Raw genomic sequence first — 144,179 nt, forward strand, 5'->3', positions numbered from 1 at the left:
TCTAGATACATCATTTTGTTTATAGGTCTTCAATTTTCACATCGAACATTCCCATGTCTGCTACTGTCTCCATTGCTGTTAATCATTCTGAGGAAAGAAAATGGAATGAATTTATAAATAATAAAATTGAGAATGGATATGGGGAATGTGTCAAAGAGACAACAACCCGACCAAATAAAAAAAAACAGCAGAAGGTCACCAACAGGTCTAGGCTACAATAAATTATCTTATGTTAAAACTTTCCTCATTTCTGTGTTATGTAAAAATAAAAAGAATGCACAATTATGGATGGGAATGGTATGACATCAAAATTTACTTATTACTTTATATACTACCATAAGTCCAGTAATCACTAATGGACTGGACTTCTGATACTACATGTATATATAATATTATAATCAATCAAAGTTGAAATTTGTTTCTAAATAAAAAAAAAAGGAAAATATGATAATTTAATTCATCATCATCAAAGTATTGGTGTTTGCCAGTGGCAAGTATTTCATACACGTGTAGCTTTAACCATCGGTCTATTTATGTGCTCTTTATAATAAGATCCGTGAAACAACGACGAAAGACATTAAAATATATACTATATTTATTTTCTTTTGTTACATCTTTTGACATCAGACTCGGACTTCTCTTGAACTGAATTTTAATGTGCGTATTGTTATTGTTTTACTTTTCTACATTGGCTAGAGGTATAGGGGGAGGGTTGAGATCTCATAAACATGTTTAACCCCGCCGCAATTTTGCGCCTGTCCCAAGTCAGGAGCCTCTGGCCTTTGTTAGTCTTGTATGATTTTAAATTTTAGTTTCTTGTGTATAATTCGGAGTTTAGTATGACGTCCATTATCACTGTACTATTATGCATATTTTAGGGGCCAGCTGAAGGACACCTACGGGTGCGGGAATTCTCGCTACATTGAAGACCCATTGGTTGCCTTCGGCTGTTGTTTGCTCTATGGTCGGGTGGTTGTCGCTTTGACATATTCACCATTTCCTTTCTCAATTTTAACTACTTTATACAAAAGTACATTAATGTTTAATAGATTGAAGTGGAAATTTAATTTAATTGAAAATTTATCGTACATAGTCATATATGTAGCACCTAGCCAGAGATGTTATACATCTATCTATGGTAGCACACAGAAACGTGTCCGATTCTTCAAAAACGTGTCAATGTGACGTCAATGATTTGATAAACATGTCAAATTGCACTGGCGAAACCACTTCTGCGGGACGCCGGTCGAGCAGTACCCTCATAGATATACATTTTGTAAAAAGACATTTATAGGCATCACCGGATAATATTAAAACAATAGAATTTACTTACTATTTATAAACGATGATTTAAACTTTACAAAACTTATTAAATGCAATGTTAATGGGTTTTTTTTCTAAATACGCATGACATATTTGCCACTGGACATTAAGTAATCAATAGTTAATTATGTGTTGTAAACTTAGCCTGCAGTTATGATTGTTATGAATTACCTATGCTGAACAAACTAATGTTTATCAATGACATACAGTAAACGTGTTCAAGCACCGGGAATAAAATACAATATAAAATGTACATGATGTATTAGTTTTCTAAATTGTGAAGTACCTCTGTCTGAACTTTATAATAATAATAATCATATTGATAAAGAAAATCATAAATTAAAGCGCTTCAAATGAAAATAACTTTTTATTGTGCAATTTTTTTAAAACCAGACCTATAGTCTGTGTCTGCAAGCAGAAGAAAGCGTGCACAGTGTAGCATACCCTGGACATTTGTTTGTACGGATTACTAAACCTTTCCTCCAGATTTTTTTTGGCACCTGCTTCGACTTTTTTTTCTAATCATTTACAATCAAACCAAACAATACCGGTTCTATCGTATCCCGCACCATTAATATTGAATTGCGTTTTTACTTTACAGAGTATCATTGGGGGTATATGAGTTTTGAAATATTCTGGCGTTTTTAACCGGACACATTCTTAAATTATCGGACACGTTTTTGAGATTGTAACAATACAAAAGAGGTTATTGTCTTAAGTCAGGAGTTTGGTATTCTGTAGTTGGTTTTCAAGTTTGAATGGTTTTACACTAGTCACTTTTGGGGCCCTTTACACCTTGCTGTTCGGTGAGAGCTCATGCACGGTGTTGAAGACCGTACTTTGACCTATAATGGTTTTCTTCTACAAATTACAACTTATATGAACAGGAGACTTTTCTCATTGGCAGTTATACCACATCTTCTTATATATGAATACAACACTGAGCCAAACAACCCATCCACCCCAATTACTCGTTTGTGAGGGCTGCCTAGAGTCAGAGGTGGATTTAGGGGGGTGGCTGGAGACCCCCCCCCTTTTTGGAAAACAATTGGTTGCTTATATAGGGGAATCATTGAAGCGTGACTGGAGCCGGCCCCCTCTTAGGTCAGTCAGTGGCCCCCCACTTATGTAAATTTCTGGATCCGCCACTGAGAGTGGTTACACCGGGCCAAAAATGCATCGGACTGAAACAACATACTGGTTGTGTGTACACTGACAATCAAATTAAAATTAAAATAATGTATAAAATATTGTAAAAAATAATTTTTCATTTGAGTGCATTTACGTAACAATAACACAATGTAACCGTAGACATAAATATCATTGTTACATTTTTGTGTTTTTGTCTGTTTGTCATATACTGTATGCAATAGGTCTACTATATTTGGTGTATGGAATGATTGTAAGGTGTACATGTCTACCTGGCAGGTGTCATCTGACGTTGACTTCATATTCATGGTTCAGTGGTCAAAGTTATTTTTTTGAGTTTTGGTCTTTTTATACAACCGCAAAAGTTGAAAATTTTTTGGTCGTATATTGGTATCACGTTGGCGTCAGTGTCGTCGTCGTCCGAATACTTTTGGTTTTCGCACTATAACTTTAGTTTAAGTAAATAGAAATCCATGAAATTTAAACACAAGGTTTATGACCACAAATGGAAGGTTGGGATTGATTTTGGAAGTTTTGGTCCCAACAGTTTAGGAATTAGGGGCCAAAAAGGGCCCAAATAAGCATTTACTTGGTTTTCGCACTATGACTTTAGTTTAAGTTAATAGAAATCTATGAAATTTTGACACAAGGTTTATGTTCACAAAAGGAAGGTTGGGATTGATTTTGGGAGTTTTGGTTCTAACTGTTTAGGAATTAGGGGCCAAAAAAGGGCCCAAATAAGCATTATTCTTGGTTTTCGCACCATAACTTTAGTATAAGTAAATAGAAATTTATGAAATTTAAACACAAGGTTTATGACCGTAAAAGGAAGGTTGGGGTTGATTTTGGGAGTTTTGGTCCCAACAGTTTAGGAATAAGGGCCCAAGGGGTCCAAAAGTAAACTTTGTTTGATTTCATCAAAAATTGAATAATTGGGGTTCTTTGATATGCAGAATCTAACTGTGTATGTAGATTCCTAATTTTTGGTCCTGTTTTCAAATTGGTCTACATTAAAGTCCAAAGGGTCCAAAATTAAACTAAGTTTGATTTTAACAAAAATTGAATCCTTGGGGTTCTTTGATATGCTGAATCTAAAAATGTATAGATTTTTTATTATTGGCCCAGTTTTCAAGTTGGTCCAAATTAGGGTCCAAAATTAAACTTTGTTTGATTTCATTAAAAATTGAATAATTGGGGTTCTTTGATATGCCAAATCTTACTGTGTATGTAGATTCTTAATTTTTGGTCCCGTTTTCAAATATGTCTACATTAAAGTCCAAAGGGTCCAAAATTAAACTAAGTTTGATTTTAATAAAAATTGAATTTTTGGGCTTCTTTGATATGCTGAATCTAATCATGTACTTATATTTTGATTATGGGCCCAGTTTTCAAGTTGGTCCAAATCAGGATCCAAAATTATTATATTGAGTATTGTGCAATAGCAAGAAATTTTCAATTGCACAGTATTGCGCAATAGCAAGAAATATCTAATTGCACAATATTGCGCAATAGCAAGAAATTTTCAATTGGAGTTATCTTTCTTTTTCCAGAATAGTAGTTGAATCAACTTAATTCATTGTTTTATACAATATACAATGTATATTCACTTTTACTACCAACTGATAAATTAAAACAAACTTTACCATTCAGTGATAACAAGCACTTTTTTTACATTTTAATATTTTATGATGTATTTAAATGAGTAGTTATTGTTGCAAACTCCATTAGTAATTTTGAATTGAAATCAGTTTTGGAATTAGGGAAAGGGGGATGTGAAAAAAATAGGGTTCAATTTTTCTCATTTCAGATTTCATAAATAAAAAGAAAATTTCTTCAACATTTTTTTGAGAGGATTAATATTCAACAGCATAGTGTATTGCTCAAAGGCAAAAGACAAATTTTAAGTTTATTAGACCACATTCATTCTGTGTCAGAAACCTATGTTGTGTCAACTATTTAATCACAATCCAAATTTAGAGCTGAATCCAGCTTGAATGTTGTGTCCATACTTGCCCCAACCGTTCAGGGTTCAACCTCTGTGGTAAAGCTGCGCCCTGCGGAGCATCTGGTTTTCTAATACTATATGCAATAGGTCAACTGTATTTGGTGTATGGAAATATTTTATGATCTATATGCCAGTCACACAGGTTTTATTTGACCTTGACCTCATTTTCACGTTTCATTGCTCAGTGTTAAGATTTTGTGTTTTGGTGTGTTTTTCTTAAACTATAAGCAATAGGTCAACTATAATTGTTGTATGGAAGAACTGTTAGCTGTACATACCTGTCTGGCATGGCTCATCTGACTTTGACCTCATTTTCATGGTTCATTGGTCAATGTTTAGTTTTCTTGGTTAATGTTAAGTTTTTATACGCCCGTCGTCTTTTAGACGGGACGTATTATGGTATACCGTTGTCCGTCCGTCCGTCTGTCCGTCTGTCCGTCCATCCGTCGTCCACACTTCGAACAATAACTCAAAAAAACTTTCACCAATTTCCATGAAACTTAAGTGAATTGTTTATATCTATTGACGTAAGCTCCCTTTTGGTTTTTTTTAATTTCAGATTTTAAGTTTTGGATTTATGGGGCTTTATTCATAAAAAAGGGGGATTTTCAACACTTCGGACAATAACTCAAAAAGGCTTTCACCAATGTCCATGAAACTTTGGTGAATTGTTTATATTTATTGATGTAAGCTCCCTTTCATTTTTATAAATTTCAGATTTTAAGTTTTGGATTTATGGGGCTTTATTCATAAAAAAAAGGGGGATTTTCAACACTTGGGACAATAACTCAAAAAGGCTTTCACCAATGTCCATGAAACTTTGGTGAATTGTTTATATCTATTGATGTAAGCTCCCTTTTAATTTTTATAAATTTCAGATTTTAAGTTTTGGATTTATGGGGCTTTATTCATAAAAAAAAGGGGGATTTTCAACACTTCAGACAATAACTCAAAAAGACTTTCACCAATGACAATGTCCATGAAACTTTGGTGAATTGTTTATATCTATTGATGTAAGCTCGCTTTCAATTTTTATAAATTTCAGATTTTACATTTCCATGTTATGAATTTTTATGCTTAAAAAAGGGGGATTTTCCAATTTTGGGACAATAACTAACACTTTCACAAAATTTTATGCAACTTTGATAAATTGCTTATATCTATTGACAAAAGCTCCCTTTCCATTTTTATTAATTTTAGATTTTACGTTTTCTTAAAGTCATAAGAAACGAGTGACCGGTGAAAAACAATGTTCTTCCAATTCTTGAACCAATGCATACAAACATCATAAACTTAGTCTTCTGTGCATGAATTTATGATTTTCTTCTTGTAAATTTCGTATAATAGTCAATTTTTTATTTCAATCGGTCAGTGTTGTTGTGAAAATATGGCAGGTAATTAAAGTTTGTGTTTTGAAGCCGAAGTTTAACGATTGTCACCTGTTTGTCAACAATCGACAAAAAATCAACAAAAAAGCATGGAAATTGAGCACGTGTTTAACATGTAAATTCGTATAATAGTTTATTTTAAGGACATTCATGGGTATTGTGATCACCGGATTTTTACGAGATGGGTCACACTGAGGTCACTTTGCATACGGAAAATATATCGGGGGAATTGCGTCCTGGAAGCAAGCAATTAAATTAAAGTAAACTTCTTCTAAATATGAATAAATTAAAGAATTTTCTTCAGAAAAAAGTATATGTACATAAGTTTTATAATGAAAACTATCCATTGAGTTATAAAAAAACATATGCATTATTTTTTTTAATTTGAGGTTTCTTATGACTTTAAGTAATGAATTTTAGGGGGATTTTATGAAACTTTGGTGAATATATTAATGTAACATCCCTTTTGATTTGTATATATATTTCTAGTTGATCATATAATTTCATTTAAAGCATAAAAGACAAGTTAAAAGAGCAACGGGCGTATCATGCGCTAAAGCGCAGCCCTTTATTTGTCATTCATGTCCAATGCACGATGATTAATCAATATTGTAGACATCGCAATATCTACAATGTTAACACAATATTGTGTCAACATTGTTTACATTGTTTGAACCCTTATATATTGTTTACATTGTTGACATTGTTAACATCGCGATATATACAATCTAGAAAATATATTGTGTTTACATTGTTTACATCGCGATGTATACAATGTCAACACGATGTTGTGTCAACATCGTATACATTGTTTCAACCTTTATATATTGTTTACATCGTTGACATAGTTAACATTGTGATGTATACAATGTTAACACAATGTTGTGTCAACATCATATAAATTATTTGAACCCTTATATATTGTTTACATCGTCGACATCGTTAACATCGCAATGTATACAATGTTAACACAATGTTGTGACACAACATCGTATACATTGTTTGAACTCTTATATATTGTTGACATCGTTGACATTGTTATCATCGCGATGTATACAATGTTTACATGATATTGTGTGTTCATCGCTTACATTGTCTTAACTCTTATATATTGTTTACATTGTTGACATCGTAAACATCGTTATGTATACAACGTTAAAAAGATTTTGTGTTTACATCGCCATATAAACTATGTTGACACTATTTTGTGTCAAATCAGAGCTATAACATCACATTTAATTAAAATATTTGTTGTTAAAAAAAACATAAAAATGCAAACTGTATATATGTAGTCGACAAACTTCATTGAATAATATTATTTGAATGAATAAAAAAACTTTTTATTGATATTGTAAACATCACAATGTATACGATGTGAACGATGTAAATACAAAGGTATAGACTTGGTACACATTATTTATACAATGTTGATGATGTAAATGATGTATAAACAATATTCAAACATCACGATATAAACGATGTTAACAATGTAAACAGATAGTTATAGAGTCGATATACAACATAAACACGATGTTGTCACAATATTGTCAACATTGCGATGTATACGATGTGAACGATGTAAACACAAAGGTAAAGACTTGGTTCACAATGTCAATACGATGTTGACGATGTAAAAACGATATTGTCAACATCAGGATGTAAACAGAAAGATATGGACTCTATATTCAACATAAACATGATGTTGACACGATATTGTAAACATTGCGATGTATACGATGTGAATGATGTAAACACAAAGGTAAAGACTTGGTTCACAATGTCAATACGATGTTGACGATGTAAAAACGATATTGTCAACATCACGATGTATACGATGAACGATGTAAACAGAAAGGTATGGACTCTTATATTCAACATAAACACGATGTTGACACGATATTGTAAACATTGCGATGTATACGATGTAAACGATGTAAACACAAAGGTAAAGACTTGGTTCACAACGTCAATACGATGTTGACGATGTAAAAACGATATTGTCAACATCTTGATGTATACGATGTGAACGATGTAAACAGAAAGGTATGGACTCTATATTCAACATAAACACGATGTTGACACGATATTGTTAACATCACAATGTATACGATGTGAACGATGTAAAGACAAAGATTAAGACTTGGTTCACAACATTTATACAATGTTGACAATGTAAAAACGATATTGTCAACATCACGGTGTATACGATGTCAATGATGTAAACAGAAAGTTATAGAGTCGATATACAACATAAACATGATGTTGACACGAATTGTTAACATCACGAATATACGATGTGACAAAGGTACAGAACATAAAGATAGGATACAATATTAACACAATAACGACACTATAAAGTTGACATTGCAATGTTGACAATATCGACAAAACATCGTGCACTGGACATACTTTGACAGTTGTAATAAAATTTTATATTTAGAACTATCAACATAATATCAATGATTAGTAAAGTAGGCGAGACATTTCAGTGTGTGCACTCTTGTTTTTCTTCAGATTGTTATTGCAACCCCTGGACGTTTAATTGATGTTTTAGAGAACAGATATTTAGTACTGGCTCAGTGTACCTATGTTGTTATGGATGAAGCAGATAAAATGTTAAACATGGGTTTTGAACCTGATGTACAAAAGATACTGTCATATCTCCCAGCTTCTAACCTTAAACCAGACAATGAAGATGCTGAAGATAGTGAAAAACTGATGAAAAATTATAGTACTAAGAAAAAGTACAGACAGGTTGGTTTATAACTTTAAGGTTTAAAGGTTGTATATTCCAAATCAGGGGCAGATCCAGGCTTTTTAAAAGGTGGGTTCCAACCCAGGATAAGGAGGGGAGTAACCATATGTCCCCATTAAAAAGCATTGATCATAAAAAAAAAGGGTTCCAACCCCAAGATCCCCTCTTTTTTCCCTGTATCTGCCACTGCAAACTGAATTTAATTTTTATGCCCCACCTATGACAGTAGAGGGCATTATGTTTTCTGGTCTGTGCGTCGTCTGTCTGTCCCGCTTCAGGTTAAAGTTTTTGGTCAAGGTAGTTTTTGATGAAGCTGAAGTCGAATCAACTTGAAACTTAGTACACTTGTTGCTTATGATATGATCTTTCTAATTTTAAAGCCAAATTAGTCTTTTGACCCCAATTTCACGGTGCACTGAACATGGAAAATGAAAGTGGGAGTTTCAGGTTAAAGTTTTTGGTCAAGGTAGTTTTTGATGAAGCCGAAGTCCAATCAACTTGAAACTTAGTACACTTGTTGCTTATGATATGATCTTTCTAATATTAAAGCCAAATTAGACTTTTGACCCCAATTTCACGGTCGACTGAACATAAAAAATGAAAGGGGGAGTTTCAGGTTAAAGTTTTTGGTCAAGGTAGTTTTTGATGAAGCTGAATTCCAATCAACTTGAAACTTAGTACACTTGTTGCTTATGATATGATCTTTCTAATTTTACAGCCAAATTAGACTTGAGACCCCAATTTCACGGTTCACTAAACATAGAAAATGAAAGTGGGAGTTTCAGGTTAAAGTTTTTGGTCAAGGTAGTTTTTGATGAAGCCGAAGTCCAATCAACTTGAAACTTAGTACACTTGTTGCTTATGATATGATCTTTCTAATATTAAAGCCAAATTAGACTTTTGACCCCAATTTCACGGTCGACTGAACATAAAAAATGAAAGGGGGAGTTTCAGGTTAAAGTTTTTGGTCAAGGTAGTTTTTGATGAACCTGAATTCCAATCAACTTGAAACTTAGTACACTTGTTGCTTATGATATGATCTTTCTAATTTTACAGCCAAATTAGACTTGAGACCCCAATTTCACGGTTCACTAAACATAGAAAATGAAAGTGGGAGTTTCAGGTTAAAGTTTTTGGTCAAGGTAGTTTTTGATGAAATTGAAGTCCAATCAACTTGAAACTTAGTATATATGTTCCCTGTAGTATAATCTTACTAATTTTAATGCCAAATTAGATTATTACCCAATTTTTACAGTCCATGGAACATGGAAAAGGATAGTGCAAGTGGGGCATCCGTGTACTTTGGACACATTCTTGTTTACCCAATTTTACGGTCCATTGAACATGGAAAATGAGTGCGAGTGGGGCATCCATGTACTTTGGACACATTCTGTTATGGCAAAATTATCAGCCTTATGTTATTACTTGTTAATCACCATTACATGGTTTGTACTTATTCTAAAAATTAGTACTTTGATCATCTGCTGTCTACTTAGATAACTGTTAATTATTTCAATTTTTAAAATAAATACAAGGAAAACTTCAGTATCAAACAAATAGTATTTTCAGCAATTTATTTCATATTTTTGTTGTTATGAATATTTAAATTTTGTGACAATGTGATGATTTTAGTTTCCAAATAATGGTTCGAGACCACAATTGTCATCCCTTGATTTTCGTTGTTCACGAATATAGTCCCTAGTGTTGACAGTAGGTTACTTGCCAATGTTTTTTTATACCCCTTCCAAATTTATTGCTCCATGTTTTATGTCTCAAATTGCAAGAAGGGGGGTAAAATTACACTAAAAAATTTGGGTCCAGAATTTAAAAGGAAAGTAGTGATTTGGTCCAGCTGAAAAAGGTTAAAAATTAGCACTTTGGAAGCTGTCAAAAGATTTCAAGACGCCCTAAACATAAAATTGTCCATATCTTGAGTTAGAGCCATGAAGTTTTCTATTATTTTGATATAATTTGTCCCAAAAGTAGTTCAACACACTGTAAAAATTTAATTGAGAAAGCACAGGTGGGATTTTTATTTTTCATTTATGTTCTAAAAGAAATGCACTACGAAATAATTGTGGTCTCGAACCTAATGCATGAATATACACGTAGTTAGTTTCAATGATTTTTTTTTAACTGCACCTTCGGTATCTTTTAATTTGATTTTTACTTTTTTATATTAGTTACATACACTACAAGACATTTTGTAGAAATCTTTGGTTAAATTCAAATGATATTTCACTGACCGGTACAGTTCTCTTTTAAAGTTGTTAACAGTTCTGCAAAATGTGTAACCTTATATTTATTTTGACATCCAAAGTAAAACATATATATCAGCACCAGTAATATTTTATCACTTTATAAAAACTGATTTGTAAAAGAATTAAGAATATGTTGGTATTAATGACCTACATTTCCTGAATCATTCCTTCTTTTCTTCTAACAATTTTACTTTGACATTTGATTTCAGACTGTGATGTTTACAGCTACTATGCCCCCAGCAGTAGAAAGATTAGCAAAGAATTACCTTAGAAGACCTGCAGTTGTATACATAGGGTCTGCCGGCAAACCAGCAGAGAAAACAGAACAAATTGTATACATGGTATCAGATAATGAGAAGAGGTATTAAAATTGTTTACTACATGATAACTGATACTTCACAAATATGTTCTTGTAATTACTATTGTGATTGTTGAACAATGAACATGAATGTGAAATAAGCTTTTACAATTACAGGAAATGCTACTTACAAATTTCTCTAAAACAATTAGTGTAATCACAAATTTCTCTTAAAAAATTAAAGTTAAGTTATTATTTTTGCAAAGCCCAACTGTTTCAATTTTTGCAATAATAATAACTTATAATGTACCAAAATGAGCAGATTTATTTATGCCCTCCAATATTCAAATTCAACTACAAATAAATGTCTTATATTTTGGATTTCTATGTCATCTATTGCTATGGTAAAATAAAGGGAAATCTTGCTCATAATCCTGACCTAAACATGAAATGCCTTAGGTCACGTTAAGATCATTGACATTAAAAAAGAAAACAATTTGTAAGGAGAATACATAAAAAGTTGCAAAGGGGCCAGCTGAGGACCACCTCGGGGTGCAGGATTTTTTACTCCTTTAAAGACCAATAGGTAGACTTCGACTGTTGCTGTTCTTTAGTTGGGTTGTTGTCTCTTTGACATATACCCCATTTCCATTCTCAATTTAATAAGTAACACATAGAGTATTTTTTATGCTTAAGTTGACAAAAATCATTTTAAGTTATATTGAAAAGAAAAGTTAGTGTCTCGTTACATGAAAAAAAAAATATTTTGCAAATATGGCTTTAACACAGCGCAGCGTAAAGTTTTATGATCCACTTGAGTGTATATCAAGATGTATTTATGGAAACAAATAATTATTAAGTTATAATTTAATAGTATAAATGTATTGTCTGCTCTATGGTTGGGTTGTTGTCTCTTTGGCACATTCCCCATTTCCATTCTCAATTTTATAACTTATAATTTGATAGTTCAAATGTATTCTAATTGAATTGTAGGAAGAAGTTGGTTGGAATTCTACAGAGTCGGCTTGACCCACCAATTATTATCTTTGTCAACCAGAAGAAAGGTGTGGATGTGTTGGCTAAATCTCTTGAAAAGATGGGCGTAAGTAATGTTGTAAAAAATATAAAATACATATATATTTTGTCTTACTTGCATTAAGGCAAAATGAAGGCAAAAAAGATACTAATTCAGCTCTGATAGTTTAAATTATTTGTGTCAAGTTTTAAATTTCAATAGAGAAGGATAATTTATTATGATGCCTCAATGTTGGAAGTTTTTGTCTTGGGTATGTCTGTTGTTCTTATCTTCATTTCATTGTTCATAATTTAACATCATGAGTAACAGTACAGCTATATTTTTTATGTAGAATTATTTAAAGCATACATGTCCGTTGAACTTCATGTAATGGTTTTGTGATCAACTTTAACGATTACCATAAGAAGGCCACTATATAAGTGGAAAATGATTGAACAAATAGTATCAAGTTTTGTTCTGCTTCCAATAGACATGCAAACAATATTTTCCTGTTCCAATAGTAAAAAAAATATCAAATATGACCAGCTTAACACAATTTGGATCATTATAGCTTGTTAACCCTGCTTAAATTACAAGTAGTATGTATAACAAATAAAAAAAGCATTTAACTTATAGTTCATAATAATTGTTTGGAGCCCTGGATAAATCATCTGAATCATTATATCTTTCAGTTCAATGCTACAACATTGCATGGTGGTAAAGGTCAGGAGCAGAGAGAATTTGCTTTAGCTAGTCTGAAGAACGGATCAAAGGACATCCTAGTAGCTACTGATGTGGCTGGTCGTGGTATTGATATCAAAGATGTCTCTCTCGTCATTAATTATGACATGGCTAAATCTATTGAAGGTTAGTAAAAATTAAGGTTAATGAAAGATTTGTTTTGATAGAATACATTGGCTTCTGGCCAAAAAAATACAGAATTGATGACAGATATATGATAGGGATTGATTGATTGATAACAATCTGAACGAGAATATAATGATAAAGTAACTTCAAACCAAAGTATTTTGTTATATTAATTATTGGAAGGTGTCAACAAAATTATGTCCAACATTTCTGTGCTAATAGTTGATCTTGATTTTTATGCCCCACCTACGATAATAGAGGGGCATTATGTTTTTTGGTCTGTGCCTCCGTTCGTTCGTCCGTCCGTCTGTGCGTCCGTTCGCTTCAAGTTAAAGTTTTTGGTCAAGGTAGTTTTTGAAGAAGTTGAAGTCCAATCAACTTGAAACTTAGTACACATGTTCCCCATGATATGATCTTTCTAATTTTAATGCCAAATTATAGTTTTGACCCCAATTTCTTGGTCCACTGAACATAGAAAATGATAGTGCAAAGTTCAGGTTAAAGTTTTTGGTCAAGGTAGTTTTTGATAAAGTTAAAGTTACATCAACTTGAAACTTAGTACACATGTTCCCTATGATATGATCTTTGTAATTATAATTCCAAATTATAAGTTTGACCCCAATTTCACGGTCCACTGAACATAGAAAATGATAGTGCGAGTGGGGCATCCGTGTACTATGGACACATTCTTGTTTATAGCTTGACAAGAGAGTTGTGTGAATTGATGTTGTGTGAAGTGAACAAGTAGACATAAGAATATACAGGTCATACTATTGATGTTGTGTGAAGTGAACAAGTAGACATAAGAATATACAGGTCATACTATTGATGTTGTGTGAAGTGAACAAGTAGACATAAGAATATACAGGTCATACTATTGATGTTGTGTGAAGTGAACAAGTAGACATAAGAATATACAGGTCATACTATTGATGTTGTGTGAAGTGAACAAGTAGACATAAGAATATACAGATTATGTCATACTATTGATGTTGTGTGAAGTGAACAAGTAGACATAAGAATATACAGATTATGTCATACTATTGATGTTGTGTGAAGTGAACAAGTAGACATAAGAATATACAGGTCATACTATTGATGTTGTGTGAAGTGAACAAGTAGACATAAGAATATACAGGTCAAACTATTGATGCAATCTGCTGTTTAAAAGTAGGATGCACTAAAATATTTGACTTTTATGAACAGGCAAATTTTTTTTTATTTCTAAACTCCTCATAATTCACATAGAGGGTACGGTACACGAGATGAATTAAGATTTTTGAAAGAAGATTTTATTTTCAAGTTAGCCAAAATAATTTTGATTTTCTTTTTCCTTAAAGGGAGTTAAGTATGAATTTGTAGTCACATCACTTTTAACTTTGTACACAATCTATGCATATTTATTGTGATTTGATCTTTTTAAAACATATATCAAATTAGTGATTTGACCATGAATTCATAGTTTACTGAACATCCAATGTGATAGTTTGAAATCAGTACATTTGTAGGTTATTGTTTTGGTTTAAGGTAATTTTCCATGAAATCATAGTCCTATCAACTGAAAATTAGTACACAAGATCAATATGAGGTGGACTTTTAAATATTTGCCAAATAAAGGTTTTGACAAAAAGTTGAGAATGGTGTAAAAGTATGGTATATACTTGAAATTGTATTCTTTGACAATCAAGTTATTACTCCCTTTAAGGCTGTTTACCGGTAGTTCATTTCTACTAATTGCTGATCCTTAACAATTGAATTAATTTCCTTTTCTATAGAATATCCAAGTACAAATTTTTCTCGCAGAAAGCTCGACATAGGGATAGTGATCAAGTGGCAGCAGCATTAACAAACGTCTTAAAAGCTTTATATTCATGTAGATGGATGACTTGGATGCTTCATACTTTGTATATAGATGCCTTATCTTACAAAGTTTTCGTCTGTCATATGTTCATTGTCATTGACCTCATTTTCATGGTTCAGTGACTACTTGAAAAAAAATTAAGCTTTTTTTGTAATAATAATTTTTTTCTTATTACTGTGGTGTATTTTATGATGTACATGTCAGTCTCACAGGTTTAATTTGACCTCGACCTGATTTTCAAGGTTAATTGCCAGGGGTTGAATTTTAGCTTTTTTGTGTACTGACCAGCCGGACCAGTGGACTGAAAAATCTACTGGTACAGCTGCAAATCTACTGGTCCTGCAAAAATTACATTCATTTGAAAAACACAAAATAAATGATAGATGTTAAGTTTTATTTTCATGCTTTCTTTTACATATGTTAGACAAGAAAGAGAGAGAGTCTTGATCCTGATTTTGATAAAGGCTTTGATAATTTCGATTTTTTTTTATCAAAATCGGGATCTTCCAAAAATTTCCACATTATGTATTGTTGTGAAGAACACTCACCCTAGATATTAATCAACTTGATTAATTGTAATGCTTAGTACCCCAGAGTACCATGTAACTGATTTCACAGGTCAATTTTTTGGTAAACAAACCGAGTTTGCGATGCAATCAGGGGTTTTTATCGACAAATTTCTACTGGTCTGCCAGACCACCAGCTGACAAAATCTACTGGTCCGATGCAAATTCTACTGGTTTCGGAACAGCGTAAATTTCTACCCCTGTTCATTGCTCACTGTTGAGTTTTTTTCACTTGGTCTGTTTTTCTTAAACTATAATCAAAAGGTCAACTATATTTGTTGTATGGAATGATTGTGAGGTGTATGTTATCATCTGACCTCATTATCATGGTTCATTGGTCAATATTTATTTTTTTATTTTTTTTAAATTTGAGAATGGAAATAGGGAATGTGTTAAAGAGACAACAACCCGACCATAGAACAGACTACAGCAGGTCACCAACAGGTCTTCAATGCAGCGAGAAATTCCCGTACCCGGAGGCGTCCTTCAGCTGGCCCCTAAACAAATATATATATTAGTTCAGTGATAATGAATGCCATACTAAACTCCATTTTCTATTTCTTAGAAACCATAAGCAATAGGACAACTATATTTGGTGTATTGAATGATTGTAAGGTGTACATATATTTCTTGTTTGGTTTATCTGACCTTGGACTCATTTTCTTGGATCATGTTAAGTTGTTGTGATACTTGTAGTAAAGCTTTATATAAAGGACTATCAACATAAAATCAATGGTTAGTAAAGAAGATGAGACATTTCAGTATGTGCACTCTTTGTTATTATAGTTAAAATACATTCATTGAAAAGTTAGAAAAGAATTGGCAACAAAATATTTAACACCATTTTTTTGTGTGAATTTCAGATTACACTCATCGTATTGGAAGAACTGGTCGTGCTGGCAAGACTGGTACAGCTATTACATTCCTGACCAAGAATGATAGTTATGTGTTCTATGACTTGAAGCAGGCTTTGATAAATAGCCCTGTGTCACATTGTCCACCAGAGCTTGCAAGCCATCCTGATGCTCAGCACAAGCCAGGATTAGTTGTTCAGAAGAAGAGAAAAGATGAAACTATTTTTCTGAGCTAAATTACATACATTTATACATTGTATAATAATATTGGTCAGACTTTAATGACATGTTTAAAGATATCCAAGATTGTTATGACCAAGGATTGCTTAATTTGAATTTTGAATTTTGTCTTCTGCAAATACATGTATGTATTTTGTGAATGCATACATGTTTCATATGATGGGATATTGATGTAATGATAAGTATAGATGCAGATTGAAGATTTACTGCGTATTACACACTTCTATAGTGTGGTTTCTGTGTAGAATATTTTTGATACTGCAACTTCTTTTAAAAATAGTACTGAAAAGATTTAACTACATACAACTTAATTTTCAGAATACATTTGTGTATAAAGAGTTTTATTGTAGTTTTAACCTACACAGTACATTTGTTATTACATAAGCTAAAGTTGGAGTAATTTAAATTATGTTAAATTTATAATATCATTACACATTCATGAAGTATGTAATGTTTTGTCATGTTAATGGATACCCAAGTTTTTATGAATGATATGTTGTAAATGTTATGAATAAATCATAGAAATATAAGTAGCTATTGTGATGATTTACGGTATATGAAATTACTACCTCCTCTATTTATCAATATAAGACACAGCTGTGGATTTTTTTTAGTCTAGCAATTCATTGTTTAAGGTAACAACAAAACATTGAATTACTGACAATTTAATCTGTTCCTTAATGGCCAACCTTGCCAAATGACCAGAGAAAAGGTATCAAACCTTAAAAAAATGTAAATAAAAAAAAAATGTCCATATATATTGGTCTTTTTTTTATATGAAAGAAACAATAATACATTTACAATGTAAAATGTTTTATTTAGATATGTAGTATGAGATAACAAGAATAAATGGAAAAGAAATGATTTGGTATAAAAAGAGTGGTAAAGAATAAAATGCTACTTTCAAATATAACTTTAAAAAAAAACAGCCCAAGGAAGTAAGATATAAACATAAAAACATTTTCACATTTTACAACAATATTTACTAATAAAAGAAACTAATAACTATTATAAATGTAAAAACATTCTCACATTTATCAACAATTTACTAAGGTTATATACAAATGACTATAATGATAACAAACAAAAACTAATATCAGGCCTATTTTTCCTTGTATTTAACTGCTTTCTTGGGAATGGTCTTTATAGATTTTTATGGAACTAGGTAAATGTGAGTATTATTAAAATAAACAAGATAAGGGAAAGAATGAATATATCTTTAATAGATATGACAAGTTTACATAAGGGATTGTCTTATTAACACTCACTTACAATTGAGAGTAATCTGTTACAAATATATTAAAAGTGTAGGTCCTACTGACAAAATTTTATGCAAAAAAAATGTCTAGAACAGAGAGGATTTGTCTATAATCATATCTAAGAATTGAATCAAATCCACAATAATACAAATTTTATTAGATATCTACCATATGATAAAGTCTATATATACTAAACTCAAATCAAGTACCCATTCGAATAGGTAGTGTGAAAAATATGGAAAGATTCAACAGACGAAGAAATTGATAATGAAAGGTTGAAATGAGTTCATAAAACATAATTAAAGCTAACAAGTTATTGTTGGCATAACAGAGTTACTTCCCTTTCAAAACAAAAAAAAAGAAATCTGAAAGATTCAACAGACAAAGAAATTGATACATGTAATGAACGATTGAAATGAATTCATAAAACAAAATAAAAGCTTAAAAGTTGTTATTGTTGGCATTTGTTTTCATGTATAGTCAAATGGAAGTAGGATCTTAATACTAAGTATTGAAGACTTGATCACTTTGATAGGCCACTAATCAAAATACCACATGTAAAGATAGATAAATTTGGTACACAGTGCTAGTGACCTAATACAATATATATAGGGTCAGTAACACACCATGTAACTAATAATATATATATACTAAATTAGGTGGAAGCACATAAAAGTAGAAGAGTACAATGTTATGCCTACCCATATCAAAATTTGATACCAAAGATGAAAAAAGCGTTTGGTAGTTGCTAACAAAAATTTCTTAAACATGAATCAATGCAAAGAGGATTTGTGGTTGATCTGGTCAATTGTTCTGTCCAATATTTTTGGTGATAAATGATATCTTTTTTTATGTAATATGGATATGTCATGTATGTAAAACATGCAATATTTTAGTTACAGACACGAAAAAGTGCTGCTTGGATGGAGAGTTGTCTCATTGGCACTCGTACCTCAACTTCTTATTATATCTATACACATTATGAGTTACCTAAATGAGGCTTTCTTCCATATTAAGAAGCTCTGATTTGTAGTTCCTGTGAAAAATGTCAAGAAGAAAATTAATTTTACTTGTATCAATTTGAGGAGCGAACATGTATTCTGCAAACAGGAAGGATATAAATGATAGACCTGAAAATGTATAGCTTACCAGTACGAAGCTTTGTACCAAATATTTAAAGACACAGAGTTAATTCAGAATAGAATTACAGACAGACCAATGTACAGTCAGAAGAAGTCAACCAGTATGCCCTTTCCTTGCAGTGGGGTATAAAAATTATATATATTCCTATATCTAAAATATTGTATAATTATGTGACTAGTATAGATAATATCCATCACATATCTACATTTTGATGCCATGTTTTTCTAGTGTTTCTTCTGCTGCCTTCACCACACTTTCTTTTGATCCTTTGGCATCTATTTCAATACAGACAGGATTTTCCATTCTCCTGTATGCTTCACAAAGCCTACAAAATAAAACAATGTATCTACATTGTAAACTCATAAATTATTGCCATGTTTTTATAATTGTGAAAATGGGACAATTTCAATGATGATGGAACACAGTGCACTGTGGTAAAAGATCTTATTAGATTCAATGATTATGGAACACACTGCACTGTGGTAAAAGAACTTATTAGATTCAATGATTATGGAGCACACTGCACTGTGGTAAAAGAACTTATTAGATTCAATGATTGTGGAACACACTGCACTGTGGTATAAGAACTTATTAGATTCAATGATTGTGGAAACACTGCACTGTGGTAAAAGAACTTATCAGATTAAAAGTAAAAGTACAATATTTAGCATGCTGACACACATGGTAGAAAAGACCTTATTAAAGAAGGTTGAAAACAGTGGTATAATGTACTGATCAAGATGTGGCATCCATCAACAAGTATAATTACTGTAGGAAGTAGGAATATCTACCTTTGTCTGAATAAAATATCCTTGTCTAAGTGCTGCTCCTCGAATGTTATGGCTCCTCCTCTACCAGACAACCGTTGCCTCCTAACCTCCTCAGTAACTGTCAGGAACAGAACTAGTGTTGGCTTCAATAGATCTGATGGCCATTGGTACACCCAGTGTCCACTAGGTGGCATGTCAGATGTACTGGTTTCATTGGCTACCCCATATGCTGTAGTACTATGCCAGAATCTGTGGGGAAACAGAGTTGCTTGTATCTAGCACTTACAGTAAGTTTTATCTAATTTATCTGAATAAAAACTCTAAATGTTATACAAATAATAAAAATAGGACACTTAAGTATGTATAATTTTTTATCCGAAGTAGTAATGAATTTATTATACGTATAGTTACTATTACATTTATTTGAATTTAAAACATTTAAAAAGGAAGATGATTCTTTTGCCATCTATTAACCTAATTGATTGATAATTAATTGCTTATTATCACTCAAGCACCTGTATAAAAATAATTATACATGTGTTGATTTGATTTCAATCTGCACATCTATTGAGCTTTCAGTATTCATAAATGTTAATACAACATATTCAAATTTACCTATCCATTATAACTGCTTTGTTCTGACATTCCCTAGCTATTTGTATTGCTACAATATAATTGCCAATACAGTAATAAGCTCTTCTTATGATCTCTGGCAAAGCATCAAAGAACTTTCTGAGATGGGCGACTTCAGGAGGAGGAGTGTAGTATCTTACTGCGTTCAGTTTTTTCTCTAATGTTTCAGTTAATGTTGTTTTACCTAAAAGATATAGTATCAAGAGGTAATCAACAAAGAAAAATATTCAGCTCTACAGCTCTACAGTCTTTTGTGTCTGTGTATAATACAGATTAGCTCTTCTTGAAATTGTGCATATCACATCTGTGTGGTGTCAAATTTGCCCGACTCTTTAATGACTTTGACCAAGAATAATCAAGGACATCATAATGTTTCACATGACATTAATGAGTTTGACCAAAACTTACCAACTCCTCTTCTTCTTTGCTAGTAAAATAATGAAAGACTATTGTTTTGTCACAAATCTTGCCTTTTGAATCTAATCATCACCAAAGCTGACATCTGATAGCCTCAAAGTAGTGAGAAAAAAAATCCATCCAAACTATATGATTACATTATGTGGGGTTGCAAAATGATGCAACTGGCTTAAGGAAAACTTAATTTAGAACCATTGCCATGATTGCAATTCTCTTCTAAAATATAAAGTTCCGGTATGTTAAATTCATTTGGTCAAATTTCAGAAATAACCCTAATGTAACAGTTTCATTTTAGATTAAACAACTAAACAGCAAGCAAACATGACAATAATGATAATGTTGAATGTTTACCTGTTGCATCAAGTCCTTCTACCACTACAAATGGATGTTGTATCTGATTTTGTAATTCATTCACGTCAAAGTTGCCTGGTATATTTTTGTCAGCAATATCTAGCAAGGTGATAGCTTCAGGCATATCTTTACACTGAAAATAGTGAATACTTTGATTACTTAGTCTACTAATTTGATTGCAATTTCTAATCTATTATAATTATTTGTTAATATCATACAAATTGTCAGTGAGATAGTCAAGATGAACACTGTTCTGTCTTTTCATGTGTTCAAATAACAAAATGTATGTCAGTCATTAAAATTCATTGCACAAATGTCATTCATGTTTTCTATACATGAAAAAATCATAGAAAAGTTATTATTTCCCCCAAAGTGCACCAATAGGCTATTTGCCAATTCCCGTAATTGACCCTGTAATTAGAGATCCCTAATTTGGTTGTCTCCCTTTAATATGACGGACATTATTTTTTATTTACAATGGAAAACTACCAGACAGCAAATTTGCCTGTGCGTAATGTGAGTAATCTATAAGGTTTTTAAATCTTTTAATTACATTAATTTGTTGTTTAGCTAAATACTTTTGACATCAAAAATTGTTTTTCATGAAAAATTTGTTAAACCGCTGATACATCACTTTCAATTCATCATGCTTTGCATTGGGAATCTTGTCCGGAATTGAACCAGTCTACGATTGACAAAGGGAAAAAAAAGTGTGTAATAATAGAATCAAATGGGTAATTGGCAAAAGGCCTATTGTAAACATGATTTTTTTAGAGTGAATTGTTCAATTGCAGGTTAAAAAACATGAAAAAAATAAAACCAAAGCAGTGCAGAAAAACAGATGATTTAAATAACTCACAAAAAAGCATAACCATGCATGAGGGTGTAAATGGGGGTTGACAGTAAAAGAGAAATTGAATAATGGGCAAATAACATGAATAATATAAATAAAAGAGAATAATATTAGGTACAAAAGTATAAAGAATAGAGAAAAATGGCTACAAATTAAAGAATATATAAATAGTTTTACCATGGATAATATTTTTCTAGCTTCAACATAGCTGTGAAAAACAGGACACAAGTCTGGTTTAGAAAATGCCCTGGACTGACACTGTGTGATAGAATGACATTTTTCAAATGTTCCCCAGCTGTCTTTCACGATGTATATATGATCTGATAGGACGCCCATAGTTTCTGAATCTCTTTCTTCAACCCGGCATTTTCCTTCTTTTATTTGTTTAATAAAATAGTGTCTTTTCAAATTATTTTCATAAGCCATCTTAATAACATCATTTGCACTAAATTTTTCATCTGAGTGATGTGCAAAAACACAAACACCTCTGTATATTTTTTCATGGGCGTCTTGATTTGAGTCAATATCAGTGAATGTACTGAGTGAGACATTACATACATATTTTTGGGTGATTTCTCTTAACAGCTTTTGGGAACGAATGGCACTTTTGATATAATTTGATATTGTATCGGTGTTTGCCTTCAAGATGTTGGGGAAAAGCAAAATGTCATGTGTATCTGTAAAACAATCCGAAACTGGCGAAAGTGAAAGTTCACTGCTTGTTTCTTTTTGGTTCTTCTGTAATAAGTTTCCCCCTTCTTCATAGCGTTCCAGGTACACTGGTTTGTCTGGAAAGGTGATGTGAATGTTCATTTTACAGCATGCATCATATGTCACACTAGCAAGTTGTACATAGAATGATGTCCTATTTAAAAATCGCGCTTTCAGGTTAAAAATGTTAGGCATTCTGTACTTTCATTTTTGAAACGAGGCAGTAAATTAAAGATAAAACAAGTTCGGAGGGGAGGGTCTAAAACGCGAAAATGAAAAACGCGGAAGAGAAAAATGAGTGTATTATAACAGATATCTTTGGAACCACTAAAGCTAAATTAATAAATAAAACTGATTTTGAAAGCTAATATAATAGTCTATAAGATAAAATAAAAAAAATATATATTTGAATATGTTTTTTTATCAAAAAGTTGACCGGAAGACTTTCTTAGTGTGACTCTGGCAACACATTTTTGAACATTAAAACTTAAATTCACAAAGAATCTTATAACCCGGTCAAAGTCTGTAAATTGACTCTTAAAGATATTTAAATGACAAATAATATGATATAAAGAACAAAATAAATATATTACTATAAAAGGGCTAAAAGTTGACCGGAAGGACTCCTTGTACACAAATATTGAAGTGAAATTTTCAACTTTGAATTAAAATTCACAAAAATATAAAAAGCCCGGTCAAAGTCTGTTAATGGACTCTTAAAGACATTTATATAACAAATAATATGATATAAAGACAAAAATAAATATATTACTATAAAAGGGCTAAAAGTTGACCGGAAGGACTCCTTGTACACAAATATTGAAGTGAAATTTTCAACTTTGAATTAAAATTCACAAAAATATAAAAAGCCCGGTCAAAGTCTGTTAATTGACTCTTAAAGATATTTAAATGACAAATAATATGATATAAAGAACAAAATAAATATATTACTATAAAAGGGCAAAAAGTTGACCGGAAGGCCCCCTTGTACACAAATATTGAAGCGAAATTTTCAACTTTTAAGTAAAATTCACAAAAATATAAAAAGCCCGGTCAAAGTCTGTCAATTGATGCTTTAAGACATTTGAGTAGATAATAAATAATATACATGTAATAAAATTAATGAGCAAAACATTCAAATAAAGATAGGAAATTGTAGACCGACATTCTCTTTAATGCTTTTGAATCTATCTCTTAATATTAAATTTTATGAAGATTTTTTAATTACCTTACACGCTATATCTTATTAGGTGATGCTTATTAATTATTTTATTTTATTTATGTTTGATTGCATTATTCAAGTATAAATTATATATTAAATGATTAATAATTAGTTTTTTTCGCTCTCATCATGTATGTAAGGAATGTCGGCATGTGGACTAATTATGTTGTCACAAGTGAGCACGTGTCACCTTTAATGAATATCGGCATGTTGATATCAGCACGACTAATTATGTTGTGACAATTGAGCACGTGCCACCTTGTTCTGTTCTGTTCAGGTAGGTTCCTCCGTTATATATCGGAGCACTCCCACTTGGGGATATATGGTTTTAAAATATTTACAGATATTTACAGTGAGGTGTGGTGCTTAAGTTTTAAAAAACCTTATATACAGGTAAAACTGTGAATTTTAAGAACAATAGTTTAAAATTATGTGCTATTTACATCATTTATGATTCTACCTAGGTTAGAGTTTATGATTTTTTAAAAACAGTTTTGATCCCTTTTTATGAGACGTTACTATCATATGTTTAAGGAATTAAAAGATTTAAATGTGACAGAAAAATGATAAAATCAAAGGGTAAAAGGTAAAAATAAGTAGTTCAAACAAAAAAGAATATAAATGGGATTAAAAATATGGCAGTATGGTAATTGCTTTTAATAGATAAGGTAACCAATTAAAAAATAAAAAAAATAAAAAAAATTATCTTTAGCTAGTAAAAGAACAAAAAACTGAAAACTTTCGTATATATCGTAAAAATTTTAGTAAAAGGTGAACTTCTGCCAAGGTCTTTGCATATAATTAGATGTAAGCAGCTAATCTAGTCGTAGATGGGGGCAGTTAGCTTGGCATTCCATGCAGACTGCTTGGTCCATCTTTCCGTTTTGTATATATATATATGCAGTTTATATAGCTGGATACAATAACAGTGTTGTTGTTTAAATGTAAATTCACTTTGCTGAGGGTCTTGAAGAAAAGTACTTGGATGATTCAGCGGTTTCACTTCAGCCTCTACTTCATGTATCATCGTGTTTGTATTTTGGTGCGCTCCTTATGCATTTGGTGACAGAAAGTTTGAGATTGTTTTTCTATTTCTATCAGGTCAATTGCTTTTAGGTGGGATAGGCTAGTTGTTGATAGCTTCGAGCAGTCCATTATAATTTGAAGTACATCCTCCTCTTTATAAATAGCTTGATCACCTCCCCCTTTCAACTCGGTTAGAGATAAAAGTTTGTTCATCTGTTTTAGACGAACACTCTCCAGAGACTCACAATCCAACAGAAAGTGCTTAATGTCCTCCTCAGCTTTGGTACATAGCTCGCATATTCCTGAAATTTGATTTTTGCTAAATTTTGCTTTAGTTGTTTGTAGCATGTAGGTTCCAGTTATTAGTCTACTTTTGAATTCTGCTTTTCGAATGTCATTCTGATTGTTTCTGGCAGCTTTCCAGATATTATGTGGGTTTTCAGTAGGATTTTCCTGGATTGTCAAGTACTTAATTGTTGTTTTTATCAAGCATTCCTCTTTCCAGATATTTGACCAGTATGTATTTATGGCTTTTTTCAGCATGTTTTTCCATTTGTATTTTGATGGCGGGTTTTCTAAAATTTCTTTTGGATTTGGCAGACTGTATTTATTTAAGATTTTGTCTATTCTGTTTATGAAGGATTCTGTGAAGTCCTTTCCGATTTGAAGTTCCCATTGTAGGATTTTCTTTTCTATTGCATTATCTAGCCGAGAGATTGTAAGGAATAACGAAAGCATATTTCTGTCTAGTATAGTTTCAACTGGTTCAGCTCCTAGGAGAATATATAGGGCAGAGGATGCAGTCCTTTTAGGTAGACTGAGAAATTGTCTAAATATTTTCCTCTGTAGTTTTTCCAGCTCATATATATCAGCTTTTGTGCAGATTTGTACTTCCAGACCATAGAGATATCTTGGGACTACATATGTTTTCCAAATTTTGCAGAGTACTAACGGGCACATTCCTGTACGTGCATGTAGGCCAGATCCTAGAAGTGCATATATGGTTTGTCTACCAGTTTTTAGCCTTTCATCTGTGTTTACTTTGCTTTTGACGTTCCTTGTAATACCAAGATGTTTTAGCTTGTCTACTCTGTTGATTTGTTTTTCACCAAGGGTGTATGCTTTTTGTTGGTAATTCTTTCCTTTAGATGTGCATAGGACTTCTGATTTTTCTGGGTTTATTTTCACCATGTCTCTCTTTGTATGGAATTCAATAATATTGAGCATTGCTTGTATATCATGCGGTTCCCCTAGTAAGGCGATGTCGTCCGCACAGGTTGGTGAGGCTACGCAGATGGTACCAATCTTTGCTCCAAGGTGACTGCCTGTGATTGCATTTAGGATAGTGTTGTTATACCTTTTGTACAGGAGAGTAGATAGTTTAGCTCCTTGACGTATTCCTTGTTGTATGTTGACATGTTGGGTTGTTTGGTCTCCCCATTTAACTTGCAGTGTCATATTGGTATAGATGTTTTTCAGTAATACCCACATATCTCCTCTGATCCCATCATGGAACATTTTGTTCAGCATTATTTCATGGGTAACAGTGTCAAAAGCTTTTTCTGCGTCTAATGTTAATAGCTCTAGTACAATCTTTAGGAACTTGTATAGCATAGTTGTTTCAGAGACTATAAAAGCTGTAAATAGGCTTGATGCGCCTTCTGTGAATCCCCTCTGTAGATTATTTTGTGATGGAAATAGCTCAGGTTCTAGTCTGTCTTTTATGATTGTTTCGAATATCTTGGAGAATATACTAGTGACAACAATACCTCTGTAGTTTCCAGGTATAGTTTTATCTTTTTTCTTTTTCAAAACAGGTGTCAAAATTCCATTTTTTAGACTCTGAGGTACGTCTAATTCTTCAAAAATTTGATTTATAATGTCAGTTATTTCATCAGTGATTACATCAATGGCATGTATGTAGTGTTCCGATACGATGCCGTTCTCATCGGAAGCTTTTCCTGTATTTAATTTTCTAATTGCAGATTCAATTTCTGTTGGTGTAGCTTTTGTTATTTCTTCTTTTTGAATGTCCAATTCCGGTATGATGTTATTTTGTAATTTTGATAATTCTAAACGCTCCAGGTCAAAAATATTTTCATCATTAAGTTTGGTGTTCCCAGTGTTTCAAAATGTGTTTGCCAGGCTGATAGAATCTTTTCTCCTTCGAACGCTTTGTTTCCAATATATAGTATATCTGTGTTGGTATCATGTTTAGATCTTTGTTGTTTCACAAGTTTATGAAAGGTTTTGCTGTCTTTCTGGGAGGCTTGCATGATATCGTTGATAAATTTTTCTTTCTTGGAGGCGTAGGCTTGTCTTTGTAGCTGCCTTAATTTTCGCTTTTTGATAGTCAGATTGATTTTTTCCATGTCAGCATTTTGATGACTATTCATTTTCCTTTTCCATACAGTGTGGGCATTCTTTGAGTCTCTAGATGCTTCGCTTATTTTTCTGTTCCAGATACCCTTGCCTACTGTTTTTAGACTTTTGAGTTGTCTATATTTGGGTATGGATTTTTTTCCTGCCTTGTGAATTGATTTTTCAAGAAGTTTGATACGTTCCTCCACACTACTTTCTTTTCCTCGGCTTTCGCATTCCAGCTCTTGTTTTAACGTTGATGTGTATATGTTCTTATCACATTTTGCCCAATTTGGTCTAGTGTAGATTTTGACTAGTTGAGTTGAGGTTTTGTCGATCTTCATGGGTATATTAGCCGTCACGAGAGTGTGATCTGAGGTGTTCGTAGGATGTCTGTCCTCTATGACTATATTGGAGTTTAGTATCCCAGTTGTAGTTTCGGGGAACATTATGTAGTCTATTTGGGAGGTGTACTTCCCATTGTGATGGAAAAATGTATATATATTTACCGTAAAAATTCGGGTTGTGAGTCCCGGATCATCACGGTCGTGTTTTTGTAGCACTGCACTGAATTAGAATATATCATTATATTTTGTGTTTATTTAGTCTTATATTTCAGATATTTTTTTGAGAATTTAAAATAATTTAAATTGTCTGCTATCTGAATAATTTATTCAGTATTATTATAGTATTATTATAGTATTATTATAGTTAGATACTCAACTTCTCTTGTCTACTGAAAAGTGTTCACCAATATTCTTTGTTGTCCGACATTATGGACAAAACAATTTCTGGTCAGTTCGATGAGGAAGAATTTTATAAGTCCCTCAATGAAACTGATACTACAGACATGGAATCCTCTGAATATGAAAAACATGGCTGGTCCACACAGAGGAAAAGACGAAAAAGAATGGCAAGTACATCTCCCCTAAATGATAATACCCTCCTTAATACACCTTCCCCTCTCCCCCATACACCCTCAGTAAAAGGTAATGAGTATTTACTAGTCCTACAGAGTGTTGATCCCAATACTAAACTTAGCACCCAAAATCAGATAAAAATCCAAAAGATTCTCCTTGAGACTGTTGGTACCCCAAAAAGAATTAAACCACTTAACAGTGGGAAAATACTAGTAGAGTGCATTGACAAATCGCAGTGGAACCAGCTAAAACGCGTCAAACTCATTGGTGAATTACAGATTAGGACAAGTGTGCCCAAATCTGTAACTTCATCAATAGGAGTTATTTATAACGTGCCTCTAGACATTAACGTTGAAGACGAAGATATCGTGTCGGTGCTTAAAGCCCAGAAAGTTAGTAAAATTCAAAGGATGTCCTACTTTGACAAACAAATCGGTGAAAGAAAACCATCTAGATCCATAAAGTTATTCTTTCAGACACCCCAGCTACCAGCAACAATCAATATTGGGTACAAAACATATAATACCAAATTATTTGTACCTAAACCTATTCAATGCTATAAATGTCAGGGGTTTGGGCATATGGCAAACCAATGTAGAAATAAAAAAAGATGTATTAAATGTGGAGAGGAACATGAGAACGAGCAATGTACCTCAACAGATTTAAAATGTGTAAACTGTAAAGGTAAACATATGTCTAATGACAAAGAATGTCCACAAAGGACCCAACAAAAAATGGCCCTTAAGCTGGTGAAATCTAAAAATATTTCACTACAACAAGCAACAAACCAGCTTAAAATCAATGAACATCATAAAGAAAGCTCTAAATCAACTAGCAAAACCCCAAAAGATCAGAGCTCAGTACCACCCAAAAAAGATAAATGTACCATACAAGACTTGGTAACTGTAATTAGTGTTGTCATGCACCAGACTATGAGCCCTCCTACTAAACCCATAGACTTTACTTTAAAGTCAATTATGGGTTTTGTAGGAATAGTTGTAAAACAGATGTTTGGGTCAAATTTTGATCTCTCATTAGGTTTGGAAATGGCTATAGTAGAGTTACAACTGAAATGATATAATTCATTTATCGCCCAATATAAAGTATTAACAATATACAATTAAAAATGGCTATCAATTATACTATTTATTTATCATGTTTATTATTATATAACATAATGTTCAGTGTTGTTCATTGGAACTGTCGCGGCATTAACAACAATGCTGCGGAGTATATAGCTATGTCACAAATGAAGCCTGATATTATTTGCTTCCAGGAAACATGGTGTAAAAACGAACAAGATCATCCACATGTAATAGGTTATAAAATAGCTGATTTTTCTGTACGTAATACCAAATCACATGGAGGTACAGCTATATATGTCAGAGAAAATCTTCCATATCTGAAAAAGAATATTAACAGTGATTTAGAAATATCATGTATTGAATTTAGTTTTGATAATAATAATATTACACTGGTCAATCTTTATGACACAGCATCAAATACAAAACTACCCCATTATAACAATATATTTGATCAAATAGAGGGAAAATTTATACTATGTGGAGACTTTAATGCCCACCACACTATGTGGGGCGGTAAAAATATAGATACTAAGGGAAGAGAGCTGTTCTCTTTCCTTGAGTATAAAGATATAGTACTTCTTAATGATGGTACAGGTACAAGATGTAACCCCAGTACATTAGAACTGTCACCTATTGATTTGTCTTTTTGTAATTCTAGTTTAGCTAGTAAATTAACATGGTCAGTTGACCTCACTAGTTCCTATGGCAGTGACCATCATGTTGTAAATATTAGTTTTAGCCATAAACAAATGCAAATTGATGAAACTGAATCTGTATATAATTATAAGAAAGCAGACTGGGAGGCATTCTCCAGCAAGTGTAATGAACATTTGAGTCCTGACATGATTTCTGACAATATAGAAGAAACATGTTCAAGACTAACAAACAAAATACTCAAAATAGCTGGGGAGTGCATCCCAGTCAAATTAAAAAATAATAAACCTAAAAAACCACAGGTACCATGGTGGACACCTGAATGCACTAAATGTGTTAAAGAAAGGAACACCTGTAAAAACCGTGCCCAACATTCAGGTCTTGGTATTGATTTCACTATATATAGAGAAAAAGAAAGAACGTGCAGAAAAACTATCAAAGCTGCACAAGCTATGTATTGGGAGAGCTACTGTAACTCTCTCAATAATGATACTAAATTATCAGATGTATGGAAAAAAGTAAAATCAATGTTGGGTAAAACATTTAAAAAATTAAATTTACCAACCCTGTTATATAATAATACCAAATATGAATTTACTCAAGACAAAGCAGATATACTTGCTACAAATTATGCTCAAGTCAGTAGTGACCATAATTACTCAGAAAAATTTAAAAATCAGAAACAAGATATTGATCAAAAGGAGTACAGTAAATTATTACACTATTATAAGGATAACTCTGATAGTTATAAGGCCACAATTAAAAATATTTCAGTTTGCCCAAACCCGACCCATGATGACTGGGTGTGGGTAGGTAGGTAGGCAAATTCTTTTTTTTTTTTTTTATCAGAATTTGCATGAAAATATTAAAAGATTTTAAAACAGTATATTTTTTTTCCCGTCAAACCTTTGTAGAGAAAACCAAAAGCCATGAATTTAAAACCTCTATAAATAAATTAGTCTACTATATGATTTGTATCCTGAGATGTATGTTATAACCCTGACAATTGCTAGCTGTGTGAAAGGGCTGGTGGATTTATGAAGTGATTTTCAACAGTTTCATCAACACGATGTTTGTGTAAAAAAAATATCAGCTGATTATGTAATGATTAAATTTGTTTGCAGTTTTTAAATCCTATTTCTATTAAAATAGATTAAATCTCCTAAAATATTTATATGAATTATTATCTACCATCCTTAGTTTGTGTCTTTGTTATGTTTTGAAAACAAATTTGTATTTACATTATCACACAGGTAAACTAATTTGGCTATAAATAGATCAAAGCATGTTCTGTAGAATCTCCAAACTAAAAACGTATTTGTTATAATTTTATTTCTTTAAATAATCAAGTTTAAATTTTTGAAAATAATCATAATTGATAAAATATAATTGCACAAAGTTAACGTTTTCTGAAGACTATTTATTTTTAGGTCATGGTTCTAGAGGCTTCCTCGCAAATTTGTATAAAAATCCAATATGGCGTCCATAACATGTTTTTACTTTTGCACATGTGAAAAAAATGTTTCTGTCAAAAGTCAAATTTCTCTTGTCAATAGGAATTTATATTGCAATAAATTATTCAGAGGGAGTTACATTCAGTTAGGATTATATTTCTGATTCTGTGAACAATTATAGTTTTATCAAATTCTCCCAAACAGCAACGTACTGATCTTGTCTAATGAGACTTGTAAATTTGAACTATTTGAATAAAAGGGCATCTAATTTACATGATAAAGAAAGATTATAATTAAAGATTATAATTAAAGACAACAATTTATCAAGAAATAATTCCTTTTTATTCAGTAAAAACAAAATCTTCTTGCAAGATTGTAAATTCGCAACTTCCGGATCCATTTCCTGTCAGAATAACATTGAAAATATTCGATTGCACATGGTTTTGAACAAATCTACCTGAATATTCTTATCAGATATTCGATAACACGATGAAATTAACATTGAGCATATAGGTAAGGGTTTGGTAGTACAGACAACTACAGCGTAAAAAAACTGTGCCACTTCACATGTTTTACTTCTTTACGTTCGTTAAATCAGAAGATAAAAACAGAGAACATCGAATATCGATTAACTGCGTCTTTTATACGCTTTCTTTTAATCTTATTCACATTTACTTTCAAACGAACATTAAGTTTTGTACGATGACGGAGCGGACCCCAAAAAATACGAAAAAAAAAAAAATTCTTCAAAAAAACGTCAAAAAAAGAATTTGAGTCGGCGGGTTTATTTTGGGTCGGTCGCGTTTGGGCAAACATACAATCTTTTTATTTTGGCCTAATGAACCATATACTATGCAAGAATTAAAAGATGCTATCAGTGATACATCTGATACCTCCCCTGGAAAAGATAAAATTACGTATTCTATGTTCAAACAATTTACAGACAAATCACTGTCTGTGTTATTACTTTTTATCAATAGAGTTTGGTTTTTACAAAAACTTCCAAGTGAATGGAAACATTCCATTATATCACCAGTACTTAAACCTGGAAAAAACCCCACAGACCCACAGTCATATAGACCAATAGCCCTTACTTCTAATTTTGTAAAAATTATGGAGAAAATGGTTAATAATAGACTACGTTGGTATCTAGAAAAAAATAATTTCTACACACCAAATCAAAGTGGATTTAGGAAAAATAGAAATACTATGGAACAAATAATTAGAATTGATAATGATATTCATAAAGCATTTCTCAAAAAACATTTCACAGTTGGTGTATTTATAGATTTCCAAAAGGCATTTGATATGCTATGGAAAAATGGGTTATTAATAAAAATGGCTTCAATAGGTATAAGGGGTAATATGTTGGGATGGGTAAAGGATTTTCTTAGTGACAGAACTATACAAGTTAAAGTTAATAATACTTACTCTGAAATATTTATAATTCAGAATGGTACACCACAGGGTAGTTGTATAAGTCCTACACTATTTAACATCATGGTGAATGATATATCCAATAATTTAAAGTACTGTGCTATGTCACAATTTGCTGATGACAGTGCCATATGGTTATCTGGAAAAAGTTCTAAATATCTACAAAAAAGAATGCAAGAGGATATAGACACAATTAATACTTGGTGTGATAAATGGGGTTTCCTAATATCACAAACAAAAACGGTAGCTATGATATTTAGTAAGAGTAGTTCTCCTTGTATTAAACTTAAACTTGGAGAAACAATATTGTCATTTGTTAAAGAAGTCAAGTTTCTAGGTATGATTTTCGATTCAAAACTAACCGTGGTTAAAACATGTACAATATATAGAAAGTAGATGTTCAAGGGTGTTGAACTGCATGAAATTATTAACTGGTACTAAATGGGGTGCAAATTGTTCTACCCTGAGAACAATATATATATCAATGATAAGGTCAAAGATAGATTATGGCTGTGAGGTTTATAACTCAGCCTCCTACTCTGTCAAGAAAAAACTAGATAGTATTCAAGCCCAAGCATTAAGGATATGTGCAGGTGCTCATAAAACTGCCAGTATAAGTGGATTACAGACTGAAATTGGTGACCCCCCATATGAGTTGAGAAGAAAAAGTCTTATTACTAAGTCTTTTTTGAATATATTTAGTCTAAATGACACAAACCCAACTATAAAAAGTTTACAAGAAAATGCTATATATGAATTTAATAAGGAAAAAATTAAAGAAAATCAAAAACCATATTGTGTTACTGCACATGATACTATGAATAAATATAATGTAGATATTAATACTGTATACAAATGTAAAGAGTTCCCTACCCCACCATGGCATGTTCTAAAACCACAGGTCAAAATGGAACTTACAAATATTATTACTAAAAAGGATAGTCCTCACCTAATTAAAAGTGAAGGAAATATCCTCATTGATAACAAGTATAGTAATTTTTTAAAAATATATACAGATGGATCTAAGAATCCAGAAAACAACACAAATGCATGTGCTTTTGTCGTTCCAGAACTTAAAGTAAAAAAAGGTTTTAAATTACAAAATCATGTTTCAATATTTATGTGTGAATTGACAGCCATACTTTTATCTTTATATTGGTTAGAAGAATTTCAACCAGAAAATACTGTAATATTTGTAGATTCACTGTCAGCACTAAAAGCTATTACAGGAAGTATATTTAAAGTTAAAACACAAATAATTTATGACATCCAATATATATACAGTAAACTGTCCAAATTAGGTTTGAATATAATTTTAGAATGGATACCCAGTCATGTGGGTTTAAGTGGTAATGAAATGGCAGACACAGCAGCTAAAAAGGCTCTATCAATAGAGACATGTATAACTAGTATACCACTTTACAAAGAAGATATCAAATGTTTATGTAAAAATTTATTAAAAAAAATGTGGCAACAATACTGGGAAAACAACACTAAAAGCAAACAACTACACGCTATTCAAAAAGATGTTAACTTTTGTATTACCATACCAAAGAGTACAAGAGAAAGAGAAAGAACTCTATTTAAACTTAGATCAAGTTATATATTCACTAATAAATTCAAATACACAATGGGTAAATGTAATAGTGAACTGTGTGACACATGTTTAGTAGTGGACGACATGCAACACTACCTGTTTAACTGTAATAAGTACATACCACAAAGACATAAAATGATGGAAAAGTTTGAATCAACCGGTGTAAAAGATCTCTCGTATAAAAATTTATTTTCAGGATATTCTCAGACCCTTATCCCAATATGGGATTATTTAATAAACACGGGTATGCGATAAAAGTAAAATTATTCAGAAAATACAAAAAACCTCAATATATATTTCTAGTTTCTAGTGTAAATTTTGTAAAAACATGCTTATAATTATTTTAATAAGATATTTTTGGTAGGGGTTAGAAAACCTACAGATATTATTAGTATAGGAAAAGAAAAATGACATAAACTATAGGCCTAGTAAAATTACTTATTTCTAAAATAAAACTTTGAAATATTAGTCACTGGACAACAACCCATGGATTTTAACAAGTATGACAAGGCATCTCAAATATTCAAAATACTAATTACATTTGTAACAACCGATTAAATTAACTCTAGATAAGAGAAAATCTAAGTTAGAAAGTGAAAATAAATTAGATTAAAATAATTAGCAGTTGATTTTTAAAGGGAAATTCCGCGATTTTTTACTTATCATCTAATTATGTTCATCTTAACATAAAAAACACATTTGCAAAGTTTTAAATTTATATTCCTTCTAATAACGGAGAAAATCAAGTATTTGTAACTTTTTTGGTTGAATTCTCGAGTGGGTCGTGACGTATTAGCCCGATTTATTGAATTCTGGGAAAAAATAAAATCTGTTTAACTCTTATAGCTTATCGACAATATACGTAATTAAAAGCGCACAGCTGACGAATGGTCGAAGTTATAAACCACAATATAAGAATGAACGAAAGTGAATATGCATATATATACCGTTTTGTATTGATTGAATTAAACTCCTATAAAATTATCTCTAGTAAATGTTTTTGAATAAATTTAATTAATTATTGTTGAGATTTTTTTCATAAAATATTTATTGAACATTTTTACTGATATTGAACTGAAAATATTTCAGTTCTATTTACCGTTATTGTTTTGATAATCATTTCAATGCAACTAATGTGTGAGCAGAGTGTGTATATTATTTTGTAAAGGTCACTGTATATTTCTCGGCTTGAGGTCAATTCGTTTACCTTGTAGCTATTTAGCCGCAGGTGTGAGTTCAAGCGTACACAGGTATAAATGTTGTTATTTGGAAAGGATAAATAGAAAGGATTAGAGTATATGCTGTCATGATGTTAATACACTAAGATTAAATACACGATGAGAATAAAGATACAATAATTAAATTGTGTAAATTAATTGAAAATAAAATTCAGATTCGTAATTCCGAAAGTGTATAAAAATAAAAGGAAACAATTTTTGATTACTTTCTTAGCGGCAATTGGCGTAAAGATTCAAATATGAAGCAAAAAATAGTAGTTTTAATCTTTAATAAAAACTAAATGCAATATTACCCAATTTGATATACCATTGTACATCTGTTTGATATCATTGACTTTACCGGAATTTCTTAACTTGTATTCAAATCTGGCTGTGTTTAAATGCTAATAAAACTATTGCAATTTTAAAGTTTTTAATTGACAAAAAAATACAACTTACAACATGCATAATTTTTTTTTAGTTTCTTTTTAACATTTTATTCTTACATAATTAAATTCATTTGACAATCATTTACACGAACTTTTTGTGAAAAGAATACTAATTATCTAAGCTAAGGCATTATATCTCTTGAGGATTTTTGAGGATTTTTTCTATGATAATAGTTGTGCAATGTTGAACATGATAGCCGTCATTAATCCAAATAAGTAATACAGTAGTTGTAATAAAAGTTATACTTTAGTCATGCATTACAGATATTGACGAATTTATAATAGTTCGTTCATACATCGTTGTTCATGAAACAATCATTATTAGTATACATGTAAGTTTCCTGACGTATAAGAGCCATTGAGGATGTGCTCCAGAGAAATCAGACTAGTTGCGTTTCGTTCGTTTGTTTGTTGGGAAAGGAGAGAAAATGCAACCGCTTGTACAGATAAACGACAGAATTACCATACAAGCATTTATAGTCAACACAATCAGAAAGAGTTCCCATCGTTAGACGGGGAATATGAAGGCTTCCAAGAATGAACAAGTGACATGTCTAACTCTGAACAGTTAGAGAACAGACTATCGACATCGAACGCTTGTTCTTGATATTTGAAACTGTATGCATAATATACGTATACGTTTATGATATAGTGATGAGTTCTGACAAAAACTAAATTCCTTCATGGTTATATCTTGCCATACGTTTATATTGGTTTGTAAGGTGATTACTCAAAATCGTTATTTGAAAATCCTGTTTGTGAGATGTAGATTCATTTCGTCTATATATTTCACAAGTGTATAACACGGAGAAGCTCTGAAGGTTCATTACTCCCATTTTGTTTGGATGTGAACCATCGATGTTTACAGCAATATCAAGGAATAAGGTGATGATGGTAGAAAGAACTATGGGCGTCATGTGGCAAATATTACATGCATATCGGACAATGAGTTGTCAATCTGTATGAAAAGTTTTCCAATACAACCATATTATTGAGAAGGAATGTTTACATGCTATACTCTCGTACTAGTATTACAGGGTTCTTGTGGCGTTCACCTTAGACACACATCGTTTTAACGATGTTTAAAAAAAGACAGAACCAATTTAATGTCATATTTCCCTATTTTTTAAAAATAACTAAAATTCTTTTATCTGACAAGAATATCCCTATTTAGCGAACAAGTAATTTATTCTTTTTTCGGTTATTGAATACCAAGAAAGAAAATAAATCCCGAAATTAATTTGAAACTTTGATACTCAAAAGTTTCCCAGCAAAATATTCACATCCCCTGGGGATAATTAGTGTTCGTCCAGTGGCATATATAACAATTGTGATGACGAATTCCTTCCTTTGTTTGAGAACAATCTTATTGAAATATAAATCTGTGATTTTCCTAGGTCCACAGCTTCAATGAACCAAAGCAAAAGTTATACATCGACCTGTATTTAAATCAAATTGGTTCTCTTCTTCTTTTGGTATACAACTGTAGTCTATCGACATTCGATGATTACATACTGTTGGCATACGTTGGCTAGTCTATTTACAACACTTTTACCCCTATTTATTCAAAATATATGTTTTTTTCTTATGTTCAATGTATACACGTATATATTTTAAATTGCGCTATAGTTCCGTAACTTTATATCCAGTCGTATAAACGAATCGTCGGCAAGTGCGTACATTTTTTTAAATCAATATTTCTGGTCTGTTCCAATCTGTCCTTCACTATTGACAATGACTATATATTACATTTTCCCAAATTCACCCTTGGAAAAAATATTTAAATAGATTTTAATTTCATCAAATCTTATTTTTTGGGTATTATTTATATATTATGAATTATATTCTTTACACCAGAAATGTTATTTATAAACAAGCGTATGAGTTTAGTAATGACAAGTAAGACAGAGTTGTATATTATACATCTGATAGTTCAAAATGGAAAGTTATAAGTTATAAGTTATCAGCCGTGTACACTGATCAATACCTGCAGAAGTGAAACGATGCATGAACTTGCAAGCCCGACAGGAAATCGCTTGAATACCTGGACGTGTCAACTCACACCCCTCACAATACCTTTGGAAGTAATACCTTTAGCCATGCTGGTGATCAGATAAGGGAAGATCAAAATATATTTGAAAAAAGTTTATTACTTTAAAGAATTATGAACAAATTAGATTTTCGAAAACAATTTTCACGAAACACTTATTTATGATTTCAACTTTGACTTTTCACCTAATTCCAATATCAACAGTTTAAAAACAACAGACCATGGTAATTTAAAAAAAGTAAGAATATTTTCCGTATCAAGTTAGTTAGTCGTATTAAACAACCGTACGATTGACAAGATATCGACACGCAATTACGACTACATCGGTTACTGTAGTTTTGTTTCTTTGTGGTTTATAGACATATCGTTTTTATTCATCGGGAAAGAAGACAAGATGGCGGATCTCGGAGAATTGATACTCTAAATTTAAAATCGATGGTGATCGCTTATCTAGCGGAATAAAACTTTAATATCTATGAATTTGAACATTTTTATACAGAATGAACATAATATCAATTTTTGATTTTTTTGCGAAGTTTCCCTTTAAAGGGAAATTCCGCGATTTTTTACTTATCATCTAATTATGTTCATCTTAACATAAAAAACACATTTGCAAAGTTTTGAATTTATATTCCTTCTAATAACGGAGAAAATCAAGTATTTGAAACTTTTTTGGTTGAATTCTCGAGTGGGTCGTGACGTATTAGCCCGATTTATTGAATTCTGGGAAAAAATAAAATCTGTTTAACTCTTATAGCTTATCGACAATATACGTAATTAAAAGCGCACAGCTGACGAATGGTCGTAGTCATTAACCACAATACAAGAATGAACGAAAATGAATATGCATATACCGTTTTGTTTTGATGAATTAAACTCCTATTAAATTATCTCTAGTAAATGTCTTCGAATAAATTTCATTAATTATTGTTGAGAATTTTTTCATAAAATATTTATTGAACATTTTTACTGATATTGAACTGAAATTATTTCAGTTCTATTTACCGTTATTGTTTTGATAATCATTTCAATGCAACTAAAGTGTGAGCAGAGTGTGTATATTATTTTGTAAAGGTCACTGTATATTTCTCGGCTTGAGGTCAATTTGTTTACCTTGTAGCTATTTAGCCGCAGGTGTGAGTTCAAGCGTACACAGGTATAAATGTTGTTATTTGGAAAGGATAAACAGAAAGGGTTAGAAAGAGTATGCTGTCACGATTTTAATACACTAAGAGTTTAATACACGATGAGAATAAAGATACAATAATTAAATTGTGTAAATTAATTGAAAATAAAATTTCAGATTCGTAATTCCGAAAGTGTATAAAAATAAAAGGAAACAATTTTTGATTACTTTCTTGGCGGTAATTGGCGTAAATAAAGTAAAAAATGGTAGTTTTAATCTTTAATAAAAACTAAATGCAATATTACCCAATTTGTTATACCATTGCCAATCTGTTTGATATCATTGACTTTACCGGAATTTTTTAACTTGTATTCAAATCTGGCTGTGTTTAAATTCTTATAAAACTATAGCAATTTTAAAGTTTTTAATTGAAAAAAAAATACAACATACAAAATGCATGATTTTTTTGTTTTAGTTTCTTTTTAACATTTTATTCTTGCATAATTAAATTCATTTGACAATCATTTACACGAACTTTTTATGAAAAGAATACCAATTATCTAAGCTAAGGCATTATTTTTTTTGACAATTTTTTTTTTAAAATTCTATGATAATATTTTGTGCAATGTTGAACATGATAGCCGTCATTAATCCAAATAAGTAATACAGTAGTTGTAATAAAACTTATATCTTAGTCATGCATAACTGATATTGACGAATTTAGAATAGTTTGTCCATACATCGTTGTTCTTGCAACAATCATTATTAGTATACATACATGTAAGTTTCCTGACGTATAAGCGCCACTGAGGATGAGCTCCAGAGAAAGCAAAATAGTAGCGTTTCGTTCGTTTGTTTGTTGGGAAAGGAGAGGAAATGCAACCACTTGTACAGATAAACGACAGAATTACCATACAAGCATTTATAGTCAATACAAACAGAAAGAGTTCCCATCGTTGGACAGGGAATATGAAGGCTTCCAAGAATGAACTAGTGACATGTCTAACTCTGAACAGTTAGAAAACGGACTATCGACATCGACCGCTTGTTCTTGATATTTGAAACTGTATGCATATATACGTATACGTTTATGATTGTGATGAGTTCTTGCGACTGACAAAAACTAAATTCCTTCATGGTTATATCTTGCCATACTTTTATATTGGTTTGTAAGGTGATTACTCAAAATCATTATTTGAAAATCCTGTTTGTGAGATGTAGATTCATTTCAATACAGAAATTTCGTCTATGAATTAAGTTCCACAAGTGTATAACACGGAGAAGCTCTGAGGGTCCATTACTCCCATTTTGTTTGGGTGTGAACCATCGATGTTTACAGCAATATCAAAGAATAAGATGATGATGGTAGAAAGATCTATGGGCGTTATGTGGCAAATAGTACATGCATATCGGACCATGAGTTGTCAATTTGTATGAAAAGATTTCCGATACAACCATATTATTGAGAAGCAAGGTTTAAATGCTATACTCTCGTACTAGTATTACAGGGTTCTTGTCTTGTGGCGTTCACCTTAGACACACATCTTTTTAACGATGTTTAAAAAAACGACAGAACCAATTTAATGTCATATTTCCATATTTTTTTTAAATGTAACTAAAAGTCTTTTATCTGACAAGAATACCCCTATTTAGCGGACAAGTAATTTATTCTTTTTTCTGTTATTGAATACCAAGAGAGAAAATAAATCCCGAAATTAATTTGAAACTTTGATACTCAAAAGTTTGCCAGCAAAATATTCACATCCCTTGGGGATAATTAGTGTTCGTCCAGTGGCATATATTACAATTGTGATGACGAATTCCTTCCTTTGTTCGAGAACAATCTTATTGAAATATAAATCTGTGATTTTACTATTTCCCGTGACAACTTCAATGAACCAAAGCAAAAGTTATACATCGACCTGTATTTAAATCAAATTGGTTCTCTTCTTCTTCTGGTATACAATAGTCTATCGACATTCGATGATTACCTTCTGTTGGCATACGTGGACTAGTCTATTTACAAAACTTTTACCCAAATTTATTCAAAATATATGGTTTTTTTTCTTATGTTTAATGTATACATGTATATATTTTAAATTGCGCTTTAGTTCCATAACTTTCAACCCAGTCGTATAAACGAATCATCGGCAAGTGCGTACATTTTATAAATCAATATTTCTGGTATGTTCCAATCTGTCCTTCACCATTGACAATGAGTATATATTACATTTTCCCAAATTTACCCTTGGAAAAAATATTTAAATAGATTTTAATTCCATCAAATCTTATTTTTTGGGTATTATTTATATTTTTATGAATAATATTCTTTACACCAGAAATGTTATTTATAAACAAGCGTATGAGTTTAGTAATGACAAGTAAGACAGAGTTGTATATCATACATCTGATAGTTCAAAATGGAAAGTTATAAGTTATCAGCCGTGTACACTGATCAATACATGCAGAAGTGAAACGATGCAAGCCCGACAGGAAATCGCTTGAATACCTGGACGTGTCACCTCACACCCCTCCCAATACCTTTGAAAGTAATACCTGTAGCCATGCTGGTGATCAGATGAGGGAAGATTAAAAGTTATTTGAAAAAAGTTTATTACTTTAAAGAATTATGAACAAATTAGATTTTCGAAAACAATTTTCACGGATCACTTATTTATGATTTCAACTTTGACTTTTTACCTAATTCCAATATCAACAGTTTAAAAACAAAAGACCGTGGTAATTTAAAAAAAATAAGAATATTTTCCGTATCAACTTGAAGTTAGTAAGTCGGATAAAACAACCGTACGATTGCCAAGATATCGACATGCAATTACGACTACATCGGTTACTGTAGTTTTGTTCCTTTTGGGTTTATAGACATATCGATTTTATTAACCGGGAACGAAGACAAAATGGCTGAACGGATCGAAATGATTCTCTAAATTTAAAATCGATGGTGATCGCTTATCTAGCGGAATAAAACTATAATATCTATGAATTTGAGCATTTTTATGCCTAATGAACATAATATCAATTTTTGATTTTTTTGCGAAGTTTCCCTTTAAAGTTGTCTAATGTAGATGTTGTTTCTTTTTCAGGATACCGCATAGAACAGATGTGGGGTGTCATAGGGCACAGGGTTCCCGACTACAGGATTGTTGTACTTCACATCGGAGCCAACAACCTGTGGAATGACACCCCAGCTGATGTTCTGACTCATTACCAGAGTCTGGTTGAGAGTATACTAAGACTCAACCCAACATGCCAGATCCTGCTTTCTGGGTTACTACCCCGCGGTCAGGACATGTTCCCTGGTAAGATGAAGTCCATGAGATTTCTCTCTTTGGTCAACAGGAAGGCGTCTTACATCAACAACAAGTTGCGCATCATAGTTCAATCTGTTCCCAGAGTGAACTATGTTGCACATCGTTCCTTTGTTGTTGATGGCAAGCTCCAGCGCCTACTGTTGAGTAAAGACGGCCTTCATCTTACCAGGGATGGTGCTACCACTGTGGTTAGAAACCTTGAGGCAGAGATCCGTCGGCTCCGTAGACCACCTACTTCAACACCGTTCATCAGATTACCAAGTATGAGACCATACTCAGTCCACTACAAGCAAGAGTCAACTGGTACTACTCCACAACAGAATCAACTACCAAAACCAACACCATACTCAGATGCAGTAAAGGTTCCAACTCAAAGGTTCACACAACCACCAACTCACACCAAACCATTGATAGTTGACAACGTTATCGACTTTCCATCTCTACCATCACGTGAAGTAAGTATATGGGTACTGTCGCCAGTTCGTGATTCGGTTCGCTCTCGTATGCCAGTTCCTTCTCGTGTCGTATCTCCATCTCGTGTCGTATCTCCATCTCGTGTTTCGGTACGCTCTCGTATGCCAGTTCCATCTCGTGTCGTATCTCCATCTCGTGATTCGGTTCGCTCTCGTATGCCAGTTCCATCTCGTGTCGTATCTCCATCTCGTGATTCGGTTCGCTCTCGTGTGCCAGTTCCTTCTCGTGTCGTATCTCCATCTCGTGTTTCGGTACGCTGTCGTATGCCAGTTCCATCTCGTGTCGTATCTCCATCTCGTGTCGTATCTCCATCTCGTGTCGTATCTACATCTCGTGTCGTATCTCCATCTCGTGATTCGGTTCGCTCTCGTATGCCAGTTCCTTCTCGTGTCGTATCTCCATCTCGTGTTTCGGTACGCTCTCGTATGCCAGTTCCATCTCGTGTCGTATCTCCATCTCGTGTCGTATCTCCATCTCGTGATTCGGTTCGCACTCGTGGTCGTGTTGTTACACCGCCTGATTCCCCAGTACGCGATCGTGACTTTTCACCTCCGACCGCGGCTAAGCGTACATTTACAGAGCCTCCGATTTACATTAAGGGGTCGTCTTCGCCTTTGTCTAATTTTTTTCCATGTACCTTAATATTTAGAGGTATGACTTTCCCATCGTCTGAACATGTGTATCAGTATGTTAAAGCTGTCGAGCATTCACATTTTACTTTGGCAGAAAAAATTCGGCATTCAAAGACAGCTGAAGATGCAAAACATCTTTCAAAATCTTATCATAAGATTTCATCAAATTGGCGAATGTTTAGAGGTGTTTTTATGTATAACCTCTTCTGGCTAAAATATCTGCAGTGTGAAAAATTTGCAAAGTGCCTTTTAGGCTCTGTAAAATCTGAACTGATACACATGGTTAATGACAGTTATTGGGGTACAGGTAAGAATGGTGAGGGTAGGGGCATGTTTTGCCAACACCTCATGGCTCACCGGAGTCTACAGTACAAGGGGTTAATTTCGAATGCTACTCCTTTCTTCCATTACCTTCGTTCATACCTGAGAGATGAACCTATTCCATCAGTCCCTATTTCTAGTGTTCAGTCTAGTCCATCAGTACCTCTTTCTAGTGTTCAGTCTAGTCCATCAGTCCCTATTTCTAGTGTTCAGTCTATTTCATCAGTACCTATTTCTAGTGTTCAGTCTATTTCATCAGTCCCTATTTCTAGTGTTCAGTCTATTTCATCAGTCCCTATTTCTAGTGTTCAGTCTATTTCATCAGTACCTATTTCTAGTGTTCATTCTATTTCATCAGTACCTATTTCTAGTGTTCAGTCTATTTCATCAGTACCTATTTCTAGTGTTCAGTCTATTCCATCAGTCCCTATTTCTAGTGTTCAGTCTATTTCATCAGTCCCTATTTCTAGTGTTCAGTCTAGTCCATCAGTACCTATTTCTAGTGTTCAGTCTATTTCATCAGTACCTCTTTCTAGTGTTCAGTCTAGTCCATCAGTCCCTATTTCTAGTGTTCAGTCTAGTCCATCAGTACCTATTTCTAGTGTTCAGTCTATTTCATCAGTACCTATTTCTAGTGTTCAGTCTATTTCATCAGTCCCTATTTCTAGTGTTCAGTCTATTTCATCAGTCCCTATTTCTAGTGTTCAGTCTATTTTATCAGTACCTATTTCTAGTGTTCATTCTATTTCATCAGTACCTATTTCTAGTGTTCAGTCTATTTCATCAGTACCTATTTCTAGTGTTCAGTCTATTCCATCAGTCCCTATTTCTAGTGTTCAGTCTATTTCATCAGTCCCTATTTCTAGTGTTCAGTCTAGTCCATCAGTACCTATTTCTAGTGTTCAGTCTATTTCATCAGTACCTCTTTCTAGTGTTCAGTCTAGTCCATCAGTCCCTATTTCTAGTGTTCAGTCTAGTCCATCAGTACCTATTTCTAGTGTTCAGTCTATTTCATCAGTACCTATTTCTAGTGTTCAGTCTATTTCATCAGTCCCTATTTCTAGTGTTCAGTCTATTCCATCAGTCCCTATTTCTAGTGTTCAGTCTATTCCATCAGTCCCTATTTCTAGTGTCCATTCTAGTCCATCAGTCCCTATTTCTAGTGTTCAGTCTAGTCCACCAGTCCCTCTGTCTAGTGTTCAGTCTATTTCATCAGTCCCTATTTATAGTGTTCGATCTATTTCACCGCCCTCTTCACCACAACGTGGGGGTGGTATTTTACCTTATTTGACTGGTGTTACAGTTATGTTTGAAAATGAAAAGGTAAAAAATATACTTCAAAATCCCATTAAAGAAAAAATTGGTTGTCTTCCTCCTGTAAAGCCTAATGGCGGTGAAATATACCTCATTCAGTCTAAACATCCCAATGACTGGAAATGCGACCAGTACACTTGGATTAATGAAGGTAAATATGTTTTTGAAATTGAAGGTGTAAAATTAAACAAATGTTACTTTAAACTAAGATTGCCTGGTTTTGAAACAAAAAGTGGTCGAAAGCGACCTCGTTCTACATCAGATTTTAAACGTATAGCTTATTGGTTAGACAGTAATCCAAATTTGGTTCTCATTCATTATATAGGCAACGAAGATTTATATCAACCAATGCCGCATGGAAATAGTAAACATGATACTGAATTTGTTCGTACTATGCCTTCAGTTATTGGTACCATTAAAGAGAAAGAGGGTAATCCACATAAGATTTATAAAAAAATGATTTGTACAAACGATGTAGACGGGTCACACCAAGCCGTAGCAAATCCCCGAAATACAAAACAGGTAAAAAATATTTTAAGTAAAGAGAGACAAGAAAAGGCCTTATCAAAAGATGACATATATAATTTAGTACTTTTGGCATATCAGTTAGATGGGTTTGTTTCTGAAGTTTTAGTATATCCAGATCTTTACGCTGTTGTCGCACTCCCCGAAATCATAAACGCATTCAAAGATATAATTGAGCTTAAAACTGAAGACCCAGTTTACTTAGTTTATGACACAACTTTTAAACTTGGCGATTGTTATGTATCACCGATAGTTTTCAAACATGTCATATTTGATGAAACGCCACTTGTTCCTTTGGCATTTTTAATCCATGAACGTAAACACGCTAAATGGCATGAAGTTTTGTTTAAATTTTTGAAAGATAAAATTCCTAGAATAGATAAAAAACAAATTCCTTTTGTCATTGACCAAGAACCAGGTTTAAAAAGAGCTATTCGAGATACTTTTCCAAATTGTCCGATTATGTTTTGTTGGAATCATATAAAGGAAGATTTTAAATTCTGGTTAAAAGGCAAAGTTGATACAGTCATTCCCAAAAAATGGGTACAATTCGAATGTAGACACTGTTAAAAAATAAATTTCAACTGAGCAGAGAGATAGTGTTGTTTTCTTCTGTGTCTATATCTAGTCTGTCATTTTTTAAATTTTTACTTACACCATTTTAGTTGTTTTCTAGTTTTAGCATTTTTTGTAAGACAAGGTAAGTATGAACGTATCGGAGGTTAGTGTTGTATAAAGTCATCTTAAAAATTGCATTAGAGAAAAACACAAGATTTAAATCCAGGCTCATGTGAAATGGGTTACATTTACCACCATAGCAAACTGATTTATACGTATTACTCTGTATATATTGAAAGCAAATAACAATTTTAAGGTCTGAATTAATATAGTGTTTAAAAAATAATTCAAATAAGTAGTTTTCACAACTTATTTAGTAATAAATTTAAACTAATGAAATGTTATGCTGTATAATATTTTAGTTTCATAATACAGCTTTCCAAGAAAAACTCTATTATTTATGTTTTGAATCACTTGTATGTATTTTTTATGCTTGTATTAATCCACACCCCCATCTTTGTTACGGAGGTTGATATCAAACCAGTATCTGAATGCTGATACATAGTAACACTTAACTCTTTAATGCTAGCTTTTCTAAACAATTTTTTGACATTACAAACTAAAAAAACTGTTTTCTATCAAGTTATATGTTTCTTTTAGTCAAATGGACTTGTTCTTGTCAAAATCTCCGTAACGATTCATGAACTTTCACTCAAAAATATGTTTTACCTAAACCGAATACTGTTCAACTTAATTTTATTAGCTCTATACAGATACTGTCATCTTCCTTCACACCATAATGTATGTATTATACTCAACTATGAAGTTTTGGAGTCAAAATAGTTTCATTTCGAAAATTTCTATCCTCCGTAACGACATTTAAAACCTCCATAACGGACAATTCCAGTTCTTACCAACAGCAAACATATAAATGAATGTAAATATTGGAATTAAATGACAAACAAGACAACAGAATTAAACATTTTTCTTAGTAAATCGTTATCTAAAAAGAGTAAAGTCCTGTTAGAGAAAAAACACTTTTTTTCCTTAAAATTCTATCCTCCGTAACGTAAATCAATGATGTCGTCTATGATTGACATCACCTTTTGATTTTTATTAGTGATAATTGATGAACTGATTTGGTATCTATAACAATGTACAAGAATTTCAATTGGTATGATCGTGTTTACATGCATCTTGGATCTTTAGATTTTTTTTATTTTGCATAACCTCCGTTACATTGATGAGTCCTACATAATCTTGAAAATGTTTGCCATAAACCGCTGTTAAAGTTATGATTGTCGTCGTAATTACACAAGTTGTGTTGTAGACTATTTTAAATCTAAGAAAATGGCTGATATAACGTTTATTAAACGTTATAATGTTGCTCACATAATAGGGAAAAACAAGTTAACCTACCTTTCTCAAAACAACATTTTTTTTCTCAAAATCTGTATTTTGTTTGTCTGTTTTCTTTATAATAAATGATGTCTGCCACAAAAATGACTTTCGGCAGTGTCGGCAGCCGCTGATACTTATAAAAAAGTCTGACAACTTAACTGTAAATAACTGCGTCACGGAGGTTATTTAAACGGAGGTTAGTTTTATTTACATTATACATGGAAATATGTAACAATATTGTTGAGTTGCTTTCTCAAAACTGATTATTGAGAAGCTTTATGGGTGCTTTCAATGAAATAATCATCATTTTGATTTGTTCTTGGTTAGTGAGTTCCAAAATACGCGTTACGTAGGTTGGATTCTTATATGCGACAATCGAAAAAAAGAGAAAGAGAAGATTTTTTTTAATTTTTCGTTTCATTGCAATAAAAGTGAAAGGCTGGATTTTAAAATTTGATGTATCAACTTTGCTTAAAGTCACTTTGAGCATGATTTCCAATCATATAAATATGTTTTGACTGTACCTAAAGATACGTTACGGTAGGTTATACGTTTATCGGCGACATTGGTTTAATGGGTAAATCAAAGTGTATATTATAACTTTTGATTCTAAATTATTTTTGTTGATAAAAATCAATATAGTGTCAAATAAAAAAAGCAAATCTAATCATGATTTAGATGAAATAAAGTATTTTAATTCACACCGATATTTTGGAGTTTTTCTTGGCGACATTCGGAATTCGTGTGATTTCCGTATATTGAATAGAAAATCACACAAATATATTTACGGGTTCATTCAACCTATGCCAACATTTTGAAATTTAGGTATAAAATTGTGTGAAAAAATGTTGGCATAGGTTGAATAATTTGTTACAGATTAAGTGTTATAAAAACATAAATTAATTAGGGGCTAATCAATCTACAACCAGTTTAAACGTAGCATTGATGTTTACTCAATATACAATTTCTTTTACAAGTACTAGTGAAAATGTAGGTAATTGTGTGTGTTGAGGATCTCTATTTCATAAAGGAATAAGTTTAAAATTAGTAAAATGAAATAATGGAGGGGGGGGGGGATTTTATGAATTTTTATTTAAGGAACAATCATCTAGTCATATTGAATATCTATGAGTGTCGTTTTCATGAATAATAAAGAAATATATGATAAAATATTGAATTTTATGTAAAATAGATTCCTTCAAATACAATGGCATACACCACTATTGAAACTCATGAATTTCATAGATACTGACTCATGTAAAATATCTATTTTAAATGTTCACTATTAATTCCAACACATTCAGAGAATAAGACAAATTTCACTAATATGATTGCCTCAAAAGTCATACTATAGAATATGAATTGAAGCTGCATCTGCACAAGCAGCTGGTGTCATGTTGTTATCCTTTAGTTAAAAAACGAGACATAGCGATCCTACATTCCGTCGACGTCGACGTCGGCGGTGGCGGCGTCCACAAATATTCACTCTGTGGTTAAAGTTTTTAAAATTTTAATAATAACTTTCTTAAACTATTCTGAAATTTTAATAATAACTTTCTTAAACTATTCTGGATTTCTACCAAACTTGGACAGAAGTTTTTTTATGATCATAAGATAGTATCCAGAAGTATTTTTTGTACAACAAAAAATCCATTTTTTCTGTATTTTTCTTATAAAAGGACTAAGTTTTTCTGCCAGGAAACATTACATTCGCTCTGTGGTTAAAGTTTTAAAAATTTGAATAACTTTCTTCAACTATCATGGATTTGTACCAAACTTAAACAGAAGCTTGTTTATGATCATTAGATACATTGTAGTATCCAGAACTAAATTTTGTAAAACAAAAAAGCCATTTTTTCCCGTATTTTACCTATAAAAGGACTTAGTTTTTCTGCCAGGATACAATACATTCACTCTATTGTTAAAGTTTTTAAAGTTTTAATAACTTTTTTATACTATCCTGGATTTGTACCAAACATGGACAGAAGCTCACAACTCAATATATAATGAATAAAAACAAACACAGAGTACTTGAATTTTCTAAACTACCCGTAAAACAAAGTAAATAAATAGTGTACTGTCCAACTGGAAAGTTGCTGCCTATAAATGAACCAAAAAAAATATTTTTTTAAAATTTATTTAAAATTTTATATTGCAAAATTAATTTGATTTAGAAAAAAGTTTGTGTTGAAATATGTTATATTTGTATATTTTGTTGCTTGTTAAAGTATGTTTCATATTTAATACAACAAAATATTGAAAAAGAAATAAAAAAAATTGCACTATTGAAACATTTTTTAGTCTCTTTTTTCTCAAGTATTGTTATGTAATTAATTTTAGAAATTTAGTCTTATTTTATTTTTATAATAATTTAATATTTATTTCAACTCAATTTTGCTAGTATCAAGTGTTCTTTTTTACAATTTGGTCTCTTTAGAATTTGTTTATAATTCCATTTTTTACTACAACACAATTTTGCAAATACTTTATTTTTGTTTGTGAATTTTTAAAGAGTAATATTTAGTGCTTAAATATACTGACTGTATTTTACCTTTTATTAATTAATAATTGTTATAACAACACCTATTGTATTTTGTTTGTAGGCATAGGTTGAATATATTTTTATCAAATGTTGGCATAGGTTGAAGACACCATATTTACGATATACATCACAGAAGAATATAATTTTATTTTAGTATACATATTAATCACTTAGAACACGAAAAAGATTATCTGTGACATATGTTAAGCTTGCATTTTGTGGTTATTTGCCGGCGACACTGAAATTTTGTAATTGTACCCATTTTTTGGGAATGACTGGATAGTGATAATATTAAAATTTATATAGATCATTTGAATCAGATGTTGCATTCTGATAATGAAGAAGAATTTTTGGAAACAAAATTGAAATTAACATCAAAATGGACTCCCGTAGTTTTAGAACATTTCAATAAACATATATCTCCGGCAATTCAAAATCACTCTGGTAAATGGTTAATTGAAAAATATCCCGGCATGTTTGATCCTTATTCTGGAATAACAAACAATCTTTCCGAAAGTATGAATGCCGTTTTAAAAAGAGAAAATGATTGGAAAGAGCTACCAGTAGATTTACTGGCTTTGGGTTTTTATTACATACAAAATTTTGAGAATTATGAAATTTTACGTGGACGTTCTGGTTTAGGAAATTATCATTTGAAAAAAGAGTTTAGTAGAGCATTTATTTCACCATCAGATGTTATTTTTCCAAAAAGAATTGTAAGTCCAGATGAGGTAATTGAATATTTAAAAAACGACAAGCCACTTTTTCAGTCTAATTCTTTCCAATCTGACACTGATCCTTTAGGCAATTTAAATTCACAGGAAATCATAAAACAAACAAAGTCTGATGAGAACACTAGTACTAATCAGGTCAAATTAGAAAATAATGAGGTAATAGCTAATCAACAACCTGTCATAGAATACCCGACTGATAGCAGTCAACAAAGTTTGGCACGATTTATTGTTGACAATAATTTAATTACTTTGGTTCCACAACAAGGTGCGTTTATTGTAAATGGCAGGAAAGGAAAATACTGTGTAACTCTTTTTCCAAAAGAAACATGTCAATGTGAATCCTCATCTACTTGTTTTCATATTTTGGCTGCAAAAATGAGTATATTTGTGTACAAGGAGTCCTTCCGGTCAACTTTTAGCCCTTTTATAGTAATATATTTATTTTGTTCTTTATATCATATTATTTGTCATTTAAATATCTTTAAGAGTCAATTTACAGACTTTGACCGGGTTATAAGCTTTTTTGTGAATTTAAGTTTTAATGTACAAAAATGTGTTGCCTGATTCACACAAAGAAAGTCTTCCGGTCAACTTTTCGATAAAAGAACATATTCAAATATATATTTTTTTAATTTTATCTTATAGAACATTATGTTAGCTTTCAAAATCAGTTTTATTTATTAATTTAGCTTTAGCGGTTCCAAAGATATCAGTTATAATACACCCATTTTTCTCTTCCGCGTTTTCCATTTCCGCGTTTTAGACCTTCCCAGTTCGGAGTAACCTTGTTTTATCCGCCCCTTTATGCCGTTATGGACTAGGGTGGATGCTTACTGTGAATTTTAATATGTTTTTAAAAGATGGAATTACTTTTAAGAAAACGGCTCTGTCGTTAAAATAATATGGAATTAGAAAATACACTACTTATGTATTTTTTTTTTTATCCAGATCCGTTTTAATTATGAGTTTTATTTCATTATGAAGTTGATCAAAACATTGTTATAAATCTTTTTAAGTATGAGACCTCAGTATGACAGGTTTAATTATTGTCCATACACATGTGTTAAAGTGATATGAAACTTCAAATTAAAAAAAATGATGAATATGTATTTATAAATATGAATGGCACGTCTGTAGTGAAAAATTTATGTATATATACTTTCTTCTCAAGAAAATTCTAGTCTATATTTTTTCCAAATTTCCAAGAAATTTTACTTTTTTTTTATATTTTTTTTTTGCTTCCTGTAAATAATTCGCCGAATATGTTTTGCGTATGAACCCAGAGTGAACTTTCTCGTGAAAATCCCGTGATCGCATCAATTTAACGTATAGAAATGTCATTGAAATAAACTATTTGTAGTATTCGTATTTCCACGGTATCATGTGTTAAGCCTTTTCAACCGTGATTTTTATAGTTCGTTCTTATATTGTACTGTTATACCAATGTCCCAGGTTAGGGAATGGTTTGGATCCCGCTAACATATGTTCAACCCCGCCACATTCTGTATGTATGTGCCTGTCCCTATATCTTATACTAGAGTATATAAGAATACAGTTATTTTAAGATATATATATATAACCTTTATGGCTTATACCTGAGTATATAAGACATCGCATACCAGTGGCGGATCCAGAACTTTTCATGAGGGGGGGGGGGGGGCACTTACTGACCTAAGGGGGGACCGCTCCAGTCGTGCTTCAGGGATTCACAATATAATCAATCAAATGTTTCCCACGAAAGCACCCCCCCCCCCCCCCTGGATCCGCCTGTGAATACAGTTATTTTAAGACATCTTTTACTAGAGTATATGAGACATCGAATACAGTTATTTTAAGATATCTTGTACTAGAGTATATAAGATTTATCATAGATATACCATAAAGTATATAGGATATCTTATTTACTTCAAATTATATAAAATGGCTCATAAAGAATACGTAACTTTATAAGATAAAATATGCTTGAAAACGGCTTGTCACAATTATTACTCAACCTAAGGATTTCGAAATGCATAATACGCATGCTAAAGCTTTCACAAAAAACTGCGACGACCTAAGAACGGATCATGACAACTTTATGTCAATAAATAATTAATTCGGCAAGCTCGACTTTGGTTAAACAGTCAATTTAACAGTTTAATATCTAGCTGTGACACGTACATTTAAACCCGATTTGCACACCCCATTGACCCCACGGTATATTAATGTATCTTATGCAATTTAATATAAATTATTAATCCATTACTAGATGGATTATCAACTAATTAATCATTTCAATCTGGTTAATAAAGGTAAATAACTTGGTCGTGACTGTCAGTAAACAATGATTTGTCGCTAACGTAAACAAATCTAAATGAAAAGATCTCCAGTCACCTGATTCCACTATGAAAACAGTGACTAGGAAAGAAAGCTACAATAATTTAAATACCTGTGAATTCATTGACCCATATTTAACGTTTATCGGTTAAAGTAAAAATAAGCCAAATAAGGGGAAAATGGCAAAACTGAAGAAATTCTTCCATCTCTCGGATCCTGAATACACAGCAAAGTTTCAACGTCTATGTGGAGTCTACCTTAATTATCAAAGTGACCAACCGTCGGAAGGAAGTTTAGGAAATGAGAACAATTCTTGTACAGTTCGGAAAAGAACAGGATTACAGGATTGTAGAAAAAATAATATCATAGAGAACCAAAATCAAATTGAATCTCAGGATACTGTGTTCAGGACGCCTAAGTCAGAGTCGGACAGAATATGGAAGCATTTATCCATGTTTCAGAAATCTCTGTTTTACATACTGACATGTGCATCCTCCTTAGGAAACGAGGCATTTTATTTACTTTTCTACCCGTACGTAGCATGGAATATGGATTCTGTTGTAGTTCGTCATACAAATGTAGTTTGGACTTTATGTATGTACGCAGGACAGGCGGCTAAAGACTATCTAATATGGCCACGCCCAACATCTCCACCCGTGGTTAGATTGGAGACCGACTTTCTGCAGGAATATGCAATGCCTTCCACACATGCGATGTCAGCGACGGCTATACCATTTATGCTTGCGTATTCAATAATACATAGATATGATGTAAGTAAACACAGTTATTAAAAATACCCATAAAATCATTAGAGAGTCATTCATTTTCAGTTTAGGGTAATGTATGAACGGGTTTTTTTCATTTTTTTTCAATTTATAGCATGTATAACTAGCAGTGCAGTGGCGGATCCAGGTGGGGGGGGGGGGGGGTTTCCGGGGGTGCGCACCCCCCTTTATTTTTGCCGATCAATGCATTTGTATCGGGACATATGTTTTGCACCCCCTGCACCCCCCCCCTTTTGCCCTGGGTTAGCACCCCCCTTTCGAAAATTCCTGCATCCGCCCCTGCAGTGACTCATATTTTATAACAGCTAAATACATTCATAGTTAACTTAATAAGTTATTATTTGCCGATAAAAAAAAAAAATTTATCAAAATTTTTTATCGTTACATATAAGCCATTTATTCATCAGAACATTTTAACTTTATGTAAGCCGGATCCATAACAATTAAGGCATGCACCCATAAACACCGGATATAATTTACCTATAAAGTGATAAAAAGTGAATGTTATGATGTTCTAGCATTTTGTCGTTACGCCTGTCCTATGGGCTTTCGTCAGTCATTCCAGACCCTTATGGGAAGTCAATTGAGGTCGTTTAGCAGCATTCAGCTGACAATGAAACAATAATGTATACTAGTTCAGCAAATAAACATTTTTTGGATAATGTCACACTTGCGGATATCCCACAACTTAAAATCTTAGTAGCAGATATTCTTGACATGTTTATCATTAAGATCACAATCGACAAATCGACAATTTTTTTCCTTTTCAATATTTCCATCTTGGAATTACAGAGGATTTGAGTAGCCTTTATGATATGTATAACTTATTTAGCACTTATAGTTGTAGAGTTTTCCCACAAATTGCCAAAATAAAAATTTTAACCCACCACTTTTTAAGTCAAGTTAATATATGTCAACATAGGGTGTGTATTGAGATAAAAGCTTGATTTATCCATCCCTTCAACATAGTTATAATGTGTTTCAGATATCTCCTGTGTTTGTGATAAGTATAGCCATATGCTGGTGTTTATTGGTGTGTCTCAGTCGTCTCTACCTTGGGGTCCATTCAGTAATGGTAAGTATTTTACACGTTATCTAATCTATAATTGTAATTACTTTCGATTTATGATAATAACGAGATCATGAAATGGATTCTGAGTTTCAAAACTGATTTGCTTTAAATGACTATTTTCTGTTATATTGAATGCTGGGTTTCGACATTCAGTTCTGTTTTGTACAGGTATTTTCCTCCGTTATCGAAGCATTGCATTTGGAATAGTGCCTATAACTCTTCAGATTGATACAAAGCAGAAAACATCTAACGAAAATACAGACATGACGTGGCAGCGTATCTGTAAATTCCAAAACAAAAAAGACAATAAGAAAATATCTGAGAGAACTTGCAGTTACTGACTGCCAATAACCACTAATAAATTAAAAAATCATACATGTATCTAAGACTAAAATATCAATCAGTACACATCCAACATCCAAATAGATAATTCAGTTTCTGATTAGTGGTACTTTCACTAGTGATTCGCTGCATTTATTCAGGGAAGAGCAGACAAAATTAAAGCATTCACATATTTGGAAACATAACTTGATTAAATGCTAACTTTTTCTCAGAGATCAAGATTAATCTTAATTCAAAAGGTTGCGTACGGACTGTGGCATATCTAGAGAGAGGCGTTTTTTTAATCTTTAAATAAAATGTTTTTGTTTTGTAGGATCTCTTATGTGGAGTGATAGCATCTTTAATCATCATTTTGTTGACTGTACCTTATATGAAGGAATTTGATATGTTCCAACAGTCACATCCCGTTGCACCGCTTGTTGTTTTTGGCATCAGTCTTGCATTAAGCACTGTCTGCTATCCCAACGCTAAGGATGGTTCTCCATATACTGCAAAAGCCGATGCCGTTCAAATTGTAGCCGTCTCAGCAGGTGTTACTCTAGGGACATGGATAAATTATCAGTTTGGGTTTACAGTAGACAAAGGCCAAGTCTTCCAAGCTCAGATTGTTATACCCACCATTACTATGATGGCAGAGTCTTTATTGAGATTTGTGATTGGCATTGTTATCCTTGGTGCCCTGTATTCAGTGGTGAAAAAATCATCAGTGCACTTCTTTTCTTATGTATTCAATTTAGAAAAACCAAACAAGAAACATCCATCAGTAGAGATTGGATATAAATTTGTTACATACTATGTTTTAGGATTTGCAATCATATTTTTGATACCATATATCCATTTTCTATTGGGACTTGGAAGAACGGCGTATTTCAATGAGGTTCAGTAGATAGTATCAGAAGTCATACATACATGTGCGGTCATGTACGATATTATAACATTTAAAAAAAATAAAAACACTGGTCAAATAGAATTGCTCATATAAACTAATTATATAAGTTAATATAATTACGTATAAAGTAATAATCTATTTATCTTATTTACCTATGACGACGATGTCAAATTCATGTCAATATCGTTAGCAACGCCACGTGCCTTCTTTGTTTTTAGCGATAATTTAAATTTTTCCATCTCAAGCGAGTAGCATGATATGAAAAATTATCTCAAAAAAAGATCAAAAGAAAAATTCACAAAATAGCGATAATATAAAGTAAGTAACATCTTGTCATGGTGATCATATTTCTGTACAATTGATAGAATTGTTATTTTACAAGTAATTGTTAAGTTTATTGTTTCCAAAATTTAGAAGTTTATTTATAATAAATGATTTAACATGCTTTTTTTTAATCTTGTTTGCTATCTCTATCATATTACAGAAACAAACTAGTGGTGATTCTTGAGGGGGGAAAAAGATATGGACAAAATCCTTGTAACAAGTGTTTTTCGAAAGTAATCAAGACAAACGAGACGATTTTAATTTTGAAATTATAAATTCCCCCCACCTTAGTAACAATATACCAACTTCACCTGCATATGGGATATATATTTCCCAACTTATTCGATATGCAAGAGCTTGCAGCTCCTACTCAGACTTTGTAAAACGTCATCAGTGTCTGAGTAGAAAGTTGATGAACCAGGGGTATGTCAAAGAACGTCTCGTCCTTTTTCTAAAAAAAAGTTCATCGGAAGGTACCAAGACCTTGTTGATAAATATTCCGTATCAACTTCACAAATAATACATGATGGTCTTGATGTATAGATTCTGCGTACTGATGTTGTTTGTCATCTTAACAACGTTTTATATTGTTCTTTCATTTGTCTTTGATCTATTATTAATATTACTTTTACTGTTGGATTGTTTTATGTTATATCCATTTAACGTGGCTCGGTACTTAAACATCCCGTCAATGTGTTTGTATCATCTCTCATTTTTTTCTGGAGTGTTTTGTATATGCGACTTTTTGTGTTTCTTTGGTTCTTATAACGTGACTCTGTACTTTAAAAGATCCCGTCAGTATGATATTGTTCTATTATATGTCATTATGAAATTTCTATTATGCATTACAAAATACGTTGAACCACAAACGTCAAAATTATTCAATCGCGTAGTGGAATGAACTATTTGTGGATTCCTATAAATTCTATATAACTTTTGGACTAGTTTAAATCTCGGTCTATTTCTGAACTTAATTCTTGTATACTTTTGATTTTTTAACCCTGTATGCTAACATTGCCCATGTGAAATTTTAGAATTGTTTGTATATATACATTGAACGACAAATATAAGTGACGTATACAATTTTCTGACGTCAGACACGCAAATCAATGAATGTGTTTGTAGTCAGATATATGTTTTTGTGTTTTGTTAAATTGTTCCTTTTAAAACTGTTACACGATGATGACTGCTGTACCTATATTTTGACTATTTTATAAATTATGACTGTTTAGTTCACGCATCATTGTAAATATAACCGAATTTGATGAGACTGTCATCAAAGTGAGAGGTTTAGCGCTGTAAAACCAGGTTTAATCCACCATTTTCTACATTTGAAAATGCATGTACCAAGTCAGGAATATGACAGTTCTTGTCCATTCGTTTTTGATGTGTTTTGTTATTTGATTTTGCCATGTGATTATGGACTTTCCGATTAGATTTTCCTCTAAGTTCAGTATTTTTGTGATTTTACTTTTTGCTGTCTATAAAGAACATCATTTGCTTGATAGCTGAATATAACAAAGAACGATAATTAAATTAAAAAAAAGGTCAAACAGTTATTGTCATGACACGGGTTATGTTCTTCTCATATATTTTATGATAGTATGATACTAAACCTCTAACGGGAGGGATTGTACCTGATATTCATATGATGAAGACATAATCTTTCAATCAGTTTAATTGAGGTCTGGAGCTGGCATGTCAGTTAACTGCTAGTAGTCTGTTGTTATTTATGTATTATTGTCATTTTATTTATTTTCTTTTGTTACATCTTTTGACATCAGACTCGGACTTCTCTTGAACTGAATTTTAATGTGCGTATTGTTATTCTTTTACTTTTCTACATTGGCTAGAGGTATAGGGGGAGGGTTGAGATCTCATAAACATGTTTAACCCCGCCGCAATTTTGCGCCTGTCCCAAGTCAGGAGCCTCTGGCCTTTGTTAGTCTTGTATGATTTTAAATTTTAGTTTCTTGTGTATAATTCGGAGTTTAGTATGACGTTCATTATCACTGTACTATTATGCATATTTTAGGGGCCAGCTGAAGGACACCTACGGGTGCGGGAATTCTCGCTACATTGAAGACCCATTGGTTGCCTTCGGCTGTTGTTTGCTCTATGGTCGGGTGGTTGTCGCTTTGACATATTCACCATTTCCTTTCTCAATTTTATTGTGTAACAATTTGATTGCCGAAATGAAATAGATGCAAAATTAACACATCATAGCAGACATATGGTCACGAAACAAAATATAATGAAAATACAAAAATAAGAAATAAAACAAAAGAAATTTCGAAGAGGAAGACTAAATACAGACCCACTTTATATGGAGTACAAAGTATCGTAGTCTTCATTACTAGAACACGTGCTCTTTTTATTGGGTTTATTGATTGATTGTTGGTTGCTTAACACCCAGTGGCAAATATTTCATGCATGTTCAGGACGAGAACAATTTAACAATATATACAATAGGTAGTTCTTGTAATAATAGAGGCCATCCGGGATGATGGTCAGGGAAATTTGGACTGCCACTGGAAAATGAGGGTATTTCGGATAGAGACAGACATTTTGCCTTGCAACAGGCCATCCCAAAGAGTTGTTGCAAGGGTTCTTAACGTTTAAAGAGCGCGGCACTCTCTTTACACGAGGCATCGGATTCAACGTCCCCATTCTGACCGGACGTGGCTGCAAACTTGATACATCAAGCACAGCCAAACGAACGCCCAACTTTGGCAAGCGTTTTACTCCCGATCGGAAGAAGGCCAAGTGACCATATTTCTATAACATGTATAACCCAGTCACCCTTGAATCATGCGCTTTTGATAAGAACTTGACGTATCTCTCTTTTTTTTTTTGTTTCAGCTATTTTCGGTTGTGTGCCAGTTTTTACTTTTTCTCGACAGGTTTTCTAACAGAAAATATGACCATATTAAACAAGTGTGCATCACTCCTGGCAGATTTCTATTGCTGGTGTTTCAAATAGGCTTTTTGAAAATGAAAATGAATTTACTTAAAGGTTGTATGGGAGTATTAAATACTGTGCCAAAATGTATTTTATATGGTACAATTTTAAGGAATATTATAAAACATCCATGGCACGTAGAATATTTTCCAGCTGCAGGTTGTGTAAAAGTCTTACTTTTTTGTAAGGGTATAAACAGGGACCGTGCACTGTGCACTGTTGACAAGAAAAATATCAAAAGACAGTTCATATAAAAAGTTTTAATGGAGTCACGTTTGCATTGCAATTTGCTGTTTGGAGTAAAAATCTGAACAGATCAATTATTGGAAAAGAATATATTTCAAGACCGCTCTGATCAGTTAGTGCTACGGTTCAGCAGGTAGGCGATTGTATCTGCAACATTATGCCAGTCATTTAGTTTAACGACCTTGTACGAACCTGTTTTTTCATTAAAAAGGGTAGCAATGCATGTATATATATATTATCATTATATTATAGAGTATTTCTAAATGAATTCTCTATTCCCTTTTCATTTAAACCGAACAACAGATGACTCGTGACAAAAGCGTTTTGACTTGTGTTGTCTCCCAAGCAGCCAAGCAGCATGCTTACATGTCTTGAACAAGTATGTTGTTGCTGGTTGCTAGTGTCAAATACTCAAAGACTCTTTTAAAGAAGATCGTGATTTTATAGTGTTTATGTTCAGACTCTTGGATATTGTATTTCGATTAGTTATACAAGTTCTTAGAGACTTATATGATGATTTATTGTATAATATGTCTCTGGGTCTGGATTCATCAACCACTGGGTTTCCATGGAACTACCTGGTTTGGATTACACCGTTACATTTCAAGACATAATCACACAAATTATGATAGAGACAATATTGTAATCTCATTTCACAAAATTTTCCGTAAACCCCAAATTCACAGCTTAGTACAACAGAAACATTTTTGAGAATCTAAAGAAGATTAAACAAAGGCATCTGAAACTGATCGAGCCGATTTTCCTCTCCAACTGCTTGACATTGCGAAATCCTAATTAAAACTGACTTTGCTTCTTGTCTGAATAGAAGTTTCAGGACAAGATGCATTACAAAATCACCTATATCGACTATCGATATTAGGACACAAAACAATTTTCATAGTTCATTTAATTACTTGTGATATTGTTCCTAATAGTCAAAAGAGATATTAATCGTACGTCGACGTCCGTCCAATGCGTAACAAAATCACTGGACACTTAGTTTATCACATAACTTTAAACATAAAAGTTCAGCATATTTGTTCTTATCGTACAGCAAAGTGCAGCAAATGCACATTCTGGAAATATCTGTAAATATATGCTAAGAGCAGTATTATGGAAATAATAAGCGACTATTCAGAAAATAGCGTTAAAATGTCATATCTTAAAATTTTAACATGATAGTTGGACATCCAAAAAACATGCCAAGAAATCTTCGCTAAAAATTCCGGTCGACCCCCTACGGCAGTCATTAGTAGCTAAAGATTTGATTTCATGCAAGAAATTTATTTATGACCTTCATGTACGTGTCGCTTAGAACACGGTCATATACCAAATGGTCAATATTATTCATCCATGTAATTTGCTCTATGGGATGTTTGCAGAATTTCAACGGAGACAATTTCTTGGCATGTTAAGGTGTTCAACCTGGACTATCAAATCTTTCATATTTTGTAGATCTTTTTATGCACATTTGGAATATCAAGTTATTCTGAAATCTAAAAAAAAATAGCAATAACATTTTTTTGTTAACGATTCTTCCATATTAGAAAGTTAATTTAATCCTTCCAAAATGAAATTACTACTCCTTACATATAACAAACTGCATTCCTAACACATCCACCATGGCCGTTTTTAATTTTTTTTGGCGATCAATTTCGTAAAACGTGGATTTCCATGGCTAGCATTCATCTTTTTATCATAATAAAAAATCCTATTTAAAATATTTTTGAAACGCAGTTGTGTTCTTCTTCGCTAGCCAAGGGTTACGATCCACTCCCGTTCTCTCCACCGAAAATATGTTTATTGCAGCTTGACCCATTCAACTATAGCAAACAAAATAATTACATAAATAATACTGATGTTCCAAAAATAAAAGAGAGGCGAAAGATACAAGGGACATTCAAACCCATTAGCCGGAAATAAACTGACAAGGTCCTGGCAAAAACGAAAAAGACCAAAGAACAACACTATTTAATAAAATTCAACATGGAAAACTAAATACTGAGCAACAATTAAGAACCACACCTAAAACCGGGATCGATCTCATGTTCTCCGGAAGGTTAAGCAAATAAGCATTCAAACTAATTATAAATCCATTCTCAATTTTATTAACACAAATATCCTCCAACATTTATTTAAAATAAGATAAGAAACTGGAGGAAGGAAAGCCTGGAAAATTAACAAATCTACACTTGTTTTAAACTTGTGTTCGAATAAAAAATAAATCTTCAATGATATTTGGGATTTGAAGTGACTTTTAAAAATCATGGTAAGCTTAAACATGTTAACGCAACAGTACCAAAATGACTATCCAATGTGCACCAAGTTTGCCTAAAAAGTTACGGATATGATCTTATAAGTTGTTTTATGCCCCTCAGTCAGGCTGTAGGTCCGTCTATCCAGTTTGCTTTAACCAAATATTATGGACCTACACGTACTTAAAAAACTCAGATTACGTTCGATAACGATATGCGCAAGTCAGTGGGCCGAAACATCAGCTGTCTTTCATGGACACATTCAGTTCCTTCAAGTTGTTTTATAGAGTAAAGATCTTCCCGTGCTTGTATTTCCTATCATGATTTCCTTGATAGAGGATTGCTGCTCATAAGGAAGCTATTAAACCAAGAGTTCCAAATGGGGAAGTTAAAATCATCCCTTCGTAAATTTTACGTACGCCATAACGAGTTGGTTAACCGTTACGGAATAACAGTTTCACAGATGATATCGGGTATGTTTATGGCAAGCCGTTCTCGTCAAAACTATGTTTAAACCCTTGTTTCGAAAAAAATACACACTGAGAAATCGAAATTACACACTGAGATTTAAAAAATAAAAAACACACACTGAGAATTCAAAATTACACACTGAGATTTTAAAAAGACACACTGAGATGAAATAAATTGAAAAACACACACTGAAAATTGTTAATTACACACTGAGATTTCAAAAATACACACTAAGATTAATATGCAAATTACTAATGAATATTCATAAGATGAATAATTCAACAGATTAATATCTTGATCTCAAGAACTCTTGTCATTATAATAAAATGCGATTCCTTCAACCAACATTCGTAATAAATTTCAAGACTTAACATCGCTCATATTCATAAGTTTGTTGCCTATAATTCAGATCATTACTACCAGTAATTAAACATGTGTCCCTTTTCAAAAGTCTTCCAACTGTTTCCCTGATTTCGCTAGTTAATCTTTTATATTTTTGTTACGTTTATATGCTATAATAGACACTGACTTGAGTAAAAATTTCACTGCATTCTTTTGCAGATTGTTCCAATGTTTTCTTATAATTTTGATAAAGTTTTCACCATTTGGTTATATTTTGTAATAAGAGTAAGTGGGTATTTTTCTTGTTCTTGTATTTCTAAAGTTTTTTTTATTAATAATTTGAAACCAAATCGAAGGACTAACGAGTTCTGTCCCCTTGTTGTTTTAAGCTTGTAATAGATTCAGATTAAGTATGCTAATTAGATATGTGCGCATAAAAGTGCGCACAAATCTCAGTGTGTAATTTTAAATTCTCAGTGTGTAATTTTAAATTCTCAGTATGTAATTTCATATTCTCAGTGTGTGTTTTCAGTTTATTTATTCTCAGTGTGTCTTTTTTAAATCTCAGTGTGTAATTTTCAATTCTCAGTGTGCGTTTTTCATTTTTGTAATCTCAGTGTGCGTTTTTCATTTGGCAGTTGCTATTTCCCAGGATCCCAAATTTTTCTTTTCTTTTCTTGTCTTGCAAGACTCATTTTTTAGATTATAACTAAGCTAAATTTCATTCAGTTAGCCATGCAATTGTAAAGGCCTTTCTCAACTACACTTGCTTTGAACATATTTTCCACCTAATATACACAGCTGTAGGGAGTCAAATAATTTTGTAAAACTAATTCTCCGATCAATTATCTTTTATTTCCCATTTTCCTTGTGATTTCAATTTTTTAGAGTCCCTTTCATAAGATTATATCATTCTTGGAAGTTCATAATATCGTGTTCCATTGTCAAAATCCGAAAACTGCAAAATTTATCACAAATATTTCAGCCATGATCTTAAAATTGAAAATCAGTGATCAGATTACACGCGCCCCCTTGGTGCTACTGGAGATAATATTACACGCACTTCCGAACGCACATTATATGACATGCGCATTACAATGGCCGGACAAATAGCCCTGACACTATTCGTCCGGCTAGCCGGACAAATAGCCACTCCGTTTTCATTTTTTGTAATCTCAGTGCGTCTTTATGAAATCTCAGTGTGTAATTTTTGATTCTCAGTGTGTAATTTTCAATTCTCAGTGTGTAATTTTCAATTCTCAGTGTGCGTTTTGAAGTTTTTAAATCTCAGTGTGCTTTGTTGTAATTTTCATGCAGTGTGTAAATTTTTCGAAAAATGGTTTAAACATAGTTTTGACGAGAACGGCTTGCCATATATGTTCCTTATGTCGTAACTACAATACCTTTCCCTTCTCATGAATGTGACCTACCGAATTAATTAAACTATTTACCGGATTACCACATGTGGAGCAGGATCTGTTTACCCTTCTGAGATCACCCCTAGTTATTTGTGGGGTTATTGATGCTCAAGTCTTTAGTTTTCTATGTTGTGTCTTCTGGCTCTGGTCGGTTCCAAATCATTTTCTATAAATCATTCTGACGGATTCAATTTTTGTGGAGCTGTATAGTAGGAAAATTCAAAGGGGGTGTATTTTGTCAGTCAGATTTTTCAGTTTTAGCACAAAGCACACACATTTTTTTTTTATAGTTTTCAACGCTACCAATTTTTTTTATTTCAAACTTAAGGTATTAGGAAAGGCTGGATTCCTAACTATATTTTTCTGTCATCAGCTTGACCGTTTACGGGACGTATTATAGTATACCGACATATATACCGTTGTCCGTTTGTCCGTCTGTCCGTCTGTTCGTCTTTTAAGCATGTCGGTCTAAACCTTAAAAAACTTTAAGCAATTTGCATAAAACTTGTTTATATCTATTGACGTGAACTCCTTTTCGTTTTCTATAAATTTAGATTTTACGTTTCCGAGTTATGTTGGTTTTTTTTTCATTATAAAAAGGGGGCATTTTCCAGTTTTCGGACAAAAACTCCACAATGCTTTCAACAACTTTCAAGAAATTTTGGTGAATTGTGACATGAGCTTGCTTTCGATTTTTATAAATTTTTGATTTTATGATTCCGAGCTACAGGGTTTCTTCATAAAAAGGGGGATTTTACAGTTTTAGGACAATAACCTAAAAAATGCTTTCAGTAGTTCTCCTGAAACTTTGGTGAATTTTTTATATGTATTGCCGAAATTAAAAAAAAAATGAAATGCAAAAAAAAAAAATATATATAATGTCAAAAATAAAAAAAATAGATGAATTTGAGGACTGACAAAACAAAAATATTTTTTTCTGAATTTCCCCCAGAATAAAGAAAAAAAGTATAAATTTGACAACGCGCAGCAACATCGAAGTTAAAAAAATGTTACACTGGAAATTTTTCATTACCAATTTTCAATTTTACGTGACATCCTGGTTTAAAAATGAGTAAAGGAATTGTTCCTATAAAGAAATAACTACTATTTGTTCTATATATAAACGATCTCCCAGACCAGGTAGATTCTGATGCATACCTATTTGCAGATGACACCAAGATCTTCAGAATAAACCCAAAATGACAGACAAATTTTACAAGAAGATTTTAACAAGATGAATCCTGGAGTGACAAATGGCTACTAAAATTTCACCCGGAAAAATGTATACACATCCTTGATTTTACGTGCATCGTGATTTTCAAAGTCTTATTTTGCGTGCTCGTTTTTTTTCCAACTTTTTTAAAAGCCGTAAACCAATTATCATCATAAATGTGTAACTATACTGAATCGGGAATATCAAGTAAAACAAAGAGTTAATATATACACTCAGTCACAAAAGGTTCAAATAAAAGTATTTAATTTTTGTGCAACGTTCTTTAAAGAAATTATTTCACGTTCAACGTGAAATTATGTCTTATTTCACGTTTTTTTCGTGCAAGCACCCCTCTTAACCACCCTCATAATCAGGCCTATATACTTCTTCTTCTCTGTATTAGCTTCCTTTAAATAGGAACACCTCTAATATATATATTATTAGAGTATTTGGGGTAAATTTTGAAAGATTTTTTTCTGGTTGTATGTAGATAACTATGTACAGCACACTATGTAGGAGGTTTTCTTTCATTTATAGGTTGTTTTTATATATATATACAGACTGTTTTATTTTGTATCTTTTTATTTTATTTTTATTATAATAAAGGAAACGTGCACCATAGCAGTATTTACATGTGAGGGTCTTATATACATGTTTTTGTTTTTGTTTTAAAACTTAACCATACAATATTTAAAAGTTGTACAAAAACAAAATAAGTGTCTATAGTGATAGTAGTTATATATATATAATTCTATTTTTTATAAAAGGATAGAGTTATAGATTAATTTTCTAAAATGAGGTTACTTAATTATTTTAAAAGGAACAAGTATGTATTTTAAAAAGTAAAAATATATATTGCATCAATTTTAATATGATAAAATATCTCATAATAGTGAACATCAATTTTCTTGACTGGCGATGTGGAATTTCATTGATACAAACTAGAATCTTTTATCTAATTAAAAAGCTAAAAAATAAAATAAAAATAAGACAGTCATTAAAAACAAAGTTCTTATTCTTAGTTTCAGTATCATGTAATAAATTTACTTTGTTTTAAGTGGAAAATGTGGTTAAAAATATTTTGGCACCATATAAAATTATCATTTATAATACAGGAGCTTGTCATTAATTTTAATTATTTTAATTATATGATAACATTTCTCATTTATATATATGAGACAATATCTGAAAAAGTCTAATTTTTGGAAATAAGAAAAAACAACAAATTTTTTTTTAGACCCAGTATTTTAATAGCACAAATCGAAGAACACACATTTGGGGATCTAGGAACTGTTGTCTGTAATTCAAACAATTGTTTAATAAGGAAACAATGGCTATTTTAAAAATGGTACAAAAAAAATCCAGTTCTTTCCTGTTACCAAAGTGAATCAATTTTAAAAAGTTTCTAATGGGAATAAGGAATAAGTTTAAGACACTATTTGTGGTTTACTAGTATATCCTGCAATAGTTTATCAAATGCCAATTATTGATTTTAGCATTTGCAATACAAAAGGTTTAGAAATATACGTAAATATAGTCAGATATGTCGGTAACATGAAAGAATCTTGAGTAACAGCACAACGGTAACAGGACAGAGTTGGTAACAGAAAGGATTTTTCTGCTTTACTTTAATGTTTAAGAAAAATAGATCATTTTAAATTGGTCACAATTGGAAGATAACAGCAAACAATGTCATTTATCCTTTGAAACTGTATTTGCAAGATGAAAAATCTGCCTAGGTAATGAAAAATTCTAAAATAAATTCCTTTCTGTTACTATCTACTATACTAGAATTGCACAATGTTCTCTGCTGTTATCAAAAGCAAAAAACCTATTTTTTTATTCAATATACTGTATATTATTTTGAAATTTACTTAATATGGTGGTGATAACTTATATTAAATGAAATGGTTGGCATATAGTAGATTAACTTTTCGATTCTTCAGTAAAATTGTCTTGAACATCCTTCCTGTTACTGATGATGGTTATGCTGTTACTTTTTATCAGGTAACATGACAGAACGTAACAGAAAGGAATTACGCGACAGTTTTTGTCCTTTTTATCACATTAAATGTAAGTGTATTTCCTGTGACATATAACTTTTAAAAAGATGATATAAAAACACACTTAATGCTGTGGTGCACACTTAAAAATATTCTCAGAAAGTGTAAGAAAAGGCTGTAACAGGATAGAACACCAATAAGTATTTTTCTATAAATTCTTACATTGGATGGGCTTGAATTTTCAAACCTGGCCGCCTTTCCAACTATTTCTTTATACTAATGCATTCAGGAAATGATGCTCTTCACAATACATAATGGGAAAATAACTCTTGGTCTTGTAAACGTTTCCACAGGTAAAAAAAACCCAGTGGTAACAGGAGGGAAATCACCCCTGGGGACAAATTTTTTTTCTGTTAAAATTTGCAAAATTTTATTACATGCTATAGTTATAACATAAAAAGACAAATTAGGGGCAAGTTTATTATATAATATATCATATATGTGAGAATCGGACGCCTGTTTAATTAATTTGGATATTATTTGAATGATTTAGTTTTCCAAAAAACACAGGGGACAACATGATTTTAGGGGGGGTTGAACATTTAAATTACAATATTTTATTGGAAGAAATATAAGAATGAGTGTTTAATTGGCAGGCCATGGTGCATTATATAATTTAGTTTATACTGAAACTTAAAATTTTCAAAAAAGATGGTCGAATAAAAAAATAATTGCTGGTGAAGTGCGGGACATGGAAATTAGACTTTTTCAGATATTGTCTCATACACATCCTTGGCCTAAAAGACATCGTAAAAATAACGAGGAAAAATAAGGAAACCAGTTGTACTTGATAGCCAATCAAAACTGACTCGTTATTTCGGTTTTGTCTAGGTTTTTCATATCATTCCGCGTTCCGAAATTTAGCTGGTCCTGGCGTCCATTTGCAGACCGGTTCCATCATTTACAGTCGAAATGCAGACTGCTGAAGCTGTGTGTTTGGACTGCTGTGTCTGTGGAAGGGAATCAAAAGAGATGCGATTGATTGGATCGAAAAGAACTATAAATTTGAGTGAATTGTTAGCAAAATACGGTGGCATTTCTAAGCAACAGGGAAAGATTTGTCGAAACTGTTTCACCAAACTAAAAACTGTTCATAAAAATGCTTCAAAGATCCGGCAACAGTGCTTGAACACCCAAGCAAAGACAAAACAATGCCATCAAGCGTTGCAGTATGTATAATGATAATGACCAGGTTTTAGATATATATGAAGGCTTTATAGACACGTACATGATATATTCCTCCTTACTTTGGAGCACCACCACAAGAAATGGTGTAAAGGACATTAGTTGATACCCAGGCTATATATGGACACTATTTTCTTCCGATGGACTCTATATTCTTCCAATTGCCAATATTTTTATACTAATGACAGAATGGCTAGTGCCTGTGGCTGCTCACAGTACAAAATTATATCATGAATATATTCAATATACATCTACATGTAAAATACAATCGGTATCTGGTTCCTTTGCGCTCAATACACTTTCGCACCCTACTTCACAACTTCACACCTCGCATGTTCCAACCCTACATGTTCTGACCCAATTTTAAATCAAATTCCTGTTGAATAATAAGAAAATCATAATTGTTGTTTTTAATTGCTTTGATATAAATACTGCACGTATTTAGCTTGAGGGGGGTGTAAGGAGGGGTCCTGATCCCAAAACCCGGCTTAAAAATATGAAATCTCAAGGTCCGGGATTTAAATAAATTTAAATCCCGACATCCTGAAATTAGAAAAAAGAAATCCCGGATCCCGAAAGGGTCAATCCCGAAATCCTGAGCTTAAAAACACCTGATCCTGGAGTCCCGATAAAGGTCCTATCCCCCCTCTAGCTTGGTATGAGTAAAACATTGTTTTTAACAGCTTGGCCCCTTTGATCTGAAACAATAAAACAAAAAAATATAGAAAACACTAGCCAAAACATGATTAAAATCTATTTAACACAAAAAAAAAAAACATTGACATAATCTCACTTTATTTTGAAACAAGAATAATTTTTTTTAACAATACACTAGATCCAAAACATCATGATAAAACGTTGTCTCAGTTTATTTTGAGACAATTACAACAAATATACTTATAGGAATACACTTGCCAAAACTTGATTACAAAGTTATTAAACACAAAAACACTAAAAATTGGGTGCAAACATGATTTGGCGCGAATGGACCCTGTTTCAATACAATCACAAGCTCACCTCCAAATAAAAAAGTGTCTACATATACTGGGGCTATTATATTATACTGTTAGTATACTATAATAATCCCAGCTATATATATATACAAATAACATGAATAAGGGACCAAAGTACATGAAAGCCAAAAGACAACTTTCGAGTTCAATGCATTTCCGTCAAAAACTTTAGTGAACATCATTCAATGTTTAGAGGCATCGTCACTTCCTTTCCAATGTTGAGTGATTGGTTCGAAAACTATGATGCTATATTACATGTACACGAATTATTCGTCAAATTGAATTCTCATAATTGACAAACAGCACTGCTGTCATTACGCATTAGGGAATTGTGATTAAGTACCTACAGAACAAAAATATTTGTAATTTATCTTGCACAATAATGATCACCAAGACATTTGATGAACGTTCATAGTGCAGGGATACAGGCAATCCCCTCTATCTGGTAAATGACGTCATAAAGGCGTGCATGATTGATGAGTTTTTTCCAGTAAAGGACAAACTGGAAAGAGGTCTACAGGGACAAATTTGGATTGGATAGTATCCGATAACCAACTGATCATACTGTTAAATTGGGGTATTAAGGGGGGGGGGGGGGGGGGGGGGGGGGGGGTCTGATCCTGGATCCTGCTTATTGTTTAGTGAGAATCCCATATCCCACTACTCGTTGCCATAATGGCACATGTGATTTCCTTTGTCCCACAAGACTTTACTGAAGCATGACTGGAGAGGGCCCGCCCTTGGCTTAGGTCAGTCAGGACTGTCCAAAGGATAGAAATGTCAATGAAATTGAATTTTGAATTCAAATGTACATCACTACATGTCTAAAATTTCAACCCCATTTATCTCTAAAAGTAGCATATGACCTACAGTAGATTATTTATAACATTTATTTGAAATACAAAGGTGAAAAAATTACTGTGGGATCAAAACTGTATCAGATGCCCTGAAGATGTATTTACAGCTACATGTATATCATCTTCGCTAGCCAAGGATTACGATCAACTCCCGTTCTCTTCACCCTTGGCGGATTGAGATAAAATTTCGGAGACACAAGGTAAGGATTTTTATTGGTTGCAGTCGAAACTCGCTGCATCCAATCAAAAAGCGCCTATAACATGATCACGTGTAAATGTAGAAAGTGTTTGTAAACAATTGCCACGTGTTTATTGTGCAACAAGTCTTTATATTCTATAATCATACGACTATATTTAGTGACAACTTGAATGTTTTTAATCAAAAAGAAAAAGTCCTGTGTACAAATGTATGTTTCATGCACAAAAGCATGAATGTTGACGTATATTTTCATTTCTGGCTTTATCAAGCGTGTAGGTTCTAGACGCTACCGTGTTTTTACCTCCAAATTGAAAAGTTCAAGTGCTACCATTGGTCAAGAATAATGTATTCGGAATGGGCGTGACTTTAATCTTCCGATAGACAGTCAGGGGACTTACTGAAATAAGTGATTTTTAAATCACTTATTTGAGTAGCAAATTTGAGGTTTTGTCACAAATTGGAATTTTGTAGTTTTTTCAAAATTTTAAACACATAGGTTTAAATAACATCTTTTAATTAGTAAAATTAAAAAAATATGAACTTTTTGCTTCTTTTAAGTAGCAAGGTTTATGCCTTTGATGCTATCATTTACCTTAAAATTCTATTTTAGTTGAAAAAATGCTATAATAATGGCTTTACATAATGAACTGATACTTTCTTCAAAGATTTTTCACAGCAGTGGGAGTGTTTTTCCTGTGAAGTTCAAGGTTTCATCTTTCAGATTATGTAATAAAATTCTACTGTTCGCGATAAAAATTTCACTGTTCGGGGGTGTTGAAATTAGTGGGAGTTATTAAAAGAATGATACTTAAAGAAGTGATTTTTGGGAAGGAAATTGAGGTCTGATACTTAAACAAGTGATTTTTATGTCATTATCCTAGATTCAGTACAAGGTCATCACCTGAAATGACCTGGTCATCCTAGACAACACAGATGTTGGTTCTGATAAGTTTAGAAACATAATTAGTCCCTGGATCATTAGTATTCTATATTTAAAGCTACACTAATATTAAATCACTTCTTCTAGTGATTAATTTGTACTACTTAAATAGGTGATTATTAAAGAAAGACAACTCTAACTTCCAACCTTTATGGAAATAATGTTACTTGAATCAGTGATTTAGAAAATCACTTGTTTAAGTAAGTCCCCTGACTGATAGATGGCGCAACATTACTTTCACAAATCTTGGCTCAATCTGCCAAGGGTGAAGAGAACGGGAGTGGATCGTAACCCTTGGCTAGCGAAGATGCATGTATATACATATTTTGTAAATAAGAACAATTAATTAACATTGTCTATAATAACAAAAAGTTTTGCTTTTTTTTCCAGAGCATTATTGACCAATGTAAATGAAGACTCCATTAAGGATGGTAAAGAAATTTATGTTCAAGTCCAAGCTACAGAACTGGCAATATTTAAAGAAGGTATATATACATATGATCTGCATTTTACAGCTTTTTATATAGATTTGTATAAACTGATCTCTTTACAGTGTATTTCTTGTTATTTGAATGCAAAATTGCAAAACTTTGTAAAGTTGACCTTATCCCTATTCTTTTATACGATTTCTCCCCTTATTTTGTAAAAGCAGATAGTTTTCAAAGTGTACATGTTATTATGCCCAATGCAACAAAGTTGTAACTTGGGTATGATGTGTTAAACCAATCAGCCCATCAGTTCTTTTAATGCATTGTGACTCCTCTGAAACCACACAACTGAAATTCTTAAAATTTTAGACATACATACTAGTGTGTAAATGTGAATATCAACATGAAATTATGATATATTTTTTTATTGGAGTTATGCCCCTTTGGACTTAGAATTTTGACTTAAATATACTACATTGTATTGCAACAGATTGTCAGTGCACCCGAAAAAAACACAGAGTTTCATGAAACTTTGTAGTGTGGATGTACATATCTACATGAAATTTTTATCAGTTGAATTTTGTAACAGTTTAAATATGAGTCTTTGAATCTTGTGTAAGATTTTGTTTGCACAGTACATATGTACAATGTGGGAGCAATGTGTATGTGAGAATGCTCACATAGGTTCTTTAGATCAGTGACATATATAGTAGCATATTAATCTATTGCAATAAAAATCATAATATCTAATAAAATTTGTAGATTTAGCTAACAAAGTCCTTATATTTGTATAAAGTAACATTCGTTTATAGTGGAAAATTGTTTTAACGTTGAATAAGCTACAGTTAAAAATTGCTTGCTGGTCCCTCTCTGTGATTACCATTATATTACACTGGTTCATTTCCCAATCAATCTGTCACCAAGGGAAGATAAATAAATCGATTTTCGCTCATAGTCTTTTTCAAAAATGATGAACGGTTCTTTATATTGGTATGTAATCATTTTAAACGTTTCAAATTTATGAAATTATATTCGTACATCAATGTTTTTGATACACCAATAACAAAAACTGAAATATATTGAATTGATACATTTTGTAATTATTCAAAATTATATCAGAAACCTAAACTTAATTATAAAATAATGAACCTGTTAAGGGGAGAGAATACTCGCATAACTTTTTCGAATTGGCACATAATACAACGAAATGTCACTCTTGCATACAAATGGCACATCAATATAATTAATTATCTGCGAAATCGTCCCCCACCTTCAATGATGATTCTAAATTATAAATATAACCAAAAGTTGTTAATCTATAGATAGTTAAGACTAATGAAAGCTAACCCAATGTAAAAATATTTCTTTGCAATTTTTTAAAACTTCCTCAGAAAAATACTCGAGCCACTTGACTTTCATAGCTCAAAATTAAAGTTTTTACACAATATTTGAATAAAGTAGTTGAAGATTATTCGCTTCTCAAAGTGTAAGACGCAATAAAAATCGTATGCTTGCACCATCCTACCGAAATACGGATTTAATTATATTAAGTCCTGAACATGTCGACATTTCTTCGTATATTTTGAACAAAACCGGTTTTAACCAAATCACAAGTACGTGTTAAGATCCGACTAAATACCTATTTTCCTATATGGTCAGGTAAAGTTGCTACATATAGAACATAAAATATGTGAAAGCAGCAGTGTTATGCCAACAGTTGGCCTTATTTTGTACAAGTTTTTACTGTTTTTCTCAATGGTAAAATGATATTTCAATTTTGTCACATATATATGGTCCAGGAGTTCAACTTATTGAAAATAATGGAATTCATCTGCCCAAAGTTGTAGTTTCTGTAATGACCTGAATGTAGTTGGAATTAAAGATATTTGAAAAGATATTTGATAACTAAAATTCAATTGAGATTTACTGAGTAATTGATGAACATTAAGAATGTGTCTCTGAGAATACTTCATTAAGTTGTTCAGACTAGTTATTTCTCCAGGTTATTTGAATTCACTGTAATAAAAGTAGGGATAACAGCCATTATTTACCTTATTATATTCTAATTGCGAAGTTTTATTTTCTTTTACAGAGAATCTAATGCCTGAAGAACTGATCTATAAGCCAGTTACTATTGATATGAAAGAAAAAATAAAATATTTGGAGATGGAAGTTCTACAGTTGAAATCTGACCTCCAGTACTTACGGGAACTCCATAAAACACACATACGCATAATGACCAATACCTGCTTAGAGAACATGCAAAAAGTTATGGTAAGACAAATCACATAAACAAAATATTTATCTATGAATTACTTCACAATTATTTTTGACTTAATTGATTTATTTATATTCTCCTTATCCTGAAGATTTTAAAACTTATTGCTGCTACTGGAAAATAAAAGAAAAAATAGATTCTGACCTGATACTTTTCTTTAGCTTTATAAACAAATCCAATAAAATATGGAGTGCACAATCGTCACATCACATTTAAAATTTAAACATCAGTAGTATTTTGAATGACACATAAGACCTTTTTTTTAGAATGATAACATACACATTCACCTCGAAAATATCTTTTAAAAATGATTTTATTTTATCTTCATATTGTCTTATTTTTATGGCCCCACAACAAAGTTGTCGGTGCCATATAGTTTTACCCTTGTCTGTAATTCCGAAATTCTGTAATTCTGAAATTCTGTCATTCGGCAACAGCCCATTATACAGTTTTTTTCTAAACACTTTCAGATATTGGGCTGATTTTTGGTATGTGAGTTAACCATGATGAGTTACAGATCAAGTTTAAGTTACTTCCGCTCTGCTAATTTTTGTCAAAACTATGGGCTTTAGACTGTGATAATTTGTTTAAAATCCCAGTTATACAGATTTTTTTCTAAAGGCTTTCAGATATTGGTATGATTTTCAGCATATGAATTAACCATGATGAGTTACAGATCAAGTTAAGTTTTGTTCCGCTCAGCTAATTTTTTCCGAAACTATGGGCTATGGACTTTGATAAATTGTTGAAATTCACAGTTATACAGACTTTTTTTCTAAACGCTTTCAGATATTGTTTTGATTTTTGGTATGTGAGTTATTTATGATGAGTTACATATCAAGTTTAAATTTCATTCCACTCTGCTGATTTTTCCAAAATTAAGGATTTACAACTTTGAAAATTGTTGAAAATTAATTTTTCTATACGCCTCCAGATTTTGAGCTCATTTTTGATACAGAGACTACCATCATGTTTGTGTCCACATGTGTTATTGAAATTGCAGATTTTTCAAATTTTTGAGACGGGGCCATTCATGTCGCTTTGACACATCTAGTTCTGCTATTTTGATTGGCAAAATCATTTCAAAAGTTATCAATCTTCAAAGTTATCAAAGTTCCAAATATTATTTCACATGCTCTCTAAGACAACAGTGAATCAATTTTAAGAGACAACAAATGAACCTTTATTAATAAAAGCATACAAAAGTAGATAAACAATGGTATCTTTTTGTAAATTTATATGGTTGAGTGTGAAGCCCTTCATACAAATGATCATTTGTATTTCTCTTTGCACCCGAAAAAAAGTACAAAAAGAAACATTCAATTCTTAATTAATACAGTTTTTCTTACTTTTTTTTCAGAATAAAGTGTCAGGAATAACAGCAAATGAGTCGCAACATGAAGATATATTGGATGATACAGAAATATCTATCAATAAACCATTCTCATCCAGGTTGGTATACTTAATGTGAATAACCTAGAGTGAAAATTTAAAATTGACTACTTTTTTTCTGATTTTAATTCATTTTTGTGCCCCTCCTGTAGCAGAGCGGGTATTGAGTGACATTCTTGCCTGTCCATCCCGTACATCCCTTAAATTGGTTCCTATTAGCCTACTTTACTGATCATAAGTTATGCTATAAATATAAAAATTTCTGTTCCGTAACTTTAGGTTGCCTATACCACATGTTATGTACACAATGCTTATTACCACAAAAAACGCAGATCAAGTGTGAAATTGAGTGGAGTCTATTTTTTTGTTCCTCAGTTATGCCCCTTTATAAACAGAAAATTTGTTATTTCTGTTCTCTGATTGGATCAATTTTTAGCTCACCTGGCCCAAAGGGCCAAGTGAGCTTTTCTCATCACTTGGCGTCCAGCGTCCGTCGCCGTCGTCGTCGTCCGTCGTTAGCTTTTACAAAAATCTTCTCCTCTGAAACTACTGGGCCAATTTTTTCCAAACTTGGCCACAATCATTATTAGGGTATCTATTTTAAAAATTGTGTCCGGTGACCCGGCCAACCAACCAAGATGGCTGCAATGGCTAAAAATAGAACATAGGGGTAAAATGCAGTTTTTGGCTTATAACTCAAAAACCAAAGCATTTAGAGCAAATCTGACATGGGGTAAAATTGTTAATCAGGTCAAGATCTATCTGCCCTGAAATTTTGAGATGAATCGGACAACCTGTTGATAAGTTGCTGCCCCTGAATTGGTAATTTTAAGGAAATTTTGCTGTTTTTTGTTATTATCTTGAATATTATCATAGATAGAGATAGACTGTAAACAGCAAAAATGTTCAGTAAAGTAAGATCTACAAATAAGTCAACAGGACCAAAATGGTCTGTTGACCCCTTTAGGAGTTATTGCCCTTTATAGTCAATTTTTAACCATTTTTCGTAAATCTTAGTTATCTTTTACAAAAATCTTCTCCTCTGAAACTACTGAGCCAAATTAAATCAAACTTGACCACAATCATCATTGGGGTATCTAGTTAAAAATTGTGTCCCATGACCTAGCCAACCAACCAAGATGGCCGCCATGGCTAAAAATAGAACATAGGGGTAAAATGCAGTTTTTGGCTTATCACTCAAAAACCAAAGCATTTAGAGCAAATCTGACATCAGGTAAAATTGTTTATCAGGTCACGATCTATCAGCCCTGAAATTTTGAGATGAATCGGACAACCTGTTGATAAGTTCCTGCCCCTGAATTGGTAATTTTAAGGAAATTTTGCTGTTTTTGGTTATTATCTTGAATATTATAATAGATAGAGATAAACTGTAAACAGCAAAAATGTTCAGCAAAGTAAGATCTACAAATAAGTCAACAAGACCAAAATGGTCTGTTGATTTCTTTAGGAGTTATTGCCCTTTATAGTCAATTTTTAACCATTTTTCGTAAATCTTAATTATCTTTTACAAAAATCTTCTTTTCTGAAACTACTGGGCCAAATTAAACCAAACTTGGCCACAATCATCATTGGGGTATTTAGTTTAAAAATTGTCCCATGACCTAGCCAACCAACCAAGATGGTCGCCATGGCTAAAAATAGAACATAGGGGTGAAATGTAGATTTTGGCTTATAACTCTGAAACCGCAGCCTTTAGAGCAAATCTGACAGGGGTAAAATTGTTTATCAGGTCAAGATTTATCTGCCCTGAAATTTTCAGATGAATCTGACAACCTGTTTCTGGGTTGCTGCCCCTGAATTGGTAATTTTAAGGAAATTTTGCTGTTTTTGGTTATTATCTTGAATATTATTATAGATAGAGATAAACTGTAAACATCAATAATGTTAAGCAAAGTAAGATTTACAAATAAGTCAACATGACGGAAATGATCAATTGACCCCTAAGGCGTTATTGTCCTTTATAGTCAATTTTTAACAATTTTCATAAAATTTGTAAATTTTAACTAACATTTTCCACTGAAACTACTGGGCCAAGTTCATTATAGATAGAGATAATTGTAAGTAGCAAGAATGTTCAGTAAAGTAAGATGTACAAACACATCACCATCACCAAAACACAATTTTGTCATGAATCCATCTGCTTCCTTTGTTTAATATTCACATAGACCAAGGTGAGCGACACAGGCTCTTTAGAGCCTCTAGTTTCAATTTTAAGCAGGATACATGAAAGGTAAATGTGCAACAAAAATGAAGTTAAGGGGTTAAGATGAGGGTCAGGTGTAAAACCCTTTTCATTTTGTAGTACACACAAATTGGAAACCGCTGACATCATACTGATTTTTATCATTTTTAAGTTTTACCCTTGTCCGTCTAAATGTACCTATTTGCCTCAACTAAATGTTATGAAACTTTTACACAATGCTCATTACCGCAAAACACAGATCCAGTTTGAATTATGGTGGTGTCACTTTTACCATTCTAGAGTTATGCTCCTTTTCAAAAAAAAAAATGCTGAATTTATCGTTTCTGTTCTCTAACTTAAGTTTGCCTCAAATAAATGTTATGAAAAGTAATCTGTAAATTTAGAAATTATTGTGTGCGTTTATTACTCCGATTTTGTCATTTTGGACTAAAATTTGATTAAAATTTTTGCGATATTATGACAAATCTTGTTCAATTTATATAAAAAATGTCTAAATGCATTTGAATGGGGACATGTAGGTGCAACCTCACCTTTGTCCTGGATTAGGAACCCCCCTTTTTAGAATGTCTGGATCTGCCCCTGGCATCAGTTTTACAGTTCTTGAGTTATGTCCATTTATAATTGTGGGGACTATCTAACTCTAATAAATAAACAACAGCTTTGCAGTTTGACGTTTACTAGTTACTAAGCAAAGATAAGGAGACGTCGCCATATGATGTCGACCTTAGATACAATGTGACTTCCGATATGTTGCAGGTCCGCGGTCTTCTAGACAATAATGTTGTATGAAAGGGGGCATCATCTGTGTCCCAAGGACACGGTTCCACATTTATTTTGTATTGAAATATGTGCAATTTTGGATCATCTTATATAATTTCAGAATTAGAGGCTGTTCTTCAAATGCTATGGATCACCTATACTGTAAAGACATTAATATAAAAGTAGAGCCAGAATCTGACATTGATGATACTCCAAACCATTTCCTTCGTACTGATTACATTGATCAATATCAAAACTCACCTGTCACATTAAACACAATTAAAACAGAACAACAGCCTCCTTCTTTAGGTCTCAATATCAGTAAAATAAGAACTATATCAGGGGAAATAAGCGATGATGTTATAGAATACAGTACAACTATGTCTCCTAAGAGCAAAAGCATTATTAATGTAAAGAGAAAAAGAACAAGTGCAGATGAAGAAAATGATAAGGACAAGGAAGTAAAGAGCTTGAAGTTAAATAACATTGACCATCCGAACATTATTGAGAAAAAAACATCAAAGGTCAGTCTGGACACAAGTGTCACCAAACCTTTTGTTGTAGTAGGAGAACATTATAAACAGATAACTCAAAACACTTCCCAGCAGTTACAAAACATTTTAAATTTGAGTCAATTGAATATGAAAAAAGAAAATATAGCAATAAATGAAAATATGATACAGACACACAAACCTATCATATTCCCTGTGATAATTCAAAAAGCCCTTCCTGCAGGGTCACAGATTTTAAGAAATGAGTTGTTAAAAAAGGATGTCATCATTGGTGGTTCTCCATTGAAAACTGAAAATATGAGTATGAAAAACCAAGTTGTATTTAATGTTAACAGCAGTCCAAATAAAGAACAAACAGAAAAAGGAAGCTATTCAGCTTCATTTCAAGTTAAATACCACAAGATTTGTCCAAAACCCAGCAAAGATGTTGATGTCTCAAAACTACCAGAATGTGGTAATGATGGAATGGAAGTCAAAGCAGAGGAAATAAAAAATTATTATCCAAGACCACAGCTACCTATACCCAATAAATCACAAATCTGCTATGTATGTGGAAAATTTATAGAGAAAAGAGATTCAATGACATCTCACCTCAAAACCCATAGTGAGAAAATGTATAAATGTAATATTTGTGACAGAGCCTTTGTTAGAAAGAATCACATGCTGGAACATCTTAATACTCATTCAAGAGAAAAGCCATATGTATGTCATTTGTGTGGTAAAGAAATAAGATTTGAATCATCATTTATTAAGCATATGAAAATTCATAAAGGGGACAAAAGACATTCTTGTGATGATTGTGGAAAACGCTTTATGGACAAAAGTTCATTGTTAAATCACATACGAAAATGGCATGATTCAAACAATGGGAAAAATAAAAAACAAAGAACTTTTACATGTAAAACCTCTGGCTGTGGTAAAAAATATCTAGACATTTGTGAGCTAAGAAAACACCAACTGGAACATCCTTCTGAGAAACATGAAACTGAACCTAATGTATGCCCAGACTGTAATGAAAGATTTGACAATGCGGAAGCTTGTGAGAAACATATCCCTGTTCATCTTGAAAATCTTCCATATGGCTGTGGAACATGTGGGAAATCATTCTCTAAAACTGTTCATCTTCAGACTCACATGGCAGTTCATACCAAAAAAAGTAGATTTCGTTGTTCAACATGTAGTTTGGTTTTCTTCTCTGGAAAATCTTTTACTGAACATGTTAAAACTCATAAAGATACCGAAAACATGTGTAATGACTGTGGCCAGTCATTTCCTGATGTTAGAACACTAGAGGATCATATACCTGAACATAGTCGTGAAGATTTATTGTATGGATGTGGATTTTGTGATAAAGGCTTCAGTAAACCATCACATCTGAAATATCACATGAAAAAGCATGAATTTGATGAAGAAGATAGTCTTAGCTTAATGAAAGAATGAAGGAATGTTGACAACCAAACAACAAAAGGTTAAATTGTGTTGTTTTTTTAAAGTTAATAGAAAGAATTTGCTCAATTATTCTTGTGTTATCTTGTATTTTTTTCTTTATCTGAGTTTCTATTATTATACCTATTCATACTTTACCACAAGTAAAGGACAGGTTGTATATAACTTGTATAAACATTAATGATATGATCCAATTGATTATTGCACAAATAGCCAAATGAAACAAGACTTTAACAATAAAAAGATTTATTTGGGCTGAAGTAATAATTGAAACAACAAAACATCAGAATAAACTAAAAAAATCAGTAGAGATTCACTTTACTCATAAGATTGGTAAGAGGAACAAGAACAAAAACAGATAACAAAAACAGTAGAAATAAAGCCTCGAAATAAGAGTACTCGCAATTACTAAAAGTTAAAAAAATAAATTGTGTTTGCCCAGACTTAAGTATCAATCAGTACACCTCCAATTTATTTTGTATGAAGACATCAAAAACAGTATGAGATACGCATGACTTTGTGCAATGCGAAAGTATTGGTTAACAGTATTGTCAAAAATATGTATGATAATGAGTACATACATGTATATAGCAATACATATTTAGTGGTGATTAGTTTTTCAAAAAGAAAATCAATGTAAGTACCAATAAAAGAAATAGTTAAAGATGTGTTAAATTGATAACACTTAAGAATAAGTTTATTCAAAGGATCAATTAGTTCACATGGGTCATATCTATATTTACTAGCTTCATAAACAATGTCACAGTAAAAATAAGAATGTTATGTACTGCTTTTGATAAGAATTCTATACACAGTGCTGTACTAGCATTTATTTCAAAGCATGATGAACATACATGATCATATATGTGATCTTTACAAATAACTTTCATGTGCATGAGCATTAATACTTATTAGTGCCATTATTTGAAGCTGATCTCATTGTATTTGATTTTAGCACACAAGTCATTTGCTTAAGGAATTATGCTACATGTAGCTCTGTAACTGCTTCTACATAAAAAAAAAAAAACTGATAGAAAAGCTCCCCTTAGAAATGATTAAGCAGTTCCATTCCTCAATTTTTAATCAAAAGAAACTCTAGGTGAACGAGATATCTTCTCTGAAACCACTTTGTCTGTCATAACCTTGCATGACAAGGTAAGATAACTGCATAGAAATAGTTGACATTTTGGAATAGTGTACTGTTTAACTATAATAGATATGATTTAAATCATCAAATCTGCCACCAGCACCAAATTTTACATAAGACTAAACCATTAAAAACAACAAGGTTCAGGACTTGGAAGAGTCCAATAACTGAAGAAGGGTTAAATTTTATTTTTTTGATATTTTCTTCTTTTATATATTGGTGAGTGAATTAAAGTAAACACAAAGGAATATGCTTAATAAAAAAGCTACAGAATAACATTGAGCTCTATAAATAGTTTATTAATCTACAATTTGTATTAAATTGTTGTTCTGTATAAAAAAGAATATAACACACGTAGAAATAAAACTCCAAAGAACAAAATTAAGTAAACTAATTAACTGAAGATTGATACAAAGAAAAGTAAATCACATAATACTGAACTCCAAGGAAAATTCAAAACGGAAAGTCCTTGATCAAATGGCAAAATCAAATGATAAAACACATCAAACGAATGGACAACAACTGTCATATTCCTGACTTGGTACAGGTATTTTCAAATGTAGAAAATGGCGGATTTGATTTTTTGTCTCAAAAACAAAAAAAAAGTACATAAGGTAAAGATCTGAGAGTATTAGCAGGCACTTACAACTAGTTCAAAACCAATAACAACTAACGAAAAAATGTGTATCTAAGCAGAGACTAGTATAACATAGCTAGTGTTGTAGTAGTCTAAGATCTAAGACTAAAATATCAATCAGTACACATTCAACATCCAATGGGTTTAGTAGAAAGACGTCATTAACAGTCCAAGAAAACATCCGTTAATAAGATACTATAAGCAATCTGACTACTATAGTTGTATTGTGGAATGCATGTACGATGCATCACATGCACTTCTGGAAGGACCCAATTGAAATTGATCTGATTGTCATGGTTTTGTTGTCAATTATTATTTTTTATATATACTGAGTGCCAATGAAAACGCAACACTTGGTTTTTCAGAAATAAAATTTATATTAGAAATGATAATCTTTCAAAATAAATTGTTCTTGAAAATTAACAATTTTAACAATAGATCGATATCAAACAAAAATGTTTCCTTGTCATCTTTCAAGCGCAATAGGTAAACGAAACATCCAATGTCGAATCATCAACTCACAGTCCTAACAAAAAATGTTCCAACCCCGTGGTGCAGCGCAATCTCGACAACGCCGTGGAATTGGTCATCCCGGACGTTTAATGTAATCCCGAGGAATGTTTCTCCACTTGTCCCGCAAAGAAAACTCAAGCTGACTTTATGATATTGGTGGTGGTTTTCATTGTCTAAACCATGTCAAATCTGATGCAAAATTTGCTCGATCGGACTAAAATCCGACGAAAAGCATGACTTTTGGCCAAGGCGGGTGCTAAATGTCTATGTAACCACCACTGACGGTTATTTGGTACATAATGAATATTTTTTGGTCTACAGAACTCAATGTTTACGCTAGACGGCCGTTTAGATAACACTAAGGAAAGACTGTGGTGCTCTTTAACAATTTCTGCGCAAATGGTGCTTTACTGAAATTGCTCCAAAGGTTCTACCGTGACCACCATTGAACTCTCGTGACCTTTGGACAACCATCAGAGTCGATATCGGATATGTTAAAGACCAAATGTATCGGTCTTGCTGAGCGTTTCTTTGCGTTTTGTACCCCGGGATGTGGCTTATCATTAAATGTCCATTTTGGTTGAATTTGTGAATGTTTGGTGTTATTGTAGACGCTATAACTTCAGTCTTCTCGTAATTGTATGCTGTGAAAGGCTTCATTGGATCATGCCCAAAACTGCATGTCGCTGGTTGTCAGAAAGTCCTGGCATTTACTCGGATGTTTTTTGCAGTTTCTTAACAATAAGGGCGGGAAAATTCATGACATTAGCCAAGCTTTAAATGACAAAATCGTGAAAATGGTGCGTATGTTGAAAAACAGTGAACTCGGTTTATGTCCGTTCAAAATAACCCTTACTTCGCATTTGTTCCAAAAATCACTCAACCGTAAAATCGTCGACAATTGTCTTAAAAGTCATTTTCAACCAACTATATAAAGTTCTAATATAAATAAAATAAAAATTTAAAGATTTTTTTCAAAAACAAAAGTGTTGCGTTTTCATTGGCACTCAGTATATCAGCTATGTAGGTACTATAAACCATAGATCAACATACATGTAAATGGTTTTTACAAAGTTTATTATGTGAAACTGTTCGTCTGATAAGATTTATTTGACCTTTACCTCGTTTAAATTGGTGCACTGGGCAATGGTTATGTTTAACTCGGCAATTGGTGGACTATACTAACTTGGTGTATGGAATGATTGCAATGTTAAAATGTCCATCTTTGCAGGGTTCGTGTAATCTTAATGTATTTTTGAATTATTCAGGGATGTTTTCGTGGTTTGATTCGTTTCTCAGATACTTCCAAGGACTATGATCTATATTTGGTGTGTTTTGTATTTGTCCGTCGCAAGGATGGACACAATTACTGGAAAATGCATTACGGTCCGATAACTGTCGATTTCATTCTTCACAGTTACGAAAAAAGAAAGAAAGATTGTTTAACACAATTATGTTGCTCAACGTATTTCAAGTCATTGTTCATCTTAATTTGACTGCATATCCATCACAGGCCAGGTTCATTGGTCATTGTCAATGTTTGGTCCGTTTTTGTATCGAGCAATACGTCAGCTGTATCTGTGCATTGAATGAATGCAAGGTGTACAGGCTAGTCGGGTAGGGTTTATTTTTGTCTCAGTTAACTTGTTGTATGAATGCTTTTCAATATCACTATAGGCAATATATCAACTATATTTGTTGTATTGGACAATTTTAAGGTGAACATTTTGTCATGAATCTCGATAAAGGGATTATGCGTTACATTTAGTTCTTCTTTCAACACATAATTCATAATACTAGTAACAAGTAAAGCAGGCTAGACGTTCCAGATCTTGGTGGACATCCACAAGACAACCGAACTAATTTTGTAATATAGTGAAATCTCTGAATATCATATATAAGCAGCACTTTTTAATACTAACGCGTTCTGACAGGATCATGAAATCAGAAATTGCTCGAATGTTTTACTGAAAAAAGTGCTTAGAGTACAGAAGTCTGTTCACAATTGTATTGACGGAATTGACATTTGATTTATTTAAAAGGAGACACAGATTATTAGTCAAATGTCTTATTGTTTGTAGTTGTAAATCTTATTATTTTTCTGTTGTATTCGTGTGTTGTGGTACAGATAATTTAAAATCACTCAGTTCATTTATTAGATGTTAGTTTGGTTCAACTAAATTTAGACGATATATTTGGTTTAGTTTGATTTAGAAGAAATACCGACATAGCTAGATAATATATTAATTATCTAATAACTACCACAATTTGATATTAATTAGTATTGTAATTTTCCTTGTTATTAATAAATGTTATATATCAACATAACAAACCTAATCTTGAATTCTATCCTATTTTTGGAAATTTTTAGAAAGTCAAATGTGACGTCACTTAAATTTGTGCGTTTATCGATTTGTCTACCGCGGCTGTGGATTTTTATATGCTGGTTTAGGTATATATCTATCCGTTTTTATTTTGTAGATAAACACCAGTTTTATCATTCATATCTATTACATAGTCATTTATAAAAAAAATACTGTTTGCAAAAGTATGAATTATTCTTAACAATAAGGATGCTCTTATCTCAGGCAGAAAACCCTAGCCGTATTGAGCCCACCCTTTTTTGGAACTTTTGGTTCTCAATGCTCTTCAACTTTGTACCTTTTTTGGCTTTTGAACTTTTTTCATCAGAGCGTCACTGGTTAGTCTTGTGTTGACGATACGCGCGTCTGGCGTATTAAATTTTAAACCTGGCACCTTTTGTTAGCTATTATTCGTGTTTCTCTGTCCTATATGTTCTCCAATTTATTTGTATTGTAGTCCTATCATGTAGTGTTGTCATTTTAGTGTTATATTTAACATTGCTATAAAAACGGGAGGTTTGCATGCCACAAAACCAGGTTATGCCACAAAACCAGGTTCAACCCACCATATTTTTTCATTAAAATGTCCTGTACCAAGTCAGGAAAATGGCCATTGATATATTATAGTTCGTGTCTGTGTGTGTTACATTTTAATGTTGTGTTTCTGTTGTGTCGTAGTTCTCCCCTTATTTTGGATGTGTTTCCCTCAGTTTTCATCTTTTCATTTCAATATTCATTTGTAGAGATTTTAGCGAGAAAAAAACATATGCAATTCTCCTTTATGTGGACAATCGACTGAGGAATTGGCATATTGACATTTATATTAAAGGTATATATAACTCATTTTATCTGCTGTCGTCATGATAAGACAAAATGGCCACTGTACAAATTAGCAAAGTACTTCAAATTTTGCCACATGACGAAATACATGTGTAGCTAGATTAATTTATAATATAACAATTTATTTTTCATGTTTTGAAGACAGAGGCATGATCATATGAAATATCAGTGAAACCTTAAATCATGATTACTCAGTCTCTATCAAGTAATCTAAATAGGGCACTTGTTAATACTTTGCTCACTTGTTCAAGTATATTTATGATCCACATGTCAATCAATTTGATCAATCAAAATCTTCATTAAATACTCTTGAAAATTCCTTAGGTGAATGCATACTATGAGGTTTAGACAACCAAGCACTGTAAATTGAACTTTATCTAGAAAAACTGACTGATTTGCTACGATTTCGAGTATTCAATCATTATAATATTGCGATGTATCCGGATGTTGAAGTTTTAAGATGGTTGTTTCCTAGTGGATCTTTTAAAAATGCTTTTAAAATATTGTTTCTTTTATCAGTCAATTGTTTCTAAAGCAACCCATTCAATATTAAATGCATACATGTAAGCAAGCCCTTTTTATATTTCATAAGAATCTATCGTCAATTTTTATTTAATCAGTAGCGTTTGTTAATTCTGTTCAGTGTTTCGTTTTGTCTCCCATTAAGTTAAAATAATCATTTTCTATATTCATCAACCAGATTTGGCATTCGTTTGGTCGTTTATGTATGTTTTAAACTTTTGTTCATGCAGTGATTCAGTGATATGCACTTCAAATATATAAAAATATATAAAAATTAGAATATGTAACATGCTTTCATATTTTCCTTTAGTTTTAATCGTAGGTAATCAAAAATTACAAACCACATTTAAAAAAGCCTTGACATTTCAATTGAATAAACTATACTCCTTATCAAAACGATAATTTTAGATTTCGGTCCAGATCAAAATCAAAATCAGTTAAAAATCTGTTTACTATAGTGGTGAAATAAATAAACTAGAGAAAAACTGCATAAGGTTCAATTTTAACAGTCATCTCCGAAGTCACAAGTTGTAATGGTCTGATTCCAGTGAGTCCCTGGTGGGCAGTCAAATGAATATTCATCGTTCCAGCTGCATAAGTAGAACTTGGTACAATCAGTACTATCAGGAAAATATCCAAACTTCTCTGGGCAAACAAACTTAGTACCTTAAATTAAAAAAAAATATCTACAGAATGATTTTACAAATTGTTTGTCTTTTTCTGTTTTAGCCATGGCGTTGCCAAATTATTTTTGACTTTGAGTTTGAATGTCCCTCTGGTATCTTTCGGCTCTCTTGTGTAACACATTTTGTTACGTCACACTCGTTTCCATAATTTAAAAGTACACTTAGCTGTGTCATATTTTGTTTGTTTTTTTCCACTTATAATTTACGCCGAGCTGGTTCTGAATTGTAAGTAAACGGACTGATTATGATCATGATGAAGCTATCATACTGAACTACACTTGCTTTGAAATGCTATAACAATGAGGTTGTAGTTGATTTTAATTGGATCTCAACACAACTACATGTACATAAGAATGCATTTCATTATTAAACAACTGATATAAGGAACGAGTTATTATCTTCAGTTCATATGTATTTTTTATTAACAGCTAATATTGTGTTACATACTGAGTGTAAGCAAAATCTAACATACTCATTCAACTATTAAATTTTTACAGGATTTACTCTTCATATACATACTTTTTTTTAAAACAACATTTAAAAGTTAAAACAGAATTTTTCAGGTCAAATTTAAGAAAAATGTTGGATGAGGCATACTCTTTTTTATAAGATAGTTTATATTCTCATAGTGAGAAAGGCTTGAACATTTTAAAAACCTCATTAGAAAAACCCATTATACAAATATCTAAATCTCTTACAAAAAAAGTTTATGCATATGTGTTTAAAATTCTTAGCAAAATAACCAAAAATAGCTGGATCTCAAATAATTTCATATTATTGGTTATGAAAACCAATGGAACGGGGTATTGAGAGTTTTGGATAAGCCAAGTCAATATACATATGAACAAACATGTTCTACAGCCCGTATATTCTTTTTCTTTTTCTTTTTTCGTGTTTACGTGTCACTCTTCACATTTGACCTCAACGGTATACCTACACGACTTTGTATAATGATTGAAACTGTTCTAGTTTTAAACTTAATAAGAAGAACTGAGAAGAAGTTAGACTAATAAAAGTATTGAATCATACTTCCATTTCCTTCAACTTGGGGTTGTTTCGTCTGTTTATTATTTCTTGTAGTAGTTATTGCAGATGTTGATGTAATATCATCATTTGTCTTGAAATCCTCTGTTGTCGCAGTGAACATTGTTGTCGTTTCCTCACTAGTCATAGTCTCCGTAGAAGTGGGACCAGTACGTCCGACTACGGTAGAAGTTATATCTTGGAATAGATCTTCTGTAAAACAGTTGTGTATTGTATTTCAATATCTTTAATCTATGAATGATCTAATATGCATTTCTAATGATATAGCTAGTGATAGGTAGTTTTACTATTTGACCTTGCAATTCTAACGCATTGTTATCAAAGGTACCAGGATTATAATTTACTTATACGCCAGATGTGCGTGTCGTCTACATAAGACTCACCAATAACGCACAGATCAAAATATTTAGAAAGCCTAACAAATACAAATTTGGAGAGCATTGAGGACCCACAATTCCAAATAGTTGTGCAAATACGGCTAAGGTAATCTATGCATGGGATATGCAATAAATGGGATTTTCTTTCAAGACTTTTTTTTTGCCGTCTTATTCTTAAATTTCATTTGATTTCCAAAATGTTAGTATTCTAGCGCCAAAGATTTGAAAACCAGTCCATCTCTGTTAAAAGTAAAATCACAAAAATACTGAACTTCGAGGAAAATCTAATCGGAAAGTCCATAATCACATGCCAAAATCAAATAACAAAACACATAAAAAACGAATGGACAAAAACTGTCATATTCCTGACTTGGTACAGGCATTTTCAAATCTAGAAAATGGTGGATTTAACCTGGTTTTATAGCTCTAACTCTCTCACTTTGATGACAGTCTCAAATGTTCATAGCTTATGAGTTTTAAAAGTCTAGCTCTGAAGAGATTTATTTATTTTCCTTATCCCCTAATTTCAGTTGCATGTATACTATTTATTTTTGTATTAAGCTTCAGGAAGCTGGCTTGTCATGTTTTGGATTTATGTCAGATTTTCGGATTCCTCTGGTTTTATCTATTTGAATGCCTTGAAAAAAATTTGCCCGGTGACCCCCATTTTTCTTTTTGTAAATCTTTTACATGTATAATGATAAGCCATCTGTAAAAGTCTTATAAAATATTAATTATTTTTTAATAGTTTTTTAGAATTTTAAACTTGTCAATAATAAAGCTATGAAAAGTCAAGAGAGAATAGTTTCCCGCCAAAATTTCAATGGCTAATATCTCGAAAACAAGCAGGGTGACCTATATATATATATTTTGCTCTTTGGATTCCCTATCAATATAAACTAGTGTTTTGAAAAGTTTATTATTTTGAAATTGAGATTGAAGCGAACTCCCTTAAACACTTTGAGGTTCTTATAACAAAAGGTCATTATGAAAATAAGAGAATGGCCTGAAAATAAAAATGTTTTTGATGACTTGGAAAAGTGACATGGGATGAAAATCCAAAGTTGTCAGCCAAGTATTTTACTTTAAATTGAGTCAACATGATTAGAGGGCTGTTTTTTACCCTTCTTATCAAAGTATTTAAATAATACCATTTTACATCTAAAAACTATAAAAACACGACTTTGCATTTTCTTTATCACTTGTATAAACTAAATATAATTAAAACTGTTAAGTAAACTGAGAAGATGACTTGTCAAGTCGTAACATATATGTTTGTGTCTTTAAGCAAATGAATAAGTCTCAAACTAAAAAAAAACAGATAAGGAATTTGTACAATGAAAAATCATACCATCGTTTTCTTCAAGTGGTGTAGTCATTGAAGATGTGGTGGACATATCATCATTTGTATTGAATTCCATCGTTGTCGCCGGGAGCATAGTTGTTACTTCCTCGCTAGTCAACAGCTGTGTAGACGTTAGAAAAGTACGTCCGACTTCGGTAGTAGTATTGTCTTGGGATAAAGCTTCTGTTGTGTTTTGTTGACTTTTCACAACAATAGCTATAAGCAATGAATGATTAAATATGTTTCAATATGTCTTATATAGGACATATTAGATATCTTAGATATGAGCAAAGGTTACAACTTTAACCATATGTAGAAAACATTGCTAGTCGAATTAGTTAATTGAAAAAGTTGAAATGGGATACATGTTAATCAAAACATAAATAAATCAACGAATAGATTAATAAAAGTAATTTTATAATTGAAAATAGATAAAACTTTTGTGTATTTTTAAAACAGTTGACATTAATGTAAACGTTAAAAGACAGTCCGATTAAACATATGTCGATATACCAGACAAACATTGATGTAAAACAATTGGAATTGCTTCAAATCTAAACCCAGTTAAAATCGATAATTCTTACCTGTTGAACAATTTTTATCACCAGTATGCATCCAACCAGGGCAACATACCATTTCAGATGTGTAGTATGCAGTATTTCTTGCACTTCGCCCACAGCACCTATTAAACAAGATTATTTCCTCCTACAGTTCTTACTGAACCAAACCGTGTTAGAGTTATTAGGTTATTGTTGACTAGAATGAGAATCAGGGCGCTGATTTTTCGTTTCAATTGGGAACACATTTCGTCCTGTCGAGGCCATTGTTAGCCGACTATACGATATAGGTTTGGTAAAATGTTGAAAATCATTCTGTGATCAACAGTTGCTCATATAAACGCCATTTAACTCTAGTGCTTAGTTGTCAATCAAACCATATCTCCTTATTCATATATATATATATATAAATATTGCAGAAAGGCGACAGTAAAATACATTTATACTTCTTGAAGTCATAATACCACAACACAATTATATAATTACAATGAATATCATAAAAATAGTTCGATACTTTGAGATGAATTGATGATTGCAATTTCGCAAAACGAATACGGAATCAACTAGGTTAGAAAGAATCTGAAATGATTCTAAAACTTTAACTATATAGATACTGAAAGTATGTCAACAAATTATAGAATGACAAAAAAAAATACCACTGAAAAATATATAAGACGGTAAATAATGAATAATTATCTTAACATTCCTCCATACCAATTTAAAATGATTTCAATTTGAAGGTATCGGTTGGAACAAAAAAACCGGTACAAACAGACATACATTTGAGAATAAACAGTCGTATTTGAATCATTATCTAACGGCATAGTAAAACAGTTCACGACATAACCATATTCTTCATACGGCTGTTGGTTATACCTAACAAATTTGACAACCTTTATATTCATCATTAAAATATAGTATTATTATTTTTACCACCATAGTCTTTTACAGCTGCAGTAATAGCTTGTTCTGTATTTTACAATCTTCCTTGAACATACATGGCTAAAACAAATATACAAAATATTTATTCTGTGCAGATTTTTAGCATTCACTTTATTGTCAATAATGACTAAACATGCTTACTGATACTGATCTCTTGTCGGATAGAACCAAATGTCAGCGTAAAAAGAGGAACATTTAAAAAAATCGATACTTTCTATCTTTTACGTAGATACATTCTCACTTTTTTGGGGGGAACTTTATGATTTTCATACGTGTAACTTTTGTATAAGGTGATATCTTACCCTGAAAAACTGTTTTCTCCATATGTATAGCAGAGTGAAATTAAAACAATGAACAAAAAGTACAGAAAATTCATTTTCCAACCAGTTGAAAATACTTGCACACGAATATTCTCTAGCAGCTGCTGTTACTGAATTGCTCGGTTCAAATGAAATATAATGGAAACATTGTGCCAATATTGATTCGATTATTGAATTTGATACTCAATTTATACTTGAAATTACAAGAATCGTTCTATATATAGAATTCAAACAGTCACGTATAAGATTTTGTTTCAAACCTTTCATTTACCAAGTTTAAAGTAACCGAACAGTGAAGTATAAACTATTTTTGAATGAATGCAAGCTGTTGTACAAATACTATTAATAGAGCATAGTACATGTTATCTGTTGGATAATTTTATTCCATTTGATGTTTAATGACAATAAAAAACAACTAATTGCAATTTGATTATTCACTTGTTTATTTTTTACTTTGTGTTTAAGTAAATTTGTGTTTTTACTCCATACGGTCTTCGATAATTATGAGTCTTGATTATGTATGCCAAAAGTAAAATCACAAAAAAACTGAACTCCAAGGAAAATTCAAAAGGAAAGTCCCCAATCAAATGGCAAAATAAAATGATAAAACACATCAAACAAATGGACAACAAATGCCATATTCCTGATTTGGTGCAGGCATGTTCAAATGTAGAAAATGGTGGATGCAATGTTAACTCCAGTCAAATTGATTGTCGTCATCATGATTTATGTTTTGTTTTTTCAACTCTATCTTAAAATAAAAAAAATAAAAATATGATTTTTATGTTAACCGGCGTATATAAAAATAAGGAGATGTTGTTTAATTGCCAATGAAACAAATACTTATACAGACCAAATGACAAAGATACGAACAATTACATGCTATTGTTATAATTTTTTCATTGTAACCTTTCTACTGTTTAAAGACTAAATTTAAAAATATAAATGTCTTAATTTAAAGAAACAGTACAAACAACATATTATTGTTGCAAGGAACACATGGTTTTTATTTATTTAGTATTAGAATGCTGTTACACTCACCCATTTGTAAAAAAAACCTTCGTAAAATTCAATTAACACTTATCATAACTTATGAGTATAAATACAAATAAATACGATGTATCATCGTGACTATTTTAACCAGGCACTAAGTAGGTGCCTATTTAAAGTGGACATTTGTTTGTTCGATAATCCATAACCTCTTTACATGCATTATTACAACCTACATGTAGAATATTCGTATGAACGGATGAGATCTTAAGAAAAACGTGTTATGTATGTCGTAGGAGATGTAAGGCCTACATTGTACCAGGGAGTATCTGAATTTAGAAAAAATATATGACAAGATTCTAAAAATAGACCAAGGTCATTTGTTGTAACGAAATATTTGATAAAATATTCATCTATTTCATACATATCTTAATACCAGTTTGCTACTCTTGGACTTGTTGTCTTATATATATTTTTTTATCATTTGTGAATACTTGTTATTCCAAAAGTGATACATATTTCTCTCAACGGCAACACATTTTATACAACTAGTAATTGATATATATCTTGTTTTATAAAAAAAAATGTTATATTTTTTTCTGATTCAATAACGGAATCAATTAACAACTTGTTGAGTGTAGTATTATAATTCTTTAATCAACCTTATCTAGCATTAAATATTTCAATTCTTATAGGACATTGTAGAAGGTTTTTGCATTCGTAGTGGACATATACAACATAACTGAATGAATAAGAAACCTCCATCTATCTTTATTTTTGATGACAACATGTTTCACAATTAAACACAATTCAAAACAAAGATTGAGGCGAGTAAAATTCGGCTTAGTTTGGGAGCATGCAATCTTGCTTCATATTTCGGATTAAACAGTGTTCAAATATATGTTCTATCCAGAGGATCATCTGAGACTTCTTTCTGTTTTTTTGGTGTGTTCGTGTTGCACAGCCTGTTATATTACTATATTATTTATTTCTTTTTTCTGTTCATTGTCTTTCAGCGTTTTTATTTTTTGCCATTTCGTTGTCATTTTGTCTTCACCTTATGAATCTGAATATCCTTTTTTGTTTAATAAAGTAAAATATAAAAAATACCGAACTCCAAGGAAAATTCAAAACTCATTGACATCTAACAAATGAAAAACAAATGTGACATTTCTTACTTGATAGTAGGCATCTCCTTATGTAGAAACATTGAAGATTAGACCAGATTTTATTGCTAGCTAATTCAAACCTCTCGCTTGTATGTCAGTTGCATATACTTCCATTTTAATGACAACAATTTGTGAGCAAAACAATAATAGGTAAACATGTAAAACATTACAGCAGTCACCATTGTGTTCTAATCTTAATCACTATATTCATATATAAACAAACAGTTATGTCAACAAAGTAATAATACAAATATATCCGTGACATATAGACGAAGCACATAAGCGACACAGAAAGACATGCATACAGCTATTGACCATAGAACAATAACACAATTGCAGGAGGTATCTAAATACCCGAGCCACGCACAGAAAGACAGTAAAGATTAAAAATGTACAAAGACACATAAAACTAATACTAAAACAAGTAATGAAAAGGATTAACAACGCTAGGTCTTAGAATCTATATCTCAAGTCCATCACCTATTATTTATGAATAGTTATCAAAGGTACCAGGATTATAATTTGATACGGTAATCAATGTGAAGATGAAACGGAATATTTATAAACAAGGTCTTGGTATCTACCGATGCATTTTGTATATTTTATGGTATTTTTTGTTTTGCTATAATATTACTAACCGCAAAGTGATGACTATTGCTATTCATGTTGTTGAAAAGGACAAATCACACGGTCGACATCATAAATCCTTGAACTTTGATTTTAAGCATGTCATCAATGTTTGGATGAGCATGTAAATCAAACACAGACATGGTTAAAAATCATCTGTAGCTTGTAATGTCATTAAATTACCAAGTTTCGTACGAGGGAACTATAAATCCAATATATAAACAGGACACAACAAATAAAATCGTGTTTTCTCCTTGACAGTATTGTACAATAAACTGATAAACAAGTGTTGTAGTCCTTTTTACTGCTACTTAATCAGTTCTACAAAATCAAATCTAAACCGTTGTAGATGGCAAAACAATTTTTAAAATTTCCCAAGGCATGTATACGATTGAATTAATGCAATTGGTTCTGTCTTTTATTAGGCTTTAACATGGGATTGTCACATTAATATTACACTTGTTTTAATGGACTTTAGATAATCGGTTGACACTCTTATATATTGAAGCCACAATTTCATCGAATTGTTTCAACGTTTTCAATATTTTAAGGCAGTACCAGCATTTGCCGGTTGAAATTGACATTCAATGTTATAAAAAAAAAACTCGTTAATACTTACATGTAGATGAAATTTCGCAAGATTTCGTAACTGTCTTTAAGATGGAAGCTTTGAAACCTTGTTCTGTCGAGTGAAATGATTAGCCGTTAAATATATATCTATATATAAAGAATGAATATAAAGGTACCGTTTGAAATAACAGCAGACCATTCATTTACATGTTTCAAATCCTAAACTTATTATAGTTTATAAGGTACTGACACACATATCAAGTAAAAAACATTACAAGTATACACATGAAGTAACGTAAAAATATACTTAACTGTCAACTGAACACTTTTTGAATTGTCAAACATACCAACGTCAATAATGCAAGGATATGCTGCTTTAATTGTCCTGTCGCATTTTGTTTACCTGTCCTAAGTTAAGATGATGTGTAATAAATAGAATGGTAAAAACTAAACGATTCGAAAAATTGTAATTACATCAAATACAAAATAGTAAACAACTTCAAAACTAGTGATCATTATACATTCAACAAGTCAGCCGCATTAAGTATTTAGATACATGATTTTTTTAATTTGTTGTAATTGACTTTGAATTAGCTGCCAGTAGCTGCGAGTACTCTCAGATTTGTACTTAGTATCTGTTTTGTTAGTGTTCCGTGCCATGTGTGATCTGTGTTTTGGTTAGAAGTTTTTTTCTGCATTGGAGCATTTTTCAACTGATTTTTATAGATTATCCTTGTTGTACTGTAATAACACTGACCCAGGTTATACTGTTTGTGGCTAGCACATTCGGATTGAACCTGATACTGGCTTACAAACAAACACCATTGAAGGTACATCATTTATTAGGTAACCGGAAACTCAGCATCATATATATATATAACAGTACAAAGGGAGACAAGCAGTTCACATACATTGTTCCAACACATAACAGAGTTATCTCTCTTACTATACTGATATAAAACATACATAGCAAACACTACATCTCTTCCTTCTTTTTTAGATTTGAAAACATCTTGACATTTTTGTTTTACAAATAAAAATTGAACTACCCTATGTCAATTTTGTTTAAACATAAAAATTCAAGTAAACAACATTGTCAATAATATGTCAACAACAACAAAAACATTTGTTATTAATACCTTTATAACATAAATCATATAACTTGTAATTGTTCATAATGGTACACATATTATTTCAAAACAAAATCGTCAAACTTTGACGGTAACTTTTTCACTCTGACTGGTCTATCTTTCATACTACAAGTTTCATCTTGACTAGAAATTAAACACTTATTTCATTTAAATTCTCAAAATCATCTTTGTGACTTGAAATAATTTCAGACTCTGTATTAACTACATTTTTGTTTGCATCAGATTGTGAGCAAGATAAATCATTATTTTCTCTCTCAATAAATTTCTTTAAATGTGTCACATTTCTCCTGTATTGAACACCTTGGTCAGATTCAACCAATACACTATTACCAATTTTCTCAACCACTTTAAAAGGGGATGGAACAAAAGGTGTAGACATTTTATTTCCACGGTCTTGCCTGACTAGAACTTGATCGGAGACACGAATATCACTCTCGCACGCACCACGACGCTTATCAGCATATATTTTTCCTTTTTCCTTTTGTTCGGCGTCTCGGTCGCGTACTTCAAAATCATTAATATTATAATCAATTAACTCCGGTAACTTTGTTCTGATTTTTCGACCAAAAAGTAATTCGGACGGACTTACTCCGGTTGTAGAATGAGCAGTACTACGGTACATAATTAAAAATTTATTCAATTCTAATTTCCAGTCGCGACCTTCGGCTTGAGCAATTTTGACACGCTTCATTATCGAACGATTTTGGCGCTCTACTTCGCCGTTAGCCTGTGGCCATAACGGAGTTGTTCTATGATGGACTATACCATGTTCGGACATAAAGTTCTTAAAATGTTGACTAACAAACTGGGGTCCATTATCGGTGTGAATTGATAACGGCAATCCATGAGTCAAGCAAAATTTTGAAATCAACGACGTAATATTTTCCGACGAAATATTCTTAGTAACAGCGACTTCAAAATAGCGGCTATAATAATCAACTAATACAAACATATAATGATTGCTCGGTAACGGTCCTAACAGATCAGCAGCTAAGTGTTGCCACGGGGCAGAGGGCAACTCTGTACGCTTTAACGGTTCGGGTTTACTAGGTTGACTAACCAATTGACAACCGTAACAGCTTCGACAAAACTTCTCAATACTTTTGTCTATCCCTGGCCACCAGACTTTACTTCGTAAACGCGTTTTCATGACAACAATACCAGGGTGACCTTCATGAGCAAGCTGAAGTACCTGTTCCCGTAAACTAATAGGTATCACGATACGAGTACCCCGAAGTACTAATTGACCAATAGCACATAGCTCACTTCGAATCGGTAGATATTCTTTGAACTCGATACGGTGCCACTGACTGTGAACAAGACATTCTCGGACAGCCTTTAATTCAGGATCATTCTCGGACGCTCTTTCGATTTCGCGTGTTGTCATCGCAACCGGTGTTGATTCTTGAGCTACAAATTTAACGTATTCCTCAGTTATATTTTCCCGATTGTCACGTGTTGTTCCTTCTTTGATCAAACGTGATATCGAGTCAGCTATATTTTCCGGTCCGGGAATATACCGTACAGTATATGTATATGGTTGCATACGGAGAACCCAGCGCTCAATTCGAGCACATACTTTCGACTTTGTAGAGTAAATACACTCAAGCGGTTTATGATCCGTTAAGAGCTCGAACTGGCTTCCATAGATATAAACATGAAACCTTTCACACGCCCATACCAAGGCTAGAGCCTCCTTTTCGGTCTGCGAATATCTACGTTCCGTATCGCTTAAACTCCTACTCGCGTAAGAAATAATGCGCATCTCACCGTTTTGTTCTTGTATGAGCACGGCTCCGAGTCCAACTGGACTAGCATCTGCGATTACCTTAGTCAGTGCCGACTTGTCATAATAACCTAAAGTTTCCGCATTGGCAAGACGACGTTTTAGCTCATCGAACGACCTTTGTTCATCTTTACCCCATGTGAACGTTGCATCTTTACGAGTAAGTGCACGCAGCGGAGCTGAAATAGTAGCTAAGTCAGAAATAAATCTAGCACTATAATTAACAAGACCTAAGAAACTACGAACTTCTGCTGAAGTTCTTGGCTCACGTGCTTCAACAACAGCTTTGACTTTGACATCTGCTGGCCCAATACCCCGACCAGACAAAACATGACCCATGAACACTACTTTGGACATATTAAATTCACATTTATCATTGTTTAAAGTAATACCTTTGTCTCGCAGTACCCTAACAACATTTTCAAGACATTTATCATGTTCAACCTGGTTACTAGCATGTACAATAATATCATCCATAATGTTATGAACACCCTCACAGCCCTGAAGGACTTGTTGCATGATATTTTGATATAATTCAGGGGCACAACTAATACCAAACATAAGGCGCTTATACCTAAACAACCCTTTATGAGTTACAAAAGTAGTTATTTCCCTAGACTCTGGTTTTAACTCAATTTGGTGATAGGCCCAAGTTACATCAAGCTTACTAAACACTTTACTAGAGTTCATATCTTGCAATAGTTCATCTATTGTTGGAATCGGATGTCGTACTCGTTTCACAGCTGTATTAGCTTGGCGCATGTCAACACATAGTCTGATGTCATCACCTGAACGTTTTGGCACGACTACTACTGGAGAAACCCATTGACTAGGTTCATTGACATGTTCAATTATATCTAAATCTAAAAGTTCATCTAACTTCTTGCCAAGTTTATCGCGCAGATTAAACGGTACCCTCCTCATAGGCTGAATAACGGGTTCAACATCTGGGTCGATAGGTATCTGTAACTGAAATGATTTCAATTTACCAACTCCTGTAAAACATTCTGGATACTTGTCCTTAATTGTTCCAGGTTCACTAACGCTGTGAACAAGCTGCAGCACACCTAACTGTTCTGCTGTATTACGACTTAACAAAGCCTGACCTTTGCCTTCAATAACAACAAATTCAATATCATTTAAAATTCTGTTGTTACATTGTACAGTAGCTGTAAATATTCCAGCGATTTTCAATGGTTCCTCACTACCATATGCGAATAAACTCTTTGTAGACTTGGACGAAACACATTTCACACGATTCTCCTTTAAATAATTCCATAAATTTATTCCCATGATGTTACATGATGCTCCAGAATCAATTATCATTTTCAAATTCACATTCCCTATATTGACAACAATATTTTCACACACAGAATTTATCTGATTTACACCGATCATGCTAAATACATATTCCTCATCATCCGTGTTATTCTGTGGTTGTTCAACAACTTGACGAATCTTTCCGTGTTTTGACTTATCCTTAGTTTTACAAACTTTATCAAAATGACCAACAATTTTACACTTCCTGCATTTCTTCCCCCGAGCCGGACAGCTAGGGTCAGTCCTAATGTGACCTTCACGTCCACAACTGTAGCAAGTTGCTGTACAAGTAGACTTATTACCAGAATTAAAACTTTTGCTACCAGAATTAAAACTGTTCTTTCCATACTGTTTACCTTTTGACTGTATCATGTTGACTTGACCTTGACCTTCAATTGATTTAGCTTGTCGTTCTGAATCTTCCATAGCTTTAGCAATACTTCTAACATTTGCTAAAGTAAGTGTCCTACCTTTCTCAAGTAATTTACGTCTGAGATGGTGACTTAAACATTTATCAATAATTTGATCTCGTATTCTTTCATCAATTGCATTTTGATTGCCAAATTCACATGTATCAGCTCTCTGTCGAAGACGCGTTATATATTGTTCAATTGTCTCTGAAGAAGACTGAATCATAGATCGAAAAATTGATCGTTCATAAGGGGCATTTGAAAGTGGTGTGAAATAAGCATCTAGCGCACTCACCGCTTTCTCATACGCACCTTCTCCGGCACCTTCCGGCAATGTGAAGAAAATGTCTTGAACATTCATTCCGGCTGTGTGCAATAATAATGCATATTTTTGATCTACGTCTGTAACCCCTTTTCCTGCGGCAAATAGTTGAAACGCCCGAAGCCATCGTTTCCAACGTGCAGACAGTCCTGTCGAGTCAGAAATGTCAAAGTTCTGAATACCGCTAACATCTGGTAGTAAAACTGATCCCATTTTGTAATACAACCTTTGATTATCCTCGTCGCCAATTTAAATATACTGTTTGTGGCTAGCACATTCGGATTGAACCTGATACTGGCTTACAAACAAACACCATTGAAGGTACATCATTTATTAGGTAACCGGAAACTCAGCATCATATATATATATAACAGTACAAAGGGAGACAAGCAGTTCACATACATTGTTCCAACACATAACAGAGTTATCTCTCTTACTATACTGATATAAAACATACATAGCAAACACTACACAGGTAAGGAGAGGATTGAGGGCTCACAATATGTTTAACCCTTATACATTCTTTTTGTGCCTCTCTTAAGTCAGGAACATGTAGTTCAGTATTAAAAGTTGGTTAATGCTTTTCATACTTATTTTTCATAATTTTTTGTTGTTGCGAAAAGTGTTTACACTCAGACAATTCTTACGATATATGTAAAATATTGATTGGTTACGAAAATCAATGTTTCAGAATTTACCCTCGGAAATGCTTTTTTTTTAATTCCTGTGTGTGAGTTATTTTCATAAGAATCTGTTATATAAAAGGATTCAATATCTTTTGTAGCCAAATTTAAAGAACACATCACCGCAAAAAGACTAAATGTTGTTAGGTTATGTCATGAGAGTCCGTTAGCAAATGTCTATGCAACACATTATCTCGTATATCTTCGTGTTAAGGGAAGAATATTTTCATTTGTTAGTGGTTGTGCTCAAATCATTTTTTTCCTCGTTAATAAGAGATGCAAACATAGGTTTTAATAAAGGCAATAGTATACCATTATTCAAAAGTCCTAAATCAAATGAAAGAAAACAAATCCTGGTTACAAACCAAAACCTGGGGACACACATCAACTACAAGAGGAAGCCAACGGAACACCATAAGAAAACCATCCAATTAAAATTAAAAACCAATTGTTCAGAGAACAATTGAAAGTCTTTCCACATCAAAGAAATTTTGATAAGATAGTTTCTTCATACTGATGAGATAAAAAATGGTTTAATTATATTGATTAGATAATATGCTACTTCCGGTGAAATGAATGTCACTTCCGGTCTCATATGATAGTTTCTTTTACACTGATTCCAAAAATATATAGTTTCTATATACTTTTGTATGTAGAATGGGAGATAATTGGCCACTTTCGGTTTGTTGGAAGTCATTTTTAGTCTCAGTAATCAGTTTATGTATCTTCATGACAAAATATATGGATTCTGAGTACTTTTATATGAAAAATTTGCAAAAAAGGCTATTTCCGGTTTTCTCAAGGTCACTTCCGGTAGTAATTTGTCAAGGTCATATGTCACCTAACCTTTGTACAAGGTCAAATGGCTTTATAATGAAGTTAGTTGAAGTTATATTCAAATAACCTCATATCAAGACATTTCAGGGGCACTAACTCCTATAAGATGCCATTAAATTGTATAAGACTAAACGTAGCATATTTTCATTACAATAAAGCAGACCTTTTGCACTTGTTCTTTTATATGTATATTTCAAAGTGTCTGAGAAAATGCAAAATCAAGCAAAGTCACAATTGAGAACTTGACCTTGACCTTTGACCTTGACCTCATTTTCTAAGTTAGGACATAGGGGCCTCAAATAAAAATATCCCAGGTTATACGGTTAACGGTTGATGAGTTGAAAACACATACCGACAAATTTATTGTGTAGGGGTAGATAACTCCTATAAAATATCATCGAATCGCTTCGATCCAAATTAGCCAAAAATTCCTGAGGATGTAACGAACAATTTCTTAAAGGAATTTTGTCGCTATCTTTTTTTGTTACAAAGGAGATGCACACACATGATAAACAGGGAATAGGGAGATAACTCTTACAAAGGAAATGGTTTGCCTTAGCAGGGAGAAATTTAAAAGCGCATAAACTATAATACCATATGAGAAATATAAGCGACATATTGCGAAACAAACATTTATCGCAAGAACAAAATTTGGCGGAAGCAAAAAAAAAAATCAGAAGAAAAACAATAAGACTTTTCACAGAAAATTGGAAAGACTTAATTAAATCTCTCACTCGCTCATTTTTAATTAGATTGATAAGAAAGTATAATGAAATATCCTTACATGATCGTACTAGTGATGAATTAAAACAGGCTTAAACAAATTTATCTGTTCAGGGAACAACTTGATTTTAAGACTAGCAGGTAGTAAACCATCTTGAATTTGGTTGGTTTATTGAGGAAATTGATAATTTTGACCTCCAACATGGCGGAAAAAGGAAATTACTTCAACTTGAATAATCTATATAAAAACTATATTTTGATTAAACACAGTTATCTCGCGTTAGCTGTAATAACTGGTGTGGCTGGTGTCACTTTGAACTTTGCGTGATATGTCGTTTAAACATATCAGTATCAAAACGTTGTTAAATCATTGATTTCTCCTTTAAATACTTTTGGTTAAATTTCAATGACAATGTCTCCATGTTAACCTATTTCAAGATTAACCGCATTCAAAATGGAAATATTTATTGTCTCTATATATATATCTACAAGCAACATGTGCAAGTTTTCATTTGAAGACCTTGTTTTTATCGAAAGTGATTATCAAAATAAATGTTCTAAGTTAGAAAGGACATTCCTCGTATACCTTTTATACATTCTTATATTATAAGACACGTTCAAGTTAAGTTATAGCTCAACATGATAGCAGAGCCGACAAACAAGAGTTCGTCGCATGTCTTGCCAATATTGCCAGTGTTGGAAATCTTTTGGAAATTTGATTTACGTGAAGAGGCTCAGTATTTTACGAATTAAGTCCCTTTTAAAAAATAAAGAATTGTAATATGATTATTTGTAGGACAACTATCTACCAAAAACTAAAAACAAGTAGTTGTATGCAACTTTTAACACCGTACGGCCTTAAATAATGTACCAAATTTATACCTTAAGCTATTAAAAGTGTCACGACATGACAACATGGGTAACAATTCAAACACGATATGCAGATTTATGAAAAAAAGGAGTAAAAAAAGAAAAAGAAACGGGGAAACAAATATGGCAGATACAAAACAACAACCATTTAAGTGTAGGCTCCTGAATAGGGACAGCTGCAAAATGTGACTGGGTTAAACATATGTATCAGTGCTCAAACCTTCCCTACCTGGGACAGTAGTGTAAACGAACAAAATGAAAGAATACATTTAAGAATATATTTATTTGGGTGGTCAACGAGTAACCCGTTTGTAATTAATGTTCTACGTGTAATGCTTAATTCAAAACCAATATTTGCATAGAGGATAAAATTTAGTAAAAGTCTTAAGTAATTTGTTGTAACGAAATCACTGATTTGAATGTCCCAGTTATTCATGGATTACGGACATTTGAATGCACACTGCAGATAAAGGCATAGCTAACAAGTTGTGAAGTATCATTAGTTATCAAAGGTTCCCGGATAATAATTTAATACGACAGACGTGCGTTTTGTCTACATGAGACTCATCAGTGATCAGATCAAAATAGTTCTAAAGCCAGACAAGTACAAAGATGAAGAGCATTGAGGACCCAAAAATTCCAAAAAGTTGTACCAAATACGGCTAAGATAATCTATGCCTGGGATAAGAAAATCCTTCGTTTTCGAAACATTCATAGTTTTGTAAACATGAAATTTATACCGGTAATAAATATTCGTGTCAACACCGTATTGTTGACTACTGGGCTGGTGATACCCGCGGGGACCCGCGGGGACGAAACGTCCACCAGCAGTAAACCATATAAAGGGGGATGTTCAGCGATTTTCTTAAACAACAGCATGAACATTCGAACCAGCGAAGGAGAGTATGATTGCCAATGAATCAAAACAAATATCAATTGAAGTGGATACAAGCAATTATAGGTAATCATATGCACTTCATCAGTGAGAAAAATCTATAATGCCTAGTTTGCTATAAGAGGGCTGGACCTGAAAAATATGAAACAACTCATTCGTGTGAAGGCGGATTGAATGCTCAAATGCATGTTTAACCCCGTCACATCCTTAATGCTTGTTCCAAGTCAGAAACATATAGTTTAGTTATTGTCGTCGGTGCATGTCCGTCATATTTGTTTTTCGAAAATAATATTGTTATAAATATTTTTGATAGTTTTCTCGTTTGAATTGTGTCGCATTTTTCATGTCTTTTATAGCCAACTATACGGTTTGGAGTTTTCTTATTTTCTTGCGAAGGTCGATGACTTTCTTTGGATATTCCGACTTCATCCAGCAAAAATAAAATAAAAAAGAGATGGTTGCGTTATAGCCAAGATCACCAAAAGTAGCACCAATGATGAACAAACAAACATACACACGAGACAAACAATTAGAAGCGATAAGGACAACTTTGCACAAATAGCATAAACAAAAAAACAACATACTATTAAAAAATTATAGTACAATTTTAAACATCACAAATAGAAAATTTAACGACACAAAATGATCAATTATCACATTATTATCAACACAATTAGTCAAGCACAAAGTACAAGTGATTCTACAGTTCTCCTTATATTTCTGTGAGATTATTCAACTTAGATGTTATATTTAGATGTTGTTTTTGAGGAATATCACGTAATGCATGATTGATTAGTATAATAATAATTGTGTGATGAAATATTTACCCAAAACCATATTCATTATAATCTCTTCAAACAAAAATCATTTCATCTTTATGATGATTTTTCATCTTTCAATATATAAATATTAGATGTAGTCAAGTTGGGTCATAGGATAGTGCACATATTAATGTGTAGTAATTTCATGGTGGTACATATAAAAAACAAATGTTTAATTCACCAAAAAAATATATTTGATCGGATACTTTCCTTTTAACAAAACGCAAGACAAATCGAAATCGTTTTGTCATTAAACACAAAAGTGAATTGAACCACTTGTTCTTTTCAGATCCAAATAAAATAAAGTAACAGAGAACGATTTTTACGAACCAGCTACATATTTTGACTTCATACGCTTGGCTTGATATGATGTCCATACCTATTCATGGTGATTTTAAAAACGGAACAATAAATTTATCACAGCGCATTCTGAAGATGTGACAATTATTCAAATATAAATTATTGGCACTAATCATAAATCTGCATAGCGTTTCAATTTGTACTCTTAAAATTTATAACATGTCTCAGTTTTCATGTTTATATCACTGGGTCGATACCTCTGCTGGTGGCTATCAGTCCCCGAGGATATCATTAGTTCAGAAGTTAGTACTTTGGTATTGATATAATGTAAAAGCATCCTTTTCAAAAGTGTCCGTTAATAGGCTTTCAAAATATAAGAAACTAAGGCTTCAACTACCTCAGTCAAAGGTGACCTTACATAAATTTGCTGTGCTATGTCCTTTTTGGTCACATAGGTCCTCAACCATTTAGATTGTTATAAATTCCTGGCTTCTAGATATTCGGGTTTGACCGTTCCAAGTGCATCTAACGAATTATTTGACACTCCAAAAGTGATTAATTTCACAATTTTGAGAGGCCCTTATTTGAACATTTATTATTACAAGGTTTTGATTGAAGCAAGTGTACTAGTAAGTAGAAAATACAGTTTAGTAGTGTAACAATGACGATATAAATCTATATGAGTGACGTGTTTTGTGCAGCTTTTGATTAAGATCCCCATTTCATCATTTTGCATTAAAGTTTCTTGCTTGTTTAATTTTATTATAAGATTGTGAAAGTGTTGATTGTGTCACCTGATTAGTATGAACTTCATCAGCTTCCGCGATACTTTCAAAATACACTTTGGTCAAGATTTCTACGCCCAAGTTTTACAAAAAAGAAGCTTTCAATTCTGTAATAAAAACAAGTGTCATTGATATTAGCACATTATTATCAGGAAGGAAATAAAGGCTACTGAAAAAGTCATTATATAACATTGATATATTCTATAATATATTTTTTTGTATTTAAAAAAATCTTTACTGGAACTTGATGTCCAACCAAATGTCATATTCCTGAGAAAAAGTCGTTATGAGTGATGTTGTTAAAGTAAAGTCAGATGTTGTAATCAATTACGAAAAGCAATTGGACCATATGGAATGTATTTGAAGGGTACTAAAGCTTAAAATGCAAAGTGTAATTCGATTGTGAAATGGTCTGCCAACATTGATACAGAATATGTAACATTTGAAAGATTTTTATTTTTCCAAATGGATGGCATGTTACCGATATGTTTGTCGTGTTTATTAACAACTAACAACTTATAGTAAACCAACATAATCATGATGGAAAGTCCAAAACATTTAATTTATTTTTGTTATAGCGATTCAGGCTACAAGATAGACAAACTAAACCATATTTGAGATAATTCGAAATAATAATACTGTTCTCTACATGCAATACAGAATGTTTGGAATCGATGAATGGCTTCAAGGTGATTTACCTGCGAAACTTTGTTATAAAAGAAATGTAACAGTATACAACATTTATATTAAGCCCATTCAATGCATGCTGTTCAGTGTAGATAGATATACTCCACTTATATTTATGTTTATTTGTACAGTGCAGTATAGGAACAAGAGATAATAAAAAAAATCTATAAACCAACGAAAGATCCTTCTTTGAATCTTTTAAAAAAAAGTAAGGTAAAATTTATAGAGAAAGACAAATCAATTTATAGATTACAATTATACATTTGATATATTTAATTTTTACCTAATATATAATTATTTAATTCTTTTGTGTAAAAAAAGTCAAACAAATATATATTCAGTCCTTGGTACGGCAATATATATGGAAATGTGTTTTCAATTTACTGTCATTTGAAACAATGTCGAAATTACACGCAGGTTATTCAGGTAAGTGTAGTTTAATTGAATGTATCGACTATAACTATAATACAAGTACCTAAAATACAACACAAATCGTTAACAGCATACGTATTAACAGGAAAAAGTCATTGATAATGTACTTTCTCAAAAATATTTGAAATTAGAATGGGTTTAAAGGAGTCGTGAAAAACGTTTTAAATGTGAAACATGGCCTGTTTTGTGAAAGAACCACTACATTTAATTGTTTCAGCACACTGCTCAGTTTTTTTTCTTCCGTAATGAAAGGAGCTATAGTTTCCTGATTGTGTCTTCAATTGAATGTGCATATTTACAGTGGATAAAGTGTTTAAAACATTGCATTCCTTTCAAACCAGATGAAAATGGACATTGTCGATGCTTGGCTTGGTCTCAGTGTGAACACTTCTGGTTATAAGTTCACTAGAAAACGTTATACTTCTGTTAAACATTTATAAATGAATAACTGTTTCTCATTAAGTGCGATATCGGTTTCTGAAAAATTTAGCAAATTTATTTCTTTACTTTTTTGGGTGAAACGAATTACCTCGTCCAAAACAATACATACTGAATCATTGTACATGACCCATAACAAAATGCATAGCTTTATATGACCGATTTACATCAAATGAAAAAATCGTCTTTGGACTTTACTGTTTACTTATAGTATACAATGGATCCAGTTCACTACTGAAATACCGAGATGTAATAAAATGTGACTAAATACTTTTCTAATTTCTGATTTCTAATTTCTTGTTCGTAGATCCATCAAAATTTGGATCAGCATCTGTAGTTCCACAACCTGCCCTTCCTTTATACGGAACGTCTGGACAACAGTCAGCACAGTATGGCCAACAACAGCCCATTCAACAACAACCATCACTATACGTGCCTTTCCCAGCACAAGTCACAATCCAAACAATTGCAGTACCAGCTAATGTTGAAACAAGGATGGCTCAATTCATGTTTCCATGCCATCCTTCGGCTAACATAAATCCAGTTCGAATGACATGTCCATCTTGTAGGCAAGAAATAAATACGGCAACAAGATATGAGACAGGTTGTTGCACATGGCTGTACTGCATCAATATGGCGTTTATGGGGTAAGACATGAAAAAAGTATAAAAAATAAATACATAAATTATCTAATTTAAACAATATTAGACGGTATTTCTACAAGTGCAAATATAAGGATTGCGGTTGATTTTCATATAACAACACAATATTACATGTAAATAACTACTAGTTTTCCTATACTAAATTTTGTTGATCTTTGTCATTTTGCTTTTTTTTTTTCTGTTACCTATTCTATTATTGGACTCGGACTTAGTGCGTACTGCTGTGTGTTTGTTTATTCAACACTGGATATTGGTATCAGGCGAGTGTAAATATTTCACAAATCATGTTTAAGGTTGATGGGTGTCTTTCGCCATCTTGGTTTGTAAAAAGCAAGGTCCAGCTTTTGAATCATGTTGGCAAAATTTGATGCAGGAATGCAGATAACTAATGTGAATTTGCATTTAAAAGAACAAATGCATAAGATTATAACTTATAAGTATTATTCTTTTTACAAGTTTAGATTACTTTGCTTGATTTTTTTTTAAATTGGCATTTTAAGGGGAGGTAACTCTGAAATAGTGCATTTACTGAAAGAATCTACATGGAATTTTGCTATTTTTTATTTTAGCCGGGAAAAACACACAGTGACAGTATATTTTCTTTTGATATTCTTAAAGCATTTTCTAAAAGCTATTTTTTTTTATTTCGATCATTTAGTTTTGCTTCTAATCACAAAATGATGTTTTTTTCTGTATGATCCATACAAAATGTGTCACTTTGTCACAACCTGTAGCTTGAGAAAATGCGTGGTGACCTATCATTTTTATTATATTTGTGAACATATATCAGTATATACTACGTTTTGACAAAGTATGAACAAATTCTATCAATTTCAATTTAGACTCCCATACCACCTTAACCCCGACACAATATTGGGTGTGTGCCCATTTTACTGAACTAGTATATATTATTGTTTAGGAGCCAGCGATCCTTATCTTTAATTGATTTTCGGTAGCGGTAATGGTAACGTTTTTTTTTCTGTAGCTTAGTCCATATCGTAAACTTGGATATGTATGATAGCACGTTTCGAAGCTGTGACATTTTCACATATGTGGTTAAATTTTCAGAGTACGAAGTGATATCACTTTTCCCGTAAATTAGGATACCCCGAAATCCGTTCGTGATGCAGCTTCTCGTGGTTAAAAAAATCTCTTTTTTAACACAAATAGTTCTTTGAAAGTTTAATACTTTAGACACATTAAATAGCTCCATAGCTTTTACACATTAATTATATGTTCCTTTACTTTCAAAATCAAGACAAATGGATAAGCTGCTGCTCAGTCACTTGTTAGAAATAGAAACATGTCAAATATCACTACACTGAGATTTTGTTTACACACAACTTTTGAATTCCTCATTTTGAGGCGCGTTAGGGATATTGACCCGGCTGAAGCTCTTGCCTATTTTTATATGAAAAAGTTCAGATCACTTGGGTCTTGGTGCTTTCCAAAATCATAATAATCTATATGAAAATAATAATATGTGGTTTGATTCACAGTGAGACAAACTAGCCACCAATCACATATGACAAATGAGTTTACAATTATATATCACCGTATGTACAAAACCCATTCTTGATATCGAGCTATAAAAGTTCCCAAAAATAACAAATGTAAAACTATTCAAACGAGAAAACTCACGGCTTGATTTATGCACAAAACAATAAATGAAAAATAATTATGATATACAGCAACATACTATAACCACTAAATAACAGGCTACCGACATGTGACCGACAAATATTGAATGTGGAGGGGTTAAACAAGCTTGTTTGCTGCCAAACCATCACGCTTACCTGAAACAGTGATCAAATAGTACACAATAAGAAAAAAACACTTAAAATTAGTTGAAAAGGACTTGACTTATCAGATTGATACAAAGCATCAACACATCTAACAAAAACAAACCGTAATGGGATATTTATACATCACTAAAACGAAAAAAGACACTTGATCTTAGAGAACTCAAAGTCACTGAAAGCTAATGAGTCTTATTAGGCGAGTGTAATATTTGAAAAAGACGTCTAGTTAAGGACTTTAATGCACCCACCTAACACACGGCTAAATTTTTTTTAAATGAAAGAATAATGATTAAACTTTGATTTTTTCCCGGTCGTCACAAAATCGTACGGTGCAGTTTTTGTAAAATTGACGTTTATTTCAGAAATTAGTTGAAAATTATATAATTACGACATGTTTTTCAAGCAAAGGAAATTAGTCGTATCTCTTCTTTTAGACAGAATAATTAAGTGAATTAGATTCTTAAAATAATGAAAAACAATATTTACAACTGTAAGTCCGCATGCTTTTGCATTCCTTCTAAATATTTGACATTTTGTACGAAAATTTTCATAATCCCGACCTTTTCGGATCTACAATTAAATCTTTATTAAATGTTTTTGCAATCTATCCGTTTTAGATCACACCAAATTACTCATCAGTTATCGTTTTTTTCATTCAAGATCAAGACTTTATCTCAACATTTCTTAAAATCACGAATTTCTGTAATTTTATGATGTTGGGTAAAATCACTATAATTTCCGGAATCCCTTATCTATTTCGTTATCGTTTTTTACTGAATATATTAGTCGATTTCCGTGTACTTAATAGTGCTATTAGAGTACGATAAATCATATTTAAACGGTTCTATTTCTATCTTTAACTTCAGTGTAGCTTAAATAGATATAAAATCGTCCAAAATAAAGATCAAATCAAAGTAAAACATAGTTTTTGAGTTCTGTAGAATTCACCCCTTTCTAAATAAGGAATCGTATCGGAAAATTGTAGAAAATCTTCCGAGTCGTGTCAAATTTTCACAGTCCAGTTCACAATGAAACCCTTCCTTTCCTAAAAAGCAAAAAAAAATACAAACTATCCATTTATTGACACAGATGCATAGTCTGTCATATATTTACTACATAGAAACTATGTAGTTAACACTTAAATGAAGATACAGTTGTATTGCCGCAGTGGAAAAACGAAAAGATGAAGTTTACAGAAGACTAGTCGATGAATATGAAAAAAATGAAAACATCCTATTTGAAAATACAAAATATCATAAGAGTTGCTATAAATATTTCAAAAGTAAGCACAACCTATCAACTTCTGTTTTGTCTGTACAAAGACTTTGTACTACATGTACCAATTCTACCGACCAGTAGATCTTCTCATATATCAACGAGGACAGTAGATCTACAACTCATTCTGATTTGTCTGTTTGTATATTTTGCAAATGTATAAAACCTATAAGCAAGTTACACAACTTCATAAGGTATCTTCTGAGGAGCAAACTCAAGCTGTATTGAGTGTTACTTCATATATCTCCTACAATGATCTGATTTACAAAATAATTTTACTATTAAATCTTTATACTATCGAGCTTGCATCGCTAAATATTTGCTACAAAATTTGAAATCAGAAATTAAAGAGCTATTTAGTTCTTAACATAAAACAGCTTTTACTAACATTTCGACGATTAAAGATGACGTGCCTGTACACAAGGAAGTATTCTGGTTAACAACTTTAATTACTTGATCAGTTAACCGGGCTTAACTTCTGCCCGAGGATCGCCGCCGAGAAAACTACACAACATATTATCAGCTTCAACAAAAACTAAAAAACCATGGTCAATTTATAGTTACATGTATACAGCTTCAACAAGGCCAATGTACATCCAATATTGTATACAGTAGCTCTATAATTTTGTCTTATGCCGTAATGACGGAAAATTAACCGTTTAAAATGACTGTGATATTCGGTCTGTAAAATTTAAAGATCTGAGCAGTGACTGCGAAACTGGTTGCAAGCACTTAGTGCAGCTACTTTACGGAAGCAGATATAGGGTAAAGTTGTAATCCAATCAGATGAATATCCATTATCTAAAAACATTTCACTGGATTATTCAATTGAAATTATGCCACCTGCTTTAAACATTTCTGTGTTGTCTTTTGGATGATGGCACATCTGCGGCAGTTAATAAAGAGTACTTTAGTAGAATGTATATTATCTATAAATATTTTTTTTACTCTTTTTCATTTAGGTTTATCACTACCAATGCACCGTATTTATGGACACACCTTTGATAACTATTAACAAGTTTGACTGATCAGGAGATTAGAAACAATGAAAATGGGGCATACATTCTACATGGCATTATTTTTCTTCTGGGGGTTAAAATTTTATCCAAGACAATGTCGACCCAACTACAGAAACAATAAAAGATCTCCGTATGACTTTGGTTGGCTAAAAGGCAACATCGGTCCGGTATGATGTCATCCAACTTTCTACAAGATTTGATCTGTTCACGCATTGGTATAGGTATAGGGGGAGGGTTGAGATTTCCAAAAACATGTTTAACACCGCCGCAATTTTGCGCCTGTCCCAGGTCAGGAGCATCGTGCCTTTCTTAGTTTTGTATGATTTTTTATTTTAACTTCTTGAGTATATTTCGAAGCTTAGTATGACGTCCATTATCATTTCAAAGTAGTACATTTTTGTTTAGGGGCCAGCTGAAGAACGCCTCCGGGTTTGGGAGTTTCTTGCTGCATTGACGACCCATTGGTGGTTTTTGGCCGTTGTCTGCTTTTTAGCGGGTTGGTGTCTCTTTGACAAATCCCTCATGTCTATTCCAAATTTTTAATTCAATCTGTTTATAGTAGATCTTGTGTCCGCTTTGAGCAAAACCTCTGCTGTACTGATATATGCCCATGCCAAGGAAGTTGTCTTTGTATGGATATGTTGACCGATAAGAATGATGAGATTACAAGTTAAAATGAAGCTATAATATTCCGATATCGCAATATTCCGACACCTAAATGGTCCAACATCCCATATTGGTCCGACGTTTCGGTCACGGGATTTTAACATTAGAAAGCCAAATAAAAGGTTCAATATTAGGATAGCCTTGTCCTCCGTTTGAAGCGGTGAAACAAGATAAAAAAACGTAATACTTAGTGCCAAAGTAGCCGAACGTCATCACTAGTGTAATATTTAAAAAGAGTACAAACTACTAAGTGTTGTTTGATTAATTATATATCTCAAGATACACGGCGGCCGACTGAAGTAAAATCAAACACATTTTGACGTATGTAATGAGTGATTATATTTTCCTTGTGATGTTTTATATTAAAATTGTCAATTTGTTGATATAAATATACCAGTAGCACTTTACTCATTTTAGTTATGTTTGTTAGTACTCTTATCATATCTGATTTAGTGATGTATGAGTTGTTAATGTCTGTGTCATTTTGGTCTTTTGTGGATAGTTGTCTCATTGGCAATCATACCACATCTTCTTTTTTATATATCAACATATTGCAACATATATAAAAGAAAATCTGCTCTATGGTTGTCAGGCTTTCAAACTAACAGGAGACCATACGCTTCCTCAATTTAAAAAAACAGCTCATCATGGGACTTTTCTAAACAATTAAAAATGCGTCATATGTTATATTTTCCCCTTGCTTCAAATATTTTGTTTCGGATTATTTATATCAAATTTGCAGATATATATGTTTGTATATACGTGCAATCAAATGATATGGAGATATTATATGATTTAGATAATGCAAGGGCGACTACACATACATTTGTGTGACTTAAATGTTGATTTTCAAAGACTCCGAGAGAAAACGTTATGTAACATGCGTTACCGTTAAAATCAACCAAAATTAATTAATATTATGATAGAAATATATTTTCCCAACAGTAATACAGCATTCCTATAAAATTGTTTCGTTTTTGCATTTGTTTTGACTCGAATTTACAACTGGAAGTATCCGTGAATTGAAATTGCACCCATGACCTTTGACCTCGATTTAAAAAAAAATGCACCATAATTTCTTTTGACGACCGGGATATTTAGAAAGTACACATTCTTAGCTTTCTAGTGATATATAATTTAGCCGTGTGTTAGGTAGGTGCATTAAAAATGTAAATTTGGCTCTCATATCACTCGCCTATATCTTACTGAGCGTTAATTCTAATGAGTCTTCTCTAACTGAATGTAATTTCTAATGAGTCTACTCTTACTGAGTGTTATTGCTAAGAGTCTTTTCTTACTGAATGTAATTTCTAATAAGTGTTAACTTACTGAATGCCATTTCTTATGAGTTTTATCTTACTTAATGTCATTTCAAGAGTCTTCTTGTATTGAATGTTATTTATAATTAGTCTTCTTTTATTGAATATAATTTCTAATGCGTCTTCTCTTACTGAATGTAATTTCAAATAAGTCTTTTCTTACTGAATGTAATTTCTTATAAGTCTTCTCTTACTGAATGTAATATTTAATAAGTCTTCTCTTTCTGAATGTAATTTTTAATGAGCCTGCTCTTACTGAATGTAATTTCCAATTAGTTCTAGTGAATCTTCCCTTACTAAATGTCGTTTCAAATGAGTCTTTCCTTACGTAATGCTATTTCTAGTGAGTCTTATTTTATTGAATATAATTTTTAATCAGTCTTCTTTTACAAAAAGTCATTCTAATGAGCCTGCTCTTACTAAATGTAATTTCTAATGAGTGTTATAGTACTAAAAGTCATTTCTTATAATTCTTCTCTAATTGAATTTTTTTTTCTAATGAATCTTCCCTCAATGAATGTAATTTCTTATGAGTTTCCATTACTAAATGTCATTTCTAATGAGTCTTCTCTTACTGCATGTCATTTCGTATGAGTCTTCTTTTACTGAGTGTTATTTCTAATGAGTCTTCTCTGACTGCATGTCATTTTGTATGAGTCTTCTTTTACTGAGTGTTATTTCTAATGAGTCTTCTCTTACTGCATGTCATTTCGTATGAGTCTTCTTTTACTGAGTGTTATTTCTAATGAGTCTTCTCTGACTGCATGTCATTTTGTATGAGTCTTCTTTTACTGAGTGTTATTTCTAATGAGTCTCCTCTTACTGAAAGTCTATTTTAATGTGTCTTATCTTATTGAATGTCATTTTAATGAGTTTTATAATACTGGAAGTATCTTTTACGTTTGGGGCAGCCTTCTCTTACTGGAAATCATTTCTACTGATACGTTAGCCTCCTCTTACTGAATTCCATTTCTACTGTAACAGTAGCTTGATCTTACTGAATGTCATTTCTGAATGCAATTTCTTCTGATACGATAGCCTCCTTTTACAGGATATTATTTTTGCTGAAACTGTAGTATTCTCTTACTGGAAAATAATTTCCTCTTACTGGATGTCTGTTCAACTAATACAGTAGCCTCCTTTAACAGGATATAATTTCTACTGGTATGGTAGTCTCCTCTTACTGGATTTCATTTCTACTGATACGGTAGCCTCGTCTTACTGGATTCTATTTCTACTGATACGGTAGTCTCCTCTTACTGGATTTCATTTCTACTGATACGGTAGCCTCTTCTTACTGGATACTATTTCTACTGATACGGTAGTCTCCTATTACTGGAAATCATTTCTTCTGAAACGGTAACCTCCTCTTACTGATTGCCATTTCAACTGATGCGATAGCCTCCTTACTGGATGCTGACTTCTACTGATACGGTAGACTGCACTTCCTGGATATCATTTCTACTAAAACGGTATCCTCCTCTTACTGGTTGTCATTGTTACTGATACACTAGCCCCCTCTAACTGGATATCATTTCTGCTGATACGGTTGCCTTCTTTAACAGGATATCATTTTTAAAGATACGGTACTCTCCGATTACTGAAAATCATTTCTCCTGAAACGGTAGCCTCCTCTTACTGATTACCATTTCAACTGATACGGTAGCCTCTTCTTACTGGATACTATTTCTACTGATACGGTAGTCTCCTATTACTGGAAATCATTTCTTCTGAAACGGTAACCTCCTCTTACTGATTGCCATTTCAACTGATGCGATAGCCTCCTTACTGGATGCTCACTTCTACTGATACGGTAGACTGCACTTCCTGGATATCATTTCTACTAAAACGGTATCCTCCTCTTACTGGTTGTCATTGCTACTGATACACTAGCCCCCTCTAACTGTATATCATTTCTGCTGATACGGTTGCCTTCTTTAACAGGATATCATTTTTAAAGATACGGTACTCTCCGATTACTGAAAATCATTTCTCCTGAAACAGTAGCCTCCTCTTACTGATTGCCATTTCTACTGATACGGTAGACTCTACTTACTGGATATCACTTTTACTGAAACGGTGGCATCCTCTTACATGATAGCATTTCTACTGACACGATAGACTGCTATCAATGGATGTCATAGCTAATGATATTGTAGACTCCTCTTACTGGTTGTCAGTTCTACACCGATTTTCCTTTTACTTGATGTCATCTCACCTACAGTTTCCTTATACTGGAAGATATATCTATAGATATCGGGTCCTAGTGAATGTAGTTTCTTTTTTCAACGTATGTTTATGGTATGGTTATTTCTGACAAAGACATGTTTTTGCTTGAGTAAATTGAATATATCTTTTAGTCTATATATTTCTTAGAGTATACTATTGTTGTTTTTTGATTAAACTGTGCTGCTTGATATCATTTCTATTGTAGACTGTGTCTGTGTTGCTGGATGCCATTTCGGTGTGATTGTACCAAAGATGTGATTCATACGTGCCCACAATGTAAAGTGGAATGTGGTAAATTTCAACGTCATCAACTCGCAAGGAAAGAACGTGGGCGTAATAGACGGCGACGTTAAATTGAGGGGAGGGGAGAGGATATAGCCGACGCTATTATTAGAGTAAAGGCCAATTAGGATAATGAAATAAAACAGAATTGATATAATAATACTACGAGAACCTTTAAAATTGAGATTCAACTTTTGTTTTTCTGATTGTTTTCCACGAGAGTAATATTATACAAATTTAACATCTCATTTGGCTCTAATTTTTACTGTTTTCATACCTATGCAACAAACCAGAAAACTATTGAAATGGTTTAAAACAGAAAAGGGAGAAAAAACGTAAGCAGAAAAGCAATAGGCCCGACCAATAGATGTGTTATCGTTATTAACATACAAGTAATATAACGTTAAAATATAGTGTTATATGAAAATCAATGCTGATTTGTACTCTTCTTAATAAGTTGACTTTAATTTAAAAAAATTCTCCTAGTTAAAACCGATAGGGTTGAAAATGTAGTTTATTTACAACGTCATACTTTCTTCCGATACTTCAATAAAATGTTGGTATAATTGCGAGGATTTTAAGCTGTTGTTGATATGTTTGACCAGTAATACCATTTAAGGAAGATGTAAACCCTAATAACTGTCTCTCATGCAGACTTAAAATAGTTATATATAAATAAGATGTTTTGTGATATAGAAGTCATCAACAATATGTCACCGTACAGCCTGATCAAATGAGAAACCCCATACCGCATACCAAGCTTGCAAAGGTCCAGAATAGACAAATATCAATCCACCTAAACGAGAAAACTGTCTTATGTACAAAAAAAAAATAAATAAATAAACGAAAAATAAATTTCATATACGGCAACAAACCACAACCATATAAATTACAGGGTTCTGAGTTGGAAAAGTCACATATATAGTTTCGCGGGGCTAAGGTAGCACTCCACATTCAGGTGTGTAGTTTCGCATTTTGGCCCCTGTAGAATTTTCAAATATGAGAGCTTGTATGCAATATCAAAATAGCCTTCAAAGTGTGTTTATATGAACATCAAGATTATGTAATGTATGTAATATAGGCTGTCCTTATTTGAATATCCATATCAAATATTGGTCCGGCAATCATTGTAATGTTTTTTTCCAACTTTTTGTCGCACGAACTTTGTGATAAAATTTTACGAAAAAATGAGGTGAAACTAGAATGAGAATGAGGTGACTAGAATGAGAATCAGGGCGCTGATTTTTTCGTTTCAATTGTGAACACATTACGTCCTGTCGAGGCCATTGTTAGCCGACTATACGACATATATACAGGGTGACCTATATATATATATTTTGCTCTTTGGATTCCTTTATTTATCCCCTATCAATATAAACTAGTGTTTTGAAAAGTTTATTATTTTGAAACTGAGATTGAAGCGAACTCCCTTAAACACTTTGAGGTTCTTATAACAAAAGGTCATTATGAATATAAGAGAATGGCCTGAAAATAAAAATGTTTTTGATGACTTGGAAAAAAGTGACATAAGGATGAAAATCCAAAGTTGTCAGCCAAGTATTTTACTTTAAATTGAGTCAACATGATTAGAGGGCTGTTTTTTACCCTTCTTATCAAAGTATTTAAATAATACCACTTTACATCTAAAAATTATAAGAACACGACTTTGCATTTGCTTTATCACTTGTATAAACTAAATATAATTAAAACTGTTAAGTAAACTGAGAAGATGACTTGTCAAGTCGTAACATATATGTTTGCGTCTTTAAGCAAATGAACAAGTCTCAAACTAAAAAATACAGATAAGGAATTTGTACAATGAAAAATCATACCATCGTTTTCTTCAAGTGGTGTCGTCTGTTTGTTTTTCATTGGTGTAGTCATTGAAGATGTGATGGACATATCATCATTTGTATTGAATTCCATCGTTGTCGCCTTGAGCATAGTTGTTACTTCCTCGCTAGTCAACAGCTGTGTAGACGTTGGAGTAGTACGTTCGGCTTCTGTAGTAATATTGTGTTGGGATGAAACTTCTGTTGTGTTTTGTTGACTTTTCACAACAATAGCTATAAGCAATGAATGATTAAATATGTTTCAATATGTCTTATTTAGGACATTATAAATTATCTTAGATATGAGCAAAGGTAACCACTTTAACAATATGTAGAAAGCATTGCTAGTTGAATTAGTTAATTGAAAAAGTTGAAATGGATAAATGTTAATCAAAACATTAATAAATCAACGAATAGATTAATAATATCAAATATAGATAAAACTTTTGTGTATTTTTAAAACAGTTGACATTAATGTAAACGTTAAAAGACAGTCCGATTAAACATATATCGATATACCAGACAAACATTGATGTAAAACTATTGGAATTGCTTCAAATCTAAACCCAGTTAAAATCGATAATTCTTACCTGTAGTACAATTTTTATCACCAGTATGCATCCAACCAGGGCAACATACCATTCCAAATGTGTAGTATGCAGTATTTCTTGCACTTCGCCCACAGCACCTATCAAACAAGATTATTTTCTCCTACAGTTCTTACTGAACCAATAACCGTTTTAGAGTTATTGACTAGAATGAGAGTCAGGGCGCTGATTTTTTCGTTTCAATTGTGAACACATTACGTCCTGTCAAGGCCATTGTTAGCCGACTATACGACATATATATATATATATATATATATTGCATAAAGATGACAGTAAAATACATTTATACTTCTTGAAGTCATAATACGACAACACAATTATATAATTACAATGAAACAAATTATAGAATGAACAATCAAAAAAAATACCACTGAAAAATATATAAGACGGTAAATAATGAATAATCATCTTTACATTCCTCCATACTAATTTAAAATGATTTGAGTTTAAAGGTATCGGTTGTAACAAAAAAAAACGGTACAAACAGACATACATTTGAGAATAAACAGTCGTATTTGAATCATTATCTGACGGCATAGTAAAACAGTTCACGACATAAGCATATCCTTCAAACGGCTGTTGACTATAACAAACATCATTAAAACATAATATTATTATTTTTACCACCATAGTCTTTTACAGCTGCAGTAATAGCTTGTTCTGTATTTTACAATCTTCCTTGAACATACATGGCTAAAACAAATATACAAAATATTTATTCTGTGCAGATTTTTAGCATTCACTTTATTTTCAATAATGACTAAAGATGCGTACTGATACTGATCTCTTGTCGGATAAAACAAAATGTCATCGAAAAAGAGGAACATTTAAAAAAATCGATACTTTTCTATCTTTTACGTAGATACATTCTCACTTTGTTGGGGGGAACTTTATGATTTTCATACGTGTAACTTTTTTATAAGGTGATATCTTACCCTGAAAAACTGTTTTCTCCATGGGCATAGCAGAGTGAAATTAAAACAATGAACAAAAAGTACAGAAAATTCATTTTCCAACCAGTTGAAAATACTTGCACACGAATATTCTCTAGCAGCTGCTGTTACTGAATTGCTCGGTTCAAATGAAATATAATGGAAACATTGTGCCAATATTGGTTCGATTTTTGAATTTGATACTCAATTTATATTTGAAATTGCAAGAATCTTTCTATATATAGAATTTAAAGAGTCACGTATAAGATTTTGTTTCAAACCTTTCATTGACCAAGATTAAATCAACCGAACAGTGAAGTATAAACTATTTCTGAAAGAACGCAAGCTGTTGTACATATACTATTAATAGAGCATAGTTCATGTTATCTGTTGGATAATTGTATTCCATTTGATGTTTAATGACAATTAAAAACAACTAATTAAAATTGGAATATTCACTTGTTTATTTTTTACTTTGTGTTTACATACATTTGTGTTTTTACTCCATACGGTCTTCGATAATTATGAAGCTTTATTATATATGCAAAAAGTAAAAACACAAAAATACTGAACTCCGAGGAAAATTCAAAACGGAAGGTCTCTAATCAAATGGCAAAATCAAATGATAAAACACATCAAACAAATGGAAAACAAATGCCATATTCCTGATTTGGTACAGGCATTTTCAAATGTAGAAAATGGTGGATGCAATGTTAACTCCAGTCAAATTGATTGTCGTCATCATGATTTATGTTTTGTTTTTTTAACTCTATCTTAAAAAAAAATATATAATATGATTTATATGTTAACCGGCATATACGACAATAAGGAGATGTTGTTTAATTGCCAATGAAACAAATACTTCTACAGACCAAATGACAAAGATACGAACAATTACATGCTATCGTTATAATTTTTTCATTGTAACTTTTCTACTGTTTAAAGACTAAATTTGAAAATATAAATGTCTTAATTTAAAAAAACAGTACAAACAACATATTATTGTTGCAAGGAACACATGGTTTTTATTTATTTAGTATCATAGAATGCTGTTACACTCACCCATTTGTAAAAAAACCCTTCCTAAAATTCAATTAACACTTATCATAACTTATGAGTATGAATACAAATAAATACGATGTATCATCGTGATCATTTTAAGCAGGCACTAAGTAGGTGCCTATTTAAAGTGGACATTTGTTTGTTCGATAATCCATAACCTCTCTACATGCATTATTACAACCTACATGTGAAATATTCGTATGAACGGATGACATCTTAAGAAAAACGTGTTATGTATGTCGTAGCAGATGTAAGGCCTACATTGTACCAGGGAGTATCAGAATTTAAAAAAAATAAAAGATTCTAAAAATAGACCAAGGTCATTTGTTGTACCGAAATATTTGATAAAATATTCATCTATTTCATACATATCTTAATACCAGTTTGCTACTCTTGGACTTGTTGTCTTATATTTTTTTTTATCATTTGTGAATACTTGTTATTCCAAAAGTATTGAAAAGATTAAATACATATTTTCTCTCAACGGCAACACATTTTACACAACTAGTAATTGATATATATATCTTGTTTTATAAAAAAATGTTTTAATATTTTTTTTCTGATTCAATAACGGAAACAATTAGCAACTTGTTAGAATGTAGTATATAAGTCTTTAATCAACCTTATCTGGCATTAGATATTTCAATTCTTATAGGACAATGAAGAAGATTTTTGCATTCGTACTGGACATATACAACATAACTGAATGAATAAGAAACCTCCATATATCTATATTTTTATTAATTGGATGATGAAAACATGTTTCACAATTAAACACAATTTCAATACAAAGATTGAGGCGGGTAAAATTCGGCTTAGTTTGGGAGCATGCAATCTTGCTTCATAAGTCGGATTAAACAGTGTACAAATATATGTTCTATCCAGAGGATCATCTGAGACTTCTGTTTTTTGGTGGGTTCGTGTTGCACATCCTGTTATAGTACTATGTTATTTATTTCTTTTTCCTGTTCATTGTCTTTCAGCGTTTTTATTTTTTGCCATTTCGTTGTCATTTTGTCTTCGACTTATGAATCTGAATATTTTTTTTTTTAATAAAGTAAAATATAATACCAAACTCAAAGGAAAATTCAAAACTCATTGACATCTAACAAATGGGAAAAAATGTGACATTTCTTACTTGATAGCAGGCATCTCCATATGTAGAAACATTGAAGATTAAACCGGATTTTATAGCTAGCTAATTCAAACCTCTCGCTTGTATGTCAGTTGCATATACTTCCATTTTAATTACAACAATGGGTGAGCAAAACAGTAATGGGTAAACATGTAAAACATTACAGCAGTCACCATCGTGTTCTAATCTTAATCACTATATTTACATATAAACAAACAATTATGTCAACAAAGTAATAATAAAATTTATACGTGACATATAGACAAAGCACATAAGCGACACAGAAAGACATGCATACAACTATTGACGATAGAACAATAACACAATTGCAGGAGGTATCTAAATACCCGAGCCACGCACAGAAAAACAGAAAAAATTAAAAATGTACAAAGACACATAAAAATAATACTAAAACAAGTAATGAAAAGGATTAACAACGCTATCTCAAGTCCATCACCTATTATTTGTGAATAGTTATCGAAGGTACCAGGATTATAATTTGATACGGCAATCAATGTGAAGATGAAACGGAATATTTATTAACAAGGTCTTGGTATCTACCGATGCATTTTGTATATTTTATGGTATTTTTTGTTTTGCTATAATATGACTAACCGCAAAATGATGTCTATTGCTATTCATGTTGTTGAAAAGGACAAATCACACGGTCGACATCATAAATCCTTGAACTTTGATTTTAAGCATGTCATCAAGGTTTGGATGAGCATGTAAATCAAACACAGACATGATTAAAAACATCTGTAGCTTGTAATGTCATTAAATTACCAAGTTTCGTACGAGGGAACTATAAATCCAATATATAAACAGGACACAACAAATGAAATCGTGTTTTCTCCTTGACAGTATTGTACAATAAACTGATAAACAAGTGTTGTAGTCCTTTTTACTGCTACTTAATCAGTTCTACAAAATCAAATCTAAACCGTTGTAGATGGCAAAACAATTTTTAAAATTTCCCAAGGCATGTATACGATTGAATTAATGCAATTGGTTCTGTCTTTTATTAGGCTTTAACATGGGATTGTCACATTAATATTACACTTGTTTTAATGGACTTTAGATAATCGGTTGACACTCTTATATATTGAAGCCACAATTTCATCGAATTGTTTCAACGTTTTCAATATTTTAAGGCAGTACCAGCATTTGCCGTTTGAAATTGACATTTAATGTTATAAAAAAAACCTCGTCAATACTTACATGTAGATGAAATTTCGCAAGATTTCGTAACTGTCTTTAAGATGGAAGCTTTGAAACCTTGTATTGTCAAGTGAAATGATTAGCCATTAAATATATATCAATATATATAGTATATATAAAGAATGAATATAAAGGTACCGTTTGAAATAACAGAACAGCAGACCATTCATCTAAATGTTTCAAACCCTAAACTTATTATAGTTTATAAGGTACTGACACACAAATCAAGTAAAAAACATTACAAGTATACACATGAAGTAACGTAAACATATACTTAACTGTCAACTGAACACTTTTTGAATTGTCAATAATACCAACGTCAACAATGCAAGGATATACTGCTTTAATTGTCCTGTCGCATTTTATTTACCTGTCCCAAGGTAAGATGATGTGTAATAAATAGAATGGTAAAAACTAAACGATTCGAAAAATTGTAATTACATCAAATACAAAATAGTACACAACTTCAAAACTAGTGATCATTATACATTCAACAAGTCAGCCGCATTAAGTATTTAGATACATGATTTTTTTAATTTGTTGTAATTGACTTTGAATTAGCTGCGAGTACTCTCAGATTTGTACTTAGTATCTATTTTGTTAGTGTTCCGTGCCACGTGCGATCTGTGTTTTGGTGAGAAGTTTTTTCTGCATTGGAGCTTATAAGTAAAAATCATTTCTCAACTGATTTTTATAAATTATCCTTGTACTGTAATAACACTGACCCAGGTTAGGAGAGGATTGAGGGCTCACACTATGTTTAACCCTTATACATTCTTTATGTGCCTCTCTTAAGTCGGGAGCATGTAGTTCAGTATTTAAAGTTGATTTATGTTTTTTATACTTGTTTTTCATAAATTGTTTTGTCGTGAAAAGTGTTCGGCACATTTTGCACTCAGACAATTATTACGATATATGTAAAATATTTTTTTTTTTATAATGAATTTTCTTTATTGTAACAAATAGATTAGGACAACATGTATGAACAAAGGTATACAGAATGACATTTTCACACAAAGGAAGTATTAAATAATAAAATAACAATTGAATATATATGATGGTGCAATAATAGGTTGAAAATAAAAAAAATATCTTATAACATTGAAATCTTATGTGTTCTTGCAATATACATAAGTGGTGTTTCAATCAAATTTTAACATTTATTATTTATTCTATGATAGGGGCCCAGGGACTCCAGTATTTGTTATATTCCTCTACAGAGAGGTTTTTAAATGAAATGTATTTTTCTAAGTTCAAGTGTTCCTTTAAATGGTTTTTTAAAGCATTTAGATTTGGCAAAACTTCTTGTAGTTTTGTTCTGTAAATGTAGTATTTTGAAAGTAGAATAATCTTATTTTTAACAAAATTTAATTTAACATTTTCGTAGATACCAAATAAAATAATCATAATATTCAAAGGCAGTTCAATATTTGTCATTTCAAAAATCCAGATGTTAAGTGCATGCCAGAGACTGGCAATATATGTAAAATATTGATTGGTAGCGAATATCAATGTTTAAGAATTTACCCTCGGAAATGCTTGTTTTTTAATTCCTGTGTGTGAGTTTTTTTCATAAGAATTTGTTATATAAAAGGAATCAAAATCTTATGTAATCAAATTTAAAGAACACATCACTGCAAAAAAGACTAAATGTTGTTAGTTTATGTCATGAGAGTCCGTTAGTAAATGTCTATGCAACACATTATCTCGTATAGCTTCGTTTTAAGGGAAGAATATTTTTATTTGTTAGTGGTTGTGCTCAAATCATTTTTTTCCCTCGTTAATAAGAGATGCAAACATAGGTTTTAATAAAGGCAACAGTAGTATATCATTATTCAAAAGTCCTAAATCAATTGAAAGAAAACAAATCCGGGTTACAAACCAAAACCTAGGGTCACACATCAACTACAAGAGGAAGCCAACGGAACACCATAAGAAAGTATAATGAAATATCCTTTTTTTTTTTTTTTTTTTTAACACTTGAATATAAATTTATTGCACTAAAGCTGTTAACAATGACCTTACCGCTACAGCTTTAACTGTAAGGTACCCTGAAATAGTTAGTATCTATAAGAACAGGGTTTCATATAGATAAGTATTTTTTTCTTAAATTTTATATTAGTATATTACAATTAAATACAATGTTCAATAATAATGTAATACAATTCAGTACCCTGATCTGAAATAAATGATATATTTTCCTTCTATACATGTAATCAAATTAAATAACGCCCATTTAATACTCTTATCCGAAATTGAATGTTTGGTGTCAATTATCTCGTTTAAAAATTACATGATTTTAGAGTGTGTGACATCGATTTTCTTGATCGGAAGGTTTACCTTGTTTAAAGGTGAGAGAGAGCATGCTTTTTAATGGATGTATGTTGAATTAGGCTACTTTACTTCTTTTTTATTTGGATTTTAAACATTTTAGGTGAGTCTTTTCTTTATTTTTATTTATTTAGTTAAAGTGTTCTAGAAATATCTTCTTTAAGAGTGTTTTATTTTGGAGAAATTAAAGTTTGAAGCACTTGGACTGTAGTATATTCTTGTAGATTGTAGGATCTTAAGTATTTGTCCAGTTTAGCTTTAAACAGATTGAATACATTAGTAGATTTATTTCTCTGATCGGATACATAGTATGATTTGTAGATAGCAAATCCTATAAGTGTCAGAATTATATTGAATCCGATATACTCATTATCTGTTATTTTGTAGCCTATTACAATGTCTTTTAAGTTAATGTTTTTGTTAAAATTCATTTGAGATAAGATTTTATTAATGATTTCCCAAAATTCTTTTAGAAATTTACATTCGATAAAAAAGTGTTGATACGTGTCTTTGAGTTGACAAAGTTGACAAAACGGACTAGTTACGATTTTCCATTTATAGAGATTATCTCTATTCGGTAAAATGCAAGTTATTAGTTTCCACCTAAAGATTTTAAGTTTATTAAGTTTTAAATGTTGGTGTATAAATTTAAACATATATTTGGTAAAGTCATAATTTATTTCTAATTCATTTTTCCATTTATTTATGCCAATGTTTGGAGAAATTTTTTTTTGAACGAGCAATTGATACACGTTTTTGTTGCTTAAATTTTCAATTTTAATGTTTTCTTTGTTTATATTGATAAATAATCTGTTAAAATTTACTTTTGATTTGATGGATTCTTCTGTAGCTAAAATTTTTAGCCATGAGGTTGGAATTGAGTTTTTTACTTTTGAAATTTCTGCTATCCAATTTTTAGTGTTTCGCAGTTTTCTAAATATTTTATCTTGGGCAATTTTTCCATTATCGTCAATAATATCGTTAATGTAAATAAAATCACTGTGTATCCAGTTATGCATAATAAGCGGCTTGTTTTGAAATTTTATAAATTTATTACCCCAGATAACTTGCTTTCTTATTTCGACAAAGTTTTTCAATTCTGTGATGTTCGTTTCATGAAATAAAATCCAACTTTTTATTATTTCTAAGTGAAATTCTGGAATGTCCTTAGTTATGTTATCTAGTTTTTTTAAAGTTTGGTTATTTAAATTCATTCTAAAAATGAGGAAATTAGAACCTAATTTACTTAAAAATAATTTTGGTATCAAAGTCCAATTTTCTTGTTTTGCCTGTAGCAATCTAGAGACCCATCTTATTTGAAGAGAGGAGAAATAGCTTTTTATGTCGGTCATTTTAAGCCCTCCCTGGTTATAATCTGCTACCAAAGTATGTCTTTTAACTTTGTTCTTTCTTATTGTTCCATATAAAACCAAAAATTTCTCTTTCTATATCAACTATTTTTTAGTTACTTAAAGCTGTAACATTTGCTAAAAAAGTAAATTGTGGTATAATGAGAGTTTTAACTATTAGAATTTTGCCTAATAATGAAATATCCTTACATGATCGTACTAGTGATGAATTAAAACAGGCTTAAATAAATTTAACTGTCCAGGGAACAACTTGATTTTAAGACTAGCAGGCAGTATACCATCTTGAATTTGGTTGATTAATTGAGGAAATTGATAATGTTGACCTCCAACATGGCGGAAAAGGGAAATTACTTCAAATTGAATAATCTATATAAAAAACTATATATTGATTAACCACAGTTATCTCGCGTTTGTTGTATAGGTAACAGGTAATGTAAAATGTTTTGTTTCCATGTCCACAGCTGTTTCGGAGGTTTATTTGAAAGTGAATCTTCTAAGCGCTTTTATTGTTTGATATATTGAGTGTTTCTTATCAGTTATCCAAAATAGTCTTAAAATCTAAATTGACAAAAAACAAAATAATAATACACGACACTATTCTAAATGGGGACCATTAAGGAAGAATCTGTATTTTTTACAATCTGATTCTTCTGATCTGCAGTAATGCAATTAACTGTAATCTTCATTGAATTGGGATAATTCGAGAAGAATTCACAATGACTTAATTCAAACAGGCCAATTCAAGATAATACGCTGGTTTGTTTCTAATTGCAAATAAAATGTCTGCTAGAGGACAAGTGTTATCCGAAAAGTCTCCAAAAAGAAACCACGAATGCATCAATTTTTGAACTTGATCGTAATGGGCTACACGGTTGTAGACAAAGTGATCAATGATCTAAATTTTTCTAGAGGTAGAGAATTTTATTTTATCGACAGCTTTCCTAGAAATGTTTGGAACAAACCACCATCTACAGGACTTAAATCTGTTTAATTTGACTAATAATTCCAGAGAATTATTAGTTTTGACTAATTATTTCATAGAACTAATAATTTTGACTGATTTTGAATAGTAAATAGGGAAAAAGTGGAAAAGAAAGAACGTGTTAGCGTTCATTATAAAATTGTAGTTAAACTATCTCATGTTAGAACCATGATCCGCAACGCGGGAGGATTTTATTCATTTGCATACACTTTTCATAAGATTTCGTAATTTTTGTTGGCAAATTTAGATCAAAAAAATTCCAAAAAATTGCTTTAATCGAAATTAAATGCAAAACATGTCACAAGAATAGACAGTGATAATGCAGAATGTGACACAGAGACAACAACCCGAAAAAAGAGTAGACATTAACCCAAGGCCACGAATTAGTCTTAAACGCAGCTTGAATAATGCACACTGCAAGGGCCTTGCAACGTTATAGCCATGCCTAGGAACACAAATAAACAAAACGATTTAATCTTTAGTTTGATTATTAAAGCCCAAACTACAAAAAGCTGCAAACATTCAAAAATTGGAAAATTTTATGTCGAAATTGAATTGTTTATGTACATTTGATAAAATGGGGGACAATTGATTTTATCTCATATAGTAGCATATAAATTTACTGAAAACAAAACTCTGAATTTTTTGAAAAACTAAGGATTTTCTTATCCCAGGCATAGATTACCTTAGCCGTATTTGGCACAACTTTTTGAAATTTTGGATCCTCGATGCTCTTCAACTTTGTCAACAAATAAAATGTATGTATTGATGCCAAAAATATGTTACTTCAACATTGTTCAAGAAATATCAATAACTCAGATACAGAAATTTACCTATTATGTTATAAATTAAGAACACGAATATGTTTTGTTTTATATTAAGCTTCCTAATCAAGATAAAGATATCAAAATCCTGGAAAGGGCAGTATTCATTGTTGATATTAGCTTTATTTAAAGTCAGTTCAGCAGGATGAACCTCTATAGTGTGCATACCGAAGTCGTCATTGTTGAGAGCCAATACATCATTCAAATATCTAAAAGTTGTTATTAATTTTTTGAATCAGATGTTGTTTTAATTGGTTTTTGCTAATTTATGTCATAAATTATAAGTCATTACAATACAGAAAGAGGTCCGTTAGAACTTGACGAAATACGAAATTTCAAAAGCGAACAAAAAAGTTATCTAGTAAAAATTCAAGGGCAGTTATAGTATCAAAGCAGGTTCAATTAACATTTTTTTTGTTTACTGGTTCAAAAACATACCTGAAGGAGTTTGAACATATATTTTCGCATTCCGATTTTAAAAATTTTTAAAATGCCAATTCAATTAGGTGGGTGATTTTCATCTTAATAAGATCATGAGGCAAAGTTGTTTATACGGTAGAAAAATCAAAACTTTGAACAGATTCGAAATCACAAATATAAGCAAGCAATTTATTAAGTGCATTCAACGAATTATTTGACACTCCAAAAGTAATTAATTCCACATTTTTCAAAGGCCCTATTTAAACATTTATTATTACAAGGTTTTAATTGATGCAAGTGTAGTAGTAAGTAGAAAATACAGTTTAGTAGTGTAACAATGACGATATAAATCTATATGAGTGACGTGTTTTGTGCAGCTTTCGATTAAGATCCCCATTTCATCATTTTGCATTAAAGTTTCTTGCTTGTTTAATTTTATTATAAGATTGTGAAAGTGTTGATTGTGTCACCTGATTAGTGTGAACTTCATCAGCTTCCGCGATACTTTCAAAATATACTTTGGTCAAGATTTCTACGCCCAAGTTTTACAAAAGAAGAAGCTTTCAATTCTGTAATAAAAACAATTGCAATTGATATTAGCACATTATTATCAGGAAGGAAATAAAGGCTTCTGAAAAAAGTCATTATATAACATTGATATATTCTATAATATATATTGTTTTGTATTTAAAAAAATCTTTACTGGAACTTGATGTCCAACCAGATGTCATATTCCTGAGAAAAAGTCGTTATGAGTGATGTTGTTAAAGTAAAGTCAGATGTTGTAATCAATTACGAAAAGCAATTGGACCATATGGAATGTATTTGAAGGGTACTAAAGCTTAAAATGCAAAGTGTAATTGGATTGTGAAATGGTCTGCCAACATTGATACAGAATATGTAACATCTAAAAGATTTTTATTTTCCCAAATGGATGGCATGTTACCGATATGTTTGTCGTGTTAATTAACAACTAACAACTTATAGTAAACCAACATAATCATGATGGAAAGTAAAAAAAAAATATTTATTTTTGTTTTAGCGATTCAGGCTACAAAATAGACAAATTAAACCATATTTGAGATAATTCGAAATAATAATACTGTTCTCTACATGCAATACAGAAAGTTTGGAACCGATGAATTGGCTTCAAGATGATTTACCTGGGAAACTTTGTTATAAAAGAAATGTATCATTATATAACATTTATATTAAGCCCATTTAATGCATGCTGTTCAATGTAGATAGATATACTCCACTTATATGTATGTTTATTTGTACAGTGCAGTATAGGAATAAGAGATAATAAAAAAATCAATGAACCAACAAAAGATTCTTTTTTGAATCTTTTAAAAAAAGTAAGGCTAAATTTATAGAGAAAGACAAATCAATTGATAGATTACAATCATATATTTAATATTTACAAAATATATAATTATTTGATTCTTTTGTGTAAAAAAAAGTAAAACAAATATATATTCAGCGAATATAAGAGTCCGTGGTACGGCAATATATATGGAAATGTGTTTTCAATTTACTGTGATTTGAAACAATGTCTAAATTACACGCAGGTTATTCAGGTAAGTAAATTTTGATTGTATGTATCAATGACGAAACAATAAAATATGACATTGTAAAAAAGCCACTACATTTAGTTGTTTCAGCACACTGCTCAGCAGATGTTTCTACCGTACACAAAGGAGCTACAGTTTCTGATTGTTTCTCCCCTTTGAATGTGCAAATTTACAGTGTTTAAAAACATTCCATTCCTTTCGGGGTTTTTTTCAAAGAGCTATGTCTGTGTGCCTTTTTTGTTTTTCTTTTTTTCATGTGTCGTGTTTCTGTAATTATACATCCCGCCATTGTGTAATTGTGTTATGTTAAATGTTTGCTTATACATCTGTCTGTTTATAGTGATTAAAGAAATAACACGATGTTGACTACTGTACCCCTATTTTTGACATTTTTGTCTATTGTGTCTGTTTGTTTTGTGCACACATCGTTGTCAATATAAAGGAATTTTATACGACTGTCATACAAGTGAAAGGTTTTGCTAGCTATAATACCATGTTTAATCCACCATTTTCTACTTAAGAAAATGCCTGTACAAAGTCAGGAATATGAAAGTTGATGTCCATTCGTTTGATTTGTTTGAGCTATCGATTTTGCCATTTGATTGAGGACTTTTCGTTTTATTTTTTCTCGGAGTTCATTATTTTTATGATTTTACTTTTTTCAAACACAGTGGAAACGGAAATTGTCCATGTTTGGTAGGTTCGCCGCATGATACCTACTGGTCATAAGTTCACTAGAAAACGTCATACTTCTGTTTAACAGTTTTTTTTAAATGTCAAATGAAAACAAATAGTTCTTATACTTTTATTAACATAAGAGTTCAATAAAATTTACAGCGTGAGAATAACTAAAGTTTGTGAGATCCGAGTTCGTAGATAAGTGAAATGTTATGGCATACAGAAAAATCCATATACGAAAATATTTGTATTTAATGCAAATCTGTCAAACGAGAACACTGCAATTTGTTAAAGGTCGTGCACAATTATTCAGTATATATGTATTGTTTTGGACGAGTAATTCGTTTCATCCAAAAAAGTAAAGAAATAAATTTGCTAGATTTAAAAAAAAACCCAGATATCGCACTAAATGAGAAACAGTTTATATTGTGCCAGTTGTACTTGCACTAACCTATAAGATCCTACACATATGTATCTTTTTTGTAACATCTACAAATGCACTCTTGAAAATCAAATTCTCTCAACGACAAAACATTCTGGAATTTCTTTGAAGTCACAAATATTCCTACTTACTTCTTAGACCAAGGACTATTCAGTTGTGCTGACTGTTGTTAAGTCTGCAAATTGCACTACTTCAGATCCTTTTGTATTCCGTGTCATCAATACTTACTTGCAATCACAAAAATTATGGTAGTTCAAAATGTTGGCAGTAGTTCGAATGGTTGGCAGTTGTTCGAATTAAATATTCTAAGAATGATAAAGACTCATAAAATAACCTTGTCCAAAAACAATACCAAAACATTTTCCTCAACAAAATGCAGGAAACAGTTGTATTCGCAGACTCAAATATTTAGCCAGACGGTTACAGGTGTGAAAACTCATTTAAAACACTAGGCTAATAATTTTGTACGCCAGACTCGCGTTTTAGCTTTAGAAACACATCCGTGATGCTCGAGTCAGACAAATTAAAAGGAAAAAATACAGTTAAAAATTAAAAAGCATTTTGAACCCGCAATTCCAAAAGGTTTTGCCAAATACTGTTAAAGTATTCTACTTCTGAGTAGAAAATCCTTATTATTTCGAACAATTCAAAGGTGTATAAATAGTTAATTTGTAAATATGATAATATCAATGATGAATAAACACAAAAATGTGCATGCGGGATTTCTAGCTGTATAAAAGATCCAGTTGTCTACTGAAATACCGATATGTAATAAAATGTGACTAAATACTTTTCTAATTTCTGATTTTTAATTTCTTGTTGATAGCTCAATCAACATTTGGATCAGCATCTGTAGTTCCACAACCCGCCCTTCCTTTATACGGAACACCTGGACAACAGTCAGCACAGTATGGCCCACAACAGCCCATTCAACAACAACCATCACTATACGTGCCTTTCCCAGCACAAGTCACAATCCAAACAATGGCAGTACCAGCTAATGTTGAAACAAGGATGGCTCAATTCATGTTTCCATACCATCCTTCGGCTAACATTAATCCAGTTCGAATGACATGTCCATCTTGTAGACAAGAAATAAACACGACAACACGATATGAGACGGGTTGTTGCACATGACTGTACTGCATTTATATGGCGTTTATGGGGTAAGACATAACAAAGTATAAAAAATAAACACATAAATTGAAAAAAATATTAGACGGTATTTCTACAATAGCAAAAATAATTCTTCAAGTATGATTAACGATAGCATGATACCAAACCCCTTACTGGACGAATTGTGGTTGATTTTCATATGATAAAAACACCATCTTGCATGTAAGTAACTATTAGTACTCCGTATAGTGCGGTGACAGAATAGGAAAAAGTCGATTATAAAAAGAGTTTAATTTTACTTCATGGTACACGGATAAAATTTGGCACAGTCCTAGAAAAATGATTTTACTTGAATTTAAGATTGGTCGTCAAAAAGTTGTATGGTGCAGTTTTTTTTTATTTAAGCTTTTAGTCAGCAAATTTGACATCAAATGCAGATCATTAGTGGTATGCCATTTGGCTTTTTATTCAAAAGCCGCCATCGAATATCTTTCTTCTTTGTTTTATTCAAACATCAGACATAATGCTCTATGCATTTGGCGAAAAGGATGATCCTCAAAGTCTTTTGATGACAAATTTTGAAGGTAAAAACTTCTGTTAACGGGGACATTTTTTTTACCTGATTCCGACATCATACGATAAAGCGCTGGTGAATGGATTATATCGTATCTACTATAAATTAATAAAACTGCAATTTTTCTTTTCATGTGCACATGTTTTATGGGGTAAGATTGTTAAAACGATATTTTTTTTTTAATTTAAAAAATCTCTGCTATTCAATCATTAACGTAACAAAAAATCCTAATAGTTGTGTCCTGTCCATGATTGGGTTGAATACATAGTATTCCTGTAATATTTTGTACTTGATATTACTTGTTTTTGTTGATGTTTTATTCTTTCGTTGAATTATTTTGGTGTCCTTAATTCTTTTTTAAGGTTGTGTTAATCTGATTTTATATATATAACAGGCAAAATAAGTTTTTCAATGGTTTATTTAAGAAATAGGGATCCGACAAAATCCCCCAAAAATAACAAAACTTGAAAGTCCGTTGTGAAACTTGGCTTTAACATTTCAAAGATCAAACATTCATTTTAATCCCTTAAATAGTGTTATTTTCTTAAATACGGAAGTGGAATAATTGTTTTTTTTACAACATTCAGTTAATTGAGGTATTTTGACAGAGTTTATTGGTGTAATGATGAAATATATCCGAAATTGCGCGGATGATTGTGACTTTAATTCATAGATGTACATCTATCATCGGGTTCATTCTATTCGCTTGAAAACTGTTTATAATAAAAATGAAAACGAATGATGCATATGTCTACATGACATAGTGATATCTACAGTTCGTACTGCAATTTGAAATACAGAACCTTTTAAAGACCTAAATTTTATTTACTTCTTTGATTTCAAATCAGATATATTGAAGATTTTCTGTCTCTCTGTTACCTCCACATCAGTCAGTCAGTACGTACGTTTCCCAGTTAGCTTGTAATAAAGGAAACCTCAGAAACTAGAATGTTCGCTTCATATCTTGACATTGTTTTTAATATTGAGACGGATTGACGACCACAAAAAAAAAAAAAAAAAAAAATCTATGAAAAACTTTGCAGGGCGATTTGAACTTTCCAATTGTGAATTCCCCATGTCTCAATGTACTACACTCATCTGCGCCATCGTCAAATGATACCTTACGCTGGTGCAGGTTGAGTCAATACAGACTTCATGGACAGGGGTGTACCCCTGTCTACTTAAAACAGGCCGCTGACGAATCTTCTCTTATTCAATGTCATTTTTGATGAGTGCTATCACACTGAATATAATTTCTAATCAGTCTTCTTTTACAGATTGTCATTTCCAATGAGTGTTCTCTGACTGAATGTCATTTCTAATTAGTGTTCTCTGACTGAATGTCATTTCTAATGAGTGTTCTCTGACGGAATGTCATTTCTTATGGGTGTTCTCTGACTGAATGACGTTTCTACTGTTACGATAGCCTCCTCTTACTGGATGCCATTTTTACTGTAACACTAGGCTCCACTAACTGGATGCCATTTCTACTGTTACGGTAGCCTCCTCTTACTGAATGTTATTTTACTGTTACGGTAGCCTCCTCTTACTGGGTGCTATTTCTACTGTTACGGTAGCCTCCTCTTACTTGATGTCATTTCTACTGTTACGGTAGCCTCCTCTAACTGGATGCCATTTCTACTGTTACAGTAGCCTCGTCTTACTGGATGCCATTTCTACTGTGACGATAGCCTCCTCTTACTGGATGTCATTTCTACTGTTACGGTAGCCTCCTCTAACTGGATGCTATTTCTACTGTTACGATTGCTTGCCTTACTGGATGCTATTTCTACTGTTACGATTGCTTGCCTTACTGGATGCCATTTCTACTGTTACAGTAGCCTCCTTTAACTGGAAGCCATTTCTATTGTTACGGTAGCCCCCTCTAACTGGATGCCATTTCTACTGTTACAGTAGCCTCGTCTTACTAGATGCTATTTCTACTGTGACGATAGCCTCCTTTACTGGATGTCATTTCTACTGTTACGGTAGCCTCCTCTAACTGGATGCCATTTCTACTGTTACAGTAGCCTCCTCTTACTGGATGCCATTTCTATTGTTACGGTAGCCTCCTCTTACTGTAGGCCATTTCTACTGTTACGGTAGTATTTATATGCTGGAGTTCTGCGCTGTATTCTCCTTTTACTTGATGTCATTTCAGCTACAGTTTCCTATAACTGGATTATATTTCAATTGATATCGAGTCCTACTGTATGTAATTTCTTTTTCTAAACGTATGTTGAATGGTATGGTTAATTCTGTCAAAGATATGTTTATGATTTAATGAATTTAATTTCTCTTACAGACTAGTTTCTAGTTATTTTTAGAGTATAGAATTGTTATTTTTGGCATATACTGTGCTGATTGAGGTTGTAGAACACACTTTGTTTCATCATTTCTATTGTAGACTGTTTCTGTGTTGCTGGATGGCATTTCGTTGTGATTGTACCAAAGATGTGATTCATACATGCCCACAATGTAAAGTTGAATGTGGTAAATTTCAACGTCATCAACTAGCTAGACGTAATGGACGGCGACGATGAATTGTGGGGGCTATAGGCGACACTATTGTTAGAAAAAAGGCCAATCCAAATAATGAAACGAAACAAAATTAATATGATAATACTACGGAAACTTGTAAATATCTTTAGATTCAACTGTTGTGTTTCTGTTTTTTGTTTTCACAATAGTTTTAGATTAACATATTCATGTTTAGAATGAATGTTGTTTAAATGCTTTATAATGAAATGGTTGGAGATGCGTCATCCAAATCAAAATGAAAACATCTTTTTATAAATAAAGAACTCTCATTTCAAATAAAACATCATTCAGATAGAACAATTTTGTTATCCATTGGTGCATTCTAAAATCGTCATTTAGAGAGCAATGAAATAGTAGAAGAAATTTTCGCGATGATTTGAAAAAAAAGGTGTCGTAACAGTCATAGCACATCTTAAATAATCTTTTCCACGGGGTTTCATATTAATATATTAAGACACTTTTTAACCAAGGACTTTATTATGTTCATAATACTAAATCATTTTTATCTTTATGAGTAGAGAAACAGATTGTTGGGAGGATGATACTCTGTTTGGTCACTAGATCTAAAACATCAAGTTATTTATTTTCAATATAGTAAGTAACATCCTTTGAATTATAAAAGATAACATACGTCTGTCAAATATCAGTATTTATGAATTTTAGTTTTGTCTTTAATTTTGTTTTCGTCTTTAAACAGGAAACTAAAAAAATAGATTATTTTTAAAGAATTGAACGATTGGAAAATTAAAGCTTTTGTTAGTCCAGGATGTTGATTATGATTTACATTCCATCACTCATTGTCAAAAGGGACAGAAAAAGTGAAAACTTTGTCTTAAATAAGCGAATTAGTCAAAAACACATTTAAACAATGATTGAATATCGAATTTATTTTAATCTTTTTCAATAAGTTTAATACTAATAATCTTAAACAATATATCTGAAGAACGATTTACAAACTTATTTACCTTATGAACAATATGACTAGAAAAGTTGTGAGGATACTTAAAATCTGCAACTTGAAACTTTATTTTCGCAATTAAAAATATAGAATTTGACTTTACTCGATTTAATTTCGCATAAATGAAATATAGATTTTAAACTTATTTCAAAAGTAAGAATGGAATTTTATAGAGCTATTGAAAGAATACCAGGTGATAATTCAATTTAAAATACCACTTCTTTTTTAAGGACGTTAGGCAACCAGCAATCAATCAATCAATCAATATGTTTTTCAACTTGTTGGTTTTGTTTTTATTCTTTTCACGAGGAATACTGCTTTCTCAAAAGTTGCCAAGACAAGGCTATGAATCAATCAAATTAAAGTCCTCACTCAAGAAATTTTACGGTGCCATTATGACAAAAATGTGTCATAAATCATATCTGATATTCTTCCTCAGTCATAATAACCTGAAATCATTACCGCACTGAACACAGAAATTACACGACGGGTGCCGTATACGGTGCAAGAAACGCTTACCCTTTCGGAGCACCTGATTTCACTCCCGGTTTTTTGTGGAGTTCGTGTTGTTTCTTATTTAATATTTATAACTGTTGGTGTAAATTTCCATTAAATTTATGAGTCTTTGTTTACTCCTTGGTTTTGATTGTTACTGTCTCTTTCATTTGAACTTATTCATTAAAAAATGAAAAATACGTAATGGAGACAGTTGTGTAGTTGTTCTGTATGTTTGTATGCTATAACACTCCTACAAACGTGAACACTTAGTTATGGTAAATACCACACCCATTACCGTAGTAAGTGAAATATTATTCTATATTTGAAGATCTACAGGATTGCCTTAACATTGATTGAATCCTACCTAATTCATGGGTTTTGTATTAAAAGAAAAATAAATTATTATTATAATTATTGACCATGAATTTGAGAATGTTTTTAATCAGTACCTGCACAATCCTATTAACCATGTTTGACGGTTGTTGTAATTCAGCACTATTGTACAAATTAAGGTATAGTTCTAATTTCATACGAGCCACTTTAGACCTAAATTAATAGTTTGATTGTTGTTTTATCTTTCATTAGGTTGTTTTTGTTTCACGAAATTGTAATGTTTTATGACATTTCCTGTTATCTGTATTTACCATTAATAATCTATATAGCTTTTGTGGGTGACCCTTCAGTTATGGGAAGATGTAAATTAAAAGTGGTATGTACTTCAAGTTACTCTGACGTCGAACGGTCTGTTTTGAGTACATACTGGATCCGTTCATTCAAATTGGAAGACATTAACAAAATAATGCATCGATCACTTATTCACCAAACACATCAACACTATAAATAGAAAAGTAAAAAGTTGAAAAATTTATATGTTGTATACAAACGGTATTATTCAAGAGAGATATGTAATCCGCCTTAGAAGTTACACAACAGTGTGATATAAAAAATATGTATTTAACGTAACAATAATATCAAGAAAAATCACAGTTTCGTGTTATGTGTTTATTAGTAAACGGCTTCATGTCACAAAGTAGGTTTTTAAAACTAAACATTTCTTCTGATTCTTACTGAAAGAATTCGATCAAATATACATAAATCCCAAGACATAACGTTTAGAACACACGGTTTAACCCAAATTTTATTGTTACTACTTTGTTTTACATTTTTTTTGATCGAACGTCACTGATGAGTTTTTTGCAGACGAAACGTGCTTTTAGTGCTAATACAAAAATTTCAATCCTGGAAACTATGATGAGTTTATTTACAACCACTGGGTCGATGCCACTGCTGGTGGTGTGTTCATTCACCGAAGGTATCACAGTCCATGTAGTCAGCATTTCTGTGTTGACATGAACTACAGTATCATTGATATGGTCATAATTATAAATGGACTGTTTGCGAAACTTCAAGTGTTTAAAATAATAGGGCTTTTCTACTCATGCATGGATTACCGTAGCTGTATCCTACAAACTTTTATGTTTTTTTGGTTTGCAATGCTCTTTATTCACGTACTTTTTTGGCCTTCGAGCTTCACAGATGAGTTTTTTGTGGACGAAACACGCGTCTAGCGCAAATACAAATTTTCTAGCCTGGTATGTATGATGAGTTTATCTACATTAATGTATGGGTCAGTCTTGGGAACTTCTCTTAAAAGATACGAATACTTTATGATTGAAAGCTGTGGAGTGCATATAGCGTTATGACGCGAGAACGTTTGTTTTTTGGCAGTCGCCCTTCTACAATAATAAGGCTTTATTCTTTTTTACGACGACAGCCTGCAATTCACATACCGCATTTACATCGAGCCGGAGTATGGATTAAAAGTACCAACAACAAAGTTTTTTTTACAAATTTAATATAGAAACTAGGCTACAAAATAAACAAAAGCAATGGTAGTATGGTGTTTAAAAATCCCGAATCTTAAGGGAAAACACAACCCGATTGTAAGTTGTTTAAATTGCTGCCGATACATTATACAAATAAATGTTAGTACATACACGCCTTTAACAAAGATAAATCAAACGGGCTTCCGACAGTTCTGATTTATTCCTTTTGTTTTGTTTTATATTATTTCTCTGTACTTAATTCAAAGGTACCTAATCGATATCAATATACAATAATTTCGAGTGCATCAGAAATACACCATCATACATCATGCAAAAGTTTAAACAAAGTGCAGCAATTTCCGTTTGAATCATTCAAACTAAAATCTGGCGTTTTCATCATGCTGACTGGAATAATATAAAAGGTGATTAATCCATTAACTTACGTTCTGTGTCAACACGATAAGCCAAATGTATAAATTGAAACATGACGTGCTTTGTATTCAAAGCGCTATGAAGTATGTGATCACAAACTGTCAAAAGACAAATTTACAAAAGTGTTTTATCCATTACGATTATTGTCTTAAGATATAAATAAAAAAAACAGTAATCTTTAACCACCCAGGCATTTTAATTTTATATGTAATGTTTGTACAAGATACAAGGAACTGTAACATAACATTGATATTTGACGCATCTGACTTATGAAAGCTTATCGGCACGTTTTTAGCTAGCTACGACAGGTGGTGCTATTTTTTAATGCTGAAACATTTATATGTATTCACTTTGAGATATTGGTGACGTTTTACTTTAAGCTATATGAATAGTTAGTGACATATTCATACGAAAACTGTGCGTAACGAAAAGAGTTTCGAATACCAAATAGTACTGCAGCAATTTTAAAAAAAAAAAATTGGCTATAACCGTGAATAGCTTGTCCATGACAGTGTATAAAACTTGTCTATGACAATGAATAAACTTGGCTATGACAAAGAATTAAACTTGTCTATGAAATTGAATAAAATGACATTAAATAAACTTTTAGGCAATCATACGCCCTTCATAAGTGTTATGTGATAACAATTGCCATTTTTCTGACTTGGTACAGGACATCTTTAGAAAAAAATGGTGGGTTGAACCTTGCTTTGTGGCTAGCTAAACCTCGCGCTTTTATGGCAATGTTAGATTACATGACAAGACTACAATAAAAATAAATTGAAGAACATTCAGGACAGAGCAATACACAAATAACAATTTAATAGAACATTACGACATGCTTATAGTTATTAAATATACCAGGTTTATCATTTAATACGCCAGACGTGTGTTTCGTCTACATAACACTAATCAATGACTCTCAGGTCAAAATAGTAAAGAAAACCAAACAAAGATGAAGAACAATGACAGTAAATAAACTTGGCTATGACAAAGAATTGTATAGAGGCAACAGTATCAAGTCATAAATTGATTGAGAGAAAACAAATCCGGGTTACAAACTAAATCCAAGAGAAACATATCAACTATAAGAAGAAAACAACTAAATAAAAGAAACACTGAAGTGCAACAAAAACAAACGACAATGCAACACACACAGAAACGAACTAATAAAAGATAACAACTGCAATTTTCCTGACTAAGTACATACAAATAGAAAAAAATAGAACTATAACTGTCTAAATTAAACATATATCTATATTAAAGAAGGAAAAGTTAATCAAGTTTAACTGTGACAACTCATATCGACATAAAAACTAAGAAAACCACACAAAATATATATTTGATCAAAGCACGGCAACTGACAATAATGAATCATTTTGAAAATCAAAGAACCTTAGGAAACAATGACCATAAAATGACCCAATTTATTGCAGTTGACGCAACGAAGAAAAAAATATTGGGAAATTTATCCAAATTAAATTAATAAAATATAAGGTATCCTTTGACAGCCACATTGCAATATGCTATCACAATTAAAACAGTTACAACGTATCAAATGTATGGTTTAACCAAACTCATATTAATCTAGGATAATAGAAGTATATTACCTTGTGATAAAATAAAGTGTATTAACATTCTGAATTTTTTTAATAGTGTGGTAGTATTTATATTTGAAAGAAAGTCAAATGAAGGTCTGTCATCACAGCGCATTGACCAGTCCGTAGTAAACAACTGGATGACCAGGCTTAATAAACTGTATCCGTATTTTGACAAAGTAATGAATGAAGTGTGTATATCGGAACATTCCATTAGTTATTTGTCATTTTATACGTCATTCCGTTATATAGTTTGCCGCTTTAAAATGACAGACCGGAAATTGGATCGCATGCGTAGAGGAACGAACATGAATTGAGAGATACTATACTGTTTTGCACATTGTATGACCGTTTACTGACCTTCATGTTAATATTAAGACCGTAGTCTTAATTAAATGCCTCGATAATTATATATAAAACAATTTATTTATATTTTTGCAACATAATACTTGTATCTTGAAAGTAACGAACACTAGTTACAGAGATCGCTTATTATAATCAAAGCGTGTAGTAATAGTTTCAAACGATGTTTAACCAGGAGTCTCTTTATGAAAGTCATTTTAAAACTTCTGAGTATATATGTAAATCCATGAGCTGTTGCATAATATATTTGGTCACTTTTTTGTTCATTTTCCTTGTAGGCTTTGTTTATGATTTGCGATTATGCATATATAGCCTTTGTAAGACCATTATACACAATAAACAGTAAAAATTTACCATAATATTAAACATGTAATTTACATTTTCGTAAATGGGAGAAAAATATCAATTAGTTTTATATTGATAATATTTAAAAGAAAACAAGATTTCTATGATTCGAAATTACATTTAGGAAGTTCAACGTCTTTACACTGTCTCAATCTTGTCAAAATCAATTTTTTTTCTCTCGAAAGAGCTTTCTAATGAGGTCATTTGGGAATCTCTTTTAAATGATATGTTGTGATGGTTTTTTTTCATGACGAAACGATTAATTTGAATACAGGTATATACTTAGAACGTGGTAATTAGTTGAAGTTATTAGCTGTTATTCGCAAAACTTATAGGAACGTTTAATCGTCAATGCATTTCAACATCGTACTTTATTATTTTTTTTTTTAATTTTGTTTAGTCTTTTTTTAGACCAAACACGCTTTTGCCGCAAATACAAAATTCCCATCCTGGTATCTATGATGAGTTTATTTGAAAGTAAACACACAGGGAACTTATGAACAGTTTCAATATTTTCTTTAATAATATTATTCTACAATTTTGTGATTAAGGTTCATCATAACCTTTTGGCTAAAATGGCCGTATTTACACCCCAAATTTTACTCTGAGTACAGACTAACCTATACACCTGCAACAGTTTTAAGGGATGGCAGGAACAAGATATATAAATTTTAAATGCATTTTGTGTTTCAGAAAATTATAAACTTTGCTAGATTTTGCTATCCATTTTTTTTCGTTCCTGCAGAAGGTGCAAAAATTAACTAAGTAGTGAAAACGATTGAGAAGCTCCCCTCATATAATCAATGTTGTGAGTAGTATTGATTTAAATGGACAATAGATGGACAATAGACACCTGTAAACAATAGGTGATTTAACAGGTTTAAAATGTGTAACTGAGTGGACCGTATCAAATGAAACTCGGGTGTTTGTTTATTTTGCTATCTTCTGTAGACTGGAAAAAAATGAACATCAAAATCCAGGTAAGTTTTTAATTTTCTGAAACGTAGACTTCATATAACTTTTATATATCTAGTTCCTGCCATGCCTTAAAACTTTCCTCGATGTACCAGTTTGTC

General features: G+C 32.1%; 8 protein-coding genes and 1 long non-coding RNA gene across 10 annotated transcripts in view; 4 read left to right on the plus strand and 5 right to left on the minus strand.

Annotated features, from left to right (window-relative positions):
* Positions 1-17,112, plus strand: part of LOC139513568 (probable ATP-dependent RNA helicase DDX23) — a 46,442-nt gene extending 29,330 nt beyond the window's left edge. For both annotated transcript variants that reach the window (XM_071302194.1, XM_071302195.1), the window contains exons 12-16: positions 8,380-8,619; positions 11,091-11,242; positions 12,173-12,281; positions 12,887-13,061; positions 16,352-17,112. In XM_071302194.1, the coding sequence (XP_071158295.1) occupies positions 8,380-8,619; positions 11,091-11,242; positions 12,173-12,281; positions 12,887-13,061; positions 16,352-16,578 (903 nt within the window). In that variant the 3' untranslated portion in view covers positions 16,579-17,112. The remainder of the gene's footprint in view (positions 1-8,379; positions 8,620-11,090; positions 11,243-12,172; positions 12,282-12,886; positions 13,062-16,351) is intronic.
* Positions 17,113-17,387: 275 nt separating this feature from the next.
* On the minus strand, positions 17,388-22,944 carry LOC139513570 (UMP-CMP kinase 2, mitochondrial-like). Its single transcript, XM_071302196.1, has 5 exons — positions 22,186-22,944; positions 21,156-21,288; positions 20,370-20,571; positions 19,776-20,003; positions 17,388-19,309 (listed from the first exon to the last, which is right to left on the minus strand). Exons 1-5 carry the CDS (start codon positions 22,912-22,914, stop codon positions 19,186-19,188), a joined length of 1,416 nt encoding a protein of 471 aa, XP_071158297.1. The 5' UTR covers positions 22,915-22,944; the 3' UTR covers positions 17,388-19,185.
* A 2,020-nt stretch (positions 22,945-24,964) lies between these two features.
* On the minus strand, positions 24,965-26,581 carry LOC139511096 (uncharacterized). The gene has a single exon (XM_071297667.1). It carries the CDS (start codon positions 26,579-26,581, stop codon positions 24,965-24,967), a length of 1,617 nt encoding a protein of 538 aa, XP_071153768.1.
* A 1,522-nt stretch (positions 26,582-28,103) lies between these two features.
* Positions 28,104-29,304, plus strand: LOC139511097 (uncharacterized). The gene is made up of 2 exons (XM_071297669.1): positions 28,104-29,147; positions 29,287-29,304. Exons 1-2 carry the CDS (start codon positions 28,104-28,106, stop codon positions 29,302-29,304), a joined length of 1,062 nt encoding a protein of 353 aa, XP_071153770.1.
* Positions 29,305-29,316: 12 nt separating this feature from the next.
* LOC139513565 (uncharacterized) lies at positions 29,317-33,197 on the minus strand. The gene is made up of 2 exons (XR_011662470.1): positions 32,873-33,197; positions 29,317-29,650 (listed from the first exon to the last, which is right to left on the minus strand). It is a non-coding gene; the product is annotated as an uncharacterized lncRNA (long non-coding RNA).
* Positions 33,198-53,340: 20,143 nt separating this feature from the next.
* Positions 53,341-56,995, plus strand: LOC139513572 (sphingosine-1-phosphate phosphatase 2-like). Its single transcript, XM_071302200.1, has 3 exons — positions 53,341-54,233; positions 55,234-55,323; positions 55,976-56,995. The coding sequence occupies exons 1-3, from the start codon at positions 53,643-53,645 to the stop codon at positions 56,546-56,548; spliced, it is 1,254 nt and encodes a 417-aa protein (XP_071158301.1). The 5' UTR covers positions 53,341-53,642; the 3' UTR covers positions 56,549-56,995.
* Positions 56,996-68,664: 11,669 nt separating this feature from the next.
* On the plus strand, positions 68,665-81,150 carry LOC139513573 (uncharacterized). The gene is made up of 5 exons (XM_071302201.1): positions 68,665-69,014; positions 72,430-72,524; positions 74,560-74,741; positions 76,106-76,197; positions 79,242-81,150. The coding sequence occupies exons 1-5, from the start codon at positions 68,758-68,760 to the stop codon at positions 81,070-81,072; spliced, it is 2,457 nt and encodes an 818-aa protein (XP_071158302.1). The 5' UTR covers positions 68,665-68,757; the 3' UTR covers positions 81,073-81,150.
* Positions 81,151-87,399: 6,249 nt separating this feature from the next.
* LOC139513574 (probable endochitinase) lies at positions 87,400-92,510 on the minus strand. Its single transcript, XM_071302202.1, has 6 exons — positions 92,354-92,510; positions 92,043-92,111; positions 91,137-91,234; positions 90,559-90,768; positions 88,816-89,022; positions 87,400-87,766 (listed from the first exon to the last, which is right to left on the minus strand). Exons 1-6 carry the CDS (start codon positions 92,425-92,427, stop codon positions 87,603-87,605), a joined length of 822 nt encoding a protein of 273 aa, XP_071158303.1. The 5' UTR covers positions 92,428-92,510; the 3' UTR covers positions 87,400-87,602.
* Positions 92,511-118,154: 25,644 nt separating this feature from the next.
* Positions 118,155-120,953, minus strand: LOC139511098 (uncharacterized). Its single transcript, XM_071297670.1, has 5 exons — positions 120,817-120,953; positions 120,506-120,574; positions 119,864-119,961; positions 119,274-119,507; positions 118,155-118,237 (listed from the first exon to the last, which is right to left on the minus strand). The coding sequence occupies exons 1-5, from the start codon at positions 120,888-120,890 to the stop codon at positions 118,155-118,157; spliced, it is 558 nt and encodes a 185-aa protein (XP_071153771.1). The 5' UTR covers positions 120,891-120,953.
* Positions 120,954-144,179: the final 23,226 nt, after the last annotated feature.

The sequence above is a fragment of the Mytilus edulis genome, chromosome 2 (genome assembly GCF_963676685.1).
Source record: "Mytilus edulis chromosome 2, xbMytEdul2.2, whole genome shotgun sequence".
In the NCBI taxonomy this organism is placed as follows: domain Eukaryota; kingdom Metazoa; phylum Mollusca; class Bivalvia; order Mytilida; family Mytilidae; genus Mytilus; species Mytilus edulis.

Excerpts from the sequence above, each read along its gene's own strand:
- LOC139513572 (XM_071302200.1), top strand. The coding sequence starts at position 53,643 with ATGGCAAAACTGAAGAAATTCTTCCATCTCTCGGATCCTGAATACACA. Across the intron at positions 54,234-55,233 it reads CAATAATACATAGATATGAT|ATATCTCCTGTGTTTGTGAT; the intron begins GTAAGTAAACAC and ends AATGTGTTTCAG. Across the intron at positions 55,324-55,975 it reads TTGGGGTCCATTCAGTAATG|GATCTCTTATGTGGAGTGAT; the intron begins GTAAGTATTTTA and ends TTTGTTTTGTAG.
- LOC139511096 (XM_071297667.1), bottom strand. The coding sequence starts at position 26,581 with ATGCTATACAAGTTCCTAAAGATTGTACTAGAGCTATTAACATTAGAC.
- LOC139511097 (XM_071297669.1), top strand. The coding sequence starts at position 28,104 with ATGGACAAAACAATTTCTGGTCAGTTCGATGAGGAAGAATTTTATAAG.
- LOC139513570 (XM_071302196.1), bottom strand. The coding sequence starts at position 22,914 with ATGCCTAACATTTTTAACCTGAAAGCGCGATTTTTAAATAGGACATCA. Across the intron at positions 21,289-22,185 it reads CTAGAAAAATATTATCCATG|TGTAAAGATATGCCTGAAGC; the intron begins GTAAAACTATTT and ends CACTATTTTCAG. Across the intron at positions 19,310-19,775 it reads GATATTTTATTCAGACAAAG|GCTTTGTGAAGCATACAGGA; the intron begins GTAGATATTCCT and ends TTTATTTTGTAG.
- LOC139513574 (XM_071302202.1), bottom strand. The coding sequence starts at position 92,427 with ATGAATTTTCTGTACTTTTTGTTCATTGTTTTAATTTCACTCTGCTAT. Across the intron at positions 90,769-91,136 it reads TGATAAAAATTGTTCAACAG|CTATTGTTGTGAAAAGTCAA; the intron begins GTAAGAATTATC and ends CATTGCTTATAG. Across the intron at positions 89,023-90,558 it reads ACCACTTGAAGAAAACGATG|AAGATCTATTCCAAGATATA; the intron begins GTATGATTTTTC and ends ACTGTTTTACAG.
- LOC139513573 (XM_071302201.1), top strand. The coding sequence starts at position 68,758 with ATGCAGACTGCTGAAGCTGTGTGTTTGGACTGCTGTGTCTGTGGAAGG. Across the intron at positions 69,015-72,429 it reads CAATGCCATCAAGCGTTGCA|AGCATTATTGACCAATGTAA; the intron begins GTATGTATAATG and ends TTTTTTTTCCAG. Across the intron at positions 74,742-76,105 it reads AGAACATGCAAAAAGTTATG|AATAAAGTGTCAGGAATAAC; the intron begins GTAAGACAAATC and ends CTTTTTTTTCAG.
- LOC139511098 (XM_071297670.1), bottom strand. The coding sequence starts at position 120,890 with ATGAATTTTCTGTACTTTTTGTTCATTGTTTTAATTTCACTCTGCTAT. Across the intron at positions 119,962-120,505 it reads AGCTGTAAAAGACTATGGTG|GTGCTGTGGGCGAAGTGCAA; the intron begins GTAAAAATAATA and ends CTTGTTTGATAG. Across the intron at positions 119,508-119,863 it reads TGATAAAAATTGTACTACAG|CTATTGTTGTGAAAAGTCAA; the intron begins GTAAGAATTATC and ends CATTGCTTATAG.